Below are 103,403 nucleotides of genomic sequence, written 5' to 3' on the forward strand. Positions count from 1 at the left end.
CGGAATTTATTTTTATTTTTATTTTATTTATTTACTTATGGTGAATAAAGTGTGAGGTATTTATTTTTTAATTTATGTATATGGCAGTTCTTTCTTTTTTTTTTTGTTATAGTTAATGAAATTGTCATACACGAAATTGCATTATTATACAATTTTTACCATACACGGATTTGCCATACATCAAAGTAAAAAAATTTGGGACAGTCTTTGTGTACAAAAATATTCATATAATACAATTTTTAATTTATACAGTTAGTGGAATTGCTATACATGGAATTGCATTGTTATTCAGCTTCTATCGTACGTGAAATTGCCATACATGGAATTTAATCTTATTTTTATTTTATTTATTTACTTATGGTGCTTAAAATGTGAGGTATTTATTTTTTAATTTATGTATATGACAGTTTTTTTTTTTTGTTTGTTATAGTTAGTGGAATTGTCATACACGAAATTGTATTGTTATACAGTTTTTACCATATACGGAATTACCATATATGGAATTGCATTATTATACAATTTTTATCATATACGGAATTGCATTATTATATAGTTCTTACCATACATGGAATTGCATTATTATATGTAATGGAATTGCATTATTATAGTAACTTTTTGAAATAAATTTAAAATAAACAAAATATTTGATTTTATTAAATTTACCAAATAAGTCAAATATATTTAACTATAAATAACTAGGTGCTACCTTCTGATTATTTAAAATTTTGGTATTCAATATTATGTTGGATTTTATTCTCTCATATTTCTGTTTTAGTTATTAAAGCTTTTTTTTGTTTAATTTCAGTTTTTTTTTTTTTTTGATGGATCCTCATAAAAATCATCTTAATCATGAGCATGTACGTGAACCATGCTATGGATTTTTGATTGAAGATGATCATGTTGCTGTGGAAATTGATGGAAAAGAAGAAAACTTTTCTGATGAAGAATTCTTACTGATTATAGATTCACCTATATCTATCAACTTTTTCAAGAGAATGGAGAACAAAAAGATAAAAAGGAGAAGACATAAGAGATAAGAGATTATTCAAACTGAGACCATGTAAGAAAGAAAAGTATTATAGTTCCGGCAATAAGGTGGTACCGAAATTCTCGGATATTGCGACAACTTCATTGAACACGAAGCAATTTAGGGAGATGAAACATTTGTCTTAGACATTATAGTTATTTTTTATGTTTCATTTTTCATATTGGAATCTATTATGTTTATTGGGATTGAAATAAAAAATGGTTTTATTTTAGTTATTATAAATTTTGTTTTTGTGGTTGGTCTACATAATTAATCTATATATTTGAAAAATAATATTCGTTTTTGTTGTTTTAGCTTTCAAATAAATCTATAAACCTCTTTCTATTGTTATTATATATAGTTTCATTCAACAAATACAATGAAATGATCCAAGTGTGTACTGATCATATATATAAAAAATTTACTTATGGTGCATATAATGTGAGGTTGGAAACTATAAGTAAGTATATATATAATGTGCATTGTTGGATGTCATGTGCATATAATGTGCATATATTATAATTTACTCATATTCCCTGTCTTACTACTTTTCTATCAATTTCAGGAAGCTTTAATGACGTACGATTAGAGAACCAGATATCTTAATTGCTAAACCCATTCTAATCTTATTCTCTTTTATCTTCTTTTTTGTATCTTTATCAAATTGAAATCTGCTTTATAAAAAAATTCCACAGTCTTGAGTAAAATAATTATAATATGGAAGCATTGTTGGAAACTATAAGTAAGTATATATATATAATATACTATATAATAATAAATATAATATACTATTTATTATTATTATTATTATATTATTATTATTATAAAATATAATATTATATGTATATAATATATAATACACTATATAATTTGCCTATATGAACTTAATACAAATTAGTAAATGACAAATTGCTTGGCTACTTTTGGTAATAAATAAATATCAATATTTTTTAATAAAATATCAAAGTATTAATTAGGGAAGTTGACAAAGGGAATTGAATTCATTCTATAATTATTAAAGTTTATAATACTAAACGACCAATTATAATCGATAACATACCATTATTGAAAATTATTTGATTTACCATGTATTACATTGTGATTATTTTACTTGAAGACCAATATCAATTTACCAATGAAATAATCTATTTGCATGATTATGATTATTTGTAATAATTGTTTGTCATATTAATTTATTGATATATAGAATTCTCCAAATATATAGTAATTACTTTCCTTGGTTTTTTATTTTTATTTATTTTTATTTTTCTTATTAGGATGTCATTGAAAAATTAAAATAAATTGAGCTTCCATATTATGCCATACATAAAGAGAATAAATTTTCCATAATCGCATAATATTATAGGTTGTAACCTCTAAAACTATTTAAATTTTAATTATTTTTTTGAAGATAAATATCAATTTTTTTCTTTATTAGGATGACATTCACTACGCGAAAATTGATATCTAGCAACACTCATTTAGCGACGCTACGAAACAAACACGTCTGAAAAAACAAAACCGCGACTCTGAGGTTAATGTGTCAGTAAAAATTCAATAAATATACGACGTACTATATACATTGTGTGTCGCCTCCTTCACTTTTTTTTTTTAGTTCTTTTAATTAATCTAATTTTAATTTAACAACAAATAACCCATAAAGATATTAGAGCAACATAACTGAGGTTGGTTTTTTTTTTTTTTTTTGTTATACGTGTAACAGGCAACCCACCAGTAAGATTGTGCGTCGCCTGTTCTCTTTTCACTTTATTTTTTTTTAGATCTTTTAATCAATCTAAATTTATTTTAATAATAACAATTAATAAAAATATTAGTGCACCAAAACTGAGGTTTATATATATATATATATAGTTAACAGGCGACGCACCAATAAGACCTGTTCTCTCTTCACTATTTTTTTTTTGATTTTTTAATAAAATCAAAATAGGACCATAACAAGAATTGAGCCCAGACCCTCTTACACTCTCAAGAAATCACCACACCATCAAGTCAAATAACGTGTATGTACAAATGCAACAAAAACTGCTTAATATAGTGTTAGGCAACGAATTACTTAAAGAATGCGTTGCCAAATAGATGAACAGGCGACTCATTCTTCAACAAATGCGTCACCTATTCTTTTTTTTTTTTTTCAATTTTTTTATTCAAACATTTAAAAAAAAAATCAAAATAGGACCATAACAAGAATTGAACCTAGAACCTCCTACATTCTCAAGAAATTACCACACCACTAGGCCAAATGACTTATATGTACTGATACAGCAAAAATTGGTTAATATAGTATTAGGCGACGCATTATTTAAACAATGCGTCGCCAAATACAAGAACAGGCGACGCATTCTTCAACAAATGTGTCGCCTGTTCTTTTTTTTTTTTTTTTCCAATTTTTTTGTTTAAACATTTTAAAAAAAATGAAAATAGGGTCATAAAAAGAATTGAACCCAGGATCTCCTACTCTCTCAAAAAATCACCACACCACTAGGCCACATGACATATATGTACTGATCCAGCAAAAATTGGTTAATATCGTGTTAGGTGACGCTTTATTCAAACAATGCGTCGCCAAATACAAGAACAGGCGACGCATTCTTGAACAAATGCGTCGCTTGTTCTTTTTTTTTTTTCCAATTTTTTTGTTTAAACATTTAAAAAAAAATAAAATCACAATAGGGCCATAACAAGAATTGAACCCAGGACCTTCTACTCTCTCAAAAAATCACCACACCACCAGGCCATATGACATATATGTACTAATCCAGCAAAACTTGGTTAATATGGTGTTAGGCGACGCATTATTTAAACAATGTGTCGCCATTTTTTTTTTCAATTTTTTTGTTTAAACATTTAAAAAAAAATAAAATCAAAATAGAACAATAACAAGAATTGAACCCAGAACCTGCTATACTCTCAAGAAATCACCACACCACTAGACCAAATCACTTATATGCACTAATACAGCAAAAATTGATTAATATAGTGTTAGGCGACGCATTATTCAAACAATGCATCGCCAAATAGACGCATTCTTCAACAAATACTGTTCTTTTTTTTTTTTTCAATTTTTTTGTTTAAACATTTAAAAACAATAAAATCAAAATAGAGCCATAACAAGAATTGAACCCAGGACCTCTTACACTCTCAAAAAATCACCACACCACCAGGCCAAATGACTTATATGTACTAGTACAGCAAAAATTGGGTAATATAGTGTTAGGCGACGCATTTTTCAAACAATGCGTCGCCAAATACAGGAACAAGTGTTTTTTTTTTTTTCAATTTTTTTGTTTAAACATTTAAAAATAAATAAAATCAAAATAGGACCATAACAAGAATTGAACCAGGACCTCCTACTCTCTCAAAAAATTACCACACCACCAGACCATATGACTTATATGTACTAATACAGCAAAAATTGGCTAATATAGTGTTAGGCGAAGCATTATTGAAACAATGTGTCGTCAAATACAAGAACAGGCGATGCATTCCTCAACAAATGCGTCGCCTGTTCTTTTTTTTTTAACCATAACAAGAATTGAACCGAGGACCTCTTACACTCTCAAGAAATCACCACACCACTAGGCCAAATCATTTATATATACTAATACAGCAAAAATTGGTTAATATAGTGTTAGGCGACGCATTATTCAAACAATGAGTCGCCAAGTACATGAAAGGCGAAGCATTCTTCAACAAATAAGTCGCCTGTTCTTTTTTTTTTTTTTTCAATTTTTTTGCTTAAACATTTTTACATGAACAGGCGAAGCATTCTTCAACAAATAAGTCGCCTGTTTTTTTTTTTTTTTCAATTTTTTTGTTTAAACATTTAAAAATAAATAAAATCAAAATAGGGCCATAACAAAAATTGAATTCAGGACCTCCTACACTCTCAAGAAATCACCACACCACCACGCCAAATGACTTATATGTACTGATACCTCAAAAATTGATTAACATAGTGTTAGGCGACGCATTATTTAAACAATGCGTCGCCAAATACAAGAACAGGCGACGCATTCTTCAACAAATGTGTCGCCTGTTCTTTTTTTTTTTTTTTCAATTTTTTTGTTTAAACATTTAAAAAAAAATAAAATCAAAATAGGGCCATAACAAGAATTGAACCCAAGACCTCCTACACTCTCAAGAAATCACCACACCACCAGACCAAATAATACAATAAGAACTAGCTAGTATAGTTTTAGGGGACGCAGTCTTTTAAGAAATAGTCACTAAATAGACTAAAAGGCGACGCATTTGTAAACAACTGCGTCGCCGTTTCACCCATCCAATTTTTAACTTTTTTTTCAATTTGAAAGTTATTTTTAGTACTTTTTTAGTTTTGTAAATATGTTTTTTTTTTTTTTTAAAGTTGTAGATGACCAATCAACAAAACTAATTAAAGATTAAAAAAAGAAAATGGAATAGGCGACGTGTTTTAATGGAATTGCGTGGCCTGTTCCTTCAATTATTTTTTATTTTTTTTAAGAAAAAGCAATTTAATAGAGTTTCAATTTTTAAAAACAAGTAAACTATCAATGACCACAAACACATGAAAGTTAAGGTCATTTAACATACTTATCTAGATAAATTGGTCAATAAATGCTTGTTAAATTAGAATTTTATATTCGGTACCCTATCTCAAATTAGATCTTGAGATATTTTGTCTCGTCTATACACATATATGTATAACTGAGAAGAGCATTGACAAAACTATTTTCTATTTTTAGATTAATGGAATTTATTTTCATTAGATTGCTACATGAATATATTTGTAGATGAACAATTAAAAAATTATTTAAAGATTATAAAGAAAATATAAAAAAATGAAATAGGCGACGCTTTTCAACCATAATACGTCGCTTTATCCCAAAATTCAAGAACAGGTGATCCTTCTTGAAGAGAATACGTCGCTATTCTCTCAATTAACAAAAACAAAAATTTTGAAAGACATGCAAATTTTATAAAGAATAAAGGTGTACTTGAAAAACAGAAAAATAAACAGCAATCTTCGATATTTTGCTTCGCATTTTTAAGAAATATTTTCAGTTTTTATTTGTAGTTGAAAAATAAAAATATTAATTAAAGAAAAAAAATGCAATTGGGAGAAAAGGCGCGTTCTTGCCATTTTTTGAAAAATTTTGGCGCGTTTTTAAATTTTTACGTGCTCCTTTGAATTCATTTTTTCTTTTTTAAAACTACATCAAGTACACCACCTAATTAATATTAGATTTGGAAGCAATCTAAGAGAGACTTGAAGAGTGAGATATTCCAGGTTTCATTTTTCATTTGCCTACGTTGTCGTCGGCCGAGAAGCTAGATTTCTCTTTGTCGCCCTTGTGATTTTTTGGTTTTCTTTTTTTTTTATCTCCATCGTTTAGGTGAGTTTCTTTTTTCTTGACATGAGGTGGGTTGTTTTTTTTTTTTTTTTTTTTCATTTTAACTGCAGCTTAGGTTCATTGGGTTTTATTAATCTTGCTTTTTTAGAAATTATGTTTGTGATATTGCTTGACATTATTTTGCTAAGTTCAACAAGTATTTTGTGTTGAAGATTAACTTGAATCAAGATGGTCTATTGTTTTAACTTCACCACAATATCGTACGATTGTTGAAGAAGATGTTCTTGGAGATACAAAGATGGCTCACAATCCATTTGTCATATAGTTGCCAAGTGTCGATAAAAATGATAATGAGGATGAATGTGAGAGTGACTATGTTTGTAATGACTGTGATGGGAGAAATGTGATTCGTCAAATCTTAAGAACAATGGTAATATTTTTTAAATTTTCATTTATACTAAATTACAAATTTAATAATGATTAATATTTTATTTATTTTGCATAAGTGCTAATAACTTTTTTAATGTTTCCATATGCAGTATGAGGATGTAATATCGTCAACAAGAAGTCAACTTCCATCTCAATGAATATGCATTCATGGAAGTTTAATTAATATTAAATTTGTTATGAAAAATACAATAGTTTACAAATTATGTAAAAATATATCAATGAGATGATATTTAATTTATTTGATAATTAATTTGTTATGACAAAATATTTATTTAAAATTTTTGTATTCAATTTATTTTGGATGAAGCTAGTTTTCATTTTTTTGTATTTTAATTATTTTTATATTTTTACTATTTTAATCACTTTTCACAAAATTTAAAAAAATTAAAAAAAAAAAGAAGGGGCGATGCATTAAGAAATAATGCGTCGCTAAAAGTGTCGATCCGTCGTTAAATAGGCGACTCTATTAATGCGTCTCTAAATAGGCAATTCTACTAATGCGTCGCTAAATAGTCAACTCTATTAATGCGTCACTAAATAGGCGACTCTATTAATGCGTCGCTAAATAGTCACTTTATTAATGCGTCGCTAAATAGACGACTCTACGAATGCGTCGCTAAAGAGTAAACTCTTTTAATGCGTCGCTAAATAGGCGACTCTAATAATGCGTCGTTAAATAGTCAACTCTATTAATGCGTCGCTAAATAGGCGACTCTATTAATGCGTCGCTAAAAGTAAATATGAGTCGCTAAAAACTCAAAGATAGGTGACTCTTATAATGCGTCGCTTGTTGTCTTATAGATTTAGCGACAAGACGTTAGGCGACACCGTGCGATACGTCGTTATTTATTTTGTGCGACGCATTTATTGCGTCAGTTATCAACGCGATTCTAGTAGTGATTGAAAAATCAAAATCAATTAGTGTGTTTCTCAATCTTGCTCCTCACCGGTGCCAAATGCTATAATTTGTGCTAAAAAACAATTAAAATAGCATAATTGATGTACCAAATGCTGAACTTTCGAAAAATGCATTTTCTTATAACTATTTAATTATGAAATTTTATTTATCGGCAATTTAATATATATATATATATATATATTGTCAAGAACAAATGGCATAATGTTGGGTATATTACCAAAAATTGACTTCTTATATATTTATTGTGTATTACATTATGATTCCTGATCAGTTATTTGAACCATCAATTAATTAGGGAAGTTGACAAAGGAATTAGATTCATTGTATAATTATAAATTTCTAGACATGGTTTATTATTAAATTTTATAATAAAAGATGCCCATTCCTTTTATAGATTCTATACACAGTTTATAATTAGTTATTTCATACTAAACTTATGTTTCACGAGCAACAATAATTGTTAGAAGGAAATTATGTACATAGATTCTCAATTTTGGACTAACCATTTGTGTTTCACGAATGATTATTTACAAAGAATTAAAAAATATATTTGAATTTGAATTTAAATTCTATAAAAAAAATATTATTTAAATACATTTAAATTTAAATTAAATTATATAAATATATTTAAATTTAAATTTAAATTTTACAGATGGAAAAAAATTAAATACATAAGCATTTTTGAATTTGAATTTTATGAGTGAATGGTATTATATATAGATATCAAATTTTTAGTTCTTAACAAACAAATAAGATCTAGATGTACTTATTATCAATAAAACTTTCAAAATAAATTTTCAAATATGACCAAACAGATCGATTTTATCAACGACATTAATGCTAACTATATGCAGTGGACGCTCAAAATTTAATTTTTTTTTTAAAAATTTGGATTAGTTATGTTAAATTTAAAATTTTAGTTTAATATTATTTTTAATTTTTATGATATTTTATATTTGATTTGATTATAATTTTTTTTCATAATGTATTATCAAAATAATATATTGCAATTATATATACCATGCATCGCACATGTATGTATCTAGTAACAATAAAAGGATAAAGAGTCATGCGACGCAATGATACATACAAATGAGTAGAGTGATAAAGAGAGCTAGATGGGAAAGTTGTTCGCAAAAATTTCCCAAACCGCTGCAAGTTTTGTCAAAATTCATACACATTTTTTTTTTTAATATTAGGATTTGATATTTTGTATTTTAATTTTTTTTTCTTATGCATCCCTGAATTTTACTTTGCTTTCTAAAGTAATTAAGTATTTATGAAATCTAAAACAAAACTTTGAAAGATTATTTTTATAAAATATGTTAGTTTATTTATCACATGTATTTTTATATTTATATTTATTATTTTTTAAAAAATACTTTTAAGATTTCCTAATATGTATTTTTTTTGTAAAATTTTATTTTTACCAAAAAATAATTTTTTAATGCTTGGTACAAAATTTTATTGATCTTTATGTTTTCTTGGATATTTATATTATTTTTATAAAATTTAAATAATAATTTATACATATTACAAAGATTCTATATAATTAAAAAAATGAAGATCCTTGGAACAAAAAAAAAAAAAAAACTATAAGGTATTTATAAAATTTAAAAAAAAAATGAAAAATTGTTATCATAAAATATATTATTTTATTTATTACATGTACTTTTTACATTTGTAATCATTATTTTAAAAACAGATACTTATAAGATTTTCTAATGTGTATTTTTTTAATAAAGTTTTTACTTTTGCAAAAACAATATATTTTAATGCATGTACAATATTTTTTTTATCTGTCTTTATTTATTAATTTTTTTGGATATCTATTATATGTCAAGGTTTTTATTTTCATTTTTAAAAAATTACATTTTCAAATTTTTTTAGTTCTTTTACAAACTTCTGTAAAAAGTAATCGTATTATTTAATAATTTTTATATCTTAATTAATTTTATTTAAAATTTTTTGTATTCTACTTCCTAAACTATATAAAATTACACTTTATATTTTTATTTTTATCCCATGCCTCAAGTATATGACACATTTGTTAAAAAATTAACAAAGAAAGAATAATGTTGCCAGAAGTATATGACACATTTGTTAAATAATTAACAAAGAAAGAATAATGTTGCCAGATGCAAAAGCATGAAATTCAAAGTGCAGACCATGTGTCAATGTTCCTTTTTCCTTTTCATATTGCATGACATAGACATCAAAACTTTTAAAACAATAATAATAATAAACTGTAAAATTGTGTTTCAATATTACTTTTTTCAAAATAAAATAATTTGATTGCATCACTACATAGAGTGATGACGTCAGATGGAGACAAATGATAAGGTGTATCTCTCATTATATAAGAGCAACAGGATTGGAAGTGGAAGAGCAACAAAAGTAATTAGATAGAGATTAATAGAGAGGATATCATCAAAATAATTAATGGACATTTCTTTCCTTATTAGCTATCTCCTATTTGCTTCCCTGTTATCTATCAGCTGCCTTAATAATAATGTTTTGTGTTTGGAGAAGAGCTTTGGGTTTGAAGGGAAGGCCAACTCCGTGAGCGGCCATCATACTCTTCAGCTTTCTTCTCTACTGCCGGCCACAATCTGCAGCTACTCCACCATACGTAACCTATTTAAACGCCTTAATTCGCCCTTATTTAGTAATGTAGTTATCAATTAATTCAAGTGGTACATATTTTGCTATTGCTTGTGGAGCAGCCTATCTTCCATTGCAAAATTACAAAGACAAAAACATCGCATTCCGTGATAATTAACGGTTTTGCCTTTATTGGTTTTCTAAAAAAATTTCTCTAACAATAAATGTCATTTCGTCATTTGCATTTCTTAAATTTAGTATTATCATGAGCTTAAAGGCTAATATTAGTGTCAAATTCAATATTAGCTTTGTATATACTAAAAAAGAGTAGTTCTTTTTGCCATGCAGAAACAACTTTATACAGTTCCGTAAACATTTAAAATGATCAAAATATCCATTATGTATTTTTCATTTTCTAGTTTTCAAAATTCAAATTTTACTTTGGTCATCTTCCTAATAATTACAAACCAGTTGCTATGTTATTGGTGCCGCAAGAACATCGTTGACCTGTTGAGTGCAGTCACTAGACCACTAACTACTGTTGCCATACCTGGCTATTATGTTAGCCGAATTTAAACAACTCAGAGATGAGACTATTATGGACATTACAATATCGGGTCTCACTATTTTACCCTCTGGTCAAAAGCTTTCTTCCTCAACTCATCCCAAGGCAACATAATTTCACGAAGGGAATCAATTAAAAATGAAAAAAATAATAAAAAGTATCTCATTGCTGAAAATAGCGTGAAATGGGCAAGAAAAGAGAGGTAGAGAAGGCAAAAAGAATCGTCATTCGCTTAGAGCTAGGAGTGGGCAAAACTTGAATCGGCCCAACCAAACTTACCGACCCAAACTATTTGGTTCAGTCTGGGTTGGATTTAAGTCTTTAAACGGGTTAATTCAGTTATGAATATAAAAAATCCATTCTGTTTGGTTCGTATTATAGGGTTGGAAGAAATTTTATTCAATCCAACCTGATCCATCTTACATAATATGTTTTATGATTGAAGATTGATAATTAGAAAGGTCTAAAGAAATTTTATACAATTTTGGTTCAATGTGTAAAATTTATATTTCAAAATAGCATAAATAAATTTGTAAAAAAAAAATAATAATAAATCAAGAAGTTTGGGTCGAGGTCCAACATGAGGCCCAAACCTATCCAAACCGTAAATCCAATCCAAACCGACCAATGACTATCGGTTCAATTCGGTTTCGGGTTGAATGTGATGGTTGATTCGGTTTGGTTTTGTATCCAACCCAAACTGAGTTGGCCGATTCGGTATAAAAAAACCAATAAAACCGAACCGATCCACACCGAACTCACCCCTGCTTAGAGCTAGGATTGGGTCACAAGTAGAAGCCTCATCAGAGAAGGTCCATCATGGCTCAACAACTTGTTGAAATTCTGACAATGAAGCATAGAAAAGGAAGATGAAGTAGAGAGACAAACTTTGATAAAATTCGTCCAAAAAAAATGAAAAAACATTCAGTAAGGGCATTATTGAGATTTAAAAATTATGGAACTGCATAGAGATTTTTCTGCTATGTAAGTAGCATTTCTCACAAAAAAAAAAGCATTGTGAAATTGTAAATATTATTAAATAATTATGGAATCCATTTTAGGAATTAAAAAATATAAAATTATAATAATTTAAGTATTAAATGATGATAAATTCCACTAATTTTGTTTTTATCAATTAATAAAATAGTTAAAAATTATTTTTTATTATTAATAAATGGTATAAACCACCCCCCCTCCCTTCAAAAAAAAAAAAAAAGAAAAAACTTTACTGTAGGGGATCCACTATCAAAATTTATCAATTACAAATTTGGTGTAAAATTCCAAGAATAACTTTTACGAAAATTTTCACTTGCCATTGAAAAAGGAAAAAAAAAAAAAAGAAAAAAAAAAGAGTCCCAATGCTATCATTAATACCAAAGTAGCACTCCATTGGAGATGCTCTAAAGGAAATCCTTAAAACACAATTTTTTTTTTTTTAAAATTTAACGGTGCTTTCTTCTCTTTATTGCTTTATTTATGAGTTCGATGTATAATATAAATATTGTGGCCAATGTTTCCTTTCTTCCTTTTATATTTTTCTTTTCTACTTATTATGTTGTCAAAACTTTGTGGAAGAAAATAATTCTTAGAAGATAGTCACAGAGTCGCGGAGAGAATAAAGTAAGAAAAAGATGTTAATCCTTTGAAAGAAAGGTCGGGGGAGGTGTGAAATTCTTGATCGCCTTGTTTTATTATTATTATTATTACTACTACTTGCTATATAGTGATGAATACCACCAAACAATAAACGAATAATTGGTTAGGCATATTTCGATCATAATCGCCCAAAATTATTTTTATTGGCAGCATGAAGAAAACATGATATAAATTAATATCATAAACCAGCCATTTTCATTATTTTTGTGAGAATTAATCCTCAAAACTTTTGTAAAATGTGTTTACTGGTTTGATGTTGTGATAGAACAAAGAAGAGGAGAGAAGCTGCAGTTTTTGGGTTGTTGGTTTTTTGATAGAACGGCATCGTTTATGAAGCTGAAAATATATCTCTTGTATTGCCACATTAGCAAAGCTATTGGGCTCACTTAAACAATGCTGTGTCGTTTTGTTTCTTATCAGTTATATCAGTTTTTGATGCCACATCATAGCAAAACGAGGTGTTTTAAGAGAGGCAGTTCACAAAGAAATACAGGGGTCTTTTTCAAGCTTAAAAAAAAAAAAAAAACAGAGAGAGCAGCTGGTGTGTCTTCTTCGTGGTTCTAGAAAGAGAAAGTTCCAGATCAGTTTTTAGAGAGAGAAATTCCAAAGTTCTTTATATGGGTTTTTCTACACCTTGTTTTTCTATGTGAAAGAGAGTGGTTTCTTTGTGAAACACAAGAGTGAGGGTGTAATTGGGACTTTGGGATTGGTTTCAGGTTTCTTGTGTGAAATCACCATTGTTGATCTGGTTTTGAGCTTGTAAACACAGATTTTCTCATAGTGCAGAAGCTTCACACTGGAGCACGAGGATGTAGGTCAATTTTGACTGAACCTCGATAAAATTTCTGTGTTGATTTGTAGTTTAGATTCTTGGATTTTATTCTTAGAATACATAACATTGGTATCAGAGCTTGTGTGCTCGTTCTTGGAGGCTTATTCTTTGAGTCTTGATTATCTAAGTTTCTGCAATTGGATTCTTTGAATCATCAACAATGTCTACGAGACTTGAAGTGGAGGTTTTCAATGGAAAGGGTGATTTCCTGCTCTGGCGCAAGAAGATGAGAGCCGTGCTGGTTCAACTGAAGGTTGCGAAGGCCATTGACAAGTCCTTTGCTGCAGACGTTCCAGAGGAAAAACGTTTAGAGATTGATGAAATTGCTATGAGCACCATCATTCTACATCTTTCAGACAATGTTTTAAGGAAAGTTGATGAAGTTCAGACCACTGCTGAGATGTGGGCTAAATTGGAGAAATTATATCTGGTAAGATCTCTGCCAGATCGTATTCTTTTACTTGAACAATTCTTTGGCTTTAAGATGGATGTCTCTAAGGATTTAGATGCTAATTTGGACATCTTTAATAAGTTGATTCTTGATCTTGCCAATTGCAAAGTTGTTTTCAATGATGAACATAATGCTGTTATTCTGTTAAATTCATTGCCTGAGACTTATAGAGAGGTTAAAAATGCCATTAAGTATGGTAGAGATTCTTTGTCATTAGATGTAGTAGTAATTGCTTTCAAATCAAGAGACTTGGAATTAAAATCTGAGTCTAAAGGGGAAGGATTTGCTGTGAGAAGAAGGAGTACTACCAGGAATTGGGTACAAAATGACCATAGGAGCAAGTCTAGAGAAACTTCAAGGTCTAAGTCTAGAATTAGAGGCAAGAAGTGTTTTTACTGTAAGAAAGAGGGACATTTTATCAAGTATTGCTTCAAGAAAAAGAAAGATGAGAAAGCAAAGAACCAGGAAAGTGGAGATTTGGCTATAGCCTCCACAGATTCAGACCCTGCTGAGGTATTAGTTGTAACACCTGACCAAAATAACTCTGAGTGGGTTTTAGATTCAGGGTGTTCCTTTCATATGCGCCCAAACTTAGAGTATTTTCAGTCCTATACTAAATATGATGGTGGTCATGTTTTGTTGGGTAATAATGTCTCATGCCAAGTGGTAGGAATAGGTAATATTCAATTACAAATGTTTGATGGAACTATGAAGACTTTATCTTCTGTTAGACATGTGCCTGATTTAAAACGAAATTTAATATCACTTGGTGTGCTTGATGAATCTGGTTACTCTTGTAAGATTGAAAATGGAAGTATGAAAATTTCTAGAGGTTCTTTTGTTGCAATGAAAGGTACTAAGAAAAATGGCTTGTATGTTTTGTGTGGTAAAGCTGTTTTGAATGCTAGCAATGCATCTGTAGCATCATCAATTGATAAAACTGATCTGTGGCATAAGAGATTAGGCCATATTAGTGAGAAAGGTTTGTTTTATTTGAATAAAATGAATGTTTTTGGCAAGGACATGGTCAGCAAGCTTGATTTTTGTGAAAATTGTGTTCTTGGAAAACAACATAGGTTGAGTTTCAACTTGAGTACAAGTAAAGCTAAATCTATGTTAGATTATGTGCACGCTGACTTATGGGGCCCTGCCAAAGTGCAAACACAATCTGGAAATAAATATTTTCTTTCTATAATTGATGATTACTCTAGAAAAGTTTGGATTTATTTGTTAAAATCAAAAGATGAGGCTTTTACAAAGTTTAAAGAGTGGAAATTGCTAGTAGAAAACCAAACCAGCAAGCTTGTTAAAGCTTTGAGGACTGATAATGGTTTGGAATTTTACAATAAAGAATTTGATGATTTCTGTAAAAATCATGGCATCTTGAGGCATAGGACTGTAAAGCACACACCACAACAAAATGGTGTAACTGAAAGAATGAATAGGACACTTCTTAATAAAGTTAGATGTATGTTAGTGTCTTCTGGTTTGCCTAAAATGTTCTGGGGTGAAGCTGTTATGATAGCCATGAATTTAGTGAATTTATCACCCTCAACAGCACTTGATTTCAATACACCAGAACAGGTTTGGACAGGTAAGCAACCAGATTATTCAAATCTGAGAATTTTTGGGTGTGCTGCCTATGCTCATCAATCTGAGGGAAAATTAGAACCTAGGAGTGTTAAATGTGTTTTCCTAGGCTATCCACAAGGTGTCAAGGGGTATAGGTTATGGGTTAGAGAAAGTCAAGGATTTAAGGTGATTATTAGTAGGGATGTGATATTTGATGAAAATACCATGCCTTGCAAAGCTACTAACCATGCAGGTATTGAAGCCAATGAACAATTAGAAACAAGGCAGCTTGATTTATTCTCTGAGGTGGAGACTGAAGGAGCTGTTAAAGGAAATGATGACTCTCAAATGGAGACAATTACCGAACCTACTGAACCTGTTATATCTGGACAGCAAGCATCTGATCAATTGGATGAAGAATCAGATGAAGAACAACCTGTCCAACCTTCACCAAGATCAAATCAAAGGAGATCTGCTTCACCAAGCTATTTGCTCACTCGAGATAGAGCAAGGAGGCAAATTAAGCCTACTAGGAGATATGATTATGCAGATTATTTAGCTTATGCCCTGGTTTCTTTTCAAGATTTAACCGAAAGTGAGCCTAAGACTTATGCTGAAGCAATTAAGTCAAAGCAAGTAGCTCAATGGAAGGAGGCAATGGTTGAGGAGATGGAATCATTGCACATGAATAAAATGTGGATTTTGGTCCCATCCCCAACAGATCAGCGAGTTGTAGATTGTAAATGGATTTATAAGGTCAAAGAGGGTTTAACTAGTTCTGAACCAATGAGATTCAAGGCAAGACTTGTGGTCAAGGGATTCACACAAGTCGAAGGTATTGATTACAATGAGATCTTCTCACCTGTAGTTAAGTACACAACAATCAGAACTATGTTAGCTTTAGTGACACAATTTGATTGGGAGCTGGAGCAATTTGATGTAAAAACTGCTTTTTTACATGGAGAGTTGGAGGAAACTATATATATGAGACAGCCTGAGGGTTTCGAAGTCAAGAAGGAGGGTGGAGAGCTTGTGTGCTTATTGAAGAAGTCATTGTATGGGCTTAAAAAGTCACCAAGACAATGGTATAAAAGATTCGACTCTTTTGTGGTGAAAATTGGTTTCACAAGGAGCACCTTTGATAGTTGTTTCTACTTTAAGGATTCCATGAGTGATGAAGCAGTATATCTATTGCTTTATGTGGATGATATGCTGGTTACAGGTCCAAAGATGAAAATCATACAATCGGTGAAGGAGCTACTCAAGTCTGAATTTGATATGAAGGATCTTGGTCCAGCTAAGAAGATTTTGGGAATCACAATTCTAAGGAATAGGAAGAAGTCTGAAATGAAGTTGTTACAGTCATCATACATACAGAAGATTGTTTCAAAGTTTTCAATGGAGCATGCTAAAGTGGCAAATGTGCCACTTGGGGGACATTTTAAGTTGTCTATTGATCAATGTCCAACCACAGATCAAGAAAGAGAAGAAATGTTAAGAATTCCTTATTCGAATGCTGTTGGTTCTGTAATGTACCTCATGATATGCACTAGACCAGATTTGGCTTTTGGAATTAGTGTATTGAGCAGGTATATGGCTAATCCGGGAAGAGGTCATTGGGAAGCGATGAAGTGGCTGTTGAGATATCTTAAGCAAACAGCAAATGAAGGACTAATTTTCAAAGGAAATCAAGATGAAATTGAGTTAAATGGTTACTTAGATTCGGACTATGCAGGAGATAGGGACAAGAGGAGGTCTATTTCTTCATATGCTTTTACCCTATGTGGTAATTGTGTGAGCTGGAAATCACATCTACAACCTGTTGTAGCTTTATCAACAACCGAGGCGGCATATATAGCTGCAACAGAGGCTGCTAAGGAGGCAATATGGCTTAAAGGTCTACTAATGGAGCTGAAAATACTTAATCAAGATGTGGTGTTGTTTTCGGACAGCCAAAGTGCAATACATTTGTGCAAAAATCCTGTTTTTCATGAGAGGTCTAAACATATCCAAGTAAAGTATCATTTTATTCGGGATATGGTTTCACAACAAGTGTTTAAGTTGGAGAAAATTCCAACTGAGTTCAACCCATCAGATTTAGGAACAAAGGTCCTGCCTGTGAGCAAGTTTAATGCTTGTAAAAGCTTGCTCAGGATTGGGACAGGTTAGACTTGAAGAGAGATGAGATTGCTGGGAAGGTGTTTGAGTTTCTGCACGTTTTGTGTTTTGAGGATTAGGTGGAGATATGTGAGAATTAATCCTCAAAACTTTTGTAAAATGTGTTTACTGGTTTGATGTTGTGACAGAACAAAAAAGAGGAGAGAAGCTGCAGTTTTTGGGTTGTTGGTTTTTTGATAGAACTGCATCGTTTATGAAGCTGAAAATATATCTCTTGTATTGCCACATCAGCAAAGCTATTGGGCTCACTTAAACAATGCTGTGTCGTTTTGTTTCTTATCAGTTATATAAGTTTTTGATGCCACATCACAGCAAAACGAGGTGTTTTAAGAGAGGCAGTTCACAAAGAAATACAGGGGTCTTTTTCAAGCTTAAAAAGAAAAAAAACAGAGAGAGCAGCTGGTGTGTCTTCTTCGTGGTTCTAGAGAGAGAAAGTTCCAGATCAGTTTTTAGAGAGAGAAATTCCAAAGTTCTTTATATGGGTTTTTCTACACCTTGTTTTTCTATGTGAAAGAGAGTGGTTTCTTTGTGAAACACAAGAGTGAGGGTGTAATTGGGACTTTGGGATTGGTTTCGGGTTTCTTGTGTGAAATCACCATTGTTGATCTGGTTTTGAGCTTGTAAACATAGATTTTCTCATAGTGCAGATGTCAGGACCCGTCCGGAATTCCTTCCCCGGAACCCTAGACAGCCCTGATCCCAGGGAAACCCTACCGAACATTCCAACGGAAAATCCGGCAGAGCCTCCCCTAAGGGATTTACTTACCACAAAATTCCCTGCACTGAAAACACACTTCAAAAATATCCCCTTATTCCTCCCACAATACTACAAATTGGTTCCACAAATTTGAGCACTTCAAAATAAATACAGTAATCCAGTGCATAATAAATACAACAAGAATGAAAGAAATAGTACAACTGCAATAAAGAAGAACAGGGTACTTCACGAAGTAAAACAGCGATGAAGATCAAGTCCGCTCCGAGTGAACACCGACAACCTGGTACCTAGAGGAACGGAATTTAAGAGTGTGAGATGCTAATCATCTCAGTGAGCGACCCTACTACTATACCATATAATATCACAGTAATAAGTATAAATAATAATTATTTGGATTCTCTCAAAACCCTTACAATTCTCTCAGTTGGAAAGGTTCCCCTTTGAAAACAATTTCACAAAACCCTTTATCCATATTCCCCGAAAACCAAGACATCAATTAAATACCAGAAGCGGTAACAATCATATTTTTAATTCCAATTCAGTTTCCAAACATTTTATTTTTAAAACACAGTTCTGAAAATCATTTGATGCACCCACTATATACCAGTGGCGCCAACAGTACCCAGCGTCCCAAGGTACCGCCAGACAGGAGGTTATAGAGAGAAACCGGCATACGGTCGCGTGGCGTCCCACAGCGCCGCTGCTAACCTGGTGTCCCGGCCAATGGGGGGTGGCCACCCTCTCCGATGGCATCCACAGGACACCCTCATAATATCAACCGCGCGCTACTCACACCCACCTGCGCGCTAATCACATCACCTGCGCGCTAATCACACCCACCTGCGCGCTAATCACAACCGTGTGCACACTAACCATATCACATATACCATATCACATAATCAGAACACCAGTACGTGCACGGTGCATCTAAAAATTATAAAATCCATAAATTTAAATCATAAAACAAATTTCACATTTTTCATAAGCATAGCGGGCATAATCCATCCGCTTGAACCGGGAAATTCTCCACAATTTCCTTATAATCCATACCATAAATTCCATGATTTTCAAATCCACCAACTCCCAAAATCCATCAATTCAAATATCCACATTTTTCCAAGCATAATAATTTCTCGAAATATCATAATCAAATCTCATAATATTCCATGGGCATATTTTATAAAAATTGAAATCACCAATATAACCAAATATTTTCCTTGAAATATTTGAAAATCAAATCGTGCCCAATTTAATATTAAAACCACACCAATTTCAAAATCCTCAAAACCATAAATTAATTTCACATGGCATAAATTCGTAGAATTCGCATTTTCTTAAATCCAATAAATTCATAAATAATTCTACAATAATCCAATAAATATTTGGCACATAGAAATTAAATTCCAAATATTTAAATCACACATTATATATTCACCAATTAAATTCCCAAAATTAATTTGAAGGTGGGTCACTCACCTGGAGCACGCAATTAACCCATGATCCACTACGGGATCAATTCTACGACTCACCGGTGCTCCTAGAACAAAATTCACAGACAGTCAAATAAATTAATATTTTATTCGGGTAAATAATACCCGGTACCCGGGGGGTCAAAACACAAACGATAACTAAAATTTACGAATCATATACCGAATCGAAGCTCGAGTGATGCTAATCACAGATCCGGTCTTAATTTCGGATGATCGTACCCGACGGGGTCGGAATTTTATCGGGAAGCTTTTCGGGTTTCGGCTCCGCAATTCTCCCAAACCGTCGCGAATTGGTGGAAACGGAAGTCGGATTTGGGTTCAGGAGGTCGAACACTGCGGACTGGAGCTGGCCGGAATTTTCGGGGTACTCGCCGGAACAGTAATTTCCGGCGGCCGCCACGTCACCGGCAACCGTCGCCGGAACAGTAATTTCCGACGGTGGCCGTTTGCTGTGAAATTTTGCAGATTTGTAGATCGTGAGGAGAGCAATCCAACGGGACCGACGGTGAGCAAAACGGAGGTCGGACGGCGGAGAAATCACCGTTTGAAGATTTTCGACCCCTCGCCGGAAAACGCTCCGATCCCGGCGCGTCGGTGGTCCGATGGCCGTGATTTTTGGTGGGTAGGCCGGATTTGAGGAGAGGATGCTGGGTGTATGGCGCGTGTACTGTATATCGGCCGGAATAGTGCCGATTCGCGGTGGCCGGCGGTGGAGGGGAAAAATCGCCGCCAAACTTCGGACGTCCGATCCGGGCGCGTCCGGCGGCCGTTCGCCGTGAAATTTGGAGGTTTTGCCGGAAATGAGGTGGGCAATCTGGCTGGCCGGCGCGTGTACAGTAACTAGGCCGGAAAAACGTGAAAATGGCCGGCGGCCGGCGGGTCCTCTCTCTCTCTTTCTCTCTTCTCTCTCTCTTTCTCTCTCTTCTCTCTCTTTCTCTCTCTTCCCCGAGAGTTTTTCAAAATTAAAACCCTGCGTGACACTGTTCATGCCACGTGGTCCACTCAGAAGCTGACACGTGGCATTTCACTGTTCACGACCCAAAAACATTAAAATAATACGGTATCCGGTAAACTTCAAACGTCCATAACTTTTTAACCGGATGTCCGTTTTGAGCGTGCCGCTAGTCTGTGAACTCGTATCGACGAGCACTTCACAACCATGCATGAGTCAAAGCTCAATTCCCCATAAACAAAAAGTCAACTCCGGCACCCCTTGGACAGTTTGGACCGCAACTTGTTTCGTCCATAACTTTCAAACCGTAGCTCCGTTTTCGACGTGCTACCAGTCTACGAACTCGTGGCATCGTGCACTTCGCCACGGTGCCCTAGTCATCTCGAAATTCCCACCGAGTCAAAAAGTCAACTTTTGACCCCTTTGGTCAACGGTCAACAGTCAACCTCGGTCAACGTGCACGGATTCCGGTGCGATTTGGGACGGGGTGTTACAGCCTTCCCCCCTTACAAAAATTTCGTCCTCGAAATTTTCGCGCGTCACTGGAACAAACAAGGGTTCTGATCACGCACCTGCGCTTCAGGCTCCCATGTCGCTTCCTCGACTAAGTGGTTCCTTGCCAACCAATCCATGCCCAACACTACTTCAAGTCCGGATAGATCCAACAGGATCAGGTCTGCTTCCATCACTTGATCTGTGAAATCGTCGGGCGTAGTCCTGGCTCCCTGCTGCGTCATAGCAAACACCCGGCCTTGACTTGTCTGCTGGGGTCTCCTTCCTCTACCTCGACTCGATCCTGCAGACGGCTGGACTGATCCCGAAGAAACTCCTACTGGCTGACTCCCCTGGGAACTCTGTCCTGGAAATATCCCCGTATGCTGTGTCCGTCGACCTGCTTCTAGCACACTGCTGCTACCATAAGGGCAATCCCTCCTTGTGTGGCCTGGCTGCCCACACCGAAAGCATAAACCATCCATCTGACACTGCCCAGAATGATTCCCCCTACAAAGTGGACAAATCTGCGGAGAACCAATGCGTGACTGCTGATACGAGCTTGCATCCACACTGATCGAATGGCGAGCTGGCTGGGGCATGCGATAACTATCTCTCCTCTGGAATCTGCCTTGTGGGCTTAACCCATCACTGTCTGAGCCTGAGCTATGGCTCTTCTTAGCTGCCCCTTGTCGAGGTACTCCGCTATACGAACCTTCGAATGATCTGCGCCTCGAGGGTCTGTGTATCTCCTCCTGTCTCTCTAGCTCGAGCGCTGCATCCCTGGCGGACTGATAGGTGGGATGTACTGATCCAGAAAGGGTGTAGCCGATACTCTCTTTCAATCCATCTATGAACCTCACCTTCTTCGTGTGATCGTCGGGAATTAGGTGCATGTAGAATTCTGATAGTTCTCGGAATCTCCTCTCGTACTCTGTCACCGTCATGTTCCCCTGTCGTAGTTCCTCGAACTCTCTCCTTCTTGCTTCACGGTAGGCAGGAGGACAAAACTCAGTAGAGAAGGCCATCTTGAACTGATCCCACGTATGCCTTGCACGAACAACTGGGCTAACTTCTCGGGTGAAAAACGTTCTCGTACCGGTAGGAAGTGTGCCGACTTGGTGAGACGATCAATGATTACCCAAATGTCGTCGTACCTTCTAGGTGTGGAAGGAAGCTTGAATACGAAGTCCATGTTGAGTTCTTCCCACTTCCATACGGGAATCGGTAAAGGTTGGAGTAGTCCCGAAGGCTTCTGTCTTTCTGCTTTCACTTGTTGACAAATCAAACACTTTGATACAAAGTCTGCCACTTCTCTCTTCATACCAATCCACCAATAATACTTAACAAGCGTCCGATACATCTTGGTACTTCCCGGATGCATCGCATACATCGAGCTATGCGCCTCCTCTAAAATCTCCTTCTTGAGTCCTGGAATATCCGGAACACAAAGTCGTCCTTTATACACGAGGGCTCCATCCCTCCTTATGGAAAATTCCGGATCAAGACCTTCTTGTACCTTGCCCTTAATTGTCCTCAACTTAGGATCTTCCATTTGGGTCTCTACTATACGATCCACCAACACCGGTCGTACCTGGAAGCTAGCCATGAGAACTCCTGAAGCATGCATCCTTAAACCAACAACCAACTCTCGTAACTCGATCAGCAATCCAAAAGGTAAGATTAGAACTTAAGTCTAATTTTCTCAAATACTGGTATCACCAAGTTAAGGTTGAGATTAATTCACTTGTCTTCGATTACCCTCCTAGTACTTACAATTATAAAACCCTTGCTCCTCATTGATTTACCAATAGTCTTAACCTCGACAAACATCAATCTTTCTTTTAACTAAATTCATCAAGGTCATGAATAAAATTCTCAACATCCAAATATCATTCTTGAAAACCCTAAGTTTTTCCCATTTCAAATAAATTCCATGAATCCACACCTCAAGCAATAAGGAATTTAAATCTTAATTCTAGCATCACCACCAATACTATGAACAAATCACTAGATCCTTAACCCAATAAAGTATTCCACACTCCTTAAATTCTAACTCCGTCCCAAAAATCATACTCCTTATCATTGTAAATTATCACCAACAATATCAACCACTTGATTCGATAAAGCACCACCAATACGAACCTTAAATCTCCAAGGAAATAAGATATCAAGATCTTAGCTTCTAGAATGAAAAATAACCATGCTTAAACATCCAACCATGCCTAAGGAATCATCCTTATCTCATTAACCTCATCAACCACCAAGTAGAACTTTAGTCGCTATCCGGAGCTTGCTTGATTCTCTAAACGCTGTCGTACCTTCTCTTTGTGAATGATAGTTTAAGCACGAAATCCATATTTACATCTCCCTACTTTTGCTTATCGGTGACCTAAGTACCTTTATTCGGATCTTGCAACTTCCTTTATCGTGCCAAACCACCATGTCATCCAGTGAGCATTCCATACGTCTTGGTACCCTTGGGGTGTATCGCATACTTTGAATCGCGTGCTTCCTTTAAGATCTCCTTTTTGAACTCAACGATACCCTGCTTTGGATTCTCGACTGGCGATACTTAACCCTTAAGTCGCTCTTGGAAAAACCATAACATAAAACAAATAATAAAATATATTTTTCAAATATACCTAACTTGCATAGGCAATTGTTAAAACTCCACATTGAAATTCATATCTTAAAATTCATAGCATAAAATAAAATATGCACGCTTGTAATGGAGGTACGTACGACACCTTCTACATGTTACGTAATCCATGATTCCAACTGTCGCCGACACTCTGCTACCAATACAAACCAGGGTGGTTGCCTATATTGGCCGTCCAATTCCCCGGGCTCGTAGGCAACATGATCATGGGGCTAGCTCTACATGGACCACATTGGTTCGCCGCCTCCATATGGTGCAGTATAATATCAAACAATATAACATACAGATACATGTATGAACACAAACCAAAAATACTTGAATAAAACACCTTGAAAAGCATTTAAATTTTGATAATCGATCGGGAAAATATTTTGACGCCTTGAAATCGATCGACACACATCCTTAGGCAATCATCATTCTTCTCCATGAACGAAACGGATACCATTCACGATGATAAGCTTGACCTTCAAAAAGAAAAGGCATCCTCGACCATCGACTAGGCCATAGGAATTTCCCGTTAGGCTAGATGATCCTAATTGACACCCTCGAAGATTAGAGTTATTCAAACTCGGGCAACGAATTTACTTCGAGACAAACAGAAAGAACGCTTTCACACGGGTAAAACGAGAGATTAAACACGGATAGGATGCACAACAATGCACAGTCCCTTAGGAATACTAGAACCTAGAGCTCTGATACCAACTGTCAGGACCCGTCCGGAATTCCTTCCCCGGAACCCTAGACAGCCCTGATCCCAGGGAAACCCTACCGAACATTCCAACGGAAAATCCGGCAGAGCCTCCCCTAAGGGATTTACTTACCACAAAATTCCCTGCACTGAAAACACACTTCAAAAATATCCCCTTATTCCTCCCACAATACTACAAATTGGTTCCACAAATTTGAGCACTTCAAAATAAATACAGTAATCCAGTGCATAATAAATACAACAAGAATGAAAGAAATAGTACAACTGCAATAAAGAAGAACAGGGTACTTCACGAAGTAAAACAGCGATGAAGATCAAGTCCGCTCCGAGTGAACACCGACAACCTGGTACCTAGAGGAACGGAATTTAAGAGTGTGAGATGCTAATCATCTCAGTGAGCGACCCTACTACTATACCATATAATATCACAGTAATAAGTATAAATAATAATTATTTGGATTCTCTCAAAACCCTTACAATTCTCTCAGTTGGAAAGGTTCCCCTTTGAAAACAATTTCACAAAACCCTTTATCCATATTCCCCGAAAACCAAGACATCAATTAAATACCAGAAGCGGTAACAATCATATTTTTAATTCCAATTCAGTTTCCAAACATTTTATTTTTAAAACACAGTTCTGAAAATCATTTGATGCACCCACTATATACCAGTGGCGCCAACAGTACCCAGCGTCCCAAGGTACCGCCAGACAGGAGGTTATAGAGAGAAACCGGCATACGGTCGCGTGGCGTCCCACAGCGCCGCTGCTAACCTGGTGTCCCGGCCAATGGGGGGTGGCCACCCTCTCCGATGGCATCCACAGGACACCCTCATAATATCAACCGCGCGCTACTCACACCCACCTGCGCGCTAATCACATCACCTGCGCGCTAATCACACCCACCTGCGCGCTAATCACAACCGTGTGCACACTAACCATATCACATATACCATATCACATAATCAGAACACCAGTACGTGCACGGTGCATCTAAAAATTATAAAATCCATAAATTTAAATCATAAAACAAATTTCACATTTTTCATAAGCATAGCGGGCATAATCCATCCGCTTGAACCGGGAAATTCTCCACAATTTCCTTATAATCCATACCATAAATTCCATGATTTTCAAATCCACCAACTCCCAAAATCCATCAATTCAAATATCCACATTTTTCCAAGCATAATAATTTCTCGAAATATCATAATCAAATCTCATAATATTCCATGGGCATATTTTATAAAAATTGAAATCACCAATATAACCAAATATTTTCCTTGAAATATTTGAAAATCAAATCGTGCCCAATTTAATATTAAAACCACACCAATTTCAAAATCCTCAAAACCATAAATTAATTTCACATGGCATAAATTCGTAGAATTCGCATTTTCTTAAATCCAATAAATTCATAAATAATTCTACAATAATCCAATAAATATTTGGCACATAGAAATTAAATTCCAAATATTTAAATCACACATTATATATTCACCAATTAAATTCCCAAAATTAATTTGAAGGTGGGTCACTCACCTGGAGCACGCAATTAACCCATGATCCACTACGGGATCAATTCTACGACTCACCGGTGCTCCTAGAACAAAATTCACAGACAGTCAAATAAATTAATATTTTATTCGGGTAAATAATACCCGGTACCCGGGGGGTCAAAACACAAACGATAACTAAAATTTACGAATCATATACCGAATCGAAGCTTGAGTGATGCTAATCACAGATCCGGTCTTAATTTCGGATGATCGTACCCGACGGGGTCGGAATTTTATCGGGAAGCTTTTCGGGTTTCGGCTCCGCAATTCTCCCAAACCGTCGCGAATTGGTGGAAACGGAAGTCGGATTTGGGTTCAGGAGGTCGAACACTGCGGACTGGAGCTGGCCGGAATTTTCGGGGTACTCGCCGGAACAGTAATTTCCGGCGGCCGCCACGTCACCGGCAACCGTCGCCGGAACAGTAATTTCCGACGGTGGCCGTTTGCTGTGAAATTTTGCAGATTTGTAGATCGTGAGGAGAGCAATCCAACGGGACCGACGGTGAGCAAAACGGAGGTCGGACGGCGGAGAAATCACCGTTTGAAGATTTTCGACCCCTCGCCGGAAAACGCTCCGATCCCGGCGCGTCGGTGGTCCGATGGCCGTGATTTTTGGTGGGTAGGCCGGATTTGAGGAGAGGATGCTGGGTGTATGGCGCGTGTACTGTATATCGGCCGGAATAGTGCCGATTCGCGGTGGCCGGCGGTGGAGGGGAAAAATCGCCGCCAAACTTCGGACGTCCGATCCGGGCGCGTCCGGCGGCCGTTCGCCGTGAAATTTGGAGGTTTTGCCGGAAATGAGGTGGGCAATCTGGCTGGCCGGCGCGTGTACAGTAACTAGGCCGGAAAAACGTGAAAATGGCCGGCGGCCGGCGGGTCCTCTCTCTCTCTTTCTCTCTTCTCTCTCTCTTTCTCTCTCTTCTCTCTCTTTCTCTCTCTTCCCCGAGAGTTTTTCAAAATTAAAACCCTGCGTGACACTGTTCATGCCACGTGGTCCACTCAGAAGCTGACACGTGGCATTTCACTGTTCACGACCCAAAAACATTAAAATAATACGGTATCCGGTAAACTTCAAACGTCCATAACTTTTTAACCGGATGTCCGTTTTGAGCGTGCCGCTAGTCTGTGAACTCGTATCGACGAGCACTTCACAACCATGCATGAGTCAAAGCTCAATTCCCCATAAACAAAAAGTCAACTCCGGCACCCCTTGGACAGTTTGGACCGCAACTTGTTTCGTCCATAACTTTCAAACCGTAGCTCCGTTTTCGACGTGCTACCAGTCTACGAACTCGTGGCATCGTGCACTTCGCCACGGTGCCCTAGTCATCTCGAAATTCCCACCGAGTCAAAAAGTCAACTTTTGACCCCTTTGGTCAACGGTCAACAGTCAACCTCGGTCAACGTGCACGGATTCCGGTGCGATTTGGGACGGGGTGTTACAGCCTTCCCCCCTTACAAAAATTTCGTCCTCGAAATTTTCGCGCGTCACTGGAACAAACAAGGGTTCTGATCACGCACCTGCGCTTCAGGCTCCCATGTCGCTTCCTCGACTAAGTGGTTCCTTGCCAACCAATCCATGCCCAACACTACTTCAAGTCCGGATAGATCCAACAGGATCAGGTCTGCTTCCATCACTTGATCTGTGAAATCGTCGGGCGTAGTCCTGGCTCCCTGCTGCGTCATAGCAAACACCCGGCCTTGACTTGTCTGCTGGGGTCTCCTTCCTCTACCTCGACTCGATCCTGCAGACGGCTGGACTGATCCCGAAGAAACTCCTACTGGCTGACTCCCCTGGGAACTCTGTCCTGGAAATATCCCCGTATGCTGTGTCCGTCGACCTGCTTCTAGCACACTGCTGCTACCATAAGGGCAATCCCTCCTTGTGTGGCCTGGCTGCCCACACCGAAAGCATAAACCATCCATCTGACACTGCCCAGAATGATTCCCCCTACAAAGTGGACAAATCTGCGGAGAACCAATGCGTGACTGCTGATACGAGCTTGCATCCACACTGATCGAATGGCGAGCTGGCTGGGGCATGCGATAACTATCTCTCCTCTGGAATCTGCCTTGTGGGCTTAACCCATCACTGTCTGAGCCTGAGCTATGGCTCTTCTTAGCTGCCCCTTGTCGAGGTACTCCGCTATACGAACCTTCGAATGATCTGCGCCTCGAGGGTCTGTGTATCTCCTCCTGTCTCTCTAGCTCGAGCGCTGCATCCCTGGCGGACTGATAGGTGGGATGTACTGATCCAGAAAGGGTGTAGCCGATACTCTCTTTCAATCCATCTATGAACCTCACCTTCTTCGTGTGATCGTCGGGAATTAGGTGCATGTAGAATTCTGATAGTTCTCGGAATCTCCTCTCGTACTCTGTCACCGTCATGTTCCCCTGTCGTAGTTCCTCGAACTCTCTCCTTCTTGCTTCACGGTAGGCAGGAGGACAAAACTCAGTAGAGAAGGCCATCTTGAACTGATCCCACGTATGCCTTGCACGAACAACTGGGCTAACTTCTCGGGTGAAAAACGTTCTCGTACCGGTAGGAAGTGTGCCGACTTGGTGAGACGATCAATGATTACCCAAATGTCGTCGTACCTTCTAGGTGTGGAAGGAAGCTTGAATACGAAGTCCATGTTGAGTTCTTCCCACTTCCATACGGGAATCGGTAAAGGTTGGAGTAGTCCCGAAGGCTTCTGTCTTTCTGCTTTCACTTGTTGACAAATCAAACACTTTGATACAAAGTCTGCCACTTCTCTCTTCATACCAATCCACCAATAATACTTAACAAGCGTCCGATACATCTTGGTACTTCCCGGATGCATCGCATACATCGAGCTATGCGCCTCCTCTAAAATCTCCTTCTTGAGTCCTGGAATATCCGGAACACAAAGTCGTCCTTTATACACGAGGGCTCCATCCCTCCTTATGGAAAATTCCGGATCAAGACCTTCTTGTACCTTGCCCTTAATTGTCCTCAACTTAGGATCTTCCATTTGGGTCTCTACTATACGATCCACCAACACCGGTCGTACCTGGAAGCTAGCCATGAGAACTCCTGAAGCATGCATCCTTAAACCAACAACCAACTCTCGTAACTCGATCAGCAATCCAAAAGGTAAGATTAGAACTTAAGTCTAATTTTCTCAAATACTGGTATCACCAAGTTAAGGTTGAGATTAATTCACTTGTCTTCGATTACCCTCCTAGTACTTACAATTATAAAACCCTTGCTCCTCATTGATTTACCAATAGTCTTAACCTCGACAAACATCAATCTTTCTTTTAACTAAATTCATCAAGGTCATGAATAAAATTCTCAACATCCAAATATCATTCTTGAAAACCCTAAGTTTTTCCCATTTCAAATAAATTCCATGAATCCACACCTCAAGCAATAAGGAATTTAAATCTTAATTCTAGCATCACCACCAATACTATGAACAAATCACTAGATCCTTAACCCAATAAAGTATTCCACACTCCTTAAATTCTAACTCCGTCCCAAAAATCATACTCCTTATCATTGTAAATTATCACCAACAATATCAACCACTTGATTCGATAAAGCACCACCAATACGAACCTTAAATCTCCAAGGAAATAAGATATCAAGATCTTAGCTTCTAGAATGAAAAATAACCATGCTTAAACATCCAACCATGCCTAAGGAATCATCCTTATCTCATTAACCTCATCAACCACCAAGTAGAACTTTAGTCGCTATCCGGAGCTTGCTTGATTCTCTAAACGCTGTCGTACCTTCTCTTTGTGAATGATAGTTTAAGCACGAAATCCATATTTACATCTCCCTACTTTTGCTTATCGGTGACCTAAGTACCTTTATTCGGATCTTGCAACTTCCTTTATCGTGCCAAACCACCATGTCATCCAGTGAGCATTCCATACGTCTTGGTACCCTTGGGGTGTATCGCATACTTTGAATCGCGTGCTTCCTTTAAGATCTCCTTTTTGAACTCAACGATACCCTGCTTTGGATTCTCGACTGGCGATACTTAACCCTTAAGTCGCTCTTGGAAAAACCATAACATAAAACAAATAATAAAATATATTTTTCAAATATACCTAACTTGCATAGGCAATTGTTAAAACTCCACATTGAAATTCATATCTTAAAATTCATAGCATAAAATAAAATATGCACGCTTGTAATGGAGGTACGTACGACACCTTCTACATGTTACGTAATCCATGATTCCAACTGTCGCCGACACTCTGCTACCAATACAAACCAGGGTGGTTGCCTATATTGGCCGTCCAATTCCCCGGGCTCGTAGGCAACATGATCATGGGGCTAGCTCTACATGGACCACATTGGTTCGCCGCCTCCATATGGTGCAGTATAATATCAAACAATATAACATACAGATACATGTATGAACACAAACCAAAAATACTTGAATAAAACACCTTGAAAAGCATTTAAATTTTGATAATCGATCGGGAAAATATTTTGACGCCTTGAAATCGATCGACACACATCCTTAGGCAATCATCATTCTTCTCCATGAACGAAACGGATACCATTCACGATGATAAGCTTGACCTTCAAAAAGAAAAGGCATCCTCGACCATCGACTAGGCCATAGGAATTTCCCGTTAGGCTAGATGATCCTAATTGACACCCTCGAAGATTAGAGTTATTCAAACTCGGGCAACGAATTTACTTCGAGACAAACAGAAAGAACGCTTTCACACGGGTAAAACGAGAGATTAAACACGGATAGGATGCACAACAATGCACAGTCCCTTAGGAATACTAGAACCTAGAGCTCTGATACCAACTGTCAGGACCCGTCCGGAATTCCTTCCCCGGAACCCTAGACAGCCCTGATCCCAGGGAAACCCTACCGAACATTCCAACGGAAAATCCGGCAGAGCCTCCCCTAAGGGATTTACTTACCACAAAATTCCCTGCACTGAAAACACACTTCAAAAATATCCCCTTATTCCTCCCACAATACTACAAATTGGTTCCACAAATTTGAGCACTTCAAAATAAATACAGTAATCCAGTGCATAATAAATACAACAAGAATGAAAGAAATAGTACAACTGCAATAAAGAAGAACAGGGTACTTCACGAAGTAAAACAGCGATGAAGATCAAGTCCGCTCCGAGTGAACACCGACAACCTGGTACCTAGAGGAACGGAATTTAAGAGTGTGAGATGCTAATCATCTCAGTGAGCGACCCTACTACTATACCATATAATATCACAGTAATAAGTATAAATAATAATTATTTGGATTCTCTCAAAACCCTTACAATTCTCTCAGTTGGAAAGGTTCCCCTTTGAAAACAATTTCACAAAACCCTTTATCCATATTCCCCGAAAACCAAGACATCAATTAAATACCAGAAGCGGTAACAATCATATTTTTAATTCCAATTCAGTTTCCAAACATTTTATTTTTAAAACACAGTTCTGAAAATCATTTGATGCACCCACTATATACCAGTGGCGCCAACAGTACCCAGCGTCCCAAGGTACCGCCAGACAGGAGGTTATAGAGAGAAACCGGCATACGGTCGCGTGGCGTCCCACAGCGCCGCTGCTAACCTGGTGTCCCGGCCAATGGGGGGTGGCCACCCTCTCCGATGGCATCCACAGGACACCCTCATAATATCAACCGCGCGCTACTCACACCCACCTGCGCGCTAATCACATCACCTGCGCGCTAATCACACCCACCTGCGCGCTAATCACAACCGTGTGCACACTAACCATATCACATATACCATATCACATAATCAGAACACCAGTACGTGCACGGTGCATCTAAAAATTATAAAATCCATAAATTTAAATCATAAAACAAATTTCACATTTTTCATAAGCATAGCGGGCATAATCCATCCGCTTGAACCGGGAAATTCTCCACAATTTCCTTATAATCCATACCATAAATTCCATGATTTTCAAATCCACCAACTCCCAAAATCCATCAATTCAAATATCCACATTTTTCCAAGCATAATAATTTCTCGAAATATCATAATCAAATCTCATAATATTCCATGGGCATATTTTATAAAAATTGAAATCACCAATATAACCAAATATTTTCCTTGAAATATTTGAAAATCAAATCGTGCCCAATTTAATATTAAAACCACACCAATTTCAAAATCCTCAAAACCATAAATTAATTTCACATGGCATAAATTCGTAGAATTCGCATTTTCTTAAATCCAATAAATTCATAAATAATTCTACAATAATCCAATAAATATTTGGCACATAGAAATTAAATTCCAAATATTTAAATCACACATTATATATTCACCAATTAAATTCCCAAAATTAATTTGAAGGTGGGTCACTCACCTGGAGCACGCAATTAACCCATGATCCACTACGGGATCAATTCTACGACTCACCGGTGCTCCTAGAACAAAATTCACAGACAGTCAAATAAATTAATATTTTATTCGGGTAAATAATACCCGGTACCCGGGGGGTCAAAACACAAACGATAACTAAAATTTACGAATCATATACCGAATCGAAGCTCGAGTGATGCTAATCACAGATCCGGTCTTAATTTCGGATGATCGTACCCGACGGGGTCGGAATTTTATCGGGAAGCTTTTCGGGTTTCGGCTCCGCAATTCTCCCAAACCGTCGCGAATTGGTGGAAACGGAAGTCGGATTTGGGTTCAGGAGGTCGAACACTGCGGACTGGAGCTGGCCGGAATTTTCGGGGTACTCGCCGGAACAGTAATTTCCGGCGGCCGCCACGTCACCGGCAACCGTCGCCGGAACAGTAATTTCCGACGGTGGCCGTTTGCTGTGAAATTTTGCAGATTTGTAGATCGTGAGGAGAGCAATCCAACGGGACCGACGGTGAGCAAAACGGAGGTCGGACGGCGGAGAAATCACCGTTTGAAGATTTTCGACCCCTCGCCGGAAAACGCTCCGATCCCGGCGCGTCGGTGGTCCGATGGCCGTGATTTTTGGTGGGTAGGCCGGATTTGAGGAGAGGATGCTGGGTGTATGGCGCGTGTACTGTATATCGGCCGGAATAGTGCCGATTCGCGGTGGCCGGCGGTGGAGGGGAAAAATCGCCGCCAAACTTCGGACGTCCGATCCGGGCGCGTCCGGCGGCCGTTCGCCGTGAAATTTGGAGGTTTTGCCGGAAATGAGGTGGGCAATCTGGCTGGCCGGCGCGTGTACAGTAACTAGGCCGGAAAAACGTGAAAATGGCCGGCGGCCGGCGGGTCCTCTCTCTCTCTTTCTCTCTTCTCTCTCTCTTTCTCTCTCTTCTCTCTCTTTCTCTCTCTTCCCCGAGAGTTTTTCAAAATTAAAACCCTGCGTGACACTGTTCATGCCACGTGGTCCACTCAGAAGCTGACACGTGGCATTTCACTGTTCACGACCCAAAAACATTAAAATAATACGGTATCCGGTAAACTTCAAACGTCCATAACTTTTTAACCGGATGTCCGTTTTGAGCGTGCCGCTAGTCTGTGAACTCGTATCGACGAGCACTTCACAACCATGCATGAGTCAAAGCTCAATTCCCCATAAACAAAAAGTCAACTCCGGCACCCCTTGGACAGTTTGGACCGCAACTTGTTTCGTCCATAACTTTCAAACCGTAGCTCCGTTTTCGACGTGCTACCAGTCTACGAACTCGTGGCATCGTGCACTTCGCCACGGTGCCCTAGTCATCTCGAAATTCCCACCGAGTCAAAAAGTCAACTTTTGACCCCTTTGGTCAACGGTCAACAGTCAACCTCGGTCAACGTGCACGGATTCCGGTGCGATTTGGGACGGGGTGTTACAGCAGAAGCTTCACACTGGAGCACGAGGACGTAGGTCAATTTTGACTGAACCTCGATAAAATTTCTGTGTTGATTTGTAGTTTAGATTCTTGAATTTTATTCTTAGAATACATAGCAATTTTATTCAAGCTTGGAATAAAAGCTAATTAAAAACCTTATTTTCTATTAACTCTTTGGAATAGATAAATAGGATACAGCTTTCCGCGTAGTCTCCCCTGTTCGCTCCCAAATCCTCCCCTGCCAAAAATAAATTGATAGGCCACTCAAATGATTGTGCACTTTTATTAAAAAAAAAAAAAAAAAATCATAATTAAAGTTCAAGAAACAGTGGCTCACTGCTGTTTGGTTAACTCGTTTTTCTCTTTTCCCTTTTTCAATAGGGATTATAAACTCTTTTTATAAAAAAAAAAAAAATAATAATAAATAAAAAAAAAAACTAAAAATATGTTTGTTCAACGGGAGAATGATTAAATTGGACTATACATTATATTTATATTTACCAAAATAGTAAGTCACAAAATATATTTTTAATTGAATATTAAATGGTTTAATTTATATTCCTTTACATTCAATTACCAATTTTTTAAATTCAGTGGAAAACAACAAGAGACTGAAAGTAGTAGACAAGCACGGTCCGTGCTCTCAACTCCACAAAGACAACCAGTAAAGCACCAACTCCGCTGAAATCCTCCAGCAAGATGAATACCGTGTTAATTCTATTCAGTCCCATCTTTCCAAGAACCCCATAGAAACCGACGCCACAACCATTCCATCTGAGTCCGGTGAGACCATTGGCTCCGGGAACTATATAGTGACGGTGGGACTAGGCACACCCAAAAGAGACTTGTCTCTCATATTTGACACCGGCAGTGATATCACTTGGACTCAATGTCAGCCCTGCACTGCATGCTATAAACAAAACGAACCACTCTTTGACCCTTCCAAGTTAACCTCTTACACCAGCTTTTCCTGTATCTCCCAACAATGCTCTCTCCTAACTTCATCCACAGGCACGTACTCCAAAACAACATAATTGTAAAAAATAAATAGATAAATAATGCTATCTGTCAGCATTGATTCATTAGTAGACCTACATGCTGATGTGGCAGAATTTATAGACTACCATTTACTTTCCTATATAATTTTGTCCAATAGTAAAAGTCACTGTTTTGTGATGGAGGGGCTTAATTGCTCTTATCAAAGTAATATGATTAGCTCATGTCTCGTATAATTAATTTAATATTTATTGATTCCAAGATCAGGTAAAACGCAAAGTTGTACTTCCCCTGCATCCCCATGCCAATACGGCGTACGATACGGTGACAAGTCGTAAACCGTTGGAGACTTTAGTAAAGAACGGATCACAATAAATCAATCCGATGTGTTTGATAATTTTCTCTTCGGCTGTGGGCATAACAACCAAGGTCTCTTCAGCAGTGCTGCGGGGTTGCCGGGCTACGGCTTATAGCGCTTTCAAGGGTTGAAAGATTATACGTTGACAACAGTACTGGATTCGTTAATATCATATTGGTAGAGGCAGAATTGGGTTTCACTCTGCTGCTTGTACATGGCCAATTTATAAAAGAATAGTATAGTTTCCGTCAGCCAAAGGACTAAGGACTAAGTTTTATTTATTTATTTATAGTCAGTCAGAAATCAATCGGGGCAAAATAATTTATAATATAAATGGAAAGAGAGTAAACCTGTTTGGTATGATTTATTGTTTTTAGCTAAAAACATTTATGATTGTCATAAGCTCTTTTAGAGTGTTTGGCCATGGGACAATAAATACTTGTAGACTAAAAATTTTTTTTTAAATAAAAATAAAAAGGTTAAAATTTTAAACTTTTTCAAAGACAAACTTTATTTTAAAAATGCATGAAAAAATTTAAAAAAAAGAAAAGAAAAGAAACAATAAAGCATGTTCTGAACTAGTAACCAAACATCCATTAGCTTATTTTTATATAAGCTCTACAATCAACAACTCTTTTTATATGAACTGTACTAAACTGATCTTAAAGCTATCATTTAAACAAATAGGTAGCACTGAGTAAAATAAGTCTCTTTTGCAATTAAAAAAGATAGTTGTTGGTGTTTATATTTCGAATTATAATTTATTTCGTGTTTATGCTTTTTCTTCCATTTTAAATTTATAATTAATTGAGATAATTATCATTAATTAACATATCATTATAGTAAATAAACTATGTAATTTAAAAAAAAAAAAAAAAACCAAATACGTACATTAACAAACTGCACTTAAATTAATAATGAAATTTTTTGTATTTCTCACATTCTCTTCTTTTCCATCTTCTTATTCTGAAAACTTCTTCACTGGCCATATCTTTTGTTGTTTTGCTGTTGCGTAGGATGTTATACACTAGAGTCCTGCTGTGTCAAGCATATAGTATGTGGACCTTTTAATTATTTACCGTAGCAAAATTGTAAAATGAAACCTTTTAATTACTACCTAAGCGCACAATGTCGTTGGGATTTAAAAAAAAAAAAATAAATAAAAAGCAATTTAAAAAAAATAAAACGTTAGAATTCAGAAAAATAATTAAGGAGGCAATTTTTTTTTCTTAAATCTTTTTGAAAGGAAAAATAAATTAACATCCTTGACTCCTCGTATTGCTTTCCGACTTTTCAATGATTTTCTAAAATTTTCCTCCAAAAAAAAAAAAAAATTGAAAGAAAATAAAAAAGATTAATAAATGTTTTCCATAATTAATTTCAAATTCCATAAGAACGAAAAATGCAAGCTGTCATGAGAGGAACATTTTTTTTTTTTTTTTCCCCTCGTGTGGATTGAAAATCTTTTGCAGAAATTCGTACTTATCCTTTTGGTCCCTACCATCAGCGAATTTTAGTAGAGTTTTGGAGTTTGTTTGTTATTGGTTTAATCCCCTCCAAAAATCTTGATTAATATATCCTTTCTAATCATTTGAACATGGCATTATTCTCAACGTTGTAATTGGCCATTAAATTAATTAAGGCAGATACTAGAAGATTATATGAAGTTTGCACCCTATACTCTTTCTTTATATTATATATATTCTCGAACCTTTTTCATTTATTTATTTTTTTCTTGAATTCAACAGTTTGTATTACAAAAATTAAGGTAGTTGTCCAGTCAAAGTTTGTCACTGGATCTCATGTTTCTCGAGTTAATATTGCAGCATTCTACAACCAACCATATCAATAAGAACAATGAGAGTAGTATTATAACACTGCTGGCACTTTCTTTCGTTCTTTCCCTTTCTTAAACTTCAAAAATTCATTACAAAATTAAGATAGTTATCCGATGAAAGTATTTCTCTGGTTCAAGTTTGTGGAGTTAACTCTTCAGCCGATCAAATCCAAACCAGATAAAAGAGATCATGTATTTACGATGAAACGATTCATCGGGCCTGGCAAACACCCAGCCTTTCCTTCGCGTTTTGTTTGAGCCTTTGAGGTGATCATGGTAGCTGACATATTAGCCATACCCAACCAATGGGATTCAACTTTAGTATGAGAAGGTTACGATAATGATGTCAAGTCTTTGTTTTAACCATATATTTTCTTTATTTTAAAATATTTATATGCTGAACTTTTTAATGTTAGGTATTGTTTAATAACATGATTGGTTTATCATTTTTTATTTTTCTCTAATTAATTAGTAGTATTTATGTTAAATGTTAATGAGTAGTAGTTATAATTTATTAAACATGTACGTTAGTAATAAAGTTAAGAAAAAAAAACATAAATATAAAATTAAATTAAATAAATTATAACTATTATTAGTGAATAGAAGTTCCCATTCAAAAATTCTATATTTTAATAAGATTCAATATTTTAATATTGTCTTATTAGATCTGACTTTTCCTTTCTACCTCCACCTGTTAAACTTTTTGTTGTCCCTTCTCGTACAAATTCAGGTTTCAAATTATTTTCTAATTCATGTCAATTTGTTATTATTATTTTCCAGTCCAGTGAATACTCAACAAAGACTAGCATTAATTATATAGCCCTTTCTCAGATTTTACACAACTGTTGAAAGCCTAGGACTTAAAATTGAAATTGATAACAAAGCCAGAACTATTGGCGAAACATCATAATTTGACCGATTGCAACATATGAAGATGTAGGAAAAGGTCTATCTTCGCTCTAAGCTAATGGAGAATCCATTTTTCACTAAATTTAATGGAGAAAGGTTTCGTTATCTGTTCCAATGGAATGCTTAGAACCTAAGGCAATGGAATTCAACAGAGGAATTGAATTTGTTCAAGGAAAAATAAAAAGGAGAAGACGAATAAAGGGTATAAAATGATGGTGGCATGGGGAGGAAGACAACTTCTTTTCACGCCGATGAAGAACCACTGGCGACGTTGGAAAAAATTAAGTTGAGTGAGAAAGAAAAAAAAAAAATATATATATATATATATATATTTATATATATATAAAGGCATGTGAGGTTTTTAAATAAATTTAATCTTCACGATTGATTAGATCCAATAGTATAATAGAATCTTGAATTTTATTAAAATATAAGATTTTTTAATAAAAATTTCTCTGTATTAACTAATTCTTGATATAAATAAATCATATATAATTAAATAAAATAAATAGAAAATAAAAGTTTATAATGTTATTAAATTATACCTAAGTGTTTTTTATGAATATTTTTTTAGTTTCTAAATAAAATAATAAATTAAGTACTTTTCAAAATATTTATGATGAAGAAGCTTTTGATTGAAATATTCGGCCTGTTTGGTGTGTCTAACAAGTTGGGACAGGACATTTACCTTTCATAAGATAACTTGTCACATGGAAAATAAATGGTTTGAAAATTGGAATTCCGGCTTTTGTTATTGGGTGGAATCATTGGTTTCATTTTATCTTGCCGCATATACCAAATTTACTATCTAAATCTTTGATATCAAGTGATATGGCAGTTTATTAATAATTGATAAATTAATAATGCTCGAAAGATAAGTCAAATGAAGTAACATTTGTGATATGGAGGTAACAATGCCGTTTAATAGTAAGAATATTTCGAATTGTCAATGTAAATTGTTTTTTATGTTGATTAAGTAATATAAATGAGTAATTAATTTTAAAATTATTTTTTCATAGTAATATATACAAAAGTTACTTATGATTTTTTGGTAAAATTAAAAGTTATGATTTTATCAAAAAGTTATTTACGATTATTAATTGATTATATATTTTGTTAACTTTTTTTTTTTTATCATTTTTTTAGAAAGAATTGACTTTTAATAAAAATTTTATTTTTAAAAAAATCTTACAATATTTAACATAGCATTTAGAAGAAAATATATATTCATCCTAATAATTTATAAAACATATTAGTTTAAATTTATTATAGATATTAGAAAGCAATTTTATAAACAATAGTGTTCAAGTATCCATATTACGTACATGGTATATGCATATATTGCCATATCATTTGATAAAAAATTTTTAGTGAATATTTTCATAATTTTAACATTATTATTTGACAGTTTAAATCATTAGATATCAAATATTAAAATTTTTTTTTGTCATCTTCCGTTACCATTATTTTTTTTCCTCTGTTTTATTTATTTTTTTACTTGCCTTAAGTTTTTTTTTTTTTTTTTTTTTTTTTTTTTTTTTTTTTTTTTTATCTCTCAGTTTCTTCTTTCTGTTTCTTTTATCCTCCATTATCTTTTTGTTTTTATCTTACAGTTTTGTTGGTTTTTTTTTTAATTTTTTTATTTTTAATTTTTATATTTTTTTTATTCCTTATTTTCCCGTTTCCGTTTTCCCCTTTTTTGCCCTCCTCAATTTCAGTTGCTTTTTTTTCCCCCCCTTTTTTGTTTTCTATATTCAACTTTTTTCTTTTAATATTTGTTTCCTCCTCCATAATTATTTTTTTTTATCCTTTATCTTTCTTTGCATTTATTTTTTTTCCTTGTTTATTTGTATTTGTTATTATTTGTTTATATTTTTTTTTGTCTTAGCAAGTAAATTAACAATTGTGGGAATTAACATTAATATACTATAATAAGGATTAAATGAACAATTTTTGGAAAAAAATTATAGATAAAAAGCTTAACAAATTGAGATCATTTTGCTTAATTTAAATATTAGTAAACAATATCATAAACTTAATTTAAATTATTTATTTTATTTATTTAATATAAAAATTAGCCAAATCCATTGACACCAAATATTGAACTGGATTAATTTTTATAATGTCCTATTCAATTCCAATCTAATATTAGTTAAAAATACAGTCCAGTCCTACTCTACGTGCCAAATGGACCTTTCATGTACTTTACACTGTGGAATAAAGCAGGAACAAATGTTCAACTAGCTAGTCAAGTTCCATGGAATAAGAAGAAAATTCAAACGGGCAAAATTTTTAAAATCGAATAAATGGAGAAATCCAAAAAGTCCTTTTGAGGGTGCGGTGGGTTTGTCCTAACAAGGACACATGATTGTTGAGGTCTCTTTTGTACTTATCAGATGTTATAACTGTTATGTAATTATCATTATCACTTGTATATAGGACATTAGCTTTTATAGTCTATCCGGTTTATCTCTTGTATACTCTGCTATATAACTATTCACATAGTCAATGAATAAAATGTAGAACTTTCTCTTTACTTATCACTATCTCAATGGTGTCAAAGCCTCTCATACTCAAAAGAGGTTTTTTTTTTCCTTTTCTCTTTCTCATCCTCATCATGTCGATTGACTCCACATCTATCTTAAAACACACTTCTGTCAATCCTCTCACTGTTACTACTAAACCACTTTTTACAAACTGAAATCTTGTGGTGATTAATGTCAGGACCGGTCCAAAATTTCTTCCCGGAACCCTAGACAAATCCTGATTCCAAGGAGACCTTACTGAACCGTCCTATGAAAAATCCGGTAGCATCTGCCCTAAGGGTAAAACATGCCCAAAATTTACCTGCCCGATAATGCAGTTCTATATATTACCATCTTATTCCTCTCACCTTACTACAAATAAGTTCCACAAATAGCAGTACTTCGATAACAAATTACATATAAAATATATATATACAACGAAAATAATTTACTAAGTAAGCAACCAAAATATACCATCATAGGTTCATGACCGCTCACACCACCCACTTAGTGCTGCAAATCTCACATACATTTCACATCGTTTTAAAAATATACTAATGTGTAATATAGAAGAAAAATAAATTAACCACTATATCAACAATAATAATAATACCAACCATTTAATGCTAATAATGACATTAATATAACTCGTTCGAGGCTATCGACAGTCATCCCACATGTCCAAAGGCTATCATATAACCATACCTATCCAAGGGCTGTCATACTCGCCCGATGGCTATCACTTGTCCGAGGACTATTATGCTTGCCCGATGACCATATTTCTCATCCGTTGGTTGTGATACTTGTTCAACGCTACAGTATGAAAATCACGATAATAATAATAAAATAAAAATAAAAATAAAAATAAATAATGACAATAAAAATAATAATAATAATGATGATGATGATGATGATGATGATAATATTAATAATAATGAAAATAATTGTAAACATAATTTTGATAAATAATAATTGTACTATTAATAATGAGAATAATATTAATAATAGTAATGACAATAAAAGTAATTAACTATAATGTTAGAAAATCAGATTATGAATAGATAGAATAGTACGAGGTCAAATAATATTTTAAATTCAAAATATATTATGAAATATGTACTCGTATCAGGGGTACAAACGATATCCTCCAACATGCTGTGCAATCCATGCTTCTAGCTGTCATCGGCACCCTGCTACCAATATAGTCCGAGATGGTTGCCTAGATTAGCCGTCTAATCCCTTGAACTCATAGGCAACATAGCTACGAAGCTAGCTCTTCATGGACCACATCGGATCGCTGTCCCCATACAGTGTGATCCATACAAATATAAAATATATATATTTATAAAAGATACTTGATGCACATACTATATACCAATTGTGTCCTACGGTGCCCAGCATCCCAAAACACCGTCTGACGGGGAGGTTAAAGAGAGAAACCGACATACGGTCGCGTGGCGTCCCACCGCGCCACTGCTTAAACCGTCATCCTGACCATGGAAGGGGGCGGCTATGGCCAATATCAAACTTGCCTGCCCTCGTTCCGATGGCAACTCACAGGAGACATTACAACCTATGTGCTAATCACATCCACATTTACCTGTGCGCTAATCACATCCACAACTACAGAACATCGGTATGTGTATGGTGCATCGAAAACCGATAAAAATATTTTATAATATTATAAAATATAGAATTTTGACAAAATATAATCAAATCTACACCCTTACTAGTTTCATAAAATTTCATGCTCTCTTGTAATCCATCATCAAATACATCAGATTAAATATTTCAATTCCTATCACCAGAATACCAAGTCCTAGCATACAAAATTATTAAACGCATAAATACATTTTACATATCTTTTAATTAGATATTTCCTTCAAATCCATAAAATTGATTTACACCAAATTAATAATAAAAGATGCATAAAAATTCATACGGAATTTAAATCACATAACGCATTATTTACATATTAAAATCTCAACATTTAAATCAACAATAGATTTAGTAAATATTAAACCATAATCTCATAAAATTAATCTCTTCCACAACAATTCAATTTCATAAATAATTAAATAATTAAACACACACACACACACACACACACACACACACACACATATATATATATATATATATTATCCCAGTAATTTAATATAATTAATTCCTTAACCTACAAATCAATTCATACTAAATATGGTTCAAACCACATTTATTCAATTCAGCACAATTTGACATCTACAATATAAATAATAATTATTTAAATATTAAATAGACATTTTTCAGACTATCCTATTAAAATAATAATATTTTATTCAAAAATTGCATCTTTCAAAATACTCTACCATAATTTGCAAATGAGATACCAATAGAAAGCTAAAGAGGCGAGAAATACGTTACCAACTTCCGTTGGGCTCAAATCGACCGGCAGTGATCGAAAAATGGAAGGAAAGTTTCGATCAAAGTTCAACATATCATATCTATCAAACAACAAGGAATTGAGCTGAATGGACCTCAAAATTGAGCTCAGAGGGTCCGAAAATATTAGAAAGGAGTATCAATTTGACCGGGTGATAATCGGATCGCCGGAAAAACCAAATTTATCGTCGCCAATGATGGAGGCCCGATTTGGGTGCGTCACCGGCCGACTGGCTGCCAAATTTGGTGGCCAAGCTCACCGACAACTTGGATTCACCGGTGTCGGCACGTGTCTCTTAATGGTGGCTAGAAAAATTTAAATAGGTAGTGACAGAGAGGTTCGGCGAAGGGGAAGGAAGAAGAAGAAAGAAGAAAGAAGGAGGGGCCCCTGTGCTGTTTTCCCACGTGAGGAAAGAAAGAAAAATAAAGAAAAAGGAAAAAAAAAAGAGAATTAAAAATAAATAAATAAATAATATTAAAATAATAAAATTTTATCATAATAATATAATATATAAAATAATAACAAAAATAATATAATATAACATTTACTTGTGGCTGACATGTGACATTTTCTCATTGTGACACATGGTACCATTAACTAAGTTATATGTGGCATATACTGTTCACATATTTAAAAATAATATTAAAATAATACGGTATTTGAAAAACTTTGCAGGTCCATAATTTTAAAACCACATGTCCTAATCGGACGTGCCACTAGTTTACAAACTTGTATCGACGAGTACTTCACAACCATGTATGAGTTAAAACTCAATTTCACAAAAATAAAAAGTCAACTCGGGCACCCTCGGACAGTTCGGACATCAACTTGTTTTGCTCATAACTTTCAAACCATAGCTCCATTTTCGACGTGCTACTAATCTACGGACTCGTGTCGATGAGTACTTCATAATGGTGCATCAATCAACCTAGAATTCTTATTGAGTCAAAAAGTCAAAGTTTAACTCTTCTTGGTCAACGACGATCAAACCCAGTCAACCTTGGTCAACATGAGAAAATTCCAGCGTACTTCGGGACGGGGTGTTACATTAATGTTGCCACTCAAGCTCCATTAAAGTTGATAGAAACTACTTACTTTCCCTAGAAAAAGCAATTCAATGCTTTATTAGTAGGATACGATCTTTATGGGTTCATTGATGGAACATTACCATGTCCATCACCAATCGTATCTGATTCCACTAGTTCTCCAAATCCTGACTATACATTCTGGGTTCTTCAGGATTCTCTCCTTCTCAGTGCCATTTTGGCATCATTGTCTTCAGATGTTCATCGATTTGTCTCAGATGCTAAAACATCTAGAGAAACATGGCAAAAACTGTCACTCACTTTTGCCAAACCATCCAGACCATGGTTAATGAGACTTCGTGAACGGCTTATTTGTTCACAAGGCACACGTACAATCATGGAATACTTACACGATGTCAAAGCCGCTATTGATGAGCTTTCTCTAAATTGGTCAAGCTGTTAGCACCGATGATCTCACTTTATATATCATCAACAGGTTATCCACTGATTTCGAAAATATCTCTGCTGCCTTTAAAACCTGAGATACATATATTTCCTTCGAAGAACTCTATGAAAAATTAGTGGAGCATGACAACTACAGAAAATGGCTTGCACCAAAATCAAATGATTTCTCCATGACTATCAACACTGTCAGCCAAGCTAACTCATACTTCCAGAAACTTTCATTCTCGATACAATAATGCTACATCACTTTCTTGAAAACTTGGATTCAACCCAGCTGCTATGACAGGACCCGCCCCGGGAACTTTCCCAGGATCCCCCGGATGGCCTCGCCTAGTGAAGTCCCACTGGACAATCCCTACAGAATATCCAGTAGAACATCATCTTAAAACGTGGACAACAAACATAAGCGATAACAATAATACCTCAATATGTATATAAAAAAAAAGAAATAAATCCACAATAGCGTAAAGTCTACAACCGGCCTATTGTACTATAGGCCATAACTACACGCATAAGTACCATGGTCTCTACTGAGTCCTATATTTAAAATCAGAGCATTCTAAGAGTATCAACGAAGTCCAGGAGTATAAATAAGTAATAAATAAATCCAAAAGATAACAGTAGATAAAGGAAAGATAAATACGGCTGCTGTTGTGGAAGGAACAAAATGATAAGCTGTTCGCGAGGTAGACTGCTACTAGCTGCTGGGCCTAGGGGAACGAATTTAAAACAATAAAACGTGAGATAAAGAAATCTCATGAGTAGCATAGTATAATAGAAAAATAATAATTTATTTCTGAAAAATCTTTCTCTCGAGACCTCTCGTTCCACTCGTTTGAAAAGTTCCCCATTTAAAGATCATTTCACAAAACCCAAACTTGTATCCCAATTTACTATATCATAAAACCGATGCTCAAATATAAAATAAACGATCATTATAATATTATAAAATATCTCAAATCAAGATATAAATATTTGAGTATAAAATATAATAAATACAGTTCCACCAAATAAATATGAAAATGCAGAAATCACCACAATGTTTGTAAATCAACAATATGTTCAAACGTACACAATGTACCAAGCTATGTACCAATCTGTAACCCGTGGAAGACACCCATCTCACGACTCTCAATATACGAAAGGTGTCGTGGAAATATCAATTAACCGTTGGGACGTACCCAACCTCACTGTTCGTGGCAATAATAAACCGTTGGATCACGGTACCGTGGTAATAATAATAAACCATCGGATAAACCCGACCTCACAGTCCGTGGTAATAATAGATAATCGTTGGATGAAACCAACCTCACAGCACCGTGGTAAACCCAGCGCGCTGTAATATAATACTAAACTAAACTCTGGTACTATACGGTACATCAATTTAAAATAACCGATACAGTATCTTACCGTATCATAAATCATAATTTAATATTCACGCTCAACCGCTTGTCTAAATATTTCAAAAAAAACTTCAAATCATGATTTCTTACTAAAATAAGAAAATACCACAGTGAAATATATTCACTATAAATTGATTTTAAGCATCTAAAAATTTATAAAATATTTGAACATGCTTAAAATCATATAATATTCAATATGCCTTCTCAAATATATTAATTTCCAAAGTGATTTAAAACCTCAATTCAAATACCAAAATATTTAAATACCACAAGTTCATTCATGAACTCATTAGAATTGCCAAATATTTAAAATATTGACAAAAGTCATATAAAATGATAACACATATATGTAAAAGCAGATCCTCATGCATCCATAGAATAAACATTCAAATCAAATGATAGGTATAAGTAAAATACTCAAACGACATATATATATTATACTATATACCTAAAACATTTTTAAAACTAATAACCACTCACAATACTGTAGATGCTCAAGCCTGCTCCTCTACAGGATCGCCTCTAGGCTTAATTCGAGTGCCTGTAATATAATAAAATATTTTTCAGGCTCCAAATAACTAAATCAGAGACACTTGTATAGCCCAAATGTCTCAAAATGATTTACAATACTACAAAATTGCATAAATTGGACATCGGACAGTCCAATTATACCGCGTGTCCTTAGGATCCGGTACCTAAAATTGGAAATTTTCATCCGAAGCCTAATATTTCGAAATCGAACCACCTAATGGGTCCTAATAATATCCAATTTCACTAATTCAACTCCAATTTTAACTACTTTGACCCATTTGTCCAAACACAGTCCCCAACTTATCCGAAAATTAACTAATTGACCTAAAAATGGAAAAATTATCAAACGACCTCCAAAATTAACAAAATTTATATTGACGGAAAGCCCAAGAGACAAGGAACCTACAGTACACTCACCTTGGTCCAAAGTTTCCTTTGGTGGCCAAAAAACACTGTTGAAGCATCGATTGAATTTCCCGTTGTCGGATCTTTCAAACGGTGAGGAATCTGGACAAAATAACCATGGAAATGAGCTCATAGGGGTAAAAAATAGTGGAAAAGGTGCATGGGTTGGCCTGAAACGGCCAAGAAATGAGAAAATCCGACAACCCACCCCGCCGGTTGCCACGGACTTCGCCGGCTAGATCTGGATGCGTCTGGCCGCTTCTTGCCGTGAAATTTCATGGCTGAGCTCGCCTTCAAGTGACCTTTCTAGTTGGTTGGTGCGTGTAAGTGGTGGTTGGCTGGAAATGAGCAAACTGGCGGTGACCCAATTCGATGGTAAACGGGTCGAAACGACCTAGTTCGGACCCACGGGTCTGAGGAGAGAATTTCTTGGGTTTTGGGGAAAAAATGAGTATTTTGGGCTTTGTTTCCTATTTGACACACTTATCTAGGTTTATATAAAGCCTTGGGTCACTAACAGACAAAAACTAGATACTGGCTTGGACACTGATTTAAAACTTATGCTTAAAACTTCTCAAAACCATAACTTTTTATCCGTAACTCAGAATTTGGCGTGCCGCCAGTCTATAAACTTGTATCGATGAGATCTACATAATGGTACCTCAGTCCAACCAAAAATACTGGCTATTGAAAAAGTCAACTTGAACCCATATATTGTTTACTTGATCAAACTTGGTCAAACATAGTCAATTTGGTCAAACTTGTTTAATCATATATATTTTTTGGTACAGGGTGTTACATGCTGCCACTAGTCCAAATACTCACTTGCCCAACTCTTCGAAACCTGGGAATTGGTGCCTCCTTCTTCCTCACAAAATGTGGTTGCCTGCAAGTGGATTTTTCGAATAAAATGAAACTCAGATGGATCGATGCAACCCTACAAGGTACGTCTTGTTGCCAAAGGTTTCCAATAGCGACCGAGAGTTGATTATGTTGACACATTTAGTCTAGTTGTCAAGTTGGCTACCATTCGAGTGGTCTTGTATGCTGCACTTTCTCACAACTGGCCTCTTCGACAACTGGACATCAACAATGCGTTCCTTCACGGCTCACTATCAGAGGAAGTATACATGTCTCAACCACTAGGATTTATTGACTCAACACATCCTTCCTATATATGTAAATTACGAAAGGCTATTTATGGCCTCAAGCAAGCTCCACGGGCTTGGTTCCACACCTTAAAGGAATTTTTTCTATCCTTTGGCTTAATGACACATCACTCTTTACTTATCACTCTAATGGCTACACAATGTATCTACTGGTACATGTTGATGACATTGTCCTCATCGGCAGTAACTCTCTCATTCTTAACAAGTTTGTCTGTGCTCTATTTGATCGATTCTCCATTAAGGACCTTGGTTGTCTTCATCATTTTTTTGGGATTGAAGTTACTTCTTCGGCTACAGGTTTGCTTCTATCTCAACGACAATATATCCTTGATATTTTAGACAAGGCTAGCATGACAACAGCAAATGATGTTGCCACTCCAATGCCTTCCACGTCTGCTCTGCACCTTGTTGATGGCACCCCACTAGCTTCGACAACTTAATTCCGATGAATTGTTGGCTACTTACAATATCTGTGTTTGACTCGACCAGATATTGCTTTCTGTGTAAATAAACTCTCCCAATTTCTGCACCGGCCAACTGATGTTCACTGGACAGCAGCTAAGCGTCTCCTTTGTTATCTTCATCACACAATCTCCCATGGTCTCTTCCTCAAAAAGAACTTTCCTCTTCAACTATATGCATTTTAGGATGCGGATTGGGCTAGTAATTGTGATGACCACACTTCTACGACTGGTTACATTGCATTTCTTAGCAGCAACCCAATTTCTTGGTCCTCACGTAAGCAATGCTCAATATCCCATTCTTCCACTGAAGCTGAATATCATGCCGTAGCTCATACAACATCATAACTCTGCTAGCTTATCTCTCTTCTCAATAAACTACACATCCGGTCTTCCACCATTCCCACCATATACTGTAACAATTTGGGGACTACCTATGTTTGTGCAAACCTAAAAATTCACTCCAAGATAAAGCATGTCCGCATCGACTTTCACTTTGTTCGTGACAAGGTTCAAGATGGCATCATTCATGTTTCTCATGTCTCTAGCAGTGATCAGCTTGCTGATGCCTTCACCAAACCAGTCTCTTAATACACCTTTCAGACTTTCAGACACAAGATTGGTGTCCTCGATGGACGTTCACTCTTGAGGAGGGATAATAAGGACACGTGATTGTTGAGGTCTCTTACGTACTTATCAGATGTTATAATTGTTATGTAATTATCATTATCACTTGTATATAGGATGTTAGCTTTTATAGTCTATTTGGTTTATCTCTTGTATACTTTGGTGTATATAATTGTTCACGTAGTCAATGAATAAAATGTAGATTTTTCTCTTTACTTGTCATTATCTCATATGTCCCCACTTGCAAACGATAGTCACTCAGCGACACACGTGATTGGTTGTTGTCTTAGGAAAGTCCCGTTCGCACATTAAAAGTAAGATGTAGGTTTGTCCCCATCAACAGCTTGCAACTCTTTAATTATTAAAACCCCTTAATATATAATACTCTTAGTACTATTTTAAAAAAAATAAAATAGAAAATTTTCATCACCAGCTAGTAGATTAATGACATCACCCATAACAATAACATTGGAAACAATTGCAAGCTAATACAGTATTGTGTCATTATATAAGGGTAGAAAATGTTTGCAATATTGTTCAAAAGCAACACAAGTTGAGAGAATTTATCTTACAGTAATAAATTCATGGCCGCCTCCTCCTTCCTCAGTTATCTTCTCTTTGGTTCATTGTTGTCTTTGAGCTGCCTTAATTGTAACACCCCGTCCCAAACCATGTCGGAATTCTTGCACGTTGACCGAGGTTGATCGTTGACCGAGTGGGTTAAAAGTTGACTTTTTGTTCCAATTGGAATTTCTAGTTGATCGTGGTACCGTGGCGAAGTGCATGATACCCCGAGTTCGTAGACTATTAGCACGTCTAAAACGAAGCTACGGTTTGAAAGTTATGGGCAAAACAAGTCGAGGTGCAAACTGTCCAAAAGGTGCCAGGAGTTTACTTTTTATAGTTGTATAATTTTGTTTTGACTTTTGTATGGTTGTAAAATACTCATCGATACGAGTTCATAGACTAGCGGCACGCTTAAATTGGATATCTAGTTAAAACGTTATGGACGTGTGAAGTTTTCCGGATACCATAATATTTTATTATATCTGGCTTAAGTGCACAGTGATGCCACATGTTGACACCTGATTGGTCCACGTGGGTGAACAGTATCACCCACGGTGGCTTTTATTTGGCAAAAACGACGGGGGAGGAGAGAGAAAGAGAGAGAGGAGAGAGAGAGGGAGAGAGAAAATCATCGGCCACCGGAGTTGTCAAATTTTCTGGCCGATTCTTGCTACACGCACCGACTAGATGGGAGCGCCTCCCCATTCCCGGCCAAACCCCAAAATTTCATGGCCAACCGACCGGCGACGCGCCCGGATCGGGGCTTTTTCGGGCGGCAGCGCCGAATCTTTCAACCCCTGAGATCTCCACATTCTAGCCTCCGTTCTTGTCACCGCCGGTACCGTTGGAACCCTCTCCCTTCAAGCTACAAAATCTCCAAAAATCTCGGCCATCAACCACCTCACGCGCCGCCAGTGGCGACGGTTGCTGGTGACCCACGACGGCTCGCCGAAGAAATCCCTGTTCCGGCGAGTACCCAGTCCCGTCTCCAGTCCCTCTCCACTAATTCCAACCCCCTGAATCCAAATCTGGCGTCCTTTTCGTCCAATTCGCGACAGTTTGGGAGAATCGAAGAGTTGAATCCCGAAAGCTTTCCAGTGAGATTCCGGCCACCTCGGGTCCGATCTCCGAGAAGCGAGACCGGATTTGTAATCCTCGTCACTCAAGCTTCGATTCGGTATATTACTCGTCAATTTTGGTTGTCGTTTGTATTCGCTCCCTGGGTACCCATTTGGGTGTTACCCGATTAAAATATTAATATATTTGGTTTGGTGTATTGTGGATGTTTTAGGTGCACGTGTGGGTAGTGGAGTCGATTCTGCGGAGGATCTTGATTGAGATACTTGCTTAAGGTGAGTGACCCACCTTGAAAACTATTTTGGGCAATTAATTATATTTATGTTGTGTTAATTTGATATCTAGAATTTGCTCATGTGGTGGAATTTATTATAATTGGGAAAAATGTATTATTTTATATATATATACCCATTGATGCTAAACGAAATTTTAGGTTGTTAAGAAATTCTCGATTATTATTTTATTGTGATTTAATTGTATTTATTACACATGAGCAAGGTATTTTCATTAATTAATTGTGTCTGGATTTTTATATTATTTTTTGGGCATAATTGGTTTAAATATTTTAAGGAAAATATTTGTTTAAATTGGTGGTTTCAAATTTGATAATTATGCCCGTGGAATATTATTTGTTGGACCTCGTGTTACGAGAAAATTATTTGTATATTGTTATCGATGGTTTTGTACCGAAAATGTTAAAGGAAAATCTGGGATGGTGAGTTTGAAAATTGGTATAATTCCCACGGTGATTTTTGAAAAGTCGGTACGGTAATAAGAAATTAATAATTGGTTTTAGACGCACTCATACAGTATTGCTGTTCTGGTTGTATATGAGGATTAGCGCGCAAGTTATTATGTCTCCCGTGAGTTGCCATTGAACCGAGGACAGGCAAGTCTTATATATTGCGCATCAGCCGCCCCCCTCCGTGGCCGGGATGACGGTTTCAGCAGTGGTACTGTCGGGACGCCGAAGTGCCGTATGCAAGTTTCTCTCTTTAATCTCCCCGCTAGTCGGTGCTCGAGACACTGGGTATCGGAGGGCGTCACTGGTATATGGTGTGGTGTGTCAAGTATAAATTTTCGGATAGAAATTTCAAACCCTAAAGTGTTAAAAAATTATTTATTATATTTTATTACATTTTATTTATATTTGGGGTATTTATCTATTGTTTATTAAATTAATTGATCCCTTGGTTTTCGGGAAATACGAATATCGGGTTTTGTGAAAATGTTTTAAAAAGGGAACATTTCCAACGGAGTTAATAGTGAGGGTTTTGAGAGAAATTATTATTTATCTATTTAATTGTTGATATTAATTAATTTTCTTCATTTGTTATATTATTAAAATTAAAAGTGTTCAGTAGATAGGGTCACTCACTGAGATTATTAGCATCTCACGTTTTTAAATTCCGTTCCCTTATGTGCAAGGGGTGGTAGACGTTCTTCCGGAGCGAACCAAATCTCCGTCGCTGTCGTAGTTCGAGAAGTTACTTTTGTCTTCGTTTATTTCAATTGTATTATTTCTTTCATCCTTGTTGTATTCTATGCTTAATAGCATTTCATGAAGCTCCGTATACTGTCTCGGACATTTATGTATTAATTATGCACTGGATTACTGTTATTGATTTGAAGTGCTGTAAATTTGTGGAATCAATTTGTAGTATTGTGGGAGGAATAAAGGGATGAAAATAGAAATGTGTTTTCAGTGCAGGAAATTTGTAGTAAGTCCAACCCTTAGGGGAGGTTCTGCCGGATTTTCCATCGGAGGGTCCGGTAGGGTTTTCCTGAAATCAGGGCTTGTCTAGGGTTCCGGTGAGGAATTTTGGACAGGTCCTGACATTAATAATGTTTTCTGCTTGGAGAAGAGCTTTGGGTTTGAAGAGAAGGTCACCTCCCAAACTCTTCATATTGTTCAGCTCCTCTCTCTACTTCCGTCAACTATCTGCAGCCACTCTACCAAAGGTGTAATGTTAATTAACCGCCTTGCTTTTACCCTAGCCCTTCTCTCTTTTTCTTCTTTAAATATATATATATATATGTGTGTGTGTGTGTGTGTGTGTGTGTGTGTGTACAAGATATAAGCTTGCTTGGTAACAATTACCAAAAAAAAAAAAAATTGTTATTTGTTATTCATTGTGATGGTTAACAACATGACAATTGTTTATTGAAAACATTTAATTATATGTATCATTTTTTATTCTAATTGTTATTTCTAATATTTTTATTTTATTTATTTATTTATTTTGAAAGATTCTATTTTTAATCCTTGCAAGTCAAGGTCTCAAAAAACTTATTATTATTGTTATTTATTTCTTTAACATTTTCATTTCGATTTAGTTGCCAATTATTAATTCATCAGTGGAGAACAACAAGAGATCAGTATTGAAAGTTGTAGAGAAGCACGGTCCATGCTCTCAACTCTACAAAGACAGAACTAGTAAAGCACCAACTCAGGCCGCAATCCTCCAGCAAGACCAATACCGTGTGAATTCAATTCAATCTCGTCTTTCCAAGAAATCCATGGTCACGGACGCCACTACTATTCCTGCCAAATCCGGTGCCATCCTTGGCTTCGTTAACTACATCGTAAGAACGTCCCCAAAGAACTTTTTAAAATAAAATAGTATATTCTTTATAATAAAGAGCATATTTTGAGATAACTAATAATATTTGAAAATACTCTCCAACAAAACTCTATTTATGCTCTTTATTTTTATTTTTTCTATAAATATTTATTATTTTACTTGTAATATCTCTTTTTTATATAAATTACCTACCTTTTAAATATTATAATAGTGGCATAGGAACATGTGTTACATTCAATTAAATTTATATAATATTGAAAAAAAGAGTGGTTTTGGCTTTCTAAATTTGATGAACAAAACCAATTCTTTATATTAAAAAGTCAAAATAAAAAATCTATTAAAGCTTTCTTTTTTAAATATTGTTTCTTTAAAATAAAGAGTATGACATATTTAAAAAGTCCTTTGATAATGCTCTAAAGATGGGACTTGGCACACCCAAAAGAGACCTATCTCTGGAATTTGACATCGGCAACGATCTAACTTGGACCCAGTGCCTGCCCTGCAACGCCACATCTTGCTATCCATAAAAGGAACCACTCTTTGACCCGTCCATGTCAACCTCATACTCCAAATTTCCTGTACCACCTCCGAACAATGCTCCCTGATAACTTCCAGTACGTTTCCCAGACTCGCCAAACAAATATATATATATATATATATTTATATAATTTTTCATTGTTCACACTATAAAAATGTGGAGATCATATACAAAAGACTATTTCCATCAAATTATAATGCTTCAAGGAGCGTGATAATTTTTTTTTTCCCTATCCGTATGCTTAAATAGTGCTGATAATTTTTAAATATATATATATATAAATAAAATATAATATGATTATAGCACTTGATGTTCAACAATTTGTATATTTACAAAACATTTAATATTTTATATCACCTTGACAAATTATATTATTTACAGGTATTCCAGCTAGATGTTCTCCAATATGTCCATATACGAATATGGAATTCAGTATGGAGACAAGTCCTTTTCCTTAGGGAGCAAAGAAAGGATTACACTGTCCCCATCTGACGTATTTGACGATTTCCTCTTCGGCTGTGGCCGTTACAATCAGATCTGTTCAAGGGTATTGCTGGTTTGCTGGGCTTGGGCCGGGATAAAATCTCCCTCGTCGAACAGATGGCCCAGAAATACAACTGAATCTTCTCCTACTGCTACCACCCACCTCCAGCTCCAGCGGATACTTGACCTTCGACAAAGACGACAAGCCTTCCAACAACATCAAGTACACCCCGCTAACCACACTTTCTCAGAGTGATTCATTTTATGGCCTCCAATTGCAAGGGATAAGTGTTGGTGGAAGTCAAGTACCAATTCCGTGATACGAATCCGTCCGAGCTTGCACAACCGACAACTCACTGGGGTATTGATCCGATACGGATGAAGACTAGACCGATCACTAGGGCTAAAGCTAAGAGGTTTAAGGACAACCTTGCTGCCTTTATCCAGAAAGTAATTTATTCTCAAAAGGACTTGTCCATATCTGAAGATAAAAGATCTGTTTTAAGCATCCAAGTGGTGGAGGCTGATACATCGGACACCCATACATCGGACATTTTATATTGGACATCCATGCCTCGAACATCTGACTTCGGACTTCGGACATCTGACATAACTTAGTTCGGACATCGGATAGACATAAGTTAGCTCAGACATCAGGCAGATATAAGTTAGCTCGGACGTCAAAATAAGTCAGCTTAGTTGTCAAACTAGTCAACTTGTTTTCTAATTTGCGTTTGACTTTTTTTTTTTGGGTTTTTATTTATTTATTTGCTGGACAAATAAGTTTAGGAAAGTTATTATTTTATTATTTTCATTGTAAATTAATTAATTCCTACTTCAAAATAAAGGAATTAATTAATCCAAATTAGATTAGGAAAGGATGTGAAATTAGGCAATTTCCTAATTGGATTCTATGTTGGCCGAAATTTCCTAATCCTTTTAGGGTTTTATTTTGTTCATTCAAAGCCTATTTTAAGGATTATTTTCAATGAGAAATTAAGCTTGAATTTTATATAGAAAATTATTTGTTAAAACACCATTAGTGAATGAGTGTTTTAGTTTGACTTATCAATAAGCCTTCCATCACCTATTATGTCGTCTTCATTATATACCAAGGTTTCTAATCACAAGTTGGTTAGGGGTCAAGGTGACCATTAGAACTTGAACATAATTAGATCCGGGCTAATATAATACAGGTTTAGGAGCAGGTCATCCTAGGTTCGTATCATTTGGTATCAGAGCCAAATTTTATTCAGGTTTGATCTATCTTTATTTGCTTTATTTGTTTTTGTGTTATTCTGCAATTTTAGCATTAGGTTAAGGTTGCATCCATCCCATACACATTCTGCATCTTAAAAAAATAAAAATAAAAATTCATTCCTAATTGAATTAGGATTTCCTAGTTTTACCGTATTTTTTGTTTCCTAGTTTGTTGGTTGTCTTTCATCATTGTTCTTTTAATTTGGTTATTGTTGATTTTTCTTTGCTGTTTTAGTCTTAAATATTTTCATTCATCTATTCAAAAAAAAAAAAAAAAAGAGTTTGCGGCAACATTTAAAAAAAAAAAAAACTGCATGTTTGTGTTTATTTGGAGGTTACGGGTTTGGTGAATTTTTGGAGTTGGAATTGCAAATTTGTTGTTTATTCTTGCTACTTCAGTTGTGTCTAATATTCAGTTAGTGAAAAAAAAAGAAAAAAAAGAAGAAAGCCGAATATAAAATATATATATATATAGGTTTGTTGAAAATTGGTGTTGAAGTTTGTTGCTGGAAATTTCTTGTAACTGCTGCTTTGTTGATTATTTATTCCATGGAGTTTCTGGAGAGTTATTTTTTCTGCTGGATATTTGAGTTTGAGTGCTAAATTATTTGGATTAAAACTAGTTAAAGGATTTGATTCAAAACTTGAATTACAAGAACAACAACCAACACTTTTCTATATTTTTGTTCTCTTTGATTCTTGTTCGTATTTGAATTTATTTTTCTAGAATTTTATTCTTGAACTTATAATCTATTACCATCTTGTCCAGTTCTTCAAAATTCCAAAGTTTTCCCATTAATTTGCTTTATTTTGCCTAGAAAAGCCGAAACAAGGTTTTATTGAATTCTTTCGGTATTGCCTACCTTTAACTACTGTTTTATTGATAAGTTTAATTAAAACATACTTGTAATCTAATTGCTATTTTATTGGTGTTTTAATTAGAACTTTGAGTTAATTCTTTGAGTGGAAAAAAAAAAGGCAGGAGAGTGTGAGCTCAAAAGAGGATAAAAGCCGAAACTAGTGTGTAAACACGAGTGTCGAGACCTTGTTTGAGTGAAACACGTGAGGGAGTGAATATTGTGAGGATTTATTTTATTTTTGCAGTATTTTACTAACATGGCAGATTCTAGAATAAGAAGAGGAGACCCACCACTGAGAATTAATGAAGAGGAGTCCGTAGGATTTCATGGTGATCCACGAGCTACCCGGAGTGGTGAGCAAACGGAATTGAAAGCTGTTTTGGAACAATTACAGCGGGTGAGTGCTCAAGTTGAGCACATGAATCAAAGGATGGGAAGGCTAGAAGTTTTCCAAGGAATTTCGAACACAAGAAATAGGCAAGAATTCCATGAAGGTCGAGGTCGAGGACGAGGAGGCTGTGAGAGACTGAGAGAGGAATTTGAGGAGGAGAATTTCGGTGTAGACTTTGAGGGAGGCATGGACGAAACCTTTGCTGTCCAAGAGAGAGCTGGCCATGGAAGGTATAGGAGGGAAGAAACAGATGACAATCTTAGTAATATCAAGATCACCATCCCACCATTCATGGGAAAAAGTGATCCCGAGGCATATTTGGAGTGGGAAGAAAAGATAGAGATGATATTCGACTGCCATAATTATTCGGAGGGTAAGAAGGTGAAGTTGGCAGCAATGGAGTTTGGCCATTATGCACTCCAATGGTGGACAAATGAACAAGGCACCTGGAGGAGAATTGGTGATGACTTGATCACAACATGGCGACAAATGAAAGGAGCCATGAGAAAGCGATTTGTGCCATCACATTACCATAGTTTACTGCATCAAAGGCTTCAATCTTTGTCTCAAGGAAGTAGGTCCATGGGGGATTATTACAAAGAGATGGAGATGCTCATGATGAGGTTGAATATGAATGAGGATAGGGAGGCAACAATGGTGAGATTTCTTGGTGGTTTGAACTGTGACATTGCCAACCAGCTTGAATTGCAACAATACTTGGAGTTGGAGGATATGTTGCATGTAGCCATTAAGCTTGAACACCAGTTCAAGAGGAAGGGTGTAGGATCACGGCCTGGAGGTGTTTTCAGCAGTGGGAGAATCAATTCAAGTGGCTGGAGAAACAATTCAGCTAATGAAATCAAACCAAAACCGAAAGCTGGAAAAGAAAGTACCAAACGGTCAAAAAGGGAGGCCAAGATCGAATTTGTCCAAGCACTTAGAGGTGAGGTAAAATATGATCCTAAACCTCAAAAATCCAGAGAAATAATTTATTTTAAGTGCCAAGGAAGAGGACACATAGACAACCAATGCCCAAATAGAAGAATCATGGTATTAAAGGGTGATGGTGAGTTGGAATATGCAAGTGAAGAAAGTGAAGCTGAAACCGAACAAGAGGAGAAATGCAATGATGATGAAGCCGAACTAGTAGGCACATCTAATGCCGAGTTGAGCTTGGTTTTAAGGAGAGTACTTACTGTCTACAAAGATGAAGAGCAGATACGAAGAGAAAACATCTTCCACACTCGCTACGAAATACAAGATAAGATTTGTAGCATGATTATAGATAGTGGGAGTTGTACCAACGTGATAAGTAATCTTGTAGTTGATAAATTAGGCTTGAAAACAATTAAACATCCAGAATCCTATAGATTACAATGGTTAAATGATAGTGGTGAGATGAGGGTAAACAAGCAAGCCAAAGTTAAATTTAATATAGGTAGGTATGAGGATGTTGTCTTGTGTGACATTGTACCAATGCATGCCGAACATATTTTACTAGGTAGACCATGGCAATTTGACAAAGATGCTACTCATTTTGGTCGAGAAAATAGTGTTGTTTTCAGGTTTAAAGGGAAGAAAATCAAGCTGGAGCCATTGACTTCCAAGAAGGTCTACAAAGATCACCTACAAATGCAACAAAGGAAGGAGGCTCAAAAAATTAAGGAGAAAACAAGTATGGCACCAACGGCTTCACCATCCTTTCAAGAAGATGAGATTGAGGTTACTGATCAAGGTAAGCTTTCTAAAACCCAGATCGAGTGAAAAAACCAAGAGAAAGCCAAGAGGGGGGGGGGGGGTGAGAAAAGAGAGCAAACCCAAGAGCACCAACAATCTGGAAATTTCCGCTAATGAGAACCAAACCGAGGGAAGGAAAAGAAAAGAAAGAAAAGAGAGGAAAAACCAGAATTTTTATTTGAGTTTTGGGGATATTAATAAGGCTATTGAATGTACAAAACTCTTGCTGGTCATGATATATAAAGAAAACTATTTTAATGATCAAACTAACTTTTACGAACTTGAATTGCCAAGTTCAATGATTTCTCTTTTGAAGGAATTTGGAGATGTTTTTCCAAATGAGATTCCAAGTGGACTACCACCTATTCGAGGGATAGAACATCAAATTGACTTTGTCCCAGGGGCTGCCATACCAAATAAACCAGCATATAGAACCAATCCTGAAAAAACAAAGGAGCTGAAAAAACAGGTAAGTGATTTGCTTGATAAAGGATACATTCGTGAGAGTTTAAGTCCATGTGCTGTCCCTGTTTTGTTGGTACTTAATAAGGATGGTTCTTGGAGGATGTGTGTTGATTGTAGGGCTATAAATAACATCACCATTAAATATAGACATCCCATTCCTAGATTAGATGATATGCTTGATGAGTTGCATGATGCTTGCATGTTTACTAAAATTGATCTTAGGAGTGGTTATCATCAAATTAGAGTGAAAGAAGGTGATGAATGGAAAACCACATTTAAAACTAAATATGGGCTGTATGAATGGTTAGTTATGCCTTTTGAATTATCTAATGCACCTAGTACTTTCATGAGGCTTATGAATCATGTAATGCGTCCATTTATTGGTAAATTTGTGGTTGTTTATTTTGATGATATTTTGGTGTATAGCCGAAACTTGGATGAGCATGTGGATCAACTTAGGCAAGTTTTGCAAGTTCTTAGAAAGGAAAGATTGTTTGCTAACATGAACAAGTGTGATTTTTGCAAAGATGAGCTTGTTTTTCTAGGATTTGTAGTAAGTGCTGCAGAAATCAAAGTGGATCAAGCTAAAGTGCAAGCAATCAAAGAGTGGCCGGTTCTTACAACAATCACCCAAGTGAGGAGTTTCCATGGCTTGGCAAGTTTTTATAGAAGATTTGTCAAGGATTTTAGTACATAGCCGCACCTTTGAATGAAGTTGTTAAGAAGAATGTTGTCTTTAAATGGGGGGAAGTACAAGAAAAATCTTTTAATTTGTTGAAAGAAAAATTGTGTAATGCACATTTATTAGTTTTGCCAAATTTTTCTAAGACTTTTGAAATTGAGTGTGATGCTTCGGGTGTAGGTATTGGAGCTGTCTTAATGTAAGAAGGAAGACCCATAGCCTACTTTAGTGAAAAATTAAATGGAGCTGCACTAAACTACCCGACATATGACAAGGAGATGTATGCTTTGGTGAGGGATTTGGAGACATGGCAGCATTATCTCATACCAAAGGAGGTTGTGATCTCTACGGATCATGAGTCTTTAAAGCATATTAAAGGTCAAGGAAAGCTCAACCGAAGGCATGCCAAGTGGATTGAATTTATTGAATCCTTTCCATATGTGATCCGCTACAAAAAAGGTAAGGAAAATGTGGTTGCCGATGCATTATCGCGAAGGTATGTACTCTTTTCTACCTTAAATGCTAGGTTGCTTGGATTTGAACAATTGAAAGAACTTTATAAGCATGATAGTGACTTTGGAGAAATTTTTAGAACCTGTTTGAAACATGGATTTAATAAATTTTACATATTTGAGGGGTATTTGTTTAAGGAAAACAAACTTTGTGTGCCTAATTGTAGCATTAGGGAATTATTGGTTCGGGAAGGACATGGGGGTGGTTTAATAGGTCATTTTGGTGTTTTTAAAATTTTATCCTTGCTGCAAGAACATTTTTATTGGTCTAACATGAGGAGAGATGTTGAGAGAATTTGTGAAAGATGTTTGAAGTGCCGAAAAACAAAATCAACATTGAAGCCGCATGGATTGTACAAGCCTTTGCTGATTCCTACCTATCCTTGGGTAGATTTGTCTATGGATTTTATTCTTGGTTTGCCTAGGTCAAGGATGGGTAAGGATTCAATATTTGTTATAGTAGATAGGTTTTCTAAGATGGCACATTTTATTGCATGTAATAAAACTGATGATGCATCTAATGTTGCTAATTTATTTTTCGAGGAAATTGTAAGATTGCATGGAATGCCAAAAACTATTGTTTCGGATAGAGATGCTAAGTTCTTAAGTTATTTTTGGAAAACTTTGTGGGCTAAATTAGGTACTAAACTTTTATTTTCAACTACTTTCCACCCACAAACAAATGGGCAAACCGAAGTTGTGAATAGAATCTTGTCCGCTTTGTTACATGCTTTAATTAGTAGAAATTTGAGAACTTGGGAAGAGTGTTTCCCACATGTTGAATTTGCTTATAATAGGTCTTTACATTCAGCTACTAAATATACACCATTTGAAATTGTTTATGGTTTTAATTCTTTGACTCCATTAGATCTAGCACCTTTGCCTTTGAGTGAGCGTGCTAATCTAGATGGAAAACAAAAAGCTGATTTTGTAAAACAGATTCATGAGAAGACAAAGGCAAATATTGAGAGGAGGACCGAGCAATATGCAAAGGTTGCTAATCAAGGCCGAAAACCAATGGTATTTGAACCTGGAGATTGGGTGTGGTTGCATTTAAGGAAAGAAAGATTTCCCAAACAAAAGAAATCAAAACTCATGCCGAGGGCTGATAGACCTTTTCAAGTTTTGGAAAGGATAAACGACAATGCCTACAAACTTGATCTACAGGGTGAGTATAATGTTAGTGCCACCTTCAATGTTGTTGATTTGTCACCTTTTGCTGCAGGTGATGACTTTGTTTTGAGGGCAAATCTTTTTCAAGAGGAGGGGAATGATGCGAATTCTCCCGAGCTCGCACAACTGACAACTCACTGGGGTACTAATCCGATACAGATGAAGACTGGACTGATCACTGGGGCTCAAGCTAAGAGGTTTAAGGACAACCTTGTTGCCTCTATCCAGAAAGTAATTCATTCTCAAAAGGGCTTGTCCATACCTGAAGATAAAAGATCTGTTTTAAGCATCCAAGTGGTGGAGGCTGATACATCGGACATTTTACATTGGACACCCATACATCGGATATTTTATATCAGACACCCATACATCGGATATTTTATATCAGACATCCATGCCTCGGACATCTGACCTCGGACTTCGGACATTAGACATAAGTCAGCTTAGTTGTCAAACTAGTAAACTCGTTTTCTAATTTGCGTTTGACTTTTTTTTTTGGGTTTTTATTTATTTATTTGCTGGACAAATAAGTTTAGGAAAGTTATTATTTTATTATTTTCATTGTAAATTAATTAATTCCTACTTCAAAATAAGGGAATTAATTAATCCAAATTAGATTAGAAAAGGATGTGAAATTAGGCAATTTCCTAATTGGATTCTATGTTGGCCGAAGTTTTCTAATCCTTTTAGGGTTTTATTTTGTTCATTCAAAGCCTATTTTAAGGATTATTTTCAACGAGAAATTAAGCTTGAATTTTATACAAAAAATTATTTATGAAATTGAATTCTCTTTGTTCTTTTGAATACCTAAAACACCATTAGTGAATGAGTGTTTTAGTTTGACTTATCAATAGGCCTTCCATCACCTATTGTGGTGTCTTCATTATATACCAAGATTTCTAATCACAAGTTGGTTAGGGATCAAGGTGACCATTAGAACTTGAACATAATTAGATCCGGGCTAATATAATACGGGTTTAGGAGCAGGTCGTCCTAGGTTCGTATCATTTCGGCATCCGTTTTTTTCCTCCGGCACCATTATTGATTCCGGAGCTTTCCTAACTCATTTGTCGGCAACTGCATATAATGCCTTCCAGTCCGAATTTCGGCAACATATGACAGATTATAAGTTGGTAACAGTAGCCCCAAACTCGTTGTTGGATACTTGGTATGACTTCAGCGGTAATGTAGAGGTAAAGATTCCAAAATACGCTTCTTGTTCGGCGGAAGGACTACAGTGGACTTGGATGCAACCGGAATATTGGTTGTATTAAGTCCCAAATTTGTTTGGCATTTGCTGGGAACAAGGACGATTCTGACATTGCCATCTTTCGGCAATGGTACTGGAACCTCAGCAAAAGGAGTCGGCAAAGGAGAATTTCGGCACACCGGACACATGGGATTCAACCGAAGCCACGGATTGACACACCTGAGATGGAAACGGTGATCACAATCCGGAAGCAACCTCAGCAAGTCCTTCTCTTTATAATCCATCAAACAGATTGAATAGCAACAGGAACTAGCCAATGAGGACTCATCATCACCTTTGATGTTGTTGAGTTTGTCGTCGAAGTAAATAATCTTCGGGAAGCCGTCGAGGGCCACTTCCTCGATGCCTTCTCGCTGACGTGTTCCAACCGAGTCGCCGCCAATGGTGATGATTGTGAGAAAGTTATTGGTTCCTTGACTTGATTCAGAAGGTAATAGCCTCTTTTTCTTGCACAAGTAGTTAAGGAGACTCACTGCTAAGATTAGAAGAAGCACATCGATAGGTACTCCTATCCCATATGCATATCCACCGAGATTTCTGTGAGACATTGTTGGACCTTCATGTAAAAAATATCAAAGTGAAGCCAAAGAGAAAGTGGTGGGGATGAGAAAATTTTCTATATCATGATTCCTTTAGGACATTTTTCCTCAGGAAATATAGTGATCAACCGTGTTTTTATTTTATTTTATTATTGTTTTTTACATTTTTTAATAAGTAAAAGTTTATTTTACCCAGAAAAATAAATAAATAAAAATAAGAATTTATTTAATTATTTGGTTTTGGAGCTTCTATTCTTTCTGTTTTCCTGTACCAGTGGTTTCATTTGTGTAATTAGAGGTGTTTCCTTGTATTTATTTTGCAATGAATTACGGGTGCATCAATTATTAGCTACCGTACCATGACTATGTCAGACGTGAGAAATTTTAAGGTACCGAATGTGCACCTTACATGGAGCGGACTATATATTTGATGTGACAATAAAACTTTATAAGATTTTGATAAAAAATATTCATTTATTAGTTTAATGCAAGTTTTTTCCTTTCCAAGATATATATATATTTTCATTTTCAGTGGTCAATGTTCATTTTCATGATTAACTTAAATTCTTAATTTGCAATTGGGTAAAGACTGCTACTATTATAAAATGATCAATACATATCCACTCTTAAAAAGAAAAAAAAAATGATGAAAAAAATTGTTTATTTTGTCAATATCATGCGTAGAGCTCCAGGTAAGTATGATTAGCCACCCTTATTTACCAAAAATAAAAAATTAGCCACCGTTGATAAAATTGTAATTCTAGTCATCAACTTTGACTACAACCAAAGCAATTTGTCAGCTATTTCTTCATGCCTATTTTTGGATATTCAATTAATTGTTGAATATATACAAGACTATAAGTACACACCCACACACACACACACACACACACACACACACACACACACACACGTAATAAGTGATGTATAATTAATTTATTCCAAACATGAAGAACTAAATTATTCTTTATTGACTCCAGATTAGTATTTCATCTTCATTGTGTCGATACATTGTGATTAAAAAAAGAATTTTTTTTTTTTAAAAAAAGGAAGAGAAATAAGAAGAAAAAAAAAACTTTTTTAAAAAAGGAAGAGAAATAAGAAAAAAAAAAAAAAATTAGTGCATGATTCAAAGTAAACAAAACAACCTAAAATAAAAATACAAGCTTGTGAATGATTATATATGGACAGGGATACTGCACTTTCCTCTTGCATAAGTCATGAGGACCCAAGAGAGAGATTTAAATCACTTGTAAGATCAACAATTGCTGGCTGTTTTGTGGGTTCCGCGTGCTGTACACTGTAGAAGAGGACGGCAGGGACAGTCATGCAGTGGTAGGCTAGATGGTGCAGGAACTCCTATTCGGGTTATTAAATTCCATCTGCTAATGGTTTACAATTCCTTCCTGCCGCCTGGGTCAAGGACAATCAGCAGGAGACCCTTTTGGTACGGGTAAGTTTTATTGGAGAGATTGAAAATTTTGGGACGAGTTTCTCTTCCTTTACTTTGGGTGCAAAATCATAAAAGATTAGGGGCACGGATGCAAAAATGACTAAAGACAAAGACAACCATTTTGTAAAGGCCCAGACCCGTAATATCATCCAAATAAACTCCAAGACCCATAAACTTACAAAAATGAAAAAGGGCCAAGATCCAGAAAAGCCCAAACACAAAAAAAAAAAAAAAAAGGAAAAAAGAGAAAAATAGAATCAGCAAATGCCACATAAAAGACCAACAAGAATCTGCAACTTGTAAACAATTATAGCGTCGCCAAAAAGACAGAACATTGACATATTATGGACTAATAACCAAGTAGAATTGTAGAGCAAAGCATAATACTTCATAAATCTTGAAGTTCAATCCTAGCAACATATTGCGAGTCTCAAACAAAGAGAAACTTCCAAAACCATAAAACTAACGCTCTAAAAGCCCTGTAACAGAGGTCAACAATGTGAAATTACCTTCTTCTTTTTTTCTGTTTTTTTTGGGGTTTATTTTCTAACACAATATGTTAAGTAAGGCCACCACACTTCTTTATTAGATGTGTTAACATCATGGAGTGTCGTTTCTTCACACTCGTCTATCTCCCTTCCAGGGCGGCAGCACAGCCTCCAAATACTGTGCATATGGAGCAGCAGAAAGCTGTTGAGGCCGCACCATAATTACGGAGCTTCGCTTGCGCGTATAGAAGTATTGGAAAGCTGCATCGTGGAGGCCTACTTCGGTGAATATCAAGTCCCCGACAAAAAGAACAGGATGCCAAGGGAGACTTGAATACCTTTCAGAACTTTGCCTGTTGATCCATTGTATTTTTAGGTGTCCATCAACGGTGACTTGGGTTTTCTTTTTTTTGGTTTGGTTTGGTTTGTGTGTGTGTTTGTTTGCAGAGAAAAATATAAAGTTCTTGTTAAAGCTTTGGAAGCTTGTGGAGCTAAGTTTTGTGAGAAATTAAAATTTGTATTGTAGAGATTATTGTCATCCCTACCTGTCCTTGTTTATGAGAAATATACTTCTCCATCACCTTGCCATATACCATTAGTTTGGCTCCTCTTTCACTTTGAGAGTTATTTTGAGAAATACTTCATAAAATTGTTATGTGTATATATATATATATATATATATAGATAGATATATCTGTGTACCATGCAAGTTTTCGCAATTAGATCTAGTTGGAGGTTGAAAAGTAATCATATAAGGGAAAGAAACAATAAGACAATTAATTATTGGGGTTTTATTTCGATGTTTGGTAATAAAACAAGAAATAATAGAGAAGTAAAACATAAAATGTGTAGACAATTTTAGAAATTTTTGTTAGTAGAATTCAAATTTAAACATAGGCTTATATAGGAGAGAGTTTTGGTTTTGCTTACTTCTTTTTACTTTAATTTCCTCATGATTATTTTTTTTTTGGGGTAATAAATTTCCCCATGATTTGTTAGTAACTATATATGTATATACACAATAGGGCTCCATTGAGGATGCCCTTAAATTGTGAAACTTGAGGATTAGTGAGAGGTTGCTCAGATTTTTTGGCATTTATTACTTTCCTTAAATTTCAAAAACCTATTTTTACATTTTAAAATTTTTTCATATATATATATATATATATATAGAACAAAATAAATAAATGAGTTTCCCGACCCTAATAAGTAGTATTTAACCATATAAAAAATGATATGCATAATTGCATATGTGCATATATATATATAGTCACACATAATTATTACAATTGGAATAGCAAGAACCAACTTTTTTTTTTTTTTTTTTGGTTAAATTAGTAAGAACCTACTTGACACGTAACTTAAGTTACTTCCGTTCAAATTAGACGCTGGTCAATGGGAAAACGCTGAGCATCTTTAGGCTTTAGTATACATATACTTATATATTCGGAGAGTGATTTGAATCCCCTTGGTTTGAAGTACCAGGACATGTGAGCCTTCCCAACAAATATTGAACCACATAAACATTCCTTGGCACAAACATTAAAAAGATATTCCTAGAAATAAGTGGCTGAAGTTGATCCGAATTCATATACCACTGCTATAAATAATCGAACAGAAGTTGAGAAGTAAAGTGAAAATTCATTCTCTGCATTTATAATTATTAACCATGAAGGAATACATCTTTTACATAGCAATGGTAGTGGTTCAATTAACATATGGTGGATCACACATTCTCATCAAAATTTCTCTTCACAAGGGACTCAGTCAACTTGTTTTTGTGGTCTGTAGGCATCTAATTGCCATGCTTTTGCTAGGACCCTTTGCTTATGTGCTTGAAAGGTAAGCTACCTACCTAATCTTGCCTTGAGGCCGGAAGAGCTTATAGCTAATTCAGTCTTTCTACCTTGATCAGTGACTTTATTATTATTATTATTATTGGTTATTTAGATTTAATGCTAATAATATTATTATCTTAGAATGAGTATTTGCAAAATGGATATATGCAGGTATCAGCGCCCTTCACTCTCATTTTCAATAATTACTAGGATTTTTGCGCTTTCATCACTTGGGACTACAATCCATCTGAATGTGTACTATGCTGGTTTAGCATATACTTCTCCAACTGTTGCAAGTGCCTTGAGCAATGTTTCCCCTAGTTTGACATTTCTCATTGCAATGTCATAAAAGTGGAGTGGTGGCTTTTGAAACATCAGAAAAAAGTAATTTTTTTTTCCTGCATTTATACGAATATTACAATAATATGATTGATAACAACTCAAGAACAGGGCCTATTATATATTCCCTCTTTATTTGTTTGATTGGATTTTGAAAGTTCTGTTTATTTCTTAAACTTTCATGTCATCAATTCAGAAACCCCTGTTTATAATTATCAGAAAGAAAAAGAATTAAATATTTGATTAATTGTGTAATTTTTGATGTAATTTAATTAGGATGGAGAAATTGAAGATTATAAGTATGAGAAGTCAAGCAAAGGTGTTGGGAACAGCAATTTGCATATATGGGTCTCTTCTTTTTACATTCTGGAAAGGACAACGCCTTTTGAAAGGTTTTGTTGAAAAGCCACTCATAAACATCAAAGCTGGATCTGTAGGTGATTTTAAGCAAACTAAACAAAACTGGATCAAAGGCGCAGCTCTTATTCTCATTAGCCACATTGCATGGAGTGGATGGTTAATTCTCCAGGTGATAAATATTTATTAATTATTTATTTTTTTAATCTATATACATCAAATGCATTAATTAGATCATGCATTAATATTATTTAATTAATTTTATGAAAACTACGGGATTAGAATTATAATAATATTAACATCTAACAGGCTGTAGTCTCAAAAGTGTACCCGGCTCGATTATCACTCAATACTATGGTCTGCTTCTTCGCCTCACTGCGATCTTCTTGACTTGCCCTGTTTTTTGAAAGAGAACCAACTTCATGGAAGCTGGAATGGGATGTCAATCTTTTAACCATCGTTCACTGTGTAAGTAGTATTTTCTATAAATTATGGACCATGTTCTGATATATTCTTGTTTGTGTCCATTATATCGCAATATATATATATATATATATATATATATAATATTACATGATAGTTTGGAGAGATGTAATTAATTAATAAAAGAATTTTGCAGTGGTTCATATATAATCTAATGCGGTTTGGTTAGTTGATAGTGGCCCGGGGTTCACACCCTCTCTCCCCCTGGCCTCAAAGTTTTGCTACAAAACACGTCCTGAAGGGAGAGGTATCCACAGCCTTATAAAGACCACTTCGTGCCCCTTTTCAACCGATGTGGGATGTTACAGGGATGTTACAATCCTCCCCCCTTGGGGTCCAACGTCCTCGCTGGCACACCGATTCGGATCCGGCTCTGATACCACTGTAACAGGCCAGACCACCCGCATCAGGATATTGTCTTTTTTGGCCCAGAGTTCACACCCTCTCTCCCCCTGGCCTCAAGGTTTTGCTACAAAACGCGTCCTGAAGAGAGAGGTATCCACAGCCTTATAAAGACCGCTTCGTGCCCCTCTCCGCTTCGTGCCCCTCTCCAACCGATGTGGGATGTTACATTAATACTGCAGGGAGTTGTGATCTCAACTTTAGTACAGTACCTGCAAACATGGTGCATTAGTAACAAAGGACCAGTTTTTGCTGCAATGTTTAGTCCCCTACTACTAATTTTCGTGGGAATATTTTCAGCAATTGCTTTTGCGGAAAGACTTCATTTGGGAAGGGGGGCTGAAGATGATTACATAATTTATTTATATTATAATAAGTAATTAAGATGTGTGCTAATAAATTAATTATATATCTAAATATTATATATATTTAGAGTAAAAATATAATAGGGGTTTTTCTTTATATAATGGGTGTATAAGTGCAGCTTAGTTGGAGCGTTTGTCATCATTGTGGGACTGTATTTGGTACTATGGGGCAAAACGGCAGATTCAAATCAGATTCGAAAACATCAGTCTGATGATAGCAAAGTTCCAGAGATTTCCACCAAGGATGCCCCAGTGCTGAATCCTGTTAGAGAAGAAGCATGATAGCAGCTATTTGGTTAAAGGTATATGTTATATAACTTTTCTGTAAGGTTGTTGTCCATAACATTTCAAAAAAAGAAAAAAAGAAAAAAAAAAAAAAATATATATATATATATATATTTGTTGTCTAGACGATAAGGCTATATACTTGTATATCTAGTTCGGTTCTTATATTACTTTTTTTTTTTTTTTTTTGATAAATGTTCGGTTGTTATATTTCTGTGAAATAATATGATGTAAAGGTTCGTTCGTTTTATAAACCATACAATGTTTAACACTTCAAATTTTTTGCAACGTTGTAACTTTGTACAAAAATATGAACTTTCACTGTATATACATATATTTTAAATCCTGATTAATATTTTATCTCAAATAAATTATATAGATAAAATAGGTGTCAAATGATATATTTATGTGTTATACTCTTTAAAAACACTCCTCAAATTAATAGACTGGCAAAGTAAAATATTGCTATTTGCTGTCACTACTTACTGCATACACTATATACACACACACAGCTAGAAGTGTGACGGATAATGTGGATTAATTACGAGTGTTGTTAAACTTATCCAATGTTAGTATACGTAGACTTCTACTTCAGTACAACTGCATACAATTAGTCTTATTAGCAACTATGTATATGTATATTAGCTCTTCTCACTTGCTTACTCTGCACTCTATGAATTAACTCTCCATACATAATATATATATGTATAGACACACATATATATTACATAACTCTTAATTATACTCTAAACATATATATATATATATATATATATATATATGCATATATATTACATAACTCTTACTTATACTCTAAATAAACACACAGTTCGAGAGCAAGATATAGATATATTTTGTGTTTTGGATGCATTTGCAAGGTATATGTCAACATTTCTATTTTCTTTTATTGCCTTCTCCATAATTTTTTCAAAAGAATGATATTTATAGGTTTTTTTTTTCAAAATTTTATATATTTTTAATTTTTTTTTCAAAATTTTATATATTTTTAATATATACTTTAATTCTTGAAAGATTAAGCTTCTTGAAGAATATATTGTTGTGTAATAATTAATAATATTTTAGCAAGAGAATTATGTTTTAGAATATTATATATATATATAGGACGTGTCTAAGTATATGGACGGACCACATTATAGCAACACTCTATATATATATATATATGTATATGTTTTGTTTAAAAGATAATTTATTACATTATTTTAGATCAAGAAATCCAAGGTAATTGACAACTAGCTTGTTAAGGAAAAACGAATATTGTGGTTAATGGACATTTATTAAAATAAAATTTTATTTACAAGAGTTTTTAAATTTTTTTTTGTGTTAGTTTTTATTCTTAATATATTTTTGAACAATAAATATTAAAATATAGCTGGTAACCATCTTTTACTTTTTGGTCTTCAGAGAAAACATTTCAAGTTGAGAAATATCTCTCATCTCTTTCCTTTCTCTCTTGAGCATCTTTTTCCTTCTCTCTTCTCTCTCTTCTCTCTTCTTTTTTTTCTCGTAATGCTATCTTTTTATAACACCCCATCCCAAACAACATCGAAAATTTTTTTCACGTTGATCAAGGTTGATCGGGTTTGACTATCGTTGATTGAGAAGGGTCAAAATTTGACTTTTTGATCTGGATGGAATTTCTCTTTGACCGAGGTATCGTTGCAAAGTATGCATTGACCTGAGTCCATAGACCAGTAGCACGTTGAAAACAGAACTACGGTTTGAAATATATGAGCAAAACAAGTTGAGGTCCGAATTATCTAAGGGGTGCCGAAGTTGACTTTTTGTTCGTGCAAAATTGAGCTTTGACTCATGCACAGTTGTGAAGTACTCATTGATACGAATTTATAAACTAGTGGCACACCCAAAATGGATATGTGGTTTATAAGTTATGGATCTGTAAATTTTTTTTTTAATATTGTATTATTTAATATTATTTTATATATATATATATATATATATTTTTTTTTTCTCTTTTTCCTTTTTTTTTTTTTAACTTTTCCCCCCATGTGGGAAAATGCCCCCATAGGCTTCTTCTTCTTCCTTCTTCTTCTTCTTTCTTCATTTCTCCTTCCCGTCAATCTCTCTCTCTCCCTACTGCATCTCTTCCAGTTGTCGCACGGCTACACGCGTCGGACAGCATGGTGGCCCACAGTTGGACGAGTCTGGGGGCCGAGTCGCCAGCTGGTTGGCCGGTTGACATGTCGGGATCGACGCCCAAAGCCGGCAGTCGGTGAGGTGGTGGTTGGTAGGTTTTTCGATGGCCACCGGTCCCCGTGGTTGGTCCTTCCTCCTAGATTCCCTTGATTCCAAAAATAATCTCCATTTGCCCAAATTCTAAGCCGTTTGTGAGATAGAAGAAGGGAAATTCGGCCGAAACCTTCCGTCATCTTTCCGGTCATCTCCGGTCGAGTTGAGTCCAACGAAGATCGGTAACGTATTCCTTGTCCCCTTGGCTTTTCGTTGATACCTTATTAATGATTTTTGGATACCATTTGTGTTAGCATCTCGGCTATCGGGTATTATTTATTCAAATAAAATATTAATTTATTTGATCCTGTGTAATATTGTTATTCTAAGAGCACGTGTGAGTTGTAGAATTAATCCTATGGAGGATCTTGGTTGGATTGTGTGCTCGAGGTGAGTGACCCACCTTCAAACTTAATTTTGGGTGTTTAATTATATGTATTTTGTGATAATTGATTATTTAAAAATGTGATATTTCATGTGTTAATTGTTTGGTAAAATTATATTTGGAATTTTGATGGCACAATTTAAATAAATAGAAATGTATATGTGTATTAAAGCATAATTTGATTTTGACAAGTTATGGAGATTGTATTTTTATGAAATTCAATTTTAAAGAAGTTGTGAATTTGAATTGTTGTTGAATTTAATTGTGAATTTATTTATGTAAAGTCCCACATCGGTTAGAAAGGGGAACAAAGCACACTTTATAAGGTGGTGTTGATACTTTTCCCGTACAATGCATTTTGACAAAACCTTGAGGGCTGGGTTGTAAGAGGATTTTTCAGGCCCAAAGAGGACAATATCGGATGCGGGTGGTCTGGGCTTTTACAGATCAGTGTGCCAGTGAGGACGCTGGACCCCAAAGGGGGAGGATTGTGAAGTGCCACATCGGTTGGAAAAAGGAACGAAGCACGTCTTATAAGCTGATGTGGATACATTTCCCGTACAATGCGTTTTGACAAAACCTTGAGGGCTGGGCTGTTACAATTTATGTTTTATAAAAATGTATTTATATATTGATGAATTGTGGAATTTAATTATATTTTGAATTTTGAGGAATTGAAGGAATATTTATTTTAAATTATTGTTAATTTCATTGATGGATTTGAAATTGATAGAATTTATGCGATGGATTTATGACGATGATTTATAAAGGAATTGTGAAAAATTTACGGGTTTAGTTGGATGGAATAAACGCGGTGGTATTTATAAAATTTTGAGATTTAAAAAAAAATATTGATTTTATGATTTTTAGATGCACCATACACGTACTGATGTTCTGTATATATAGATATGATTAGCGCACAGGTGGATGTGATTAGTGCGCAGGTGGGTGTGAGTAGCGCACAGGTGATTTATTGGGTTGTCCTATGGTTGCCATCAGACTAGGGTAGGCCGCCCTTTCATGGCCAGGACACCTGTTTGCAGCGGCGCGGTGGGACGCCACACGATCGTATACCAGTTCTCTCTTTAACCTCTTGTTTAGCGGTGTTTGGGACGCTGGGTACCATTGGCACCACTGGTATATAGTGGATGCATCATATGGTTTTCACGACATGATTTTAATTATACAATATTTTAGAATTTTATTTAAATTAAAATGTTTTTAATAGTGTTTTATAAATTAAATTGTTTTGGTATTTTAAATTGAGTTCTATTGTTAATTATTTGGTTTTATTTTATTTATTTAAATATTTTTTGGATTATTTTTGTTAATGTAAATTTTATTGTGTTTTCGTATTAATGGGTTACGATACTTTATTCCCAATTTAATATTTGTTATTAGTCTTATTTTTATAATTATTTCTCACTAAGATTTTTGGATTATTAATTTATTGTCTTTTATTTGCAAATTATTAATTAAATATTTTTTGGATTTTTGGGGAATAAAATGTTGGATTTTGTGAAAATGTTTTAAAAATGAAACTTTTCCAACTGAGTGAATTATGAAGGTTTTGAGGGAAAATATTATTTTTTAACTACCTATTATTTATTTACTTATTTCTTGTTAATCAATTAACTAAGTTATTTACCCTTTTAGTATTATTATTGTATAGTAGATTGGGTCACTCACTGAGATGATTAGCATCTCACGTTTTTAAATTCCATTTTCTTAGGCCCAGGTTAGTCAACGTTGATCGTTCGGGAGCGAGCTTGATATCTTGGTTTGTTGTCGAAAGTCCAATAAGCTTTTCCTTTCTTTTCTATCTTGTATTATTTCTTTTTATCTTATATTGTATTAAATTTCATATTCAATTGTATTTGATAATGTTCTGTATACTATTTGGACGATTATCTATTTAATTCTGCACTAAATCCTTGTCATTTATTTAAAGTCCTGCAAACTTGTGGAAGTAAATTGTAGTAAGGCGGGAGGAATAAGGTGGTGTATATAGAAGTATATTTTCAGAGCAAGGAAATTGTAATAAATCCAACCCTTAGGGGAAGTTCTGCAGGATTTTCTATTGGAGGGTCCGATAGGATTTCTCCGGGATCAGGATTTGTGTGGATTCTGATGAGGAATCTTAGACGGATCCTGACACTTTTTCCCTAATTTTCCATTCACACAACAAAATATATAAGCTAAAAATTGTTACCATACAAGTTCTCTGCTTTTCATTTTCTTTAAAAAATTTAAAAAAAAAAATTAGTTTTCATTTTTATTTAAAAAAGTCCTGAAACTACAAATAAACTACAGACTATAAACAGCAGAAAACGAGCTCGAAGATACAGCTAATCATTTAAACCATGACAATAAAATAAAATAAAAATAAAAAAAGGTTTAGCTTATTGGAATGTGAATCATTAGAGCTCCTTTAAAATTATTGGAAAATAGTTCAACATTTAAAGTGGCAATCATTAAAACTAGTCACAAATCCAGACGACATGGCAGCAGATCCTTCAATACAATCAGTACAAAGTGTGCCAAAATTTAGCCGCAAGGATATTGTATGAATTATGCCACATTTGTCTACCATAATATACGGCTTTCGGGATACTACCATCACCTTTAATTCTAATAACTTATAAGGAAAGCTGCAAAGTAATGCAAGTAATTAATTAACATGCGACTTTGAATCTTCTGTCATGTTTTTTCTGTCTTCAACTTTTATAAAAAATAAAATAAAAATAAAAAAAGAAAAATCAATTTTATAAAAGTTGAGTCAAAAGAAATAGATAGCATATAGAAAGAAGTTCAACATATGCTTTAATTGAATGATCAAATCTTTTTTTTTTTTTTTAATTACACATTTGAAGATGAAGCAGTACAAGTGGAAGTTGAAGGGAAAAAAGATAAAAGATAAAAATAAAAAAAAAAATAAAAATAAAAACTTTGATGGAATATTGGAATTTCTTTTGCACAAGAGCTGGAAAATATTCCACTCCATTTTGCAACATTGGCCCCTGAAGATGATCAAATTGAGGAGATGTTGGTTGAACTTTTTGATTTATAAATATAATTTTAGACCTGTGTTGCAATCGCAAAACATTGATAGAGGATTCCTCTTCATATTTCCTTCCGTGGATGTAGGTATACATGCCGAACCACGTAAAATTTATTTTTAATATTATTAATTAAAAAAGATGCCACCTTAAAAAAAACAAAAAATAAAATAAATTTTATAGATGTTAATGTCAAAAAAAAATAGATGAGAATAATAATAATAATAATAATTTAGCTTAATTATCATTATGTAAACAAAAATATGGAAAACACAATAAAAGAAAAAATTCCACGTACTATGTTTTTTGAACAAAAGGAATTCCACATACTTGAGACGATAAAATTTGATAGTTCATATACAGTATTGGAATCTTTACATCTAGTAATCTATTTGCACAAGTCCTAACATAAATTTATAAACATCCATGAAAAGAAGGAAAAAAAAAAAAATATATATATATATATATATAAATCATTCTAGTATTTATAGAGAATCACAAACAACAAACAAAATACAATTAATATTTGAACATCATATGATGAAAATATATAATATACATACAAAACTTTTGGTACCATCTCTCTCTCTCTCTCTCTTTATTTGGTCAATCTACCTTAGTGGCAAGGGTGGAACCTCAGCTAAGTGAGTAGGCAGAGGAGAATTTCGGCACACCGGACACGTGGGATTCAACCGAAGCCAGGGATCGACACACCTGAGATGGAAACGGTGATGACAATCCGGCAGCAACCTGAGCAAGTCCTTGTCTTTAAAATCCATCAAACAGATTGAACAGCAACAGGAATTAGCCGATGAGGACTCATCATCACCCTTGCTGTTGTTGATGAGTTTATCGTGGGAGTAAATAATCTTTGGGAAGCCGCCGAGGGCGGCTTCATCGAGGCCTTCTAGCTGACGTGTTCCGACCGAGTCGCCGCCATGAAGAGAGTTATTGGTTCCTTGACTTGGTTCAGAAGGTAATGGCCTCTTTTTCTTGCACAAGTAGTTAAGGAGAATCACTGCTAAGATTACAAGAAGCACGCCGATAGGTACTCCTATCCCGTATGCATATCCACCGAGACTCCTGTGAGACATTGTTGGAGCTTCATGGAAAAAAATATCAAAGTGAAGCCAAAGAGAAAGAAGTGGGGATGAGAAAATTTTCTATATTATGATTCCTAATTAGGACATTTTTTTCCTCGCGAAAGATAGTCAACGGTGTTTGTTTTTGACAATTTTATAATAAATTAAAGTTTATTTTGCAACTTCTATTATTTCTCTTTTCCTTTACAAGTGGTTTCATTTGTGGAATTAGAGGTACTTCCTTTGTATTTATTTCGAATTGTGGGTGCATCAATTGTCAGCTACCGTACCATGACTATGTCAGATGTGAGGAATTTTAAGGTACGAAACGTGTACCCTACATGGACGGCACTATATATTTGATGTGACAATAAAATTCTATAAATTTTGATGAAAATTATTTATTTGTTTGTTTGATGTAAGTTTTTTCCTTTCCAAGATATATATATATATATATATATAGGGGATAGTCATCCAAAATAGAGCTCAATTTTCATTTTATAATTAACTTAAATTCTTAATTTGCATGGCTAAAGACTGCTGCTATTTTAAAATGATCAATAAATATCCACTCTTCGAAAGAAAAAAAAAAATGATGAAAAAAATTGTTTATTTTATCAATATCATGGGTAGAGCTCCACGTAAATATAATTAGCCACCGTCGATAAAATTGTAATTCTAGTCATCAAATTTGACTACAACCAAAGCAATTTGTCAGCTACTTCTTCATGCCTATTTTTGGACATTCAATTAATTGTTGAATATATACAAGACTATATGTATATATATATATATATTATATACACGTGAGTGGTGTATAATTAATGTATTCCAAACATGAAGAACTAAATTATAATTTATTGACTCTAGATTAATATTTCATCTTGCCTTCATCGACATTGTGTCGATACATTGTGATTAAAAAAAGAAACTTAAAAAAAAAAAGAAAAAAAAAAACTAGTGCATGACTAAACATAAACAAAACAACCTAAACAAAAATACAACCTTGTGAATGCTTATATTTGGACAAGGACACTGCACTTTTCTCTTGCATAAGTCATGAGGACGCCTAGAGAGAGATTTGAATCACTTGTAAGATGCAACAGTTGCTGGCCGGTTTAGGTAAAATTAGCATTTACTTTGTGTTTGTAAGATAGAGGAGCTAGTTTTATTAGAGAGATTGAAAATGTTGGCACGAGTTTCTCTTCCTTCACTTCAAGCAAAAAGAGTTTCTCTTGCTCCACATTGGGTGTAAAATCATAAAAGATTAGGGGCACAGATGAAAAAATGACTAAAGACAAAGATAACCATTTTGGAAAGGCCCAGACCATTAATATCACCAAAGAAAAGGGCAAGACCCATAAACCTATAAAAAAGAAAAAGGGCCAAGACCCAGAGAAGCCCAAAAAAATAAAAATAAAAATTAGAATCAGCGATTGCAATATAAAAGACCAACAAGAATCCACAATACCCACCAAAATAGGTGGCTAATGAAATATGCCCCTTCTCTTTCAAATTTTTTATATCTGCCCTTCTGTTCCTATTTTACCCTTCATTGAAATAAAATATTACTTTTTTCTTTCCTCCTTCCCCGAGAAGCACAATCCCTGCAATGCTTTCCTTCTTTCTTCTTCCCAAAGCCATACACAATCCCATTGAACTTTGAAGATAAAAAACTAATGAAAAATGTAGCGTCGCCAAACAGGGCTATTGGGCCAAATTCCCCTTAAACAATTATAGCATCGCCAAACAGACAGAACATTGACAATTTATGGACTAATAAACAAGTAGAATTGTAGAGCAAAGCATAATGCCTCATAAACCTTTAAGTTCACTCCTAGCCCAACACCTTGTGAGTCTCAAACAAATAGAAATTTCCAAAAGGGGAATTTGACCCAATGCCCATTTCAAAGAGGGCTTAATGAAATTTACCCTCTCCCTTTCAAAATTTTTTTATCTACCTTCTCATACCTATTTTATCCTTGATAAAATTAAAAATGATTTGAGTGTTTTTTTTTTTTTTTTTCATTCGAGAAGTCCACACCACAAACCCAAATCCCTACCTCTCTCTTCTTTCTTCCCACAAATAGGGATAATTATTAGAAATGGTTTGCTGGTAACTTGGCATCAGGAGGTGCTGCTGGTGCTTTTTCCCGTCTCTTTGTCTATTCATTGGACTATGCTCGTACCCATTTAGCTAATGATGCTAAGGCTGCAAAGAAAGGAGGAGAAAGACAATTCAATGGTTTGGTCGATGGCTCATTACCAATGGTGCAGGTTTCGCATATCCTATCCAATTGACACTGTTCGCAGAAGAATGATGATGACCTCTGGTGAAGCAGTGAAGTACAATTCTCTCAAATTTTGAAGAACGAGATTGCCAAGTCTCTTTTCAAGGGTGCCAGTGCTAACATTCTCCATGTAGTTGTAGGTGCTGATGTTCTTGTTGGTTATGATAATTTACAGCTGATTATGTTTTGGAAGAAGTATAGATTTAGTGGTGCTTAAGAACATATGTTCTATCCTTTTAGTGTTAGATGGTGATGAAAATCTGAGTTCTCAAAACCTTTTTTGGCCAATTTTTCATTAAAAAATTATCAATTTAGTAGTATTTAATCCCAAAACCAAATTTCTTTTTGAATCAAGCATTCAATCCATCAACAAGATTAATTAGAGGGTAGAAATTGCCACTATCATTGTTTTTCAGTTTTCAATTGCATGATTACCAACGGGTTGTCGGCAATTACCAATGGAACCGTCAGTAATCAATATTAGTTGTAAATTAAGTTGCTGGAAAAATTACCAATGGTTCCATCGGTAATTATCGAAATCCCATTGGTAATTCTAATTTGACCACTTTTTCAAAGAAAATCACCATAATTCAATCTGACAACTTCGATAATTTGTGTTTCCACCTAGGACATGCTAAACCTAACTATATTAATGATCCTCAACTAAAGAATCCAAAAAAAGATTGAAAAAAGTGGAAAATTTTCAAAAAAAGATGATTACTGATGGTGCATCGGTAATTACCATGCCGATGATTTCATCGATAATTACCATAACCCCGTTGGTAATCTCATTTGCATATTTTTTCAATTCGAAAACTTCGATAATGTATGTTTCCACCAAGAACATGCTAAATCTAACTTTATTAATGATCTTCAACTTTAAAATCCAAAAAAAAAATCAGAAAAAGTTTGAAAATTTCAAATCAAAATGATTACAATGGACCATCGGTAATTACCTATAAGACCATCGGTAATCCATATTAGGAGCTATAATCCTTGCTGGAAAAATTACCAATGGAAACATAGGTAATTATCGAAGCCCCATCGGTAATTAGAACTTTGACATATTTTTCAAAGCAAATCAAAACAGTTCAATTCGACAACTTCAATAATGTGTGTTTCCACTAAGAAAATGCTAAATCTAACTTTATTAATGATCCTCAACTAAAGAATCCACAAAAAGATAGGGAAAAAGTGGAAAATTTTCAAATAAAGATGATTATCGATGGTGCATTGGTAATTACCGAAACCCCATTTGTAACTACAAATTTGACATATTTTTCAAAGCAAATCAAAACAATTCAATTCGAAAACTTCAAACATGTGTGTTTCCACCAAGGCCATGCTAAATCTAACTTTATTAATGATCATCAACTAAAGAATCCAAAAATAAATAGGGAAAAAGTGTGAAAATTTTCAACTTTTTCCGATCTTTTTTTTGGATTCTAAAGTTGAGGATCATTAATAAAGTTAGATTTAGCATGTTCTTGATGGAAACACACATTATCAAAGTTTTCGGATTGAAAAAATATGCAAATGGCGATTACCAACGAGGTTTCGGTAATTACCGATGAAACCGTCGGCATTGGTAATTACTGATGCATTACCAGTAATCGTCTTTTTTTGAAATTTTCCCATGTTTTTTTATTTTTATTTTTTGGATTCTTTAGTTGAGGATCATTAATAAAGTTAGATTTAGCATGTCCTAGGTGGAAATACACATTATTGAAGTTGTCGGATTGAATTGTGATGATTTGCTTTGAAAAAGTGGTCAAATTGGAATTACCAATGGGATTTTGGTAATTACCGATGGAAACGTTGGTAATTTTTCCAGCAACTTAATTTACAACTGATATTGATTACCAACGATTCCATCGGTAATTACTGATGACCCGTCGGTAATCATTTTTTGTTGAAATTTTCTAACTTTTTCCAACCTTTTTTAGGATTGTATTATTGAGGATCATTAATGAAGTTAGTTTTTGTATGTTCTTGATGGAAACACACATTATTGAAGTTATCATATTGGAAAAAATATCCAAAATGAAATTATTGATGAGGTTTCGGTAATTACCGATGAAATCATTGGCATCGGTAATTACCACTGCACCATCAATAATCATCTTTTTTTTTTTAAATTTTCCCACTTTTTCCCTATCTTTTTGTGGATTCTTTAGTTAAGGATCACTAATAAAATTAGATTTAACATTTTCTTGGTGGAAACACACATTATCGAAGCTGTCAGATTGAATTGTTTTGATTTGCTTTCAAAAATATGTCAAGTTTCTAATTACCGATGGGGCTTCGGTAATTACCAATGTTTCTGTTGGTAATGTTTCCAGTAAGGATAATAGCTCCTACTTTGGATTACCAACGGTCTTATCGGAAATCATTTTGATTTGAAATTCTCAAACTTTTTCTGATCTTTTTTTTTATTCTAAAATTGAGGATCATAAATAAAGTTAAATTTAGCATGTTCTTCGTGGAAACACAAATTATTGAAGTTGTTGGATTGAAAAAATATGCAAATTGAAATTACCGATGCACCATCAGTAATCATCTTTATTTGAAAGTTTCCCACTTTTTTCAATCTTTTTTTGGAATCTTTAATGGAGGATCATTACAAAATTGAAATTTAGCATGTTTTTTGTGGAAACATACATTATCGAAGTTGTCGGATGGAATTGTGGTAATTTCCTTTGAAATAATGGACAAATGTCAAATATCGACGTTGTATCGGTAATTATCGAACGAAACCATTTGTAATTTTTTTAGCAAGCACATGGACTCCTATGTTGGATTCCCAACGGTTACTATCAGTAATTGTTGATTTTTTGTCATCGGTAATTGCCAATTCTTTTAAAAGTGTTATGAATCATTACAAATTAATACGCCTACTTTGGAAATGCTATGTGTGCCAAGAATAAATGATATTCCAACCAAAATTCAATAAGCACATTAAATAGCGTATTATCACTATTATCGAATAGCATCTTTGTAATAGTAAAAAACATACAACATACTGATCACGCAATATTGTTTTACCAAAACAATACGATAAATGACTTTTCCAACAAAACAATACATGAAACCAATGACTTTTTTACCAAATCACATGTTAAGCAGTTAGCTACTAATTACATTCTTATAACATTGCATAACACAAGCATACCACAACTAAACGAATAACAAAACTACACATACATAGTAAGATATACCGAATAACATACCCCCAGGGGCTTAACATTGCATAGAGAGATTTATGGTCCAGATGTTGAATGGTGTTGTTGGTTGGTAGTGCTATCAAGCGGTACGGCGGTCAAGCAAGATCATCTGCTGTGACCAATCTGTTTACACCTCCTGCATCTATATTGAAGATGCTCCTCTCCTTGAGATTGAATACGTTTCTTTCTTGGTCTTCCTGACTGTTTGCCAATCTCAGGTGGAAGTACGAGCTGATTTATGACATCATCTGGAGCATGCCACTAACATTTATCTCCAAGTGGATATATGGTCTTCGACTATGCGTCACGGAGAGACTCAACTGAGTAATGAGCCGAGCAAAAGGTATATGGAGAAATATGTCGATACTTACATGCTGCAATTGCATGGACAAAAGGAAATCCATCGATGCCGAATTCCTTGCATGATCTTTTCCAACTGGTTAGTAATAGGAGTTTCCATTGCAGCTGCATTATTTCCACGTTCATACCACCACTTTTGCAAGACATCACGAATATGATCTAGTAGTGCCAAAACGGGTTTATCCCTAGCATCAAGAAGCACAGAATTCATGCTCTCTGCGATGTTAGTGGTCATGATGTTGTATCTATTATCCGGAAAATGTGATCTAACCCACTAAGCAGGATATGCATCCTTGAGATATTGTATAACTTCAATACTAACCCCTTCTAAAATCTGCATGGTCTTATCAAATTCATCAACAATATATGCTCTAGCTGCATCATTAAAAGTTGATATAATCATATTGACATTACCTTTAAACTTCTTAGCATGTAAATTTGTACCAAGATGATATGTGGAGTGGCCATGGTGATTATTAGGGAAAACTGTCTGTATCGCTTGTGCAATATTCTTGTATCTGTCCGATATAAAAGCTATATTGGGATAATCACCAAACACTTCTTTGAATCTTTTAAAAAACCACGTGTAGGCCGCATCTGTCTCCCCAGGGCCTATTTCATTAAAAAAAAACCACATGCAAATACAAATGATGTTGAATCCCGATTGGACTGCATATGGTTATCAGTATGAGGATAATCAAGCACATCATCATTCTCATTACCAATTGGACTATTACCATGAGGAGAATTACCACGTTAACTATCACCAGCCAATAGTCCCGAATGTTGAGTTCAACATATGTCATGCAACCCATCTGCACTAAGATCAGTGTTACCCTCAACCTCATTTTGTTCCTCATTTTCATAAACATGGCTAAGATATTCATTCAAATCATTAATTTCGAAGCACTCATTGTCATGATATGTTCCACAGTTTGCACATCATTTTCAAAAATTTGATATTCGGTGAGTCGTGGGAGAGTTTCAGGAACATGATGTTCAAACGCTAAGGACTGCATGTCAGCATCAGGGGAACATATAGCTGTCTCCGAAACTTGACGTGGTGGGGCAACAGTCACCAATCCTGAACTTGGAGGTATGCTATTCATAACACATCCAGCAATATTATTAATGTGTGGGACTTAGGATAACACATCAACAATAAGTGGAGATCTATCTTGAGGTTTGTGTGAACTATACTTCTCTATAAAACATTATAGGTCATCATCAGTTTTCATAACATAAGACTCGCATGACAAATACACATGGTATATAAACTTAAAGGTCAATTGATGTTGTGTAGAATCCAGGTTAAGAGCATTGCAGACAGCATCTTCAGTTTAACCAAACTAGAATTCCTTTTAATACGTATAATCTTTGTTCTTTGATGTTGATACATCCACGTACCTTCATAACATAAATTCCATGTTCCATCATAAAAAAGTAAAACAGAAATTTGTGACATTGATCACAAAAAGGTTACCAATTGCAAACAGAATAATTATTTCTTGTCATGAGTTTCAATTAATTGGCGGGGTCTTAAGAAATCAAATATTTGCTCTACTAGATTTTTACATGGAATGCTTAATTATCATCCTGGAGCAAAATAAAAGAAAAATTATAATTGCATTTTCGATAATGCGTATAGGAAAATGCTAAAGAAATATGTTAAAATGTTAGCATATTGACTCCTAATAGAATAGCTAACAACACCTAACAACCATAGTGGATAAAGTACAATAAGATATTAGGTTTATAATACAGGATGAAAATATAACCTAACAGTAGTCAAAATTGATGCAATTTCAACAATGATTAAAAACAAAAACTCCCATAGAAGTTAGAATAAATGATAGAACCAAAATGTGAACAATATATGAAAACAAATACAGGGAAATATATATATATATATATATATATTTATATATACATACCAATCTTCATTTACTCTACTCCACAAACATACATTTTAATTACCAATGAAACCTGAAGTCTATGGGCTCCACAATGAAGTTTTGCAGAGTTTTTTTTTTTATCTAGTTGTTAGCAGACCAATAATAAAGATGAAGTGAGAAAATGGTAGTTTTGTGGAATGGTTGGTCAGTATGAAAGGAGACTAAAAGCTACATAACCAAGAAAAGAGAAAAAGATAGGGAGACACAAAGGATGAAATTGAATGTGATAAATGGGAAAGGAAAAGAGAGGGATACAAATAAATTAGGGTAGATATTAATAGTCAGAGAGAGAAATGGTAGATGGGTGAAATTTGCATTGTTCTTTAATTCATTTAATGCTTCATTGTATAAATATTTTGGATTTAACTATAATGTGTGTTTCCAGTCAACCAACTATAATATTTATAGTTTGGGAGTTATTTTTGGAATAATTTTTGGGATTTAATTATAATATTTATAATTCATTTAATGAGCATCTATAATGTGTGTTTCCAGTCAACCAACAAAGCTCAAATATACAAAAGATAGCGTATAATTACTCTCACAATATGAATTGGACATTCAATTCCTCTATTATAGGTGAAACAGCACCGGAAAGGGATAACTTGCTCTAAAATAAATATTTGTTTAACAATTGCGTTGGCAACTAGTGACAACCAATCCTTCTTTTGCATCCCATCCCTAGTGTGATTTGTACCTAAGGCTGGTTCTGGAAGCTTAGGAGGCACCTACTCAACAGGTAGATTAACTTCCCATGTCTCATTTGGAAATTCATAGAGACACAAATTCTCCTTCTCTATAAGCACAAGAAATAAATGAATACTCAATTAAAACCACAGAAATGTCACTATAAGCAAAGGTAATCGCAAATATATAGACAAATGTCACTAAAAGAAAAAAGTTTAAAATATTTGAGGCAGGTGAGCTATTTCTGGAAGAAAAATACATAAATTGGAGAAGTATCAATAAAGAAATGAGTAGAACTGTAAATTTCAGGTACAAACGAACCAGGATTTATGCTGCATCAATTTAAGTGCCCAACAAATTGGATGACCCATGAGCATATGATGTTACCTGATCAGAAAAAAATTTATAAGAAACTTGATATTTTATGTTTGCTTGCTAGCATAAAATCTTATTTAAAGACATGAAAGTGAATATGAGTAACAATGCCAAAAAAGATAGTGACATGTTATAGAATTGATAAATGACATGATTGTGTGCTAGTACAAAAATTCACACCTCTATATGTGATACGACACCCTTTGTTACTGAAATGGTGTCTCTTCTAAGGGGATATCCTACAACAGTTACCGAATCCTGCTCATAAGGAAGCCATGGAGTTCAGATTTCAAACAACCGATTTACTGATAGGAATAGTCAAATATATATATCAATCCACATACTTCAACCTCTGTATTTAACAATCACATAATAACTAAATTAATTCTAGATTTACACATTAGTGGAAATTGTATAGCTACATTAAGTTGGTACAGTTGATATTATTAACAATGAGATAGGAAATGGAAGGAATTCAATTCAATATGATGACATTACGTCAGTCATATACCAATATTAATAGATTTGAAATCAGATATGAATCAAGAAATGACAATTCAACAATTCAACCAATTTAACCAAGGCATGATCCAGAAGTTAAGGATACTAAATCACCTATAGTTTTTTATGTCTTTGGCAATTTATCTTTGTTATTAGTCAACAAGCTACAACTGTAACACTCCGTCCCGAAATACATCAGAAATTTCTCAAATTTGACCAAGGTTGACTGGGTTTGACCGTCGTTGACCGAGAAGGGGTCAAGTGTTGACTTTTTGCTCCTGATGGAATTTCACATTGACCGAGGTCCCATTACGAAGTACACATTATCACGAGTCCATCGACTAGTAGCACGTTGAAAACGGAGCTACGGTTTGAAAGTTATGAACAAAACAAATTGAGGTCCAAACTATCTAAGGAATGCCGAAGTTGACTTTTTGTTCATGCAAAGTTGAGCTTTGACTCATGCATGGTTGTGAAGTACTCATTGATACGAGTTCATAGACTAGCGATACGTCCGATTTGGACATGTGGTTTGAAAATTATGGACCTGTAGAGTTTTTCAAATACAGTATTATTTTAATATTATTTTTAAATATGTGAACAGTGTGTGCCATATGTCGTATTTTCAGCCAATCCCATGAATAAATAGTGTCACCCACGGGTGGCTTTTATTTTGGCAAAACACAGGAGCCGGGGAGAGGAGAGAAAAAGAAGGGAGGAGAGAGAGAGAGAGAGAGCTAGAGAGAGAAACACAATTGGCCAACTGCTGGTCACCCATTTTCGGCCACCAGAACAGTACACGTGCCACCCTAACTTGAAGCCCACCTGAAAACCGGCCTGCTAGGCAAAAATCACGGCCAACCGCCCGTCGTCGCCCCCGGATTGAGACTTTTTCCAGCGGCGGCGCCGATTGCTTCAAACCCAGATTTCTCTCTATTCCGATCTCCGTTTACCTCATCGCCGGTTTCGTTGAGTCACCCATTCCCCGATCTACCTTCCCACCAAAAATCACGGCCAGTGGCCACCGGACGCGCCGCCGGCGGTGGCGGATTCTGGTGACCACGGCGGCTCGTCGGGAAATCGACTTTCCGGCAAGTTTCCAGTTGCACCGCCCATCCTTTCCCACTAATTCCGACCCTCTGAACCCAAATCCGGTGTCCACTTTTCTCAATTCTTAACGGATTGTGAGAATCAAGGACTTGAATTTTGAGAGCTTTCCGCCGAGATCCCGGCCACCAAGGATCCAATCTCCGGGAGGTAAGCCTCAATCCGCGATCCTTGTTTCACAAGCTTCAATTCGATATATTACAAATAAATTTTGGTTAACGTTTGTGTTAAACCCCCCAGGTACCGGGTATTATTTATCCAAATAAAATATTAATTTATTTGATCCTGTGTAATATTGTTGTTTTAAGAGCATGTGTGAGCCATAGAATTGATCCTATGGAGGATCTTGTGTTAATTGTGTGCTCGAGGTGAGTGATCCACCTTCAAAACTATTTTGGATTGATAAATTTCATATATTTTATGATGAATATGTGTTTGGAAATTATATTCATGTATTAATTATTTATAAATTATATTTGGAGATTTTGATGCCACAATTGAATAAAATTATAGTATATTGTGCATTAAAATATAAATTGATTTTGGTAAATTATGGGAATTTTATTTTATGAAATTGTGGATTTAAGTTTATTTAAATTGTGGTTGCAATAAATTTTAGAATTATTTATGTTTAATAAAAATGTATTTATCCGTCGATGAATTGTGAGATCCAATTATATTTGATATTTAAAGGAATTGTGATTTTAGTATTAATTGATCTATTGTGGAATTTATTTGTGAGTTTATTTTTATTAATAAAAAATACATTTATATAAATTTATGCATTGTGGAAATTATTTTATGGTATTGAGGATTTGTGGAATTAAATTATATATGAAATTCATGTGGTTTTAATATTATTTTTGGTACAGCGTGATTTTAAAGATTTGAAGGAAAATATTTGTTTTAAAGTATTATGCTTCAAAAATATATTTATGCACTTGAAATATTATCTAGTTGATTTTATGATATGAGAAAAATTATATATTATTGATGGATTTATGCTGGTGTTATTAAAGAAAAATGTAGAATGGTGAATTTGAAAAATGGTATAATTCCCACGGTGAATTTTGGAAAAATTACGTATTTTAATAATAAACTTGGTTATTTGTTCTAGATGCACTCATACAGTACTGGTGTTCTGTACTGTGTATGTGGATGAGCGCGCAAGTTATAATGTCTCCTGTGAGTTACCATTGGACCGAGGATAGGCAAGTTTGATATTGGCCATAAGTCGCCCCCCTCCATGGCCGGGATGACGGTTTAAGCAGCGGCACTGTCGGGACACCGAAGCGACCTTATGCAAGTTTCTCTCTTTAACCTCCTGTCAGATGGTGCTCGAGACACTAGGTATCATAGGGCGTCACTAGTATATAGTGTGATGCGTTAAGTTATTTTTTCAATACGAATTTCAAACCAAGATGCTTTAAAATCATATTTAAATTAAATGTATTTAATTTGTTTTATTATCTATTTCCAATTAGTATTTTCTAAAATATAATTATTAATATTTTATGTCACTTATTTTAAATCAATGTTTTAAAATGCATCTTGCCGTATTTTTATTATACAGATTGGTTGAATATTTTAAAATGAACTTTTATAATATTTTTACTACTTATTTTACAGGACTGTTTGTAATTATTTAAATTATATTTTTGACATTGTTTATTTCAGTTTATTAAATCAAATTTTATAAATTATATATTGAATTTTTCTTTTATGTTGTATTTCTTTCATGCAAGTATCATAAATTTATTTTATTATATTTCATTATATTTTATTCGTATTTGGATTATTTAATTATTTATTAAATTAATTATTCCTTGATTGTTTTTTGGGCATAAAAGTTTGGGTTTTGCAAAAGTGTTTTAAAAGGGGAACCTTTCCAACAGAGTGAATGGTGAGGGTTTTGAGAGAAAATATTATTTTCTATTAATTATTATTTATTTACTTATTTATTCTTAATTAATCAAATATGCTATAATTATTATTACTATTATAATTGTATATTAGATTGGGTTACTCACTGAGATGATTAGCATCTCATGTTTTTAAATTCCGTTCCCCTAGGTACAAGGATTGGGAGACGTTGATCGTCCGGGGTGAGCCCGACGTCTCAATTCATTGTCGAAAGTCCAAGAAGCATTTCCTCCCTTTTTCCTCTTCATCTCGTATTGCTTCTCTATCTAACATAGTATTAATTTCATATTTATTTGTATAATACTCTGTATACTGTATTGGACACATTTTATTAAATACTGCATTAATTCCCTGTTATTATTTTGAAGTGCTGTAAATTTGTGGAAACAAATTGTAGTAATGTAGGAGGAATAAGGTGGTGTATATAGAAGTGTATTTTTCAGTGCAGAAAAATTTTGGCAAGTCCAACTCTTAGGGGAGGTTCTGCCGGATTTTCCATTGGAAGGTCCGGTAGGGTTTTTCTGGGATCAGGGCTTGTCTAGGGTTCCGGTGAGGAATTTTGGACAGATCCTGACAACAACAATTCAACCAAGACATCAAAAGGATCATCTATGATGATTTCTTAGTTCCTTATATAACAGATTTTAGGTTCTGCACAGAGATGAAAGGGATAATGAGAAAGGACAAAATCCATACACATTGCATAGAACAAATAACAGATTCCACCAAAGAAAGATAGCAATTTAAACCTGAAGACATGGCAAATGTCCTAAATAGAGAGGTTCAGCTTCTTTCCAAAATTCCTTGCTTTCTGCTAATAGCAAAGCTATATCACAATCAGCGCCTCTGGCTAAAACCTGCAATTCAATCACTGAAAAGAGTATAAGCTTCGAGACTTTATTAATGTTCAAAGGAAAGAAGAAAGGTACCAATTTAAAGAAACCACGTCAGAAAATCTCACCAAATTTTAAAGAGTGATATCATAATAAGAATCTCACAAATTGTTTTGCAAATGTGAAATGCAAATTGAAATTTAAAGAGGCCATAACATCAAGCCCTTGTTTTTCATTTCCCAATATCTACAACCTATGAGGGGCAGCAAGAACATAGTGAGATAACACAAATAATTATGATAGAGATATACCTTGGCAACATATTTGGTATTATCTCCCCTTCTTTTCACCTTAACCTAAAATCATACTAGGAAGGGGGAAAATTTTAATGGCACTCATTCAGTACCTTCCAATTAAAACATTGCCTTTCATTTTTCTTGTTTTCTCATAATTAAACCATCTTAAAACACTTGGTACTTGCTACTTCCTACCTCCTCTATGGCACCACAAAATAGCTTGAGCTTGACTAAATTATCTTCATATTTTGCATTAAAAAGAGCAAATTCCAAACTAATATTTCACTTCTACACAATCTTATCCGACCTAAACTAACAAGACATTGCTCTTTTTGCATTAAAAAGAGCAAATTCCAAACTAATATTTCACTTCCACATAATTTTATCCAACCTAAAAAAACAAGAAATTGAATTCTTAACAAAAAAAAAAATGTTGAACTTTTCAATACCTGCAGGTCCTTCAAATCATACTGCAACTCTTTCTTGTCCTTCCTTTGCATTCCAAATTTATAACCTGCTAATTGAGTTTTTCCTGTATCAGCACTGGCTTTGTAGCTTTCCGCATTCAAATAAGACCTTCCATCCTTTGATTAATGGCCGGCTCAGAATAGAAAGGGAAAAAAAATAAAATAAAACATAAAAAGGAAGAGAGGAAAAGACAAAAGAAAGGAATAAAAAAAATAATAAGAAAGACGTAAAATGTCTTGATGAAGGAGAAGAGAAGAAGTGAGGAAAAGACAAAAGAAAAGAAGGAAAAAAAAAAAAAAACTGGGTTTTGACAGGGGAAAAAAATTCCAGAAAGATGGTGGAAAAGAAAGGAAAAAGAAATAAGAAAGAAAAGGAAATGAGCAAAAGATGAAAGAAAGGAAGAAAAAAAGAAGAAGGAAAAGCTAGGTTTTGACAGGGGATAAAAAATTGCAAAGAGATGGTGGAAAGGAAAAAAAAAAAGAAAAAAAAGGAAGTGAGCAAAAGATGAAAGAAAGGAAAAAAAAAACAAAAAAAAGCTGGATTTTGATAGAGGAAAGAAAATTGCAGAGAGATGGTGGAATATTAAAAGAAAAGCTGAGTTTTGACATAAAGATATTTTAGGAATATTAAAAAATAAGAGGATAAAATAAAAAATATGAAAAAGGAAGGGGCATATTTCGTGAAGGCTTATCCACGGGAAAAAGCCAAATTCCCCGTTTCCAAAACCATAAAACCAACGCTCTAAAAGCCCTATAACAGAGGGCAGCAATGTGACATTACTTTTTTTTTTTTTTTTTTGGGTTTAGTTTCTAAAAGAATATGTTAATTAAGGCCACCACACTTCTTTTATCATATTGCTGAGCACAAAGCACCCTCTGGCCACCACCATGCATATCATCATCTTCCACATAAGCCTTCTTGGCCTGTTGAGCTTGCTTTCGACGTATCTCCTCCTCAATGTTAACATCATGGAGTGTCGTTTCTTCACACTCATCTGGCTCCATGTCAGTAAGCTGCACCGAGGTCCTGGGCAGTAGCACAGCCTCCAAAGACTTGCACTGATAGGGGTTAAGGGAGTCTGGAAATTCCACTGCAAAGTGAATATACAATTTACCTTTCATGAAGGGTCTCTGGCACATTGGCATCCCCCTCATCATTTATGGCCTTGATTTGATTTGTTTCTCAACAAAGAAAAATATCAGTATGATAGTTGATATTACAACCATTATTACCAAAAGCTGGAACCATACAACATAAATTGAAAGAAGATCAACCTAATAAACAAATTCATGCCAAAATATTACTACTATTCTCGCAACCATAAAAATTGAAAGAAGATCAACATAATAAACAAATTCATGCCAAAATATTACTACTATTCTCGCAACCATATGATTTCCAATTCTTGAAGATTACTTAACCGCTGATGTAGATCAGAGAATGAAAATATTGATTACACACGCCAACGATATAGAATTGAGATATTACCACCAAGGACAATAAAAAAAAAAAACAGAACCTACATTGAAGTACCTTCTAATTTTCAACCTCAACGAAAAGGACGTAAATGGATTGTAACCAGTAGCTAGACTTGGCCTATGCCATTGAGAAGCAACCCCCAGATTAAGGGGATGACAAGGACTAAAATTGGAATTTAGAATAGAGAACAATCAATGGTTGGGAAATGGTCACCCCCAATGTAGCCACTAAGATAGTAAAATTATACACAAGAAATTGAAAGACATTGAGAAGAGATGGCATTCAACTGATGGACATACAAAGCCATCATGCAGTATACATGTACTTAGAGGGTCTTTGTAAACCATATAAAACCTACATAATCATTGACCCTCAATAACCAATCAACTAATCAACCTAAATCACTGATTCTCTAAGGTACCTCTGAATTACTAAGTTCACAAACTAAAACAAATGGGACAGCTATAAAAGCAAATGCTCCTAATATAGGTGTTCATAAAATAGTACAGCAATCTGTAGTAACTTACGAGGCTTAACCACTTCTCCAGGTTGGGATTCTATGAGGAGCTGCTTTCCACCTAAATGTGTGCGTACAAATTGGAAGCCACAGAGAGCCTCTGTAAGCAATAAGGTGTGCTGATCATCATCCTTTCGCTTGAACTTAGGATGCTTCCTCTGTTGAGGAAAAAGCAATGTCTCCTGTTTAAGTTTCAGGCAGCAGAAAAAAGAATACACAAGAGGGGGGTCAATAACCACATAGAGAAGAAGAGTACAACAAAAAAAAAAAAAAAAAAACCTCATACGACGGACACCTGCATTAGTCACAAGCATCCAAAGCAGTGGTCTACGAAAAAAATTCAATCATTGCCTAAACATGGAAAACAAACGTCACTCAGATTCCAAGGATGAAAAAATAAGTTAAAAAAACACATTTTTCACTCTGCATTACCGCTTCATCAGCTTCTCTAGGGAATGTGATCCTTTATCCATTTTGCATACCCTTCTCGACAATAACCTCCAACACTTTCTTCTCCTGAACAACCTTCTCACCCTTGCATTGTGGACACCTGTCCTTGTCATTGATGGTCTCACCGGTACCCTTGCATTCATTGCAAGCATGCTGCATTTGTTGGATCATAGATGGTCCAAGATGTCTGATGGAGATTTTCATTCCAGAACCCTGACAGCCAGGACATTTCATTGAAGCACCAGACTTTGAGCCTTTGTAAGCAGCATGATATTTATTGAAAGAAGACATATAAGCACGAAAAATACAAAAAATCAGGTACTAACCCCTTACATTTGGAGCAGATTACGTTGCGAGAGAGAGAAAGCTTATTGGATGTCCCATTATATAGATCCTCCAATGAAACCTTGAAAGGATGTATCACATCTTTACCCCTCCTCTGCCTTCGGCCTCTGCTGCTTCCACCGCCTGCTCACAGCAATTTTATGGTCAGAATCATGTGTTCTGTACCACTACCACTTCATGCCAAATAAAAGAGGTCTATTTAACAGAAGAAGCCCATATACCACCAAATGTGTTTCCACCAAAGAAGGATTGGAATATGTCAAACGGGTCATGGCCACCACCTCCACCACCCATTCCTTCCTTGAGGGCATCCTCGCTATACTGATCATATATCTCATGCTTCTGAGGGTCACTCAGAAGGCCAACTCTTTAAACTGAATCACAAGCAGAAATTAACACAATTCATGAGCTTATTGTAAGCAGAAACTTAAATAATTCAGTGCCATCACACAAGCCATCAAAAACAGCTGTTTAGAATTCGACTCACAAAAGTTATCAAAGAGAACCAACAAAAGAAAAAAAAATTTAAAAAAAAATTAAAAGGGAAAAGGTCAGAATTTTAAAAGCTATTGGTTTGGGTAGCACAGGTGTATCGAAGAAACAACATTCCACAAAGGCATGAATTCATGTTTAGAAGAATAGTACAGTCAAAGAACTACATGTGATCGGTTAAAATCATTCTCAAAGTCAGAGGACTCGATATTATCTTGAACTTGCACTACTAAGATCATAAAACCCATTAATGGTGTTCATCATCATATATGGGTCTTAACGATCAGCAGCAACGAATGGATGATTCAACAACATCTTAGCCGTCCATCTTTTCCTTGGATCCCTAATGAAGCACTTCCTCAAGAAATCGTTGCCTTTGGCAGATGTATGGTGTGGCAATTCAGGTTCTTTGTTGCTCTAAGCAAGCAAACCAACCAAATCCATGTTCATCTTGCAAGGCCATGCATACTTCCCTTTCATCATACCGATCGCTATGCAACCGAGGAACCATATATCCAATGAAGCTTCGATCATCTCCCCAAACGCAATGGATTCAAGCAACAGATACAGCGGAGTTCCTCGAAGCCTGAAGTCATCACTATACTTCTTCATAAACTCAGCTTCTTTCTCTGGTTCTTTGGCCAATCCGAAGTCCAAAATCTTAAGTTGTGTACCATGTTTTAGGGCTTAAGGTCGCCATCAATCTCTTTAATTTGATCATCTCCATTGTTTCTCATTTTTTCTCTAAACTCAATTGCCTTCCTCCTAGCACCTTTTTCATTTTCAATTTTCCGATTTATGTCTCTCTTAATTAACCCTCCACACCAACAACTCCCAGCTCATCTACTTGACTAGCATTAAGTAGGCAAGGCTATAATAGGAACTCCATAATAGGAGATAGATATATGTGACCATGAGCAAACCATCGAAACATGAGAACACTAATTTTGCCATTCTTCAACGCTGTTGCGAAAAATAGAACAAAAACAATAGCAATAAAATAAAACAAAGCACACACAGATATACATGGAAAATTTTTTATGGGAAAAAATCACGGGTAAAAAGAGACAAAGCTTTTATTAATGAAGATTGATATAAAAAAAAAGTGAACAAATAAAACTGTAAAACTATTACATCCAAAAACCCCCAAAAATATATATATATATTGTACAGACAGAATAAACTTAAAAATTGGAAAGATCCGTACCTTCTGGACTACGGTCTCAGGCCTATCGGCTCTCAACCTCCATTACCACCATAGAGCCCATTTTTTCTCTCAAAATAAATTCACTAAACGGATCGCACCGCGAGCTTTTCGGGTCGGATCAACAAAAATTCGGATCACCAACTCTAACAGATTCCATTATGCATAATTTTGAGGGTGTGTAATATATTTATATGTATAAGTATACATGGACATTCACCCAAAAAAAAAAAAAGAGAAAAAAAGGAAATAAAATGGACAAATAATAATTCAACAAAAGGGAAGGGAGGGCAATGCAATTATTTGTGATTTCCTCATTTCAAAAAAAATATATATAATATATGATAAAGAAAATAATGTTTAATTAATTTTTAAAGTTATAAAATTTATGTGTGAAGGAAATAGATGAATCGGATATAAAGAAAAGAATATATTAGTCAATGATCAATTGAAAACCATAAAAGAACAAAAGAAAAAGAAAAAAAGTTCAAATTAAATTTTTTTTTTTTTTTTTTTTTTGAGAAAGACAATTGTTTGTTGAAGTGTGGCAATTTTGCCACTTGATGGCTCATGTCACCGACTAGCATGCACACCTTGGTATCAAATCCTTTCCTTTTATGAGTTTATATTTTTTGTATGTTTTTAATTTATGCAAGGTATATTTTGATAATGTTTTGTGCCTAAGTTATGTATGCAAAAGTATAGGCAAAATTATGTACAAAAGAGTAGGAATGTTATGCTTGAAATGCCTATGGTGCTGGATTCATAATTTCCAGCAACATAGTTCTACTATTTATCTTATATCTCAGGTTGCAAATGGATTTTTGGGCTGAAATTTTGAGGGTTGTCTACAGACATGTATAGAAGACTATGGTTCAAATTTCAGGTTAAAATGACATGGGAAAGTCCATTTTCTATTCCAAACAGATTGCTGTATCTGATGGGCCCAGTATGCAAAGTATGGGTCAGTTTTGGAGCTGTTTGGCTCATGATCCAGTTCCAGAACTTTCCTAGCTCTTGGAACAATATTTTTTCATGACCAAGGATGCTTCAAACCAAGTTTCATAAGCAGATACAAAGGGGAACTAAGTAGGTGAAGCTAGTTTGGTTGTTTACCCAAACTAGTTAAACAATAGGAACTTAGTTCAAACCATGTGCCACTTTTTACTATATTTGGAATAGACATGTTGCAGCTGGTTTTTACCTCTTTTGTGTATGAAAAGTTAGGTGTTGACCATTTTACTTTTTAAATTTCAAATACTTTACTCATTTTGTAAGCTCACATGCTTGGCATGTGTGAACTAGTTGTAATTTCAAGCTTATATTGTAAAATGAATGAAATGGCTACACATCCAAGCCTTATTTTCAAAAGCCAACGTGGTCCCCTTCTTCTTATCTCTTCTTCAACACCTTAGAACACTTTAGGAACCCTAAAAACCAGAAAACACCATAACCAAAACCTAAAAACACAACTCACACACAACCATTCCCAAGAGCATCACCAAAAGCTTGCTTGTTGCTAACACTTCAAGCTAGCTTGCTCTTGGTCATAACCTTCTCACCCCAACAAAGTGATATCAGAGAAAGGAACATTTTTGTGAGATTTGTGAGGTTTTTGGGCTGGTTCGTTCCTTGAGAGTGAAGAGATACTTGAAAGCACAAATATATTTTCATATTCCTTCATACTCGAAAGCAACATTCACATGGCTTCTTCAAGTTTTTCAACTCCTCCTCCTATCTTCAATGGGGAGAACTACAACATTTGGAGTATCAAGATGCAAGCCTACTTGAAGGCTTATGGTCTTTGGGAGGTCACCATAAATCCCCAAGAACCCGAGCCTTTGAGACAAGGGGCAACGGTCAACCAAATCAAGCACCATGAGGAGGAATTGGCTAAAGGTTTCAAGGCTCTCACCGCCATTCATTCTTGTATTAGTGATACCATTTTCACAAGGATAATGGCATGTGAGAGTGCCAAAGAAGCTTGGGACAAACTTCAAAATGAGTTCCAAGGGAGTGCAAGGACAAGGTAAATGCAAATCCTAGTACAACAAGAGAAGAGAGGAAAGCTTGATGAAAGGTCACAAGTTGGTGTCTTGGTTGGCTATAGTGATGTGACCAAGGGATATAGAGTGTATAACTTGGAAACCAAGAAACTTGTGATAAGTAGAGATGTGAAAGTTGATGAGGAAGCTAAATGGGTTTGTAGTAAGGAGGAGTTCGCTAGTATGGATGAAGACAATCGGCTTGAAGCTCATGATAACGATGAGGAACAAGGAAATGATGAAGGTGCTGCCCATGATGATGAATATGATGAGAATGAGCTAGAAATCTCCATAGGGGCTGATTTGGAGATTGGTGATGGTGTGAGAGGCACAAGACCTCTTAATGAGATTTATGAAAGGTGTAATGTGGCATTGAGTGATCCAATCAATGTCCATGAGGCTATGGCAAGAAAAGAGTGGAGACAAGCCATGCAAGATGAAATCGATGTGATAAACAAGAATGACACTTGGAGCTTGGTAACAAAACCGAAGGGAAAGAATGCTATTGGGGTGAAGTGGATCTTTAGGACCAAGTACAATCTGGATGGGTCCATAAATAAGCACAAGGCAAGGCTTGTTGTCAAAGGATATGCACAACAAGCCGGTGTGGATTATGGAGAGACTTTTGCACCGGTTGCAAGGATGGAAACCATAAGACTTCTCCTTGCAATTTCGGCACAAAAGTCTTGGAAAGTATATCACCTTGATGTGAGGTCAGCCTTCTTGAATGGAATATTGAAAGAGGAGGTCTATGTTATGCAACCCGAAGGTTTTGTAAAGAAAGGAAGTGAAGAGAAGGTATACAAGCTACACAAGGCCTTGTATGGCCTTAAACAAGCTCCTAGGGCATGGTATGCCAAGATAGATGATTTTTTGACAAAGCATGGATTTAGGAGGAGTCCTAATGAGCCTACATTGTATATTAGGACTCATGGTTTCATGTTGTTGGTGTCTCTTTATATTGATGACCTCCTAGTGACCGGTGGTAATGAGAAAGAAGTGAGCAATTTCAAAAGTGAGCTAGAATTGAACTTTGAGATGTCTAGCCTTGGAGAGATGAAATACTTTCTTGGAATTGAAGTTGTCCAATCATCCAAAGGAATCTTCATATCTCAAGAAAGCTATGTGAAGGAGTTTCTCAAGAAGTTTGACATGGAGGATTGTAATAGCGTTGCCACACCTATGAATGAAGGCACCAAGTTGGTGAAGGATGATGATTCTCCAAAGGTAAATCCTTCCATCTATAGAAGTTTAATTGGTAGCCTTTTATATGTATGCTCTACTAGACCGGATATCATATTTAGTGTGGCTGTTTTGTCAAGATTTATGCATAGTCCATCACAAAATCATCTTAGTTGTGCAAACAGAATCCTAAGGTATTTGAAAGGTAATAGTGATTTTGGTATATGGTACAAGGATGACATGAATGAAGCTTTGCTTGGTTATAGTGATAGTGATTGGGCTGGTTCCTTGGATGATAGCAAGAGCACATCGGGCTACATTTACACTCTTGGAAATGGTCCTTTCTCATGGAATTCCAAGAAGCAACAAACCGTTGCACAAAGCACCGCGGAAGCCGAGTATATTGCTTGCTCAAGTTGTGCTAATCAAGGTGTTTGGCTTAGGAAATTATTGGAGGACTTGAGCTTGAAGCAAGAGGAAGCCACGGTAATATTGTGTGACAATACTTCAGCAATAGCAATTGCACAAAATCCAGTCCAACATGGGAGGACCAAGCACATACCGTTCAAGTATCATTCCTTAAGGGAATTTGAAGCAAGTGGTGAAGTGAAGTTGGAGTATGTGACTTCCGAGGAGAACTTGGCGGATATCTTCACCAAGCCATTGGGAAAGAAAAGATTTGAGATATTGAGAGGACTTCTCAATGTCTCATACAAAATTGCCAAGAAGGAGTGTTGAAGTGTGGCAATTTTGCCACTTGATGGTGCATGTCACCGACTAGCATGCACACATTGGTATCAAATCCTTTCCTTTTATGAGTTTCTATTTTTTGTATGTTTTTAATTGATGCAAGGTATATTTTGATAATGTTTTGTGCCTAAGTTATGTATGCAAAAGTATAGGCAAAATTATGCACAAAAGAGTAGGAATGTTATGCTTGAAATGCCTATAGTACTGGATTCATAATTTCCAGCAACATAGTTCCACTATTTATCTTATATCTCAGGTTGCAAATGGATTTTTGGGCTGAAATTTTGAGGGTTGTCTACAGACATATATAGAAGACTATGGGTCAAATTTCAGGTCAAAATGACATGGGAAAGTCCATTTTCTATTCCAAACAGATTGCTGTATCTGATGGGCCCAGTATGCAGAGTATGGGTCAGTTTTGGAGCTGTTTGGCCCATGATCCGGTTCCAAAACTTTCCTAACTCTTGGAACAATATTTCTTGATGACCAAGGATACTTCAAACCAAGTTTCATAAGCAGATACAAAGGGCAACTAAGTAGGTGAAGCTAGTTTGGTTGTTTACCCAAACTAGTTAAACAATAAGAACTTAATTCAAACCATGTGCTACTTTTTACTATATTTGGAATAGACATGTTGCAGTTGATTTTTACCTCTTTTGTGTATGAAAAGTTAGGTGTTGACCATTTTACTTTTTAAATTTCAAATACTTTACTCATTTTGTAAGCTCACATGCTTATATTATGAACTAGTTGTAATTTCAAGCTTATATTGTAAAATGAATGAAATGGCTACACATCCAAGCCTTATTTTCAAAAGCCAACGTGGTCCCCTTCTTATTATCTCTTCTTCAACACCTTAGAATACTTTAGGAACCCTAAAAACCAGAAAACACCATAACCAAAACCTAAAAACACAACTCACGCACAACCATTCCCAAGAGCATCACCAAAAGCTTGTTTGTTGCTAACACTTCAAGCTAGCTTGCTCTTGGTCATAACCTTCTCACCCCAACATTGTTTGTATTAATGAAAGAGAGTAGAAACATCATTATCCAAACAAGCCTAAAGCCACAAAGGACTTTCTTCTGGCCAAATACAAACATTAGCAACTGAAGTTCTTGCTAATTTATGAGCCACAACAAGATTATATCCTTATTTAATTTGGTAGAAGATCAGAATTAAATTAAATCACATCCAGTAATGGTCCTTGCCCTTTTTTCCAGTTTATTTATTTATTATATTTTTAAAAAAAAAAAAAAGGCATTACACAATGCGCATTTCTTCTCCTAATGGGGTGGATGCAAATTGAATTAGGCCCTGAGTTATATAAAAATAATGAAATCAAGTTCTTAACATAATAAAAAAATAAATAAATAACTAATGTGAACGAATGATTGCATATATATATATATATATATAATGGAACAAATCATAATAGTTTTTCTTAGAGATATTATTAATTTTTTATTTTATTTATTTCAATTTAGTTTACAAATACTGAAATATAAAAAAATGAAAATAAACATTCTCTTATTTAATTATAATATGTATATATATTTAGGTATGTATGTATGTATAAGATATATACTAATATATGTATATACATTTATTCTTGATTAATTTTGGGGTTCTTATAATGACCTTCTAATATATATAGGACATATATATAAGATATAGGGTTCAAATGATACTAATTGTATATTTATACTACTCAAATTAAAACAAGCAAAGTCAGATATACTACTACTACACTTGCAAATGTGGCGGCCAGTACCACCGCTTACACCAGGCAGCTAGAAAGTGAGTAGTGGATGTACCCTACTTCACTTCAAACTCTATAGCCATATCTATATATATATATATATATATGTATGTATGTATGTTATAGCTCTTAATTACATACCATACACAAAGATTGAGAGCAAGATTGGTGGGTGTGTTTTACAAGGTATGTCAACTTTCTTTTCTTTTCTTGCGTTTCTTTTTAAAAATTTTGTCCACGCATTACGTAATATTTACAGAACTCTATAACTTACAGTAATCGATCCGCACAAGAATGGAGTTTCCACGAGGCTTCAGGTTCATTCCTTCTGATGGAGACTTAATCTACTTTCTCAACGAGAAGGTGAATCTTGGAAAAACAACATGTCACTTCTTGGGAGAGTGCGATATGTACGGCAACAAAGAACCTTGGGAGATATGGAACGACCATGGCGGTCTCAACGTCAAGAAGGGAGAGGATCTGTACTTGTTTACCAAGCTAAAGAAGGTGTCTGCTAATGGCAAGAGGATTAACCGGCGTGTGGGCTCTGGTACATGGTCGGGTGCAAACTGTGGTGAAGTGGTGGAGGGTGTTGGTGAGAAGAGACACTTCCGGTATGAGAATAACGGGGGACATGACCACGGTGCATGGATCATGCACGAGTACACTCTTCTTCATAATAATCATCACGCTCATGGAGACAATGAGTATGTTTTGTGTAGACTCCGAAGGAAAATCAACGAGGACTGCGGCAGAGAACGAAAGAGGAGGAAATTGATGATCAGTGATAATAACAATAATATTATCCAAGAAAATCCACTATCATCATCAAGAATATCAGTCTTCCATGAAGAAGATCATCATCATAATCAGCATCAGCCGACTCAATCATATCATCATCAAGAAACAATGAGCATTAATAATCCAATTCAAAAGGTTGATGATTTGTTTCCCAAAGATGATGAAGCTGAAAAATTGATGGAGTACTACTTGAACCTCAACGAACAAGAACAGTGGTCATCATCATCGTCATCATCGAATGGTACTGGTGGAGCAGCTGCTGATCATCTGAATAATATTAGTATTCAAGTGGAACAACAAGATGATCGACAACGCAAAGATGATAATAATAACACTAATAATCCAATCAGCGTCGACGATTTAATTGACTGGGGAGTTGTGTTCGAGGATGATGATGAACTGAAGGAGATAAGGATCTGGGCTGATGAGTTTCTTATTCATGAAAAGTCATCATCATCATCAACTGCTGGAGCTGAAATATTATTGGAAGATCACCAAGGAGCTGGTCAACAAGACAAGGATACTATTAAGAGTAGTATTACTGATGATCATGTGGTAGTAGTGGAAGATGAAGGGCTTGATAAATTTGCCGAAAAGCTTGAGGATATCTTGGGATTGGAAATTGATGATGATCATGATGATTTGATGGAAATCAGCCGTGAGGACTTCCAAGCTCATATAGATCATGATCATGATCATCAAGGGGAAGCATATCAACAGCACATTAATTATAATGAAGACAAGGCTACTAATAAGAGTACTAGTAGTATTAATGACGATCATGTGGTAGTAGTGGAAGATGATCATCAGGATCATGATGAAGCGCTTGATAAATTTGTGGAAAAGCTTGAGGATATTTTGGAATTGGAAATTGATCATGATGATCATGATTTAATGGAACTCAGCTGTGAGGATATCGATTTCCAAGCTCATATGGATCATCATGATCATCAAGTGGAAAGAGATCAACAACAGCACACTATCGTTAATGAAGCAGAGGAAGAAGTGAAAATTGATGAAGATGGTATTAATAATATTGATGGAATGTCTTTTGCACAAGAGCTGCAAAAAGTTCCACTTTATTTTGCAGAACTGCCCCCTGATGATCAGTTGGAGAATATTTTAGATGATGATTTCTTTAATTTCTAATTGAGAACGTACCCAAAACAATATATCTGGGGAAAGTACTCTATAATTTGTACTGTAATTTTTGTTGATATAGTGGAATCCTCCTCATTTTCGTTCCCGTGGATGTAGGCATGTTTACATGCCGAACCACGTAAATCTCTGTTATTATTTTCTTCCTTTACTGTTTTGTTGTGGAATACGATACAACTAATTAAAATGAAGATGCCATATAAAAAATTAAAAAATTAAAATGATAAATTATATAAAAAGTTGAGGTAAAAAAAAAAAAAAAAAAAAAAAAAAAAAAGGTAGCGTATAGAAAGAAGTATAACTATAATATATGTTTTAATTAAATGATCAAATCTCTTCTTTTTTTTTTTTCTTTTTTAATAACGAAATTTGATGATGAAGCAGTGGATGTTGACATATGTGCCGAATCATGTAAATTTGTTGTTATTATTATTTTTTTTGTATATAAATGGATGCCATCTTAATAATAATAATAATAATTTAGCTTCTATATGTCATTCTGTTGAACAAACCTGATAAATTAAAAAATGTAATTTTAGTCAATAAACTTGCTTACTAAATTTACGATATCTAATTAATCATTAATGAAAACAAACATATGGAAAACACAAAAAGAAAAAATTCCACACACGTTGTTTTTTTTTTTTTTTTTTTTTTTGTTGGGGGGGGGGGTGGAACAAAAAAATTCCACATACTTATAGACAATAAAATTTGCTACATGATATACATTGTTAGAATTTTATATCTAGAAATCTATTTGCACTATTCCTAACATAAAATTGCATCCATGAAAAAGAAAATAAAAAATAAAAAGAATCATTCTAGTATTTATAGAGAATCACAAACAACAAACAAAATACAATTAATATTTGAACATCATGATGAAAATATATATAATATAAATAAAAAACTTTGGGTAACATCTCTCTATTTGGTCTAGAAGCCCAGGTCGCCAAGGGTTGAACCTCAGCTAAAGGAGTAGCCAAAGAAGAAGTTGGCAGAGGAGAATTCCGGCACACCGGACACGTAAGTCGGATTCAAACGCAGCCACAGATCAACACACTTGAGATGGAAACAGTGACAACCTCAGCAAACAGATTGAACAGCAGCAGGAATTAGCCGA

At 35.1% G+C, this 103,403-nt stretch overlaps 1 protein-coding gene and 3 pseudogenes across 1 annotated transcript; 2 read left to right on the plus strand and 2 right to left on the minus strand.

Moving 5' to 3' along the window:
- The first annotated feature begins 17,611 nt into the window (after nt 1–17,611).
- LOC125421515 (aspartyl protease family protein At5g10770-like) lies at nt 17,612–54,702 on the plus strand (annotated as a pseudogene).
- Nucleotides 54,703–62,638: 7,936 nt separating this feature from the next.
- Nucleotides 62,639–63,280, minus strand: LOC132805042 (RING-H2 finger protein ATL70-like). Its single transcript, XM_060819793.1, has one exon. The coding sequence runs from the start codon at nt 63,278–63,280 to the stop codon at nt 62,639–62,641; it is 642 nt and encodes a 213-aa protein (XP_060675776.1).
- Nucleotides 63,281–66,908: 3,628 nt separating this feature from the next.
- LOC107413116 (WAT1-related protein At5g07050-like) lies at nt 66,909–69,278 on the plus strand (annotated as a pseudogene).
- Nucleotides 69,279–90,904: 21,626 nt separating this feature from the next.
- Nucleotides 90,905–93,990, minus strand: LOC107413115 (dnaJ protein homolog; annotated as a pseudogene).
- Between the last annotated feature and the right edge of the window lie 9,413 nt (nt 93,991–103,403).

The sequence above is a fragment of the Ziziphus jujuba genome, chromosome 8 (genome assembly GCF_031755915.1).
Source record: "Ziziphus jujuba cultivar Dongzao chromosome 8, ASM3175591v1".
Lineage (NCBI taxonomy): Eukaryota > Viridiplantae > Streptophyta > Magnoliopsida > Rosales > Rhamnaceae > Ziziphus > Ziziphus jujuba.

Excerpts from the sequence above, each read along its gene's own strand:
- LOC132805042 (XM_060819793.1), bottom strand. The coding sequence starts at position 63,280 with ATGTCTCACAGAAATCTCGGTGGATATGCATATGGGATAGGAGTACCT.